The sequence below is a fragment of the Pongo pygmaeus genome, chromosome 9 (assembly GCF_028885625.2).
Source record: "Pongo pygmaeus isolate AG05252 chromosome 9, NHGRI_mPonPyg2-v2.0_pri, whole genome shotgun sequence".
NCBI lineage: Eukaryota > Metazoa > Chordata > Mammalia > Primates > Hominidae > Pongo > Pongo pygmaeus.
In genome coordinates this window covers 31,752,247-31,873,938 of record NC_072382.2, presented here as the reverse complement: position 1 = coordinate 31,873,938, position 121,692 = coordinate 31,752,247, and the positions used below count along the sequence as shown (strand labels likewise).

Here is a 121,692-nt window from a genome sequence, read left to right as displayed (position 1 = left end):
GGCTTGAGAGAAAAATCACGTAAGTTATAGACAACAGTGAAGCTACAGTTTCTTGGCATATCTAAACTTAGTGTGAGTAAATATGTGACTCCAATTCAGATGCTATAAAAGCATTCCATGAAGATTTATGGAGGTTCAAAGCAGGACTTTGTGTTGGATCTAGAAGACAAGAAGCAGAGGCAACCCCAAAAATCATCTAATCTCTGGTGTTTCTGTTTGTGCCTTATTGGAGGGTACCCATGTCCCTCCTCCCCTGGCCCATGACCCACCGAGCTCTGAGAGTTGGTATTAAAAAGATGGTATTGGCTTTGTCAAACACACCATATGGGAATGATAGCCCTTGGCACTATTTTAAAGGGCTATCACCAAGCCATCAGCCCTGATACATGTAGCTCCGAGAAACAGCATGCAGAAATAAGAGCATAGCACATTTGTTTTGTAGTTCAGAAGCCAACTCTTGTTTTATTAAAATGTGTACAAGAGATGGGGAAGGAAAAGGACCAGACTGTACTGTGGCCATGTACACAAAGACATGCACCACATCCCAGCTCTGCTGCCCTTGGCTGTCCCACAGGCAGCTCTCTAGAACTTGAGAGCCTCAAAAGGGGCCTCATGAAGCCCAGATCTTCCCTGGTCAAACTGATGGCATTCGTGTAACTGAAAGTTGGGGAAGACCACCAGGTCAGTGGAGTGGAGAGGTTTTGTATATGGTCTTCTTTGAAGAAACTTACTTCTTGCAAGTCCTGGCATCTTCCAATTGGCTGTCCTAGTAGTGGAGGCGGCATCAGCCTACCAGCAATGGAGGTCTACTCACCCTTCACTGAGTTTTGTCCCTGAAGTCAGAAGCCCTGGCACAGCCAAGTTCACAGGCCAAATCACACTTCAGGCCCACACTGCTTCACGCAATGACACATGTACAGATGGAGATACAGAAACACTTCTCAAGGAGTGCATGAGCATGGTTCATTTCATGTTTCTTTCAATCCAGTCTTTAAAAGGCAGCACCTTGGTGAAGGCGGTGGAGAGCCTGTGGCTACATGTTTTATCATAGCTCCAGCTGACCAGTCCCATCAGATGCCAGCGTGGCTCAGGAGATGCTCGTCCCGGGAAGGACACAGCCGCGATGCCTCCTGTCTCTGCAGTGCAGATATCAGAAGGGGCAGTGGGGTCCTGGCTGGCACAGAACATGTTATCAGTGACACTCACTGGGATGCCATGGTCCTCATGCTGCTCCTCACACAGCAGCGAGTCCACCACACTGACCACCCCGGAGCGCAGTGTGTCGTTCTTGAAGCCAGGGCTCCTCACATCTGCCAGGACATTCCAGCCAGCCACAGTGATGTGTGACTCCTGGAAGGAAGTGCTGAGATCCCGACTGGCAGCGAGGCAGATGGGCTGGACTCGGGTGCTGATACGGGCCTTGTCTAGGAGCTTCAGGATGGCGATGTCAGCATCAAGCAGGATGGGGTCATAGTTGGGATGCAGAATGATAGCAGAAATCTACAAATGCAAGGAACGGGCAGCAATGGTGAGGAGCCGGCTCCATAGTGGACAAGAACAGGCAATGCTTGGGGCTAAATTTTTGGGAGAAAATGTCTAAGAGGCAGCTACAATTATTTGGAGATACTTCACTCAAGAAATCATGGAAAACAACTACTCTACTTCCAGAATTGCAAACTGAAGTGCTTTCTAGGGCCTGGAAGGTGGGATTAAATAAGTGAAGTGGACAGTTGAGGCTGCATGCCCATCTAAGGTGAGCAGTGGCCACGTCACTGCAGTCAGCTACTCCATGCTGAAATGGGACCAGCTTTCTAGTTTTGCCAGAAAATGAATTCCAAATCTTTATCTGAAATATCTTGATGTTAAACAAACAATGCTTGCAAATAAATAAATGATTAAAAATATGTGTCAGCACCATCAAGGCACAAACCCTCACAGGCTAAGTTTTCAACCTCTGGTCCACTGTAAACATTTCATTTACATTCAAGCCAGTAAATAGAGCTATGCTCAGAATATTCCACAAGACTTTTCCACAAAGTCTTCCCTGATTTTCCCAGTCCTTGCTGGTCATGACTTTTGATGGGAGCCTGTAGGAGCACACATCTTGTAAAATGTTTATGTATATGTTCTATTACCTCAATCTCCTTTGAGTATATTGCCTTGGGGCTTCTCTTGTGTCACACTGATTATGATATATTGCTCTGTCTCTCCCACTCAACTGTGGACTTTTCAGAGAAAATGAAACGTGCTCTATTCTTTTCTGTGTCTACTTACAGTGAAAGGCACATTGTGGGGGCTCAACAATAGATGGACAGGCAAGTGGATAGATGGAGAGATGGATGGATGGATGGATGGATGGATAGATGGAGGGATGGATAGATGGATGGATGGATCGATGGCTGGATGGATGGATAGATGGAGGGATGGAGGGATGGATGGATGGATGGATGGAGGGATGGATGGATGAGGGGGTGGATAGATGGAAGGATGGATGAATAGACAGATGGATAGACAGATGGGTGGGGGAATAAAAGAGAAGGAGGAGGTCAAGGAAAGACAGACATATATTGTAAATTTGTTAGGAGTATATCTAGGGTAAAACATCTCTGTCTACCTAGGACAGTGCCCAAATGTAATAGGTGATTAACCTTTTTTTATTCAAAAAATATTTATTGATAATCTACTTTGAGCCAGGCACTGTGCCACACTGTGAGGGTACAATGACAAATCACAACATTCATGGAGCTAACGGTTTCAGGCAGAGCCAGCCATTAAACAAATAATTTCACTAATTTTTAATTTGTTACAATTTATGACATATGCTACCAGGTAACATATGCTACTAGGAGAAGTACATTTTACTCTTAGGTGATTAACTTTTGATGACCACAGTGATAGATGACTTTGCCTCTATCTTGTTTAAAAAATAATCAAGGTGGAATAAAGACTCCACAGTCTTTCTAGGTACCCCCGTCTAGTATCTCAATATGAAATATTGAAAGCTGCTATATGCGAGGCTCTGGGCGGGCTGCTGAGATGCTAAGGGGACAGGGCTTGGCATAATCGCTGCTCTTCCATGCTTGGAGTTTTTTGAGCCAGAGCCCCAGCTTCCAAGTACAAGCCCTCTCTTACCCGTAGGCTCTGGGTGGTCTTCTCATCCCGGTCATCATCCCGGTAGAATTTCCCCAAAACAACTTTCAGATCTGCTGTCTTGATCATGGTGACCTTCCCCAGGTCAGTAACACAGTGGGCAGCCACCACCACAGTGCGCTCATTCACCAGGGCACCGCTGCAGACTAGGAACCACGCTCCCTTGTGTAGGCTGCCATCATGCACTCCGCTGGTCCTCCTATAGATGGCCGCCTGCCACGGCCAGCGCAACCCTTGGGTCTTCGGAGCAGTGACGTTCTCAATTTTCCCGCAGACTATGGAGAAAGTACCAGCTTAGTAAGATAAACTCAGACTTTGCCATCCAAAGGAGAATGTGTCACTTAACCAGAGAGCACAAATCTGGAAAGGTGAACTCTATGGGCATGATGACCACTAAGATAAGTAACCCAGTTTTCTTCTCCCTTTAAATATTAATCAACCCACCCTGACATGGCTGGCTATAAAGTCTAGGGTTTGCAGTCAAATGAAACCTGAGTTCTGATCCCAGGCACTTACTATCAATAGAACTTTGGGCAAGTTGTCTAATCTTTTAGAGCCTCTGCCTTCTTGCCTGTAAAATGGATAGAACAATAATAATGGTCTCACAGAGCTCTTGAGGAGATTAAATGAGATGGTACATGCAAACAAACTCAAAATATCATGACTATCCTCATAGTCATGACCACAATGAACTAAACCATATTGTTCTCCTTTCACAAAGAGGATGGGGAAGGCAGCTTAGTAAATACAGGCCCCTAATCCGGACACTTTCACATATTATCTCAGTACTCATCATCATAACCTTATGATGTAATTAATACCTCATTACATTTTTTAAAAATATTTTCAGTACAGACGGGGTTTCACCATGTTGGCCAGGCTGGTCTCGAGCTCCTGACCTCAAATGACCCACCCACCTTGGCCGCCCAAAGTGCTGAGATTACAGGCGTGAGCCACCGGTGCCCGATCTAATACCTCATTGCTTAATAACAAGTACCCAGTTAGTATCACTGGGTGATGAGTGTAAAAATTGGGGCTTAAACAGGGTAGCCAAGATTATATAACTTGAGGCCCTCTGGCACTTTTAACCCCTTTCCCCACTTGGTGACTTAATGACCATTTTCTCCAAGTAAATATGATAGAATCACCCAAGAACATATGCCTCTAAGATTTAGTGAGTCAATTTCTCTTGGGTAGTAAGGTTAAGCCAAAGGAAAAAAAAAAAAAAGCTCTAACTATGGAATTTCAGATATCACCAAACTAGAGAAAGCACTGGAGATGCTTTCCCAAAAAGTAGGGTTAATGGTTTTCCTCAGGCAGCCATGAAAGATGGAGCATGCTCAAGCCCAAGAATGAGCCTTGACTCACTAGGGATGCAGGATGGTGCCTGCCCACTCCACTTCCCAGTCCTCAGACATGTCCTCCGGCTGCTGCCCAGGCGGCGGTAGAAGGGTGAGATGCACTCATACTGGAGCTGGGTATGCAGATGTTGGTATCCCATGGGCAGATCTCCAAAGGGAAGGGCTGGCTTCTTGGTAGGGGCACTCTGCAGTTTCTGCTTGCTGAAGGCCGCTGAGTATAGCTGGTGTAATGGTGTCTCCCTGGGTCAGGAAACATGGGCCCAGAGAAACAGCAGGGTGAGAGAAAGTCATTGTGGCCTCTTTAGCATTCATGCCATGTCCCATGTAGATATTTGGTTACAGAAACAGAAAAAATCTCTGTCTCTGTCTCTCTCTATCTCTCTCTCTCTGTCTGTCTGTCTTTTGAGGCAGGGTCTCCCTCTGTCCCTCACTCCAGGATGGAGTGTAATGATGCGATCTTGGCTCACTGCAACCTCCACTTCCTGGGTTCAAGCAATTCTTGTGCCTCAGCCTCCTGAATAGCTGAGATTACAGATATGCAACACCACACCCAGCTAATTTTTGTATTTGTAGTAGAGATGGGTTTTCATCATGTTGTCCAGGCAGATCTTGAACTCCTGGGCTCAAGCAATCCACCCGCCTTGGCCTCCCAAAGTGCTGGGATTACAGGTGTGAGCTACTCCGCCCAGCCAAAAATGGCTATCTCATTCCGTGTCTCTCTGTTTCTTTCTGTCTGTTTCTCTCTCTCTCTCGCTCTGACACACACACACACACATACACACACACACACTTTGCCTCTCCCACTGAGCAAATTCTCTTGTATACTTCAATCTTCATTTTATGTCTCCATGTCTATTACTGGCATGATTCCAGCTGCTTAAGATTTTAACCAAAGAGAATAATACCTGGCATAATAGCTGCTATCCAAAGGTACATTATACATGCACACACAAAGAAATTAATTGCAACATTAAACAGAAAAGGGAGTTAATTTGAATGAGAGAAATGTAGGCATTTTTTTCCTCCAAACATTATCATAATGGGGCAATATTAGGAATTGACTCAAACTAAACTGTGTTGATACAGTAGCTTGATTTAGCAATTAGCAGGTGTAATTAGTACACCTCAGAGAATAGAACTTTCTCTCAGGGCACATTGATCGGGAGAAATATGAAGCATTGTGTATAAATGGGAAAAGGGGATATTAAATGAGCCCTGAAGTTGGAGGACCCAGAGACCACTCAGGGATTCTTGGGGAAGATGTGCACAGAATCTGCAGGTTGTGTTCATTTTATGTTGGCACCTAATGACTGTCACCTGAAAAGCTGAAATTCCTTTAGGAATCTATGTTTTCATCCCTGTTTAATGAATGGACAAAGGAAGTGCAGAGAGGCAAGGGGAAGTACGCAGAGGCACGCAGTAAAGAAACTTGGTACCCAAGGCAGTGCTTACCAGTCACAATTTCCACCCTGGTGTCCCCCCAATACCAATATATCATCATAAGAAATCTATTTCATATACGGTGCTTGGCTCAGAGCAAATATTCCAATCCTCTTGATTTCATTCAACAAATCTTTAGCTCATGTTTATAATGAGGTCTATAGCTCAGGGAGCTCCTGAACTTGCAAATAAGCTCCTCCCTTGGCCATGGAAGGTCTACACTGTCGTTGGGGGCTTCTGGATGAGGAGTTGGCTGCTGGAGATAGGGATACCCTCCACTTCAGCTGCCTGTCTTCCCAACAGATACTTAAAACCAAGTTTCAGCCTTGCTTTTTCATTTACTTGAGAAACCCGGCACTTTGCCACCTAACCTCCCATTAATATTGCTTTAAAAATAGGAAGCCCAGTAGTCTTTTTGAATAGTGCAGGGGCCCGTCTACAGTATGTGTCTTTGGGAAGAACAGGTTGATCCCACTTAGTGGAGAGTCCGGCCCAGGGAAATCACACAGATCAGGAAAGAGGGCAGAATTTGAATTTCACTGCCACCGTTTCCAAGGAAATGTCTTGCCCCTGAAAGGAAAAAGACAAAAATGGAAGGAGACAGCCTGAGGAGGGGTGAAAGACTGATGGATATTCTGACTTATGAATATTCCAGGGAACTTAGCTATAGTCAATTTCAGTCACCGGAATTCGCTGTTACTATTTCTAACAATAGGCGAGAAATCACTGTCTGATGAATTATGTGTGCAAGGTACTTTGCTACAGTCTTTACATAAGACTCAAAGTATAGTGCATACGGGAGCAGACCAGGAAGCCAGATACTGAATTTACATCCTGGCTTTGCCACTCTAGCAATGTGACGTTGGACAAGTTACTTAACTTCTCTGAGCTTCAGTTTACCCCTCTGTAATATAAACGGTAATAAAATGGTGATAACAAAAATACCTACCTCAGAGGTTATAGTGAGGATTAAATGAACTAATGCATGAAAATACTCAGAAGAGCAACTGGCACAGAGCAAACATACAATAAATGTTAGCTATTAGTATTGCATATAATCCTTAAAACAATCCCCAGAGACAGATTGCTATGATTATCCCTACTTTTCAAAAGAAAAAACTAAGGCTCAGCAGGTTTAGGAACTTGCCCAAGAATACCCAGCACTAAAGACAGAGGCAGACTCAGGTCTTGAACCTTTGTTTGTCAATCCAATTCATTCATTCGATAAATACTTACTGAGTGCCTACTATGTGGCAGGTACTGTTTTAGGTACTAGAACTTTCAGCATGAACAAAACAGATAATGTTCCTGCATGTGTAACTTTCACATTTTGGGGAGGGTGAGGTTGACAGAAATTGAACAAATAAACCCTTAAAAAATATGTAAGACAACAGGTGGAGAGAGATGCTAAGATAAAAACAGAAACAGAGTACAGGCTAGAGAATTCTGGGTAAAGGGGTCCACTAGACAGTCAGGGTAAAGATAGGATTGCTATCTTTAAAAGGATATTTAGGGAAGATCTCTTTCTGTTAGGCAAAAACTGAGCAGAGAACTGAAGGAAGTGAGGCAATAAGCCTGAGATCTTGTGGAAGCAGGTTCCAGACAGAAGGAGCCACAGTGTAGTTTCCAAAGCAGAACTGTGCTTGGAGTGATGGAGGAAAATCAAGGAGGCCCATGTAGCTGAGTGGAGAGAGTGAGGAAGAGAATGTAGAAGAAATGAGTAGAAAGGGGCTACTCCCTCCCAACCAGGTGGACCCCACCTTTTTCTTCCCAGGAGGAAGGCTGAGCATACCAGAGGGCTCACATCCTTCTGCATGGCTGGTCATTTGTCTTTAGTTCCTGGGCTCCCCCAGCCTGCCTCATCTCACTGGTTACCTCCAAGCATGTCTTCCTAAATTACAGCTGACTGTGTTTAACAGAAATGTCATCTTCCTAGAAGCTGCCATAACAAGTACATAGTAATTTCAGGAAGACTCAAGGATTCAAGTCCATTTTCTCAAAGATCATCTGAAAGTCTTGCTTTCCACCGGTCATCTACTTTCCCACGATCCAGTGAAATTTGTACATCTTCCAACAGTTGCTACCTCTTGGCTAAAGGCAGCTGGCTAATAAGCCTCCATCTAACAAGCCCTATTATTTCATGACCAGTTAGCACTAAATGTCCCTAAGAAACCTCAAACTGACTATCTTTGGCCAAACACAAGTGGGAAAGGGGAATGGAAGGGGAAATACTCATTAGCCTTCAGGGCAGAGTGCAGGTGTTTCGACCTCACCTTGACTGAACCTGCATTGGAAGAACTCTCCTTCTCACCAGGTCTGAAATCTTTGGTTCTCGGCAGGCTAGAAATAAAAAAGACAATGCTGCACGATCCTTTTCCATATTCACTGTTCACATCATTCAGTTCAGATTCATACCTGACCCCCACTTCTGGACACCAGGTGCCCATTCCCCAGGCTCTCAGAGGCAAGACATGTCAGCCAAGCTTGAACATCTCACTTTACAAAAGAGCTTGCTGCATTTCATCTTGATTGACAGCACCCTCTGAAGAATCCAAGAAGAGCAGATGCCTCTGAAAGGCTGCCCCACCTGAGTGATTTGGGACAATGGCATCATAGATTAGGATCATCTGTTCATGTGAATGTAATTAGCAAACTTGATCAAAATGGAATAAAAGTCAAAGTGAAGGTTCTAAAACATAGCCCACATGGGGAATTAGAAGGTTCTCTTTTGACACCAGACAGCAGTGTCAACCATAGATAAGTCTTGGAAAACTGATTCCTCCGTGTTCTTTCTCTGCTGTTAAGGCCCCTAACAATCACTTGAGGGCAATTCAAAGCCCAGTTTAATTTTGTTGAAGTCTCTCTTTCTTCACGAATGAAAAGGAATCCTTCCCATCTCACTTTCCCAATCAGGCAGCCAACATTCATCTAATTAGCAACTTAGAGAACTTTGGTTGTATTAATTTGTAAGAGAAGACTGGACAAAAATCTCCAAGGACATATGTGACACCGTTCCCATACTTAATGAAATAAAAATCAGAATTTGTGCTGGTGGGGATGAAGGTCGCTTCTGGCTAAAGTCTAAAGTGATTTATTCCTTTCACAAACCATTCCTTTTCATTCCTTTTCCCATGATTCAGGTTGTTGACAAACACCCAGAAGGCAAAGTGGAGGATTAAGACAATTATCTGGATAATCTAGGACAAGGACATGTTTTCTTCCCAGTAAACAGCCAGATCATTGTGGCCTGCCCCCAAATAGAGAGGCTGTTAACCTGAAGCAACTAGTGAATCAATTCAGTGAGAAACTAAGCATCCCCACTGCCAATGAGGAAGGTTCAAACTTCTCTATACAATATTCCACTTTTCTGTCCAACCTACATATTTAAGTTTACCCTTTGATTCCCAGATTGCCTCACTTTGAGTTTACCATGATGACTTCACTTCTGCCTACACCTCTTTTCTTTTCTGCTGTCTTCCATCTGGAATACCATCCCAACTCCTCTTCACATCTACAAATCCTCTCCAACTTTCCAGATTGGCTCCAGTACTACTGGATTCATGCAATTGTCCCTATTTCAGGAAGGCTGATCTCTCCTTTTGCTGAACTTACACCACTCATCTCTTCCTATAACTATCCCTTGAATGCACAAGGGTTTACTCTCTGTCTTTGTTTTTAAACATCTTAACATCTTCAATCCTCCCCCTCCATAGGCTGGCAGGGATGATGTGTCTATTTTGTTCTTTTATTTCTCACATCAACTTAATATTGCATAGAAAGTAGATAAGTGGAGCTACGTAAATGCTTATACATTGCCTCAATTCTATACTTGGATTTGCATATATTAAACTCAGCCCTGTCATCTTTCCTAAACTGCTCTGATAACTACATTCCTCTTCTTGATCACCTCAAGGTGTTGTGATTAGGGAAAGCAGGTCCTCTTGAGGTCAAAAAAAAAGAAGCAAATGTTTTTAGGATAGTTTCCAACCTCAGAGTTATATATGGCTTCAGAAAGGACTTAAGAGAGAAAGGCATTTTTCCAGGGGCTTAAAAACATGCAAAGGAGCTACCAAAAAGTCTAGCAACTTCATCAATGTCTGTAGACTTCAGAAACAATTATAAGTTACCTTTTATGCAGATGGGCTGTTTCCCTGACCACTCTCCATTCTGCTGGCAAGTTCTTTTCTCATTGCCACTAAGAACATAGGAGTTGTTACAAAAGAAAGACACAACGGTGCCAATTTTAGCATGGCGTCCATTGATAAGCCCAGGGCCCCCTGTTATTTTCTGGTACCCATTGACTGGGCCCCCAGGGTCTGAGCAGTTTCTTTCTTCAAGGACTAAAAGAAAGTAAAAGAAAAGGAGAATTGTTAAAAGTCTGAGTTATTCCATTTTAGAATAGAATCTTTCATGTTTCATTGAACTAAAAATACAATGATATAGGATCTGGTGCTCAAAAGAATTACTAAAATAAATCTCATAATAGAAAATTCATGTATTAGACATGTATTTCCCTTGTTTTCATAATTTATTCTTAAATTGAAAAATCTCATTCTATATATAAATAAATTTGATGCCAAATCTGGCTCTTATATCATCTTGTCCGTTTCTTTCTCAAACTGTAGGGACTAGGCAGCACTGAGTAAAATAAATATCTCACCTAAATTTTATTATCGGTATACAAGGATTATTGTTTTTCAGTGTTGTTGTATTATCTCCTTCATTCTTTAAAGCTTGGGCAATTTAAAACTATTCCATTTCCTATTTGTATTGTACCCAGAAAGTAGAGCTGCTTAGAAATAAGAGTACATACATAAAGTGAATTTAGATTTTATATTTAATCTCTAGGAAAATAAGTGTATTCAAAGTTATAGTTAAAAATACTACAGAACAATATAATTGTAGAGATACAACAAATTTCCCTTGATCTCCAAATATAACTTTCCATCTAAGTATTTGATATTCATTACAGAGGTATTTCTATTCTTTGACTCCTGTTGAATGGCTATTAAAGTAGAAATGGCATCAGCAGCTATTCTGAGCACTAAACAGGATTTTTAGATATATTCTGGAAATATTCTATCAGATAGGTAACATATTTCTCTCAAATAGATTATGACACTGTACTGAATATGACTTGCCTAAGGAAGCCGAGCTCCAATAGAATTCAAACTTTGACTACTTGATTTGGGTACCAATCACTCTATCAGCCTATCAGCCTCCCTACTTTCTTTTCTATTTTCTTTCTTTCTTTTTTTTTTTTTTTTTCAACTTTGAGACATGGTCTCACTCTGTCACCCAGGCTGGAGTGCAGTGGCGCAATCTCGGCTCACTGCAAACTCCATCCCCTGGGCTCAAGTGATCCTCCCACCTTAGGCTACTGAGTAGCTGGGACCACAGGCGCACACCAGCTAATTTTTGTATTTTTAGTAGAGATGGGGTTTCACCATGTTGCCCAGGTTGGTCTTGAACTCCTAAGCTCAAGCTGTCTTCCCACCTTGGCCTCCCAAAGTGCTGGGATCACAGGTGTAAATCACCACAACTGACCTTAATTTCTTTTTTTTAATATAAATAATTTCAACTTTTATTTTAGATTCAGGGTGTACATGTGCAGAATTATTACTTGAGTATATTGCATTATGCTGAGCTTTGGGGTACAATTGATCCTGTCACACAGGCATTGATCATAATATCCAGTAGTTTTCAACCCTTGCCACCTTTTCTGTCTCCTCTTCTAGTAGACTCCCTGGTTTCCTTAAAATCATTTATTCTAACACACAGAAAGGCTCATCCCTATAAAACAGTCTCTGTGCAATGCAACTGTGCTTTTTTTTTCCTTCCTTCTTTTTATTTTTATTTTATTTTAAGTTCTGGATACAGGTGCAGGATGTTCAGGTTTCTTACATAGGTAAACGTGTGCCATGGTGGTTTGCTGCACCTATCAATCCATCACCTAGGTATTAAGCCCCACATGCATTAGCTATTTATCCTGATGCTCTCCCTCCCCTCACAACCCCCTGACAGGCCCCAGTGTGTGTTATTCCCCTCCCTGTGTCCCTGTGTTCTCATCATTCAGCTCCCACTTATGAGTGAGAACATCCAGTGTTTGGTTTTCTGTTCCTGCATTAATTTGCTGAGGATAATGGCTTCTAGCTTCATCCATGTCCCTGCAATGGATATGATTTTGTTCCTTTTTATGGCTGCATAGTATTCCATGGTGTATTATGTACCACATTTTCTTTATCAAGTCTATCATTGATGGTCATTTGGGTTGATTCCATGTCTTTGCTATTGTGAGCAGTGATGCAATGAACATACATGTGCATGTATCTTTATAATAGATTTATATTCTTTTGGGTATATACCCAGTAATGGGATTGCTGGGTCAAATGGTATTTCTGGTTCTAGATCTTTGAGGAATCACCAAATTAGTTCAATCACCTTGAAATAATTTACATTCCACCAGCAGTGTAAAAGTGTTCCTATTTCTCCACAGCCTTGGCAGCATCTGTTGTTTCTTGACTTTTAAATACTCGCCATTGCGACTGGCATGAGATAGTATCTCGTTGTGGTTATTTACATTTCTCTAATGGTCAGTGATGTTGAGCTTTCTTCAAATGTTTGTTGGCTGCTTAAATGTCTTTAAAATTTATAAGGAAGCAAAAAATACCCCATATAGCCAAGACAATCCTAAGCAAAAAGAACAAAGCTGGAGGCATCATGCTAACTGACTTCAAATTATACTATGAGGTTATAGTAACCAAAACAGCATGGTACTGGTACAAAAGCAGTACCTTTGAGAAGTGTCTGTTCATGTCCTTGGCCCCCTTTCTAATGGGATTGTTTTTTTTTTTTTTCTTGTAAAGTTATTTAATTTCCTTGTAGACTCTGGATATTAGACCTTTGTCAGTTGGATAGGTTCCAAAAATTTTCTCCCATTCTGTAGGTTGTGTGTTCACTCTGATGATAGTTTATTTTGCTGTGCAGAAGCTCTGTAGTTTAATTAGATCCAATTTGTCAATTTTTGTTTTTGTTTCAATTGCTTTTGACATTTTTGTCATGAAATCTTTGCCTGTGCCTATGTTGTATGGTATTGCCTAGATTTTCTTCTAGGGTTTTTATAGCTTTGGATTTTACATTTCAGTCATTTTTCCATCTTGAGTTAATTTTTGTATAAAGTGTAAAGAATGGGTCCAGGTTCAATTTTCTGCATATGCCTAGCCAGTTCTCCCAGTACCATGTATTAAACAGGGAATCCTTTCCTCATTGCTTGTTTTTGTCAGGTTTGTCGAAGATCAGATGGTTGTAGATGTGTGGTCTTATTTCTGAGGTCTCTGTTCTGTTCCATTGGTCTATGTGTCTGTTTTTATACCAGTATCACGCTGTTTTGGTTACTGTAGCCTTGTATAGTATGAAGTTGGTTAGTGTGATGCCTTCAGCTTCATTCTTTTTGCTTAGGATTGTCTTGACTATATAGGCTGTTTTTTGTTTCCTTGTGAATTTTAAAATAGTTTTTTCTAATTCTGTGAAGAATGTCGATGCTAGTTTGATGGGAATATCATTGAATCTATAAATTACTTTGGGCAGTATGGCCATTTTCACAATATTGATTTTTCCTATCCATGAGCATGGAATGTTTTTCCATTTGTTTGTGTCCTCTCTGATTTCCTTGAGCAGTGGTTTGTAGTTCTCCTTGAAAAGATCTTTCACTTCCCTTGTTAGCTGTATTCCTAGGTATTTTATTCTCTTTGTGGCAATTGTGAATGGGAGTTCCTTCATGATTTGACTCTCTGCCTGTCTGTTGTTGATGTATAGGAATGCTTATGATTTTCGTATATTGATTTTGTGTCCTGAGACTTTGCTGAAGTTGCTTATCAGCTTAAGAAGCTTTTGGTCTGAGATGGTGGGGTTTTCTAGATATAGGATCATGCCATTCACAAACAAAGAAAATTTGACTTCCTCTCTTCCTGTCTGAATACACTTTATTTCTTTCTCTTGCCTGATTGCCCTGGCCCGAACTTCCAGTACTATGTTGAATAGGAGTGATGAGAGAGGGCATCCTTGTCTTGTGCCAGTTTTCAATGGTAATGCTTCCAGCTTTTGTCCATTCAGTATGATATTGGCTGTGGGTTTGTCATAAATGGCTCTTATTTTGAGGTATGTTCCTTCAATACCTAGTTTATTGAGTTTTTAACATGAAGGGATGTTGAATTTTATCGAAGGCTTTTCTGTGTCTGTTTAGATAATCGAGCTTTTTTCATCTTTAGTTCTGTTTATGTGATGAATTATGTTTATTGATTTGCACATGTTGAACCAGCCTTGCATCCTGAGGATAAAGCCAACTTGATCGTGGTGGATAAGCTTTTTGATGTGCTGCTGGATTTGGTTTGCCAGTATTTTATTGAGGATTTTTGCATTGATGTTTATCAGGGATATTGGCCTGAAGTTTTGTTTTTTTGTTGCATCTCTGACAGGTTTTGTTATCAGGATGATGCTGGCCTCATAAAATAAGTTAGGGAGAAGTCCCTCCTTTTCCATTGTTTTAAATAGTTTCAGAAGAAATGGTACCAGATCCTCCCTGTACCTCTGGTAAAATTCAGCCATAAATCCATCTGGTCCTGGGTTTCTTTTGATTGGCAGGCTATTAATTACTACCTCAATTTCAGAACTAGTTATTGGTCTATTCAGGGATTCAAATTCTTCCTGGTTCAGTCCTGGGAGGGTGTATGTGTCCAGGAATTTATCCATTTATCCTAGATTTTCTAGTTTATTTGCATAGAGGTGTTTATAGCATTCTCTGATAATTGTTTGCATTTCTGTGGGGTTAGTGGTGATATCCCCTTTATTATTTTATATTGTGTCTATTTGATTCTTTAATTAGTCTCTCTTTTCTTCTTTATTAATCTAGCTAGCTATCTATTTTATAAATTTTTATTCAAAAAACCGGCTCCTGGATTCATTGATTTTTGGAAAGTTTTTTGTGTCTCTATCTCCTTCAGTTCTGCTCTGATCTTGCTTATTTCTTGTCTTCTGCTAGCTTTGGAGTTTGTTTGCTCTTAGTTCTCTAGTTATTTTAGTTGTGATGCTAGGATATCAATTGGAGATCTGTGTAGCTTTTTCATGTGGGCATTTAGTGCTATAAATTTTCCTCGTAACATTGTTTTAGCTGCATCCCAGTGATTCTGGTATGTTGTCTGTTTGTTCTCATTGGTTTCAAAGAACTTCTTGATTTCTGCCTTAATTTCATTATTTACCCAGGAGTCATTCAGGAGCAGGTTGTTCAATTTCCATATAATTGTGTGGTTGAGTGAGTTTCTTAATCTTGCATTCTAATTTAATTGTGCTGTGGTCTGGGAGACAGTTTGTTATTATTTCAGTCCTTTTGCATTTGCTGAGAAGTGTTTTACTTCCAATTATATGATCAATTTTAGAGTAAGTGCTATGTGGCACCAAGAAGAATGTTTATTCTTTTGTTTTTGGGTGGAGAGTTCTGCAGATATCTATCAGGTCCACTTGGTCCAGAGCTGAGTTCAAGTCCTGAATATCTTTGTTAATTTTCTGTCTTGACGAGCTAATATTGACAATGGGGTGTTAAAGTCTCCCACTGTTTTTGTATGGGAGTCTAAGTCTCTTTTTTGGTCTCTAAGAACTTGTTTTATGAATCTGAGTGCTCCTGTATTGGGCATATATATGTTTAGTATAGTAAGCTCTTCTTGCTTAATTGAACCCTTTATAATTATATAATGCCCTTCTTTATCTTTTTTGATATTGTTGGTTTAAAGTCTGTTTTGTCAGAAACTAGCATTGCAGCCCCTGCTTTTTTCTGCTTTCTATTTGCTTGGTAATTTTTCCTCCATCCCTTTTTTTTTTTTTTTTGAGATGGAGTCTCGCTGTGTCACCCAGGCTGGAGTGCAGTGGTGTGATCTCGGCTCACTGCCAGCTCCGCCTCCCAGATTCACACTATTCTCCTGCCTCAGCCTCCTGAGTAGCTGGGACTACAGCCACCCACTACCATGCTCGGCTAATATTTTTGGAGACAGGGTTTCACTGTGTTAGCCAGGATGGTCTCGATCTCCTGACCTCATGATCTGCCTGCCTCGGCCTCCCAAAGTCCTGGGATTACAGGCGTGAGCCACCGTGCCCGGCCTTCCTCCATCCGTTTATTTTGAGCCTTTGTGTGTCTTTGCATGTGAGATGGGTCTCTTGAACACAGCACACCAATGGGTCTTCACTCTTTATCCAGCTTGCTATTCTGTGTCTTTTAATTGGGGCATTTAGCCTATTTACATTTAAGGTTAAGATCGTTATGTGTAAATTTGATCCTGTCATCATGATGCTCGCTGGTTATTTTGCAGACTTGTTAATGTAGTTGTTTCATAGTGCCTTGGTCTGTGTACTTCAGTGTGTTTTTGTAGTGGCTGGTGACGTTTTTCCTTTCACTATTCAGTGCTTCCTTCAGGAGCTCTTGCAAGGCAGGCCTTGTGGTGACAAATTCCCTCAGCATTTGCTTGTCTGAGAGGGATTTTATTTCTCCTTTGCTTATGAAGCTTAGTTTGCCTGGATATGAAATTCTGGGTTAGAAATTCTTTTCTTTAAGAATGTTAAATATTGGCCCCTAATCTCTTCTGGCTTGTAGGTTTCTCCTGAGATATCCACTGTTAGTTTGATGGCATTCCCTTTGTAGGTGATCTTGCCTTTCTCTCTGGCTGCCCTTAACATTTTTTCCTTCATTTCAACCTTGGAAAATCTGAGGATTATGTGTCTTGGATTTGATATTCTTATGGAATATCTTGCTGGGGTTCTCTGGATTTCCTGAATTTGAATGTTAGCCTGTCTTTCTAGGTTGGGGAAGTTCTCCTAGATGACATCCTGAAGTATGTTTTCTAGCAGGGTTCCATTCTCCCTGTCTCTTTCAGGTACCCCAATCAGTTGCAGGTTTGGTCTTTTTACATAATCCCATAGTTCTCAGAGGTTTGGTTCATTCCTTTTCATTTTTTTTCTCTAATCTTGCCTGCCTGTCTTATTTCAGCAGGATAGTTTTCATGTTCTGAGATTCTCTCCTCCGTTTTGTCTGTTCAGCTATTGATACTTGTGGTTGCATTGTTAAGTTCTTGTGTTGTGTTTTTCAGCTCCATCAGGTCATTTATGTTCCTCTCTAAACTGATTATTCTGTTTCAGCAGGATAGTTTTCATGTTCTGAGATTCTCTCCTCCGTTTTGTCTATTCAGCTATTGATACTTGTGGTTGCATTGTGAAGTTCTTGTGTTGTGTTTTTCAGCTCCATCAGGTCATTTATGTTCCTCTCTAAACTGATTATTCTGGTTAACAGCTCCTGTAGTGTTTTATCATTATTCTTAGCTTCTTTGCATTGGGTTAGAACATACTCCTTTAGCTCAGCAAAGTTCATTATTACCCACCTTTTGAAGCCTACTTCTGTCAATTCATCCATCTCAGCCTCAGCCCAGTTCTGTGCCATTGCTGGAGAGGTGTTGCAATCATTTGGAAGAGAAGAGACACTCTGGCTTTTTTAATTTTCAGCACTTTTACGTTGATTTTTTCTCATCTTCATGGGTTTATCTACCTTCAATCTTTGAGGCTGCTGACCTTTGGATGAGATTTTTGTGGGGTCTTTTTTGTTGATGTTGTTGTTGCTTTCTGTTTTTCTTTTAACAGCCAGGCTGCTCTTCTGCAGGGCTGCTGCAGTTTGCTGGAGGTCCACTCCAGACTCTATTCACCTGGGTCCCTCCCACACCTGGAGATATCACCAGTGGAGGCTGCAGCAAAGCAAAGATGGCTGCCTGCTCCTTCCTCCAGGAGCTCCATCCCACAGGGGCACCAAACTGATGTCAGCTGGAACTCTCCTGTATGAGGTGTCTGGCCATCCCTGTTGGGAGGTTCCACCCAGTCAGGAGGCACTGGATCAGGGACCTGCTTAATGAAGCAATCTGGCTGCCCCTTGGCAGAGCAGGTGCACTGCACTGGGGGAAATCCCACTCGTCTGGACTACCGGCCACCTCAGAGCCAGCAAGCAGGAAAGACTAAGTGTGTTGAACAGGAGATCATGACCACCTCCCCACAGGGGCTCTGTCCCAGGAAGATTGGGGTTCTGTCCATAAATCCCTGGCTGGAGTTGCTGGAATTCCTGCAGGGAGGTGCCACCCAGTGAGGAGGGATGGATCCAGGTCCCACCTAAAGAAGCAGTCTGGCCACAATCTGCCACAGCCACTGTGCTGCACTGTGAGGAATTCTTCTCTGTCCAAACCGTCCAATCTTTCTGGACCAGTGGGGAAAAATGGCCAACTGAAACCGCAGTGATGGCTGCCTCCCCTCCCCCTGGGAACTTGGTCATCTTAGGCAGTCTCCAGCCTGCTGCCACTGGCCACAACCCAAGCAGCCTTCGAGAGACTGCACAGCTCTGTGCTTGAGACCAAAGGCCCTGGTGGCATGGGCTCACAAGGGGATCTCCTCATCCGTGGGTTGCACAGATCCATGGCAAAATTGTGGTTTCCCTGGCAGGGTAGCACATCACTCACCACCTCCTTTGGCTGGGGTAGGAGTTTGCCTTACTCCATGCAGCTCCCGGCTGGGCCATCACTCCACTCTGCTTTTCCTTGCTTTCCATGGGTCATGACAACCACCTAGTCAGTCTCAATGAGAGAACCTGGATACCTCAGCTGAAAGTGCAGGATTCATTTGCCGTTTTCATTTTTCTCAGTGGGAGCCACAGACTAGAGCTGCTTCTATTCAGCCATCTTGGCCCCCACAATTATGCATTTGATATGCTTTATTTCCTGTAACTGTCCCAGTTGCCTTCCAAGAAACTTACTTGGCTGCCTCCAGGCAGAAAAAGAAAAATCTCCATTCAGAAAACACCTCTAAAATATTTGAGAATTAAAAATAAATAATTTTCCTATGTGCAACTTGGCAAGGCTGCAACAATTAGCCAAATCACTGGTTTGTCTACTCTAAGACCATCCATAGACTATGTGTAAGTTAATCTCAATGACACTCTGTATGCCTTTGGACTATGTAATATCAGCATTTTTTCTGGCAAATGAATCCAAAGCCCCCATTTTATCAATAAGTATAAAAAAGGGACCCCACTGAGTAAGCTGTTTAAAAATACTGTGATGGTATAAAAAGGGTAATGGGTTTCTTGATGCTTCAAGTGGACTCAGAAAACTCCAGTGCTTATATTTTCAGAAATGCCGCCATGATGTGGGAGGAAAAGGCAGATAAAGCAGTCCATGTTGCTTCACTGATGGTGGTAGCTTCTAATAGCACAGATTCATTCATTCTGAAAATTGAGCTTAGTAAGCACCCATTGGGGCCCACAGACTGAAATCGTCTCAAAAACATAGTATGTTATGCTTGAAAGTTTTATAAAATGGAATTCATTGCAGATATAAAAATTGGGAGATTTCATTTAAAAATCTATATTATTCATTTCTAACGTAATTCAGATCTGAAACCCTGGGCCTGTATTCCCATATAGCAATAATCAACTGGAGTTGAAAAGTGTCTTTGCTTAGAAGGGAGCCCTATTCTTCACAGCCCCCAAGGGCTGCCTAGTTCTAGCAGGCATGTGAATCTGCAGCCAATTAGCGTATTAAAGGGCTACAATTTGTGTAATTTAAGTGGAGCTCTCCATCGATTTTGACCATTGCTAGCTAGAGCTCATGGCCAAGAAAGATTGAGTGATATTTAAGACCAGTCTTGGAATACAGAGAGAAAATGAACTGTACTCTAGCCACATCTGCCTCAGCAGAGGATAAGAAATCCTTTCTATTGTTGGCTTTGACAGGTAAGCCTGACAGTTGGGTTTTTCTGCCCTTGGAAGGAAGTGCTTTCATGGTCCACTAGGCTCCCACTCTGTTACTTTCCAAATGCAGGGTTCTAATGGCTCATAGCTCTACTATATTTAATGTGGGTTTAACTAGCAGAAACTTTAGAGAGTTTTTGAGCCCTTGAAAGTAACAGAGATTTAGAACAATTTAGATCTTCTGTTTCTTTCACTAAACAGACTTTAAAAGAAGATTTAAAGAGAAACTGAATCAGGACATATAAACACCTCTGCCCAAGGAATATAGCTATATTTCCATAATGCTTAGATGTGTATTCTTTTATAATCTGGCATTTCTGAAATCAAATCACATGTGATGTGTACTCTTCATGTACTATTTCCTTCCTCACAAACCCAGAAAAGCTATAATTAAATCAATGGTACAACTTTAACTTGATGAGATCTTAGAATGGAGAACTATGAGAACCATTATTTGGTTTTAAGTTATTGCTTACGGAATGTTATCAGGATAGAGCCAAGTGATGCTTCTGAGTTAGGATCCAATAGAAGGTACAATGTACTGGATGTGTGTGCCCCTCCAATATTCATATATTGAAATCCAAATCCCCAATATCATGGTATTAGGATGTGGAGCATTTGGGAGTAGATTAGTTCATGAGGGTGGAGCCCTCATGAACGAAATTAGTGCCTTTGTGAAAAAGAACCCAGAGAGCTCTCCCACCCTCCTTCTGCCACATGAGGATACAGCAAGAAGTCAGCATCTGAAGCAAGCCCTCACCAGACAACGAATCTTCTGACGCCTTGATCTTGGACTTCCCAGCCTCCAGAACTGTGAGAAATAAATGTTTGTTGTTTAAGTCACCCAGTCTATGGTATTCTGTTGTAGCAGCCCAGACTGACTAAGACAGAAGGCAAGACTGAAAATCAAGAGAAATACAGACAACAGGAACACATTTATAAAGAATACAGATAATGTTGTTATCTAACACTACTCAAAAATAACTATGCTGAATATGTTCGAGGAAATAAAACAAGATTGAGCAGAAGACTAGAAACTTAAAAAAAATAAACAAAGGAAACACATGGAACTGAAAAGTATAATGGCAGGAATTTAAAGCTCAGTGGATAAGTTTAATAGCAAATCAGATACCACTGAAGAGTATTAGTAAACTAAGAGATGGCTTAAAAAAACTCAGAATGAAGCAAAAAGAGACAAAAAGATTTAAAATGTATGGGAAAAAATAAGGGGCATAGGGGATAGAGTGAGAAGGCTAAAAAATAAATGTAATTGGCATCCAAGAAAGAGAAGGGAGAGAAAATGAAGTACAAATAATATGCAAAGAAATAATAGCTAAAATTTTTCCTATACTGATGAAAGACATCAACCTACAGATTCACAAAGTTCAAAGCCAGCTAAATATGAAGCAGCCAAGGGTTGGGGGGGAAACTAGAACATACTTTAAAATAATTACAGTTATTATCTCTGGCTTATAACATTAAAAATAAATTTTGCTTCTTTATAATTTTTTCCAAAGTTCTATAATCAGAAAACGTGACCCTAAAATTTTGTTATTATTTTTGTTGTTTCTGGGGTTAAGTACCTACCAAGCAAAATGGCTTGGGTCTTCCCTACCACGTTTCTAAATCTAGCATTATTCAGTCTTTCATGCCTATTTTTATGTGTTCCCATAGTCTCACCACCCCATAAAAATTTCTTTAATATCTTGCATAATCATAGAGTAATATAATTTTCTATGAAATTATTTAAATAAGTTTATTCACTAGACTCTAATGGAAAAAGAATGGCCTTCAGGATCAGATAGATGTGGGTTCACATAATCATTTGGTTCCCCAGTGTCCAGAGCAAGCGTATAGTAGGTGTTCAATAAATATTTGTTGGTAGGTGGAAGGGATAAAGGGTTAAATATATTCATTCTTCCACTTAATGAACTAGGGTTTGGAAAAATTACATAATGTCCCCAAATCTTGCTCTTCTCATCTGTAAAACAGGATAACACTTACCTGGTTGGGCTGGTTCTGAGAAGTAACTGAAATAGCACAGTTTCCTTTTCCCTTACTTGCCTTTGTTCACAAAGCACCCAACTGCCTTTAAATGCCAATTTCCCAAATATATCTTAAAGAAAACCCCACAGAGAAGTATAAAAGCCCATTGTTGGGCCTATTCAAACATAATGTAATATTCCACTCCATTTTCTGGGCTCCTGGTAATGTCTACCCACGACGGCCTTCCATACCTCATTCCAAGGTGTTGATCACAGTTCCGGGTGACAACCACGGTGTCTGTACATTCATATCTTTTAATCCTGCACAATAAAGCCTTCAAATTGCATCCTATATCAAACAACTACTGGGTATTATTCTCTCTTATCTCTCATTTATTTTCTGTACTTCCCAAAGCCACACTCTCTCCTATGATGCTTTTGAAGTGAATTCTAAGACTTGCCCTCCCAGTTTAGACATCTACCTGGTGGGTACATAGGCCATCTGCACCTCATCAGAGCTCCTCCCCAGGGTCAGATTTCAAAACGATCTTTTTTTTCCTATTCATTCTCTTTTTAGAAACCTTTGTGTCTCACCATTGAACTGATTTATGATTCTTTCCTATTTGAGTTTTTAATGAGCGTTTCATTTATCTTCAGTGGGATGGGTTTTTTTTGGTACAAAGCCAAATGAGAATTTAAAATATTTTCATTTCTGGCCTGAAGGAGCATCAAGGTCCTGCTTCACTAAGTGAAATATTCTGTGATTAATAATAAATAGCACATTGCCATGCTACTTTCAGGACTCATCCTGGAGACAGAAACACACTGGGTTTAGCATGCCCTTACATGCTATTGCATGAACAAAAAATAGGAATCAAAGGTGCATTTCTCTGGGATATTGTTTCAGATAGATATTTAAAGAAAGACCTTTCTTATTTTTGTTTTCTTTTTTCCTCCAGGCAACTGTATGAGGTGGTCCACTGTCATGTCAATTTACAGAAGCTTATGTGATGGCTTTGGAATGGCTCTACAGTGAACACTTAAGTCTCCCAGATTCTTTTGCCAGCTCAAGGCACCCATTCCTCAACTTCTACATGAGTGCTTTGCAGCTGAGAACCAGCACTTACAACCTTCAGAGGACTGCCCTTGGGCATGGCCACCACCCTGTACTTCATATGTGTACTTCATATGAGCTGAAAAATACCTAGGAGATTTTTGTCCCCCAAGGCCCACCCCAGGGTTGCCTGTAGGCAATGACTCATGGGTATGGAAGTTTACAAGCCCAAACAGTGTTCCTGGAGGTATAATTTATACTCCTCAGAGCCCATGAGATCAGGTTGAGTCTGGGAGTTCAGTTGAAAACGCTCTTGCTTGATTCCATCCCCATTCTATCTTGCTTCCCCAGCTCTGTTACTGGTTGATCCTGGGAGTGCTTCCTTTGATAAATCAGTTGGACCGAAGCACGTGACTCAGGGACTGCTTGGGGAAAAAACTAACCTGAGACAACTCTGCTGTTTTCTTAGCCCTGGGCATCAAAGTCCCTCATGCGTTCCCTCAGTCTCATTCCTGGAGGTGATGATATCACAAAGAGGTAGCTGTCTTAACCCTGGGCGTCAGGCCCTGTGTGCAGCACTCCTAGGCAGTGAAAAGATCTTGGGGAGTATGATTGGCCAAACAAGTAGAGGCCAGGTCCTCGTGAGAGGACTTCCAACCTCCACAAATATGCTCGCCTCGGGCTCCAGGCCAGCCCCACACCAGCCAAGATGTTTTACCTGAAAGAATTAGGTAGTCTAAGACATTGGGCTTCCCTAATAAAACAGCGTGTACCTAAAATCTGCTGTGAGATGATTCCCTCTGATGACTTGGTGCTGTCTGTGTAAAGCAAGTAACCTTTTTACAAGTCTGGGGCACAGACGAGGTCCCAAGAATGACAGTGACTGCCTTTTTCATGAGCCTGAATTACAGGTCTGAGAGACGGATTTTAGTGGATTCAAAGCAAGTAAAGTGACATCCTTTTCTCACCTGTCTGATTGTCATACTCGACATAAAAGTAGCTGAGATGACCAGGTCCATATATTCTATAGGAAGTGGACACGATGATGGTGATATCAGGGAATAACTATATCAGGACAATGTGGAGTTATTTTCAGGAAAAGTGATTCCTCAGTGCACACTCATACACCATTTTCTTTGCCCTCCAGTGAAATCAATAATATTAAATGTGTGAAAAGGAAGTCCACACTCTTCATTCCTAACCTGGGAGTGGAGGCCCCCTCCATATCCTCCGATAAACACAAAACTTAGGAGTAGATCCTAGCTGTGGTGAGACAACAGACTTCTTCTTTCATTTATTGCTATCCACCAGTGTATGCCTGTCTGTAATGAATGAATGAATCTAGAATTTTAATATGATACACCAGCCTTGCATGAATATGTGTCTTCTCCTTTTGCTTAACTCTCCAAGCCATAAGTTCAAAGTTGGAGATGAGAGCTACAAAAAGCCCCTAGAAGCCAAAGAGTTCAAACACTGCTTTGCCTTTCAGAAGTCCAGCATGTCACACAGAATGATGAAGTGCTATTAACTATTGATTTGATTCATTTTTTTGGATCTTCACACATTTAATGAGTGCCTCCTCTGTGCCCAGCTGAATAAGCCATTAGAAGATGTTTTTCTGTATGTTTAATATAGAAATTTTTTATTTAAACCCTGAAATAGTAGTGATGCCAGTTCAAGCTATTCTACTAAGGTGCTTTATACTTCTCAAGGCTCTCTCTAGCTTCACTTAAACACTTAACAACAACACAAAAAAAGATTTGGGGCTTTCCTTCCACTTTCTTATTCCCCAGGTCAGATTTTTACCCAGCACAATCTTTTTCAATCAAAAAAGAGAGTTAATAGTTCAACTAGTACTTGAAGGGATGTCACTGCAGGAGATTCAGCTTTACTTCTTTGGGCCAACTCAACTCATTCTGACCAGAAAAGGAGAAAGACAGAGAGAGAGCAAGAGTAGGGAGAATAAATTTTTTTCACTTGCACCAATTCTTACTAAGTGACTAGTACCTTTCTTAACTTTGCTTCTATAATTACATCAGAGGATAAGTTGTGAACCAATGAATACAGTAAAGGTAACCATGGGTCCTTAGATGAATTTGAATGAGGTGCGGGGTCTCAGCAAATACTAGCCAACCCCAGAAGTTGACTGTAGTCTGGATTGTAGCAAAGATTTCATCAGGTGCAATTAATTGCAGTGGGTTCATACCACTTAGCCTGCCATGCTGTCTGAAAAGAAATTTCTTAATCTACAGGTAGAATGCTGAGTTAAATGGAACCAAATTCTAATTTAAATGCTTCTGCTGAGAATAATCATTGGAGATTTGTTGGAATTGGAGCTCCCAGTTTTATCCTATTTGTGTTCTCCCTGTGGTACTAGATAGAACTGTTGATGCAGAGATCACCATTTAACCAAGGCACATTTGTGTAGTTAATGCAGTGTGGACAGTTGATCAGGGCACAATTACAAGAGATGAGACAATTAGAAGAGACCCAGAGACACTTCTTTATGATAGGAGCAGCCATTTTCAAACTTGCTGCATGGCAAAGTTTGAACAAACCCTTCAGAAGATACCAAATCCTCTGGGAAGTTTTGTTGGCTCTCTCCACAAATAACACTGCAGTCTCCACTCACTCCCATGACCCTACAAAAGGCTAAACTTGCTCTTACACACAGAGAAGAACTTGTGCATGTGCACATGTGTGTGTACAGAATATCAATTCTTAGATCTAACTTTTTTTTTAAATCAGCAATACAGATGATTCATATTTTGAGTATCCTTCAGATAATGCAACCCTAAAATATACGTTAGTAAGCAATGATCAAAGGCTCATCTAATAGTTTAGAGAAACAACCAGATGGTTATCTACCTGACTGTGGTACTTAATTTTATGTGTCAACTAGACTGGATCACGAAATGCCAGATATCTGGTTAAGCATTATATCTGGGCATGTCTGTGAGGGTGTTTCTGGAAGAGATTGGTGTTTGAATTGGTAGAACGAGTAAAAAGGATTGCTCTCTCCCAGTGTGGGCAGGCATCATCCAATCTGTTGAGGGCCAGAATAGAATAAAAAGGTGCAGGAAGGGATAATTTGGGTTATCTCTCTGCCTGAATGCTTGAGTGGGGAATCCATCTCTGCCCTCAGCACTCTTGGTTCTTAGGCCTTCAGATGCTTACTGAAGTCTACACTATTGGATTTCCAGCCTTCAAATTACACCACTGGCTTTCCTGGTCTCCAGCTTGTAGACAGCACATCATGGCACTTCTCAGCCTGCATAATTGTGTGAGCCAATACTTTGTGTGTATGTGTGTGTGTATACACATATTTATATAAATTCTATTAGTTCTGTTTCTTTAGAGAACCATGGCTAATACAAAGCTGTAGACCTCTATTAAGTTAGCTCCTCAAGGGAACACCTTCATGAGGTGTCTTAGGTTGGGTTCTCCTAGAAGCCACCTGTGCGACAAGGCTTTGAGTGCAAGTAGTTCATTTAGGTGACAATCTTAGGAAGAACCAACAGTGGAGTGAGGGAAATGAGATGGGGATTATTATAAATGAGAAAGGAGATAAGACTGCATTATCAAGGAGGTTACCACAGGGGATTACTGAGGCTGAATGATGTTTAGAAACTCTGGGAGACAGTGTGGAGCATGTCTCATCATTATCCTACTCACAGAGGAAGGGATATGAGTTATTACCTACCAATTGTCATTAATCATTTGTTGAAGGATGATGAGATGAACACTAACTCTTCATACCTCCCATTTGCCCACTTATAGGAGCCTGTGCACCCTGAGAGCCAGAGAAAGCCTCAGACAGGGTAGGAGGAGCATGAAAGTACAAGACAGTTGGGTTAGCATGCACAGAAACGGTATGCATGATCAAGTCCAGCTACCTTTTTCTTTTCAGGAAAGGGAGAATGATCTACTTTTTAGAAAGATATAATATTTGAAAAATTAACATTTCTATAATTTATAAAACTGAAGTGAACAACATTTCCTCAGCACCCATCCTTAGATAAGGGGAAGAAAGGAGTAGATGTTAGAATAAAATCAGCAATGGTTGCACCCCCAGATGAATGTGTGTTCACTTTCTTTTAATCTCCATCCCATCTAATGCTCTATTTTTTTATTGTTCTTGTTCAGCTTCCAAATTATTTTATTTTACTTTAATTATTTGTACCCTGCTTGCCTTCAGAAAGAGTTTGCAGTGATTTACAAAACTATACATACAAAACATGTATTTCTTTTTTTGCAAATGTTATGTTAATGAAATATTTATGATTGCCAGATACCACCTGAGCTAAAAACCAAGTCAGGCAGGTACTATTCTGTTTCTTTAATATGAGCTGCGTTTTGGAGCTATAAGATTATCTGAGAGTTCCAGCAAAGGAAACAGATCCAGAGTCAGCAAAATTGATGACTGCCATCTAACTGGTAGTAAGGGCCAGGAATGGAGAGATGTTTGTCTCAATTCTTAGCATACTCTTGGCATCCACCCATTGTCACTTGTCACCAAAATCAAGGAAACAAGTTGTGACAGAATTTTGGTTCTGTTTAGAAAAGGCATTAACTTTCTCATCAGGGCATTGTTCATCCTGGAAATCTACTTAACACGAGGCCAGCTCTTACAGACAGCATCACATGGCTTCTCTTCTCTCCCTCATTTTTTCCTGTTCAGCTTATATTTGAGTTTTGTGTCTCTGGACCAAACCAAATATTTTTTACTCCCAGGAAGGTCTTCACCAACCAGGAATAATGACACCAACTGGTGATGTAATCCCCACTGAAAACTCTTTTGATCCCTTTCCAGCCAATGGAATTCTTCCCCCCTGATGTTTTCCAGCCCTCTGGGGGTGTGAATGAGAAATTCTCATTCTCTCTCTATGTGAAATTATGCTTGGATTGCACACACTGTTATTTTTTCATCCGGCAGCAATTTAGAGGCTGAGGCTTACAATTAGCTATTTGATCTTAATCAGTATTGTCCTTGGGCATGGTACACTATGTCTTTCGGATACCACTTTTCCGGTGTTTGGATGGCCTATTTATTTAGACAGCTGAAACTGCCTGTGCCTAAGAGACAGGTCAACTTGGAAAATTTTTTGAAAAGTCCTAGTCATTTTATTTCTTCTTCAAAATCAACCTGACACATTCCCATTTGACAGTGTAGATGGGTAGCCTATGTATGTGTTAGAAACTTCATCATCCTCTACTGAATCTGCTTGGTAACATTAGTTTTCTTGGGGCTTCCCCAAATCTCAGAAGATTTTTGCTTCAGCTCCTTGGGGGTGGGTGATAACTCTAAACTACTGGGGGAAATGTTCCCCAGTGGTATTCATAGCCAACTTCTCAAACTATAAGAAATGGCCTGAGCTGGGCAATTCTGTTCTGTTTAGCCTTGGGGATGAAGAGACTGAACTTGCAGAAGATTCCTCGGCTGCTAGGCACATTTGAGTCGTAGGAGATCCCACCCAGTTCCTGGCATACTGGAAGCATGTAATAACTTTCATCATCACCATCACTATTACCACAAGCCTTGCTAGAAGAAGCTGTAGCTGGAAACTGCATGGCATGTAACATTCTTCTAAGGACTAGGAAAGGGCTAAGATTGGAATTGTTTCATAGCTTTGTCAAAAGGAGGGGAAAATATATACTGGATAGCCCTGCCTTATTTCTCCAGTGCCTGATACCTCATAGACACTCAAAAATGTCTAGCTGGATGAATCTGTAAAGTGCACGTAATCAAAGTATCTACTACATGGGAACATTGAGACAAATAAATGGGCCACATCACATAAAGCCCAGAGCCTGGCCTATATTAACGATAGAGAGAATAATGACTATTGCTTTAGTACATGGATACCAACAAGAATACCTTGCATTTTGCAAAGAGGAAGCTTTCATTTTCTGACACAGGAGGAGGGACATGTAGTTAATGCCCTGCAAGGGGAGGGACAAGTGGTAAATGTCCCACAAGGCAGATGCCTTTAAGGAAAATTGGGGTTCTATAACCATTGCCAACAGGCTGGTGTCTGTCTTGGGTCCCATAATGTCAGGGATGCTTGTTTCCAACAGAAGTTAATTGTGCTATGCTCTCACTGTTTGTATCCTCCTCTTTCTTTTTTTTTTTTAATATATTTTTTTTACTATACTTTAAGTTCTAGGGTACATGTGCACAACATGCAGGTTTGTTACATATGTATACATGTGCCATGTTGGTGTGCTGCAACCATTAACTCGTCATTTACACTAGGCATATCTCCTAATGCTATCCCTCCCTACTCCCCCGACCCCACAACAGGCCCTGGTGTGTGATGTTCCCCTTCCTGTGTCCAAGTGTTCTCATTGTTCAATTCCCACCTATGAGTGAGAACATGCAGTGTTTGGCTTTTCGTCCTTGCGATAGTTTGCTGAGAATGGTGGTTTCCAGCTTCATCCATGTCCCTACAAAGGACATGAACTCATCCTTTTTCATGGCTGCATAGTATTCTATGGTGTATATGTGCCACATTTTCTTAATCCAGTCTATCATTGTTGGACATTTGGGTTGGTTCCAAGTCTTTGCTATTGTGAATAGTGCTGCAATAAACATACGTGTGCATGCGTCTTTATAGCAGCATGTTTTATAATCCTTTGGGTATATATACCCAGTAATGGGATGGCTGGGTCAAATGGTATTTCTAGTTCTGGATCCCTGAGGAATCGCCACACTGTCTTCCACAATGGTTGAACTAGTTTACAGTCCCACCAACAGTGTAAAAGTGTTCCTATTTCTCCACATCCTCTCCAGCACCTGTTGATTCCTGACTTTTTAATGATCACCATTCTAACTGGTGTGAGATGGTATCTCATTGTGGTTTTGATTTGCATTTCTCTGATGGCCAGTAATGATGAGCGCCCTCCTCTTTCAACCCTTAGTAGGTAGACAGTCCATCCAAGTTCTAATGAATTACCTCTTAACCCAGAACCCAAATACAATCTGCCTGCCACGTTAAGTCCTGTCTCAGTGACCTCATCTGCCAAAGCAAAAGCCAAAAGGGCCTTGGCAAGAAGCAGACAGGTGCAAGCAAAGCGTTAGCAAAGCAATGGTGGGTCTGGCCCTTTCAACATTGATGGGTGCTCTGTTCCCAGCTCTTGGAGGTAGTCTTGCTGCATTGTTTACATGGCTTCACCTTGGTATTTGGCTCTAGCCTTGGTATTTGGCTAGAATGCTGTCCATGCTGAAATAATTCCTGAGTAGCAAAATGCACTCCTTATGTCACAACCACCAAGCCTCTTGCCCTGCATGAGATGTAGCAATGTTTTGGTCAAGGCCCATGGAGCCCAGGAGAGTTCATACTAAGATGTCACTTGGGCTAGGTAGACCCAAGCTCATCTAACAAGGATTGATCTAATTGAAAAGAAAACTTTTCCCCCAAATTAAAAAAAAAACCACACATACACACCCACACACACACACCTTGGTAACTATAAAAGGGCAGCTTCTACTATGTTCAGTGACAGCTTTTGTTTTTTGGATCTAAATCCAAATGGGATGGCATCCCTCTGAATACACCAAGGAGGACATTACAGATTCATTTCATATTAGGGAGGGTGAGTAGATGAGAGACCCAGGTAATGTGTAAGAAGAGAGTGGCCCGCTAGCTAATGGTCTTCCTGGGCTCCTCCAGTCTGCAAAGGCTCTGGGCTATCAAGTACATGTGGGTAATAGCCATGGATTCCTTGGGACTGTTCTCCATGGAATTAGCCCTATGCCCTTCATACCCTCTCAAGACAGATTGCTCCTTTGTTTTTCTCCCTGCCCCTTTAACAAAATACTAAAATGTTACTCTGAAGTCTTGATTGCTTCTTTTTTTTTCTTCTCCCTGTCCCTTTAACAAAATACCAAAATGTTACTCTGAAGTCTTGATTGCTCCTTTTTTTTTCTTCTCCCTGTCCCTTTAACAAAATACCAAAATGTTACTCCTTTTTTTTTTTCTTCTCCCTGTCCCTTTAACAAAATACCAAAATGTTACTCTGAAGTCTTGTCTCCAAAATGACCAGCAGGGGACTGACACAGCCCACACTAAATGAGTGACTAATAAAACCCCATGAGAAAAAGGGAGGCTGGCCAGATAACATGATGCTTTGAGCAACCTGTTCTGGAGTGTCCGAATCTAGTTTCTCCCCAACATTACTCTGTCATTTTTAACAGCTTCCTCCCAAGGCTGTCCAGGTTACAAAGCCTCAGCATTCAACATGCCTAATATGGGTGTCTTTTCCTGGGATCCAGTATTCCTTTACAACAATGACACTGGCACCACCTACTTGTCCATTTAAAAGCAGATCTTTCTTGCCTGTATGTTGGTGCAGTGGTGGCAATATTTAGTGTTTAGCAATGGCTTGGAGAGGTTTGCAAAGGAAACTCAGAAAGTCTTGGGAGAGTTTTCTTAAATCCTAGGACTTTGAGAAAGTTATGTCATAGTTGTCTAGACTGCAGAAACTAGTGTTGTTGCCCTAGTCCCTTACCCAGGGAATTCCTTACTTTCTGCCATACTTTTAAATGGCCGTAATGTGGAATCCGAAACAGTGGGATGGCTCCTATTACTCAACTCAGTGCCTTATGTGGATCATCTCATCCCCTCCCTACAAGCACCCTAAGAGGAATTTGGTATTATTTTTCTGGAGGTTATAAATGGGGAAACTGAGGCTCATAGGAGCTAAATGACTTGCTCAAGACCACCTGACTAGTTAATTGAAGACTCAGTGTCAAACCAAGGCTTTTCTGGCCACAGATTCTAAGGTAATTCTTCACCTTGGGGCGTACCATCTCACAATGGACAAAGATGCACCTGTCTTCTGTGTATTAAGGATAAGAGAGGTCTTAGGACTGTGAAAAATGTAGTAAATAATTCCATTTTTAAATGCCTCACCCTCAGAGATCTCAAAATAATTTGCAGTAAATCCACCTGGCCTGCAGTATATGCATCTGTCCATGATGGGAGAGATGATAGTTTACCCACTAGGGGTCTCAGTACATTCTCACTGGTTCGACTTCACGTTTTCATGAACACCCCAAAGTTCCTAATTGTTTATTCTGATGAGAAGCGCGGGTCTCGCCTTTGAAGCTAAAGCATAAAGTGTGCCTCTCAGCCTGAGCTCTTTTCTTCCCAGGCCTTGGGACAGGCCAGTGGGAACCTTCAGAGACTCCAAAACCCAAATGAATCCAGATTCACCATTTTTCTTTAATTGGTAGAGGCCGATTTGTTTTGCTCCAAGGCGCGTCAGAGCCCGCAGTGTGAGCATTGTGGTCCAAGAGTTAGGCCGTTTCATCGTCCTTCATTAGGATGCAGGGGGAAGTCCCAGCCCCGTCAACAGGGCCAGGGGAACAAAGGCAACATGGAAATTAGAGCAGGACGATGAATCCCTTGCTCTCCACTTTTTCAAAACAAGATTCTGACCATTTACTCGAGGACCCATTTAGTCATTGTGTTCCATACAAAGAAACAGGAAACTTCAGAGGGAAGAAGGGGCCCCAGTTTCCTACACGGTGGCCCAGGGAGGCTGAAGGTTGCTGACAGTGTTGGCAGGAGGCTAGCTTGGCCTCAAGGTGGAGGAGGGGGCTGTTCCCCTTGTTACGCTTCCGAGGAGGTCACCCAGGCATCGGGGGAAGTTTTTCCTCCTTCGGAAGCAATCTAGGGCAGATGAGGCCTGGGGTAGCAGCCCTTGAAGACTGTCCCATCGGGGGCTCTCACGCCTTCTTGACAGCTGGTACTAGGCCAAATCTAGCTGATTATTTTGCATTCTTTATCTCCTGTCCCATGAAAGTCTGGAGGAGAAATTTCTCCCCAGACCAATGGAATTCCTTTGAAAATAAATTCATTTCCAGCTTGACAAGGATGGATCCTAGTTTCTGAAATGCAGGTCCCAAGTCTTATTTTGAGGACAGGTGTTGATAATGAATGGCTCATCTTCTAAATTGCCAAAACCTTTTAGTGACCATAGTAGCTCTCAAAATCAAAATACGTGTACCCTTTGAATGAACAGTTCAGCATCTAAGAATTTATCTTACAAAAATATTTCTGTGTATGAACAAAGAAATATATGTAAGGATATTCATTGCAGTGCTCTTCATAATAGCAAAATGTTAAAAGCAATATCAAGTCCATCTTAAGGACTTGGATGAATATATAATTATATTAATACATTCAGCCATACAATGAATATTCAGCAATCATTTTTTCAAATCAGAATACCACATGGACTGATCTTGAAAAAATATCCATAACATGGGGACTGAAAATAAATTGAAAAATTGTATGAATACTTAATCCACTTGTGTTTAAAACAAGGTTTTTCAACCTTGGCACTACCGATCTTTGAGCCAGATAACTATTGTGGGGCCTGTCCTGTGCATTGTAGGATGTTTAGCAGCATCCCTGGCCTCTACCCACTAGATGCCAGCAGCACACCACCTCACTCCTACAATTATGACAACCAACACTGTTTCCAGACATTGCCAAATGTCCCCTGTGGGTAGAGATGGAGAGCAAAATCACCCCTGGTTGAGAACCACTGGTTTAAAATAATGACACATAGACCACTTAGGTTTGCATACCACAGAAAAAAAAGTCTAGAAGAATATCCACCAAGGTCTTACAATGCTTCCACTGGGAACCATGATTGGCCAGGAAAAAACAATGATCTCTTTTTATTCTATACACCTCTGTACTGTTTGATTTTTTTGACATATATTTCTGCAATTAAGTAGAAAATCTATTTCTATTCCACTCCACTCACAGACATACACATACATAAGGAAAATAAAGAGAATAGCTTCTATCAAGAGTCTGTACATTGGAATTCTATTTGGAAAAGAGAAACAGATGAGCTTTAGCTGGGATGGGAAGTCCTTTAAGAGGACTCACTAATGGGACATGATGGTAACTAGAGTTCATCAGTGAAGCATCTGGAGTCTCACCAAGACATAAAGCAAGTGTCGTGTCTGAGAGATTGTGAACTAAGTGGGAAATATGAAATTATGGCCTCTGGTTTTGAATTTGATGGGGACCAGTGTCTTGCATTCTCTACTTCAAATCACTCATTTGCAAAACTGAAAATCTACCTTTCCACAAAGACTTGAAGAGATCATTAAAGCAGCACCTATGAAATGGTTTGCCCTCATCGGATTTGGCACTACATCAATGAAAGATTTCTCATTAATGTTGATTTTGGTCATTAACATTGATTTTGATCATTAATATTGATTTTAAAGCCATTAAAAAAAAGAGCCTAGTCTAATTTGGGCACTTCAGAGTTTGGGGAACCCCAGATGCTTGGGTTTCTTCCTAATTTCAAAAGAATTCCCGCCAGGATGTTTTGAATTTGTTGGTATCCTCATGAGGAAAACAAGAAAATAAATCTTTTTGCTCTTTTTTGCTTTTCTAACTCATAGACTGCTCTGGAAAAATTGCTAAGGTTTACTCAGAAATGATAACATAAACTGCCATAGCCACTTTTTGTGACGTGTCCCCCAGTGAGTTAGTTGAAACTTGTGCTAAATTTCCTAGAAGGAAAAATGAACCTGGATCTTATAGAAAACAGACAAACAAAAAACATTTAGTCCCCCCATATTGATGCCAGTAAATGACATATCGTATATCCACCGGTAACACCTTCACCTCACTATAACTACATGGTACTAAGGGAATTATGGCTTTTGAACAATATTTTGAAAACCAGCAAGGTAGAATTTTCCTGCCCATCTATGCTGATGTTTTAAAGTAATTTGAGACAGTTTGTGAATTAAGTTTTGAATCAGTTCATAGTGACATATTTTACATTCTTTTTTCATTATGTTTCTTATTTTCTTGATGGAATAACAATGCTGAGAAATCTGTTTTGACTCACAAGCTACCCATGAATATTTTAATCATAAGTTTTGGACCAATTTATTTTTCTTTCCTAATTTGACTCAGCTTCCTAAAGACATTTTGGCTTTATCTGGTGATGTTTTACTTCTTTCCAATTCTACTTTTTTTTTTTTTTAATCAAAGCATTGTGTAATTCGTTCATCAAGAAATTAAGCCTTCCCTCTTTTTGTTTCCTCCTCTGAATCCAAAGAGTAAAGCTCAGTATTTGCCATTGTCAAGAATCTAGAATCGCTCTACATACAAATTCTTGAAGCCAAGAGAATGCAACATTTCTCTGATCTGCCTTGCACACAACATGGCAGGCTCAAATGAGGCCAGAACCACGAAGCAGAACATCATTTTCTATGTCTCTAGCAGTCACACTCAAGTCAGCTGTGCCAAACCACGGCAAGGATGCTTTTGGTAGAAATCAATGGCACACACAAGGACCCATTATTGAAACCATGGTTTCCATCTGCATTGTTTGCAAGAAAACATTAGTGAAAACTGGGCCAGTGCAGTGGCTTACGCCTGTAATCCCAGCACTTTGGGAGGCCGAGGCGGGTGGATCACGAGGTCAGGAGATCGAGACCATCCTGGCTAACACAGTGAAACCCCGTCTCTGCTAAAAATACAAAAAATTAGCCGGGTGTGGTGGCGGGCGCCTGTAGTCCCAGCTACTTGGGAGGCTGAGGCAGGAGAATGGCATGAACCCAGGAGGCAGAGCTTACAGTGAACCGAGATCGCGCCACTGCACTCTAGCCTGGGCGACAGAGCAAGACTCTGTCTCAAAAAAAAAAAAAAAGAAAAAGAAAACATTAGTGAAAATTAATTCAAAACATACACAAACTTTAGAGAATACTGCCAGACGAGGCTGACCACAGAGTACCTGTGCACGCTAGTTAGAAGTGACTGTAGTAGATACTGTTGGTGCTCTGCCCTCGGGTCTATTTTCTGTGTTTCTGTGGGCCCTTTTCCCCTCCCCATCCTATGGTATTTTACTTCCAATGGCTTGTACTTGTGATTCTCTTTCAGGGAACTGCTCAGGGGCTACTGGAACCACTTTGCCCACATGCATAGAAAGCCATGTGTGCCCACGGTTTATGTCCTCCAGTTCCCCAAGGCAGCCCATACCCAATGACTGATTGCTGTGGGGATATGAAAGCCCAGATCCCTTGCCTTAAAGCTAGAACATTACTCTAAGGAGTAATGTACATTCCAGATCTCATGACAGGTTAACACTGAGGTTGGTATTTTGCCTGAAATCACACCCCTACTTGGCCTCCTTCCCTTCCCAGGCCAGCTTCCCACTCCCCTATAAGCTTCTCCAGGGAGCCTGTCCTTAACACTTCACTTGTGTACACATTCTCAACTCATGATCTGCTTTGGGAAAACCTACTTAGGACACTATCTGTCCTCCTTTGCTCTCCCCCAAATTCTTGTCCTTATGCACATCTCATTCCATGCTGATGGCTTCCATCTGCGACACCTATTTTCAGTCTAGTAACCAAGGCCTTATATATGACATGTGTTAAAACATGACCATATAGTTTGTCATCCAATTCAAGACACTTTGCTCATGAAAGAGGATGCTATTAATAATTTTGCTTAGCAAAATGTATATCTACCACCCTCATTGCAGGGCTTCAAGTTATGCAATAAGTCACATTGGAGCCTGTGAATGGTGCCCGGAGTATAAATCTAAAATACAGATCTTAGAATGGACAGGGATCCAGACTGAGCCACAGGAAAGTTTGTTGACCTTTTTTCAGTGTTTTTGAGCTCTGAATATTACTAGAGGCCATTGTATCTTTCTAAGAGGTATTTGCAGCAAGTGAGGGTTGGAAATGCCAATGGACAAACCTAGGAAGTTGCAGACAACCTGACTCAGAAGCAGCTCTGCCCTTCTGAGAACCACTCAGAAGGAGTGTCCGCACTGTGCACCATCTTGGACAGACCATCCTAGACATCAAGAAAGAGTAGGCCCTGCAAGCTCTTAAAATCCTTCCATACCAGCCCCATCTGATGCCTTAATTCCCACTTAGGAAGCATACTCACGATTTTCACAGCGCTGCCCAGTATAGCCTGCCAAGCAGGCACACTTGTAAGATCCAGCCTTGTCAAGGACGCACGTGCCGTCATGGAAACAAGGGGATGAGGAGCATGCTGTAAGAGAAAAGGCATCCCTCAGCGCCACTGTGCATTGAGTCGATGTCTTCAGGCCCAGAGTCTTGACCAAAGTCTTTTAATTGCTTATTAAAGTCTTCTTGCAATGTTTTTTATTCCCTTTACTGAATTCATGTTATGATTATTTGAAAATGCCTAAAATAGATATTCATTAAATATCAAATATTGGTGATATTATTTGATGTTTCTGAGGGCCCCAGAAGTATGCTTAACATTCCTATAGTCTGAAGACCACAAGGCAATGCAAAGAAGAACATTAAACTGATGAAAGCACAGCCATGCTTGTATCTCTCCCACAGGGGTTTCAGTGGACAGAGACATCCTTGGGTAGCTGAAGACCATCTTTTTTCAAATAAAAGTTCACCATCCTGGGTACTGGGGCAATGCAACTGGAAGACAATCATTATGACACTGTTGAAGGTATATTCAATAATTTCCAAACTTACATTCTGTAATCATTAGTCCCTTGAGATGTTGATGTGTTTTACTAAGGGTTCCAAGCTCAAATATGTTAGGGAAATGTTGCTGACATTCAATGCTAATTAACCAGATTTCTTTACTGCAGAACTTCTCAGTTCAATGCCCCAATATGCATTGTGAGTTTCCTAATATACATTGTGAATTTCAAGCTTATTTGACCTCAAAGCCTGCATTTTACAAGGCATCCTGGGGACTATTTTTCTACAGAAAAGATTTTGAGAAACACTCATCTGTGTGTTATCCATCAATCCTACATTCATTTATCCCAATGTAGAGGTATATTCCTTGGCTCAGTTCAACAAATCTGTATTGAGTACTTGCTCAATACATGGCAAGGGAGAAATACAAGGAAGAACAGGATGTCCTATTTACCAGATTAAAGCTACTTGAAGAAAAATATAAAACGACTATGACTTGAAGCATAATATAGTTAGTGTATTATGAAGAAAGAAGAGGCAGTGCTACAAGACATTCAAAAAGGGCAAAGTCACAGCTTGTTGGAGCAAGAGAAAAGATTTAGGACAGGAGGAAGAATGTAGTAGGGACTGTGAAGGATGGATTTTGATGTGCAGGTTGCGGACAGGTGATTTTAACCACAGGAAATATCTTGAAGGCAAGTGAACAAACAGGGATGTTTGAAAAATGGGAAGTGGTATTATTTGACGGCATTGATAAAACACAGGCCAGTATTGCTAAAGTTCTCCAGGGGAGGTTGAGGAGGTCATTTCAGAAGAGAAAGACATTCTCCTGACCGTCCCTCAGTCCCAGATTCACAGACTGGCCAGCCACTGCTGCCCCTACCTGGCTTGCTGACTGTCCTAAGCCCCCACAGATGCATCTCATGTGGGACCTTGCTCAGCCTATACCTGCAGGGTGTCACCAAGGGAAGAGGATTCAGCCACAGGCTGATCACACCACAGCAGCAAAGCATCAGAACTCCCAGGCCCTGCACAGCTTCACAGGTGGCAGGCACAGAGACTGTAGAGAGCACCTGCTGAGAGTTCCTGTAGGCAGCATCCTAAAAGAGGGGTAGACCGGGGAGCAGGGTCCCCTGGCCTTGCTGAACAGACAGGACTGAAGAAACACTGATTATTCAGCCATGCACCTTCTTTCCTGAGACTTTCATGTCATACCCTATGAAAAAGGAAGTCTTAATGATCAGAATACCATTACAAGTTCTTTTTTAATTCAGTTATTTTTTAAATCAAACTTCAAGCCTGTGTTTATTTTGTAAAACCTGATGCAATCTGATCTCAGAACGATGAGAGTCAGGTGATTGCTTAGGATTAAGCATTTTGTTAGGTTTGGTCAAATCCTACTTCCTAATGTGATCACAGCAAGAGTTACAGTCAGGCTTAAAGTTACTCATCAAGTCAATGACATTTACCATTATAGTCTTTTAATACCTATTTTATAGGTGGCAAGTGGAGGGTACAGGTATGCCTAGGGTTGGGCAGCTGTTGAATTCTTACTATGTACCAGACTATGCCAAGCTCTCCATTTGTTCTGTCTCTCACAGCCTCCTTAATGGAGAAGGATCTACTATTACTCCCTTATCACTCATTAGGAAACAGAGGCCCAGCGGGGTAGAAGAACTTACCCAGGGTCACATAGCTTGATCTGTCAGGGATCTAAAGCCAATATTCTCAACCATGAGAGGTCACCTTGTGTGAGCTCTAGAGCCGAACAGCTTGGGTACAAATACCTAGTTCTGCCCTTATATCTGTGTGACCTTGGACAAGTCATTCAGCCTCTCCGTGCTTTAGCCACTGCATTTGTATAAGGGAGATCATTCCTAGTTCTGGTTCTGGGTGAGCTTTTCTGAAATATACCTTGCTATCTCTTTTTTCTCAGTGTGTAGGCTGTTTCTAAGAACACAGTCTGCTAGGTTTTAATAAGGATGAGAGGAAGAAAGGAAGGGACATGGAAAGAAGATATTTGCCTGGAGCAAGCCATAAAATGCCACATTTGTCTCCTTGGCCTTTACCTGTGATCTCCTCAAAAATGGCATGGAAGCCATCAAAATTCTTGGAGCCATCGGAATGGAAGAGGACGTGGAGTGAGGATCCCGTGCTCTGGATAGGAGCTGGCCGCTCGTTGCCACAGACACGCTTGATGATCTGGCCATCGCGGTTGTCTCCATCACGAACCTCAACATAGTCATACTGGCACATGTAGTCAAACTCCAGACTCAGCATGACAAATCTGTGGGTGGACAGGGTGACGGAGAGAAACAGATGGGCCCTGGACAGTCCTGAGACCACTGGGCACATTCAAGGCCAGATGAGGAACAGGCCTGAGGAACAGATGGTGTCACTGGCCTGATCTGATAGGAAAATGGTCCTCGGAGGTTGGCGAATTTCTCTTAGTGGAGGAGTATGTATTTGTGCACTGTTTGCAAGTATGTGCACATGCAAGTGCCTGCCCAGGTGGAGCAAGGTGCCATAATCCATGCAGAGAGTCTTTGCATGTGTCGGTCTCTTTTCCAGGGCACTTTTTCCTCCCAGTCTGTGTGGCTGGTTCCTTCCTATCCTCAGGCCTAAGCTTAAATATTCTCTCCTCAAAGAGGCTTCCCTGACCGCTCTTTCCAAAGAAGATCCCTTATTTTTCTCACACTGTAGACATAAATTTCAACCTCTTATATTTACCTCCTTGACTTTTTGTGTGTCTATGTGTGGCCTGTCTTCTCCACTGGCCTGCAAGTTACTTGAAGCAGAGAGGAACACCTGCCTCGTTCCACAGTTTTCACAGTGTCCAGCACAGTGCCCGGCCTATGGAGATGCTACAGATATTGCCAAATATATGACTGAATGGATACTTTATTGTAATTTTATAGTTGGAGAATGAAAAAAAGCTCATATTGTTTTGCAAGACTAAGTAAAGGGGAAAACAACAGCAACAACAAAAAACCTCTGCACACTCTTCCGTTTGATGGAAGAATCAGAAGGTAATTATCTTCTAGGCAACGATAATTCTCACCCAAAGAGTAGAGAAAGTAGCACCAAGTCAGAATTTCAGGGGTTAAGGAAACCTGACACATCCATGCTTATCAAAAAGGGGTCTTGGGTTTGAAAACACTGAGATACACCAGATTGGAAACACAGAAGATGACATTAAGGCCCCGATTCCAAGAGACAAGAAAAGCAGCAGCCACATCCCAGGGCAAGAGAGGCAAAAGCATTTTTCCAGGATTCCCAAGGGAATACCTGAGTATCAAGTTCACAAAATGTATGTCTGTATCTTCTCCTCCACACTCTGGAGAAAAAATAGAAATAGAAAGGCCCATAACTGCTGCCTAAAATGTTGGGAGTAGGGATATTTCTGCCACCTACAGTAAAAACCCAACATGCCAGCATTAGGGAACACTGGAATATAGTGACAATCAGTATATTGATTTTAAGTGTTCCAAAAGGTACTATTAACAAAGAAATCCAATAACAGTGTTTCATCAGTGTTTACTTCACAAAGGGTTGATCACAGAGCTTTTGGGGTGTAGGTCCTGTGAATCGCATTTTGTACAGCCTGCTCTAACATCTAAGAGGACAGCTGATTTCTTATCCAGATGCCACCATGCACTCACTGTGCGTGTTAAGGAATTAGCTCCTTCTCTTGGCCTTGATATCTTTGTCTGCAGAGTAAGGGAGAAGCTACCACCTGACAGAAACCAGTTTTTTCTGAAGCTGAAGAGACATTGCAACTATATTTGCGTTCATGCATTCATTTGTCCATTTGTTCACTTACTGAACACATATTTCTGGAGGCCAGCTCTGTCCCAGACACTGTACTAGGTGCTGTCAGCATAGCAGTGCCCCAACTACCAGCTAGGCACATGCCGGCCCTCATGGAGATTAATTCTGGGTTAGAAGATAGATAATAAGCAAGGAGACTAAAAAACAAGGTAATTTTAGAGTGCTGAGTGCCGTGAATCAAATTAACCAGGTAAGAGCATAAAAAGTGACTAAGGTGTTAAGTTTCTGACACAATGTGGTCAAAGAAGCCCCCTCTGAGGATGTGCTAGCTGGGCAGAGGTTTAAGTGATGCAGTAGAGCCAGCCATGTGAAGGTCATGGGGCAGAGTGGTCCAGGCAGGGGAATCTGTAAGCGCAAAGGCCCTGGAGCAATGATGAGGTTGACATGTTCGAGAAACTGAAAGAAAGCCAGGGATGCTGCAAGGTGGTGAATGAAGGGGAGAGTGATAGGATCCGAGGCCAGTGAGGGCAGCCTGCGATAGATCTTGTGTGGTAAGGAATCTAGATTTTATTCTAAGTCTATAGGAAGCCACTGAAAGGTTTCAACAAGGGGATAATGCTGGATTCAGATTTTAAAGGCTCCCTGCAGCCACTCTGCAGAGAGGAGATGGCAGCTGGCAGGAGTGGAAGCCAGGAAGCCAGTTAGGAGGGCATGACACAATCTCAGTGGGAGATGGGTGTAGCTTGAAGCAGAATGGTGACAGTGGTGACAGAGAGCTGTGGATGGACTATTTTTCAAGTAGGAAAATAGATTTTGTGGTGGTCTGGTGGTAGATGATGGAAAAGGGGCATCAGGGACACCTGCTGGGCTTTGGGGCTGAACATTGTGCCTATGCTTCCAAGTATTTCCATCATTATTACTATCCCTGGCCAGATGCTCCAGACTTAACTCAAGGAAAAGAAATCCACACATTTCCATGCCTCCCTAAGGCCCTTTCCTGGGCAGCTAATATGCTTCTCAATCCTCCACTGTTTTGCTATTTTAGAATATCCTTTTGCATCTTGGATTTTGGAGAAGCTCCTCAGAGGCCCAGAAGGGACCATTTGTCTTGGTCCCTGCGCTGCTGAAATATTAACATGCAGCATTTAACACCTACCTTTATCATCCCTGCAGACCCAGCCTTGAGCTCACTGGGCAGAACAGCATGGTTCATTGCTTGTTCCTTGAGCTAGGCTTCCTCTAGGAATTAATGAGACTCATTCCCAACCCCAGGTCTTCAGGGAGTGGAAACACAATCTGTCATGCACTAGTTTTGAAGAGGAAGATTGAGAAGGGGACATGTTTTGCTGGATTTTTCTAATTCAAGGTACCATGTTGCCCCTCCTGGAGGACAGAGAGACATTCAAGGAGCCAGGTAGCATGTGGCAAACTCTGTGTCCATTTAGCCACCCAGAAAATACTTAGTGAAAGCCTGTGCCCTAGAGGATCAGGGATTTTAAATCCGTTCATTGTCACCACAGGGTTAAAATGAGAAGAGCTAAGTGGACAATGACCATAGCCATTCTAGGGGTGAGTGAGGAAAGGGGGAGGTGTTTTTCATTAGAGAGAAGATACACTGGAGCCAGAAAGCAGTTCTTTCAGCATTTATTCATGCAACAAGTATTTACCATGCAACTATAGTGTGCCATGAACTGTTCCAGCACTATGATGCAGTCATGAACGGTTCTCACAAAACAGGACCCTCGTGTAGCATTTATCAATAGTTACAATAAAACAGGGTCTATACTTTGGACTGTGGCATAAATAACAGTTGCAAGGGCCCTAAAGCTCCATAAAAAGAAATGACTCATCTTCCACACTGGTGAGAGAATTAGTTTATTTGTTGTGGGATGTTTGCTTTTTTCTGAAAGCCCCAATTAAAGGAGTTGTGACAAGCATCAGCCCCAATCTAAAGTATAATTCTTTGAAAGTTAGGCCTGTGCCTTTTATTTCTTTACATCCCTCCCATGGGAACCAGCCCAGCTCTGAGTAAGTAGGAAACACTGTTTAAGATTTGTGGATGGGTAGGTTGCACTCAGTATTTTGCTTTGTTGGTGTTATCCTTGGGTCAAAATCATCTGAGCCCCACAGTTCTAAGGCGGTGATAACAAGCATTTAGTTGGCTGTAGTTTCAACCAGGCCTTATCACAGAGAATCAGAGTGGTAAAGAGAAAAGCTCCAATATATAAAGGCTCCAGAGGATCCCAGTGACCAAGAGCCTTCCATCCCATCGCTGTATCCTTATAACCTCAGACTCCTGAGTTCTGGCCCCAGCTCCTTACCTTAGTTGGATGACAAACCCAGGTTTAGCATGAATGGTCCATTCGCAGTGAGCATTTAGGGGATAGCTTTCCAACAAAATCTGACCCTTTGGGGCTCGCAGAACCTGGCCGCATCCTAAGAAAAGAAGAAAAGATTGGGACATAAAAATGGAGGTCAATAGGAAAGAGACTGGAGAAGGTCTCAACGAGACTTTGAGCACATGCCACACCCCTGAGAACAGGATGAATAAGGAAAAGGAAGAAGGAAATTAATATTTCTCAAGCAGCTGGCAACGTGCCAGGCAATTTACATAGATTGATTCATTTAATCCACCCAACAGCTTGGGAAGGGAAGTGGTGTCCTCACAATTTTCCAGCTGGGAAAACAGATAGATGATCAGAGAGTTAAATAAATAACTTGTCTAGCCACTAAGTGACAGAGCAAAGACTCAAACCTAACTGTGTTTGAATGTAAAGTTCAAGCCACCCTATCATCCTACCTCTCCAGGCCTGACAAATGCCAGCCTGCTGCCCCTACCTTAAAAGGCTCAGAAAGTAGACCCTCCCCACAGCTCTACTCACTTTCCTCCACCAGCCAGGCAGGAAATCAAGGCATTAATTTGTTCTATGAGTAGTCATGTAATAAATGCCTCTTTAATGCATGACAGTGGAAAGGAGAGATGATTTCCAACCAGTTGGACTGGATTGATGATTTTCTCATTTTTTTCTTGCTCCCAACCCCTTTTGTTCAAATAAACTCCTATCAAGAGCACCAGTAAAACTAAGTGTATCAAAAAGGGGCTCCTGGTTAAAGCAGAAGCAGGGGCCCAAAACCCTCCACCCCGATCCTTACCTAGTCTGCTGAGTTACCTCCAAGGAATCCCTAAGATTTGAAAACCACTATACTGAATAGTCTTGAAATTAGATCATGTTTTCTAGTGTTAAGATAAGCACAGGTATAGAAAATGCACTGTATTTTTGTACCCAAAAGTTTGGGGAAAATGTCTTGAAGTGATTCTATGGAAAAATTATTTGGATCATGAAATAAATGATATTCTCTACCTGGGGGTGGCACACTATGATCCTTGGGCCAGATACTGCCCACCGCCTCCTTTGTAAATAAGGTTTTATTGGAACACAGTGACACCCATTCATTTATGTATTGCCTATGGCTGTTTTTGGACTATCATGGCAGAGTTAAGTAATTATAGCAAGAGACAGTAGGCCCCATAAAAATGAAAATACTTACTATCCAGCTATTCACGTAAAAAGTTTACCTTCCCTATTTCTATACAGAAATCCAGATTGCCTTCTTAAACTTGGATGCATAGTTATATTCAATAACTCCCCAAGAATATAAAATTTCATAACTAAAAATAAAAATATTACTAGTGGATACTGCACCATGGCAAGATGACAGTAGTAATATTTCTAGTGTTAGGAAAAGAGCCCAAACTCCACTTTTGACAAAGCTATGAGGTCTGAGGCTTCTTACTTTTGTGAAAACTACTGCTAGGTCATACAATCTATCTCTTCACTAAGATCTTTATTGCTGCTGCCTTGTGCCAATGATGGGAAGCATCATCCACTAGTTTCCACTTGGGGCTCCTGTCTAGCCCCAGCCTCCATCATCTCTCTCTGTAATCTCATCTCCTCCTTGATCTCCTGGTAATACGGTTTGGCTGTGTCCCCACCCAAATCTCATCTTTGTAGTTCCCATAATCCCCACATGTCATAGGAGGGATCTGGTGGGATGTAATTTAATCATGGGAAAGGTTACTCTCATGCTGTTCTCGTGATAGTGAGTGTTCACGAGATCTGATGGTTTTATAAGCGGTTTTCCACCTTCGCTTGGCACTTCTCTCTCCTGCTGCCATGTGAAGGACATGTTTGCTTCCCCTTCTGCCATGATTGTAAGTTCCCTGAGACCTCCCCAGCCACATGGAACTGTAAGTCAATTAAAGCTCTTTCCTTTATAAATTACCCAGTCTCAGATATTTCTACATAACAGCGTGAAAACAAATACACCCGCCATTCACCCTTGTCCCCCAACATACTATTGTCCACCTAGTATCCAAAGCCACCTTTTAAATAAATGAATCAGATCACATTATCTTCTTGATTCAAGCCCTCCAAAGGTTCTCCACTGTGCAAACACCTTCCTATGTCATTTGCAGCTCTGCCTTGCTGGCTGCCTAAACCCACACTCCTCCCAATCTCACATACCACTCATCTGCTTGTCCACACTGCCCTAGACACAGCCTACTTTCTGTGCCCAACTCTGGCCCTTGTACTTGCTGTTTCCTAAACCTAGAAGGCTCATCTTCTTCTGCATCTCTTTCCTGTAAGAATTAAGCTTATATGATTGCACCACTGCACTCCAGCCTAGGTGACAGAGCAAGACTTCATCTAAAAAAATAGAATAATAAAAATAATAAGCTCGACTGCCACTTCTTCAAAGAAGCCTTCCTTGCTATCCAGCTAAAATAGGCCCTCCCAATTCTATGGTCAATATTATTACTCTGTTTTGTTTCCTTCATAATACACATGCCTATTTGAAATTATCTCACTTACTTGCTTACTCCCTTTGATAGAGCTGGGATCTTTTCTAGCTTGTACACCTAGAATGGCACCTGGCATTTAACAGGTGCTCACTGCATATTTGTTGAATAAAAGGATGTTGATATTATTATTTGCATTTTCTCATTTAATCTTCATTAAAAAACAGAGAACAACATTCATCTCCCCATTTTCTAGATGTGGAACACTAAAGATGGAGAAGTTAAGTGATTTCCCTAAACTCAGATGCCAGGAAGTTAGAAGACTGTAAATCGTTATCCTAATGGTAAAGCAGTGGTTAAGAATAGAGACTGCAGAATCTGACTGCCCTTGGTTTGAAACTCAGCTTTATTTTCCCTAGCTGTGCAGCCTTGGGCAAGTTACCTCCTTTGTCAGAACCTCAGTCAATTTGAATCAAATGTGAATAAAAGTGGCAGCTACTGTATACGGTTTTGTGAAGCTTAAATCGTGCATGGCAAACTCTTAGCAGGAAAATTAGTAAATGTTAGCTGTTTGTATAGAGTGGCAGAGCAGAGATATGACCTTGGATTTGTCTAGTATCAACGCTGAGTCTTTGCTGATATGTTAAACTGTCTTAGGGGCATTCTGACCCAGTCCTCTCCCATTCCATTTTGAAACGGCAGAATTTTTCCACCCCTAAGAGAGATACATGGAATTTTTGCCCGCTCCCTTTTTGAAATGCACGTTCCTTCTCTGCACACCTCACACTCCTCATCGCCCCCATCTACCCATCTGCTGCTGGGCTACGGAAGTGATATGCGGGGTGTGAGAGACAACAAAAGAAGCCTTCCTGCACAGCCCCCGTCCCTCAGGGACTGGCAGCTTCCCAGCCTGCAAGGTGTTAAATCCCAGCTCCCTCAGCAAACCTCCTGCTGGGGATCCCAAGTTAGAACCAGCAGCAAATCCTGCCAGCCTGCTCCCAGTTTCTTCTCTCCATATGGAAGCTGGAAGCAGCCAGCTGTGCCTCAGGCCCCTCCCCAAATCCAAGGGAAGGCGGTGCTCATCCCCATTTAGGCTTCCTTAGCACATCCATTTTGGCTTTGGCCAGCTCCAGGGTCTCTTGCAGTCTCTGGAGGGCTCAGTCCCCATCCTCACCCAGATGCCCCATCCCTGGCCATGTGAAATGCTGGACCATCTGTTCCTGTAGGCTCAGGGGCTGTCCTTCAGAAGCAGCCAGGATTCTAAACACATGCAACATCTCCATTCTTCTTAATGAGGTTCCTTTCACTCTGAAGGGGAGGGCAGAGTTGGCCCCAAGATGGGGAACAACTTCCAAACAACCAGAGACAAAGGGGCCACTTCTTGGAAATGTGTTTGGAAGAAGGAATATTAGGGAAACAGCAAGAGGAGGAGGGAGCTGCACTCCCTCCCCACATCAAGAAACGCCTTCAATTCCCTCTCCACTCTTGCCTCTACTTGGAGATCTGGCGAGGCTGGGTGCAGGGGCAGCCTGACTACACCTCTCTGTCCAGGGCAGAACAGTGAACACAGCTGAGTGTCCCTGCCAAGGAAGTATCGTTGGCCAACCTAGCAGGTGGTCCTGAGTCTGAAAGACCAGAGCAGGCAAAGAGCCTGGAAGATGTGCTCAGATTCCTTAACAATGTCTTACTGCAGGAGAAGAGGGGTATAGGTGTGTGCGTGTGTGTGTGTGTGGGGGTCTGTGTTTGTGTAGTGATATCTGTCAGTGAAGCTGGACTATGCCCTGAGCTCTCAAATCCTGGCCTCATTGCCAATCTTTCCCCATGGCTACATGCCCAAACAGGAGAGGCAGCTGGGTAGACCCTGCTTCTACAGAACTGAAAGGAAATCTTTATTAATTTCTAGACCAGTAAGACAGCTGGAAAAGGCTCTCAACAAAAATGAACACCCTTAGCCTCAGACAAAAGTCTTCTTATCTTCAGCATTTGGTGCAGGGGAGGGGATTGTGGGAGAGACATACACACTTCTAAGAAGTGGTTGGGTTTTGTTTTTCTTTACTGTTTCCTCTTAGAAAGAAAAGGAGGACTTAAAAAATTTCAGAGAGAGGCATTTGCATTTTCTTTCCTCCTTCAAAGATGACACAGTCTGTGATGCCAGCCGGGGTCCGAATCTTAGTTCAGCCACTTACTAGTTGTGTGACTCTAAAAAAGGCCACTATATTTCCTGAGCCAAGGTCTCTCATTTGGAAATGAGAATATTTGTACCTACAACAATGTGTTTTTCTCACTTGTCTTAGGGATTAAATGAGATATTGTATATAAAGCACTTAGCACAGCACCTGGTACGTAAAAATGCTCAATAAGTGGCAACAAATATTGTTATTTTTCTTGAGTCTTGTCTGGATCTGAGGCACTGACTGTTTTGGTCCAGGAATCACAGGGGACAGCTCAGGTTCTGACCCACTGCTCCAGGGCTCATGAGAGCTTCGTCTCATCACTGGCTAGAACCCTAAACCCATCAGGCTTAGCATCCCAGACAGTGATAGCAGAGCTAAGGCTTGGATGATGAAGACCCTAAGGGCCTCTCACATCAAGAGATGGTTTCGTGGAAAGGATAAAAGAAGGGGCCATGGGGCTGGCTTCTGAATTTGCATCTTGGCTCTGCCACTTACAAGTTGTATGACAGTAGAAAAGTTATTTATCCCTCTGTGCCTGAGTGTCTTCATCTGTCACATGGCTGTGACAAGGGTTGCAATGGGGATTAAATGAGTCAGTACAGGAAGGTACTCTGAATGATGCCTGGTTCATAGTAAGTACTAAGTGTTGGCTTTTATCAGGGGCTCAGGTGTTCATCAGGAACAATGACAAGTCCTCAGCTCAGCCTGTGAGTTGACCTATAACCCCAATCCACCTGACTCTATGATTGTTTATTGAATTGTCTGCCTCCGCCATGATGCAGTTCCATGGGGAAAGGAATATCATCTGTCCTGTTTATACCTCTGTGTCCATCAAGTCAGTGCTCAATTACCATAACTACTAACTGAATGAATGGTTAGACCAAAAAACCAATTCAAACTTATTTCTGTCCAAACAAACCATTTTTAAAGCCCCTCCCCACCACCCCGTGTCAAATGGCCTGTCCATTCAGTTGAAAAAATGGTTGTTCAGAAAGAATAGCATCTACCACTTTGCTGCAGAAAGTCTTTCTTCCCCCAAAGTTGCCAGGGTTATCACAAAACACTCACATGGAAATAGCCCTGGTAATACAACTCAATGGACAGGGTCTGGCTAGGGTAGCACAAAGAGTTAAGATTGCTAAATACTTTCAGTCTCTTTTCCCTGTGCTTCAGTTTGGTTGATTTCTATTGAACTGTCTTTAAGTTCCCTGATCTTTTCTTCTATTTTGACCAATAAGCCGTTAATCCCCTCCAATGAATTTTTGTTTTATTTCAGATAATGCATTTTTCAGTTCTAGGATTTCCAGTTGGTTTCTTTTTTATTGTATTTTTCAGTGCTAGGGTTTCCATTTTGTTCTTTTAAATACTTTTCAAATCTCTCCTGAATTTCTTTTTCTTTTTTTATTATTTTACTTTAAATTCCAGGATGCATTTGCAGAACATGCAGGTTTGTTACACAGGAATACATGTGCCATGGTGGTTTGCTGCACCTGTCTACACATCATCTAGGTTTTAAGACCTGCATGCATTAGATATTTGTCCTGATATTCTCCCTCCCCTCACTCCCCAGGCCCTGACAGGCTCTGGTGTGTGTTGTTTCCCTCCCTATGTCCATGTATTCTCACTGTTCAGCTCCCACTTATGAGTGAGAACATGTGGTGGTTGGTTTTCTGTTCCTGTGTTAGTTTGCTGAGGATGATGGCTTCCGGCTTCATCCAGGTCCCTGCAAAGGACATGATCTCATTCCTTTTTATGGCTACATAGTATTCCATGGTATATTATATACCACATTTTCTTTATCCAGTCTATCATTGATGGGCATTTGGGTTGGTTCCATGTCTTTGCTATTGTAAATAGTGCTGTAATAAATATACATGTGCATATGTCTCTATAGTAAAAAGATTCATATTCCTTTGGGTATATACCCAGTAATGGAACTGCTGGGTCAAATGGTATTTCTGCTTCTAGATCCTTGAGGAATCACCACACTGTCTTCCACAATGGTTGAACTAATTTACATTCCCACCAACAGTTTAAAAGCTATCCTATTTCTCCACAGCCTCACCAGCATCTATCATTTCTTGACTTTTTAATAATCACCATTCTGACTGGCATGAGACAGTATCTCATTGTGTTTTTAATTTGCATTTCTCTAATAATCAGTGATGTTAAGCTTTTTTTCATATGTTTGTTGGCTGCATAAATGTCTTCTTGTTTTGTTTGTTTGTTTGTTTTGAGACAGATTCTTGCTCTGTTGCCCAGGCTGGAGTGCAGTGGCATGACCTCGGCTCACTGCAACCTCCACCTCTCGGGTTCAAACAATTTTCCTGCCTCAGCCTCCCAAGTAGCTGGGAGTACAGATGCATGACACCACACCCAGCTAATTTCTGTATTTTTAGTAGAGACAGGGTTTCACCATGTTGGCCAGGCTGGTGACAAACTCCTGATCTCAAGTGATCCACCGCCTCGGCCTCCCAAAGTGCTGGTATTACAGGCATGAGCCACCTTGCCCAGCCATAAATATCTCCTTTGGGGAAGTGTCTGTTCATATCTTTTGCCCACTTTTTGATGGGGTTGTTTGTTTTTTTCTTGTAAATTTGTTTAAGTTCCTTGTAGATTCTGGATATTAGACTTTTGTCAGATGGGTAGATTACAAAAATTTTCTCCCATTCTGTAGGATGCTTGTTTGTTCTGATGATAGTTTCTTTTGCTGTGCAGAAACTTTTTAGTCTAATTAGGTCCCATTTGTCAATTTTAGCTTTTGATGCAATTGCTTTTGGCATTTTTGTCATTAAGTCTTTGCCCATGCCTATGTCCTGAATGGTGTTGCCTATGTTTTCTTCTAGGGTTTTTATAGTTTTGGGCTTTACATTTAAGTATTTAATCCACCTTGAGTTAATTTTTGTATAAGGTGTAAGGAAGGGGTCCAGTTTGAGTTTTCTGCATATGGCTAGCCAGTTTTCCCAGCACCATTTATTAAACAGGGATTCGTTTCCTCATTGCTTGTTTTTGTCAGGTTTGTTGATGATCAGATGGTTGTAGATGTGTGGTGTTTTTTCTGAGGTCTCTGTTCGGTTCCATTGGTCTATATGTCTGTTTTGGCACCAGTACCATGCTATTTTGATTACTGTAGCCTTGTAATATAGTTTGAAGTCAGGTAGTATGATGCCTCCAGCTTTGTTCTTTTTGCTTAGGATTGTTTTGGCTGTATGAGTTCTTTTTTGGTTCCATATGGCATTTAAAGTAATTTTTTTCTAATTCTGTGAAGAATGTCAATGGTAGTTTGATGGGAATAACATTGAATCTATAAATACTTTGGGCAGTATGGCCATTTTCACAATATTGATTCTTCCTATCCATGAGGATGGAATGTTTTTCCATGTGTTTGTGTCCTCTCTTATTTCCTTGAGCAGTGGTTTGTAGTTCTCCTTGAAGAAGTAGTTAACATCCCTTGTTATCTGTATTCTTAGGTGTTTTGTTCTCTTTGTAGCAATTGTGAATGGGAGTTCATTCGATTTGGCTCTCTGCTTGTCTATTGTTGATGTATAGGAATGTTTGTGATTTTTGCTCATTGATTTTGTGAATTTTTCATGTCTTCATCCATTATAGTCATCTTTTCCTGTCAACCTTTTAGTGCATTTATTTTCAAGTTGTGTAAAAGTTTCTTGTTTGAAAATTTCCATTTCATCATCCATGCTCTATTTCTTTTGACTGGTTGTTCTCTTGAATGTAGATCTTATTTTCTTGCTTGTTCACAAGAGGAGATCTATTGTTTCCTTTGATTGGAAACGCCCTCTCCTCTATTAGGCTGGTAGGAGAACTGATCAGGGATGAATCAGTTTGACCCAATCAAGGGTTAAGCTGATTTGGGGCAGGACTGAAGCTATAATCTCACCAGAAGAGCCTTGAAATTCAAACCCCATAAACCTGAGGAAATCTCTCTTTGATTTTCATCTCCTCCTTCCCCCAGCTTCCTGTACTCCCATGACTACAAGACTGGGAAGCTGTGAGCCCATGAGACTGTGAGACTTTGAGACCACAAGCTTATGAAGCTGCAAGGTGACAACATCCCAAGATCTCCTGCTTCATAGCCTCATTCCAGCCTCTGCTTGCACAGCCAAATTCCATTTAATAAAATACCTGGTGGAGAGGATTGTCTTTGCCTTAGGGTCTCTTCTAGATTTAAGTTCAACTGGTCAGCCCATAGATTCAAAAGTTTTCCTGGCTTCTCCTCCTCCTTCTCCGGTAGGCCCCTTCCTGCACTTGCCCTGCCCCCAACCTCAGCAGCTGCCTTCAAGTATGAAGCATCCCGAATCTCTTGCTCATCCTGGAAGAATTCACCCCTCTGGAGTTTAAATTCTTTTAGATTTCATATTCACAGACATATTATGGTTTTAATGAAAATTGTTATTTTCTTTGGTTTAATCTAGTGATTTCTTACTGTTTGAGCAGGAGGGAAGGTCTTTCACATCCTTCAATACCTTCACCAGAAGCTGAGCTATGATTGATGAGTTCTTTAACAACATAAAATCCTCTGCAAAGATTTAAACATTAATTCCCTGTGGTCAAAGAACTTCAGCACATAAAATATAAAATACTATTTGCCATACAATAGTTTGTCTGGTGAAGACTACCTCCTTGTGTCCAGTGTGTATTCTTTAACCTTAAAGGCTTCTCTTTTATTATCTTTCTTCTCTGGCCCTATATTGATTTCTTCCCTTGCCACCCAAAACAACAAACAAATAGAGCTCATTTCATGGCTCTGGATTATAAGAATTAGCATCCACCATTTATTGAGCACTTACTATATACCAGACTCCATCCACCATTTATTGAGCACTTACTATACACCAGATTCCATATTAAGGGATTTATAGACAGTTCTTCACTTAATCTTCACAAAAACTCTCAAGGCCACTATGAGGATTCCAATTTTGTAAATGAGGAAACTGAGATTCACAAAGATTGGGTAACTTTGCCCAAAGCCAGGAAAGGAACAGAGATTCAAATCCAAGCCCAGGCTGCTAACTGCCACCTAATACCATCCCCAGTTTGAATCAACCTGGGCATTGTTCTTTTTCTGGGAACATCAGGACACAAAAGGCTGGAGCGAGATGAGGCAGCTTTCAGTGACTCCACCCTAGGCAATTCCGCAGCTCCCCTGGAGGGCAGCCCCGAAAGTCAGTAACACACAGCTTTGTAAGCCTTCTCCCCACTCCCCTTAAGTTTGCTCTTAATCATTCCTGCTTATGGCTCAGGAATCAGCCTGCACAAATCCTCTTCCTCTCTGATAACTCGCCCTACAAACATTTTTGGGCATGGCTTACGGCCAGTTCCTCTGTTTCTCTGCCTCTGTCCAAAATATGACTAAGAAGATAAATGTATTAAGGACCTATAATCTCTCCCCATAAATCCTCTCATTTGGGTTGCTTTACTAACCTCCTTAGATGCCCAGTATCCTTCAGGGACTGAAAGGCTGGGATCACTGCCATGACAGCTAGAAGTGTGGCATTCTGGGTCACTCTTGGGCCCTCCTGCTGCTCATCTTTTTTGATGGCCAAGGAACTCAGCCTAGGGCCAAGCTAAACCAACACCAGTCCGGTGGTCAGCAGTGGAAGTCAGCAGAGTGGTTCCACTTCAGAACTCAACTTTTGAGTTTAAGAAACCCTAAGAGGAAGCCTTGGTTTCGACTTTGGATATCAGCACCCCTAATAGCCAGCACCCAAATTACAGTTCCTAAATACAATTTCCCACTATAAGAAACCAGGATGCAGGGAGAAATAGCTTGTTTCAAGACCTGGCATAGAAAATCAAGGTGAACTTAAAACATTTGTGGGTCAGGGGTAGAATGCAAGTAAGTGCTCAAGGAACAATGAGGTGCAGCCAGCTTAAAGGGCCAAATCTGAAACCATCTAAGCATCAAAAGAAAAATTATGATAACACTATGAAACAGAAAAAAATTAAAATTCATGAGTCTCATAGTGCAGAAAAAGAGAGAGAGAGCCAGATGTTGGAGAATGATTAAAGAGTGGCGAATCCTGGAAAGGAGCATATGGATGTATACTATTCTTTCAACTCTCTGTAGAATTGAAGTTTTTAGATTAGAAAGTAGAGAAAGGTAGAAAGAACAGTTCTTTTTTTTAATGGCAATAAAGTGCCAGTAGCTCCTAGTCTGGATATTCTGAGATTACTAAACGAATCTTTCCTGGGCAGAAAGATGTGAATGAGTTCTGTCCTGGGCTCAATAGCCTCAGGCCGTTTGCGCATCCTCCTGGATAATACAACCTGCCAATGGTTATGCATGAATCAATTCCATAATGAATTTTAAGGTTGTTATTAGTTAGGTTAGTAATACAAACATTGTCCAGGACAGTGAGCAAATAAAGGTGCTACTGCATCTGTTCAGTGCCAGATGCTCTCTAACCCACATATAAAACAGCTCTGATCCTTCTGGCACTTGCCCGCCACTCCTCCCTCCTTCTAAGGCTCTGTATGGTACTCAGGAAAAAAAATGCTCAGGCTCTTCAGAGACACTCAGAAGGAAGCGCCTTCAGGATAACGTTGTCTGAAAGGATCGCTTGGGCGCCATCTAGTGGGAAAATGCTTGCACTGCCATGGGGCTCCAGCGAGTGAAATGAATTACTTCTTCCTATGAATTCCCTACACATTTATTTAGTGCCAGTATGAGGTGAGGGTGATAAGAACCTAATAACATCATATTGATGTCTTCTTATGGTCAAGCACTTTTTTCACAGATGGATTGTAAACTCACTGCAGAATCATTGTGTTCCCTGGTGACCAGCCCAGTGCTCCATAAGAAATGCTCCATCAGTGCTCATGGCAGTGGTAACATACACTGTGTGGAATGAGGCTTTCAGAACAAGCGTAACGTAATTGAACAAGCAAAACTGAACCAACACAGATTGGATAGAATCTGACCATTAGTTTGTTTTTTTAATTTCATAGCATTGACCACACTCTATTTTTCTAACTTTAAAAAAAATCTCCTCTCTAAAGCACAAGCTCTAAGATGTCAGAGACCATGTCCGTCTGGCTTATCATTGTACATCCAGCACCTAGAAGCATCCATTCAAGAAATATCTTTTGACTGGATGGGTAGATTAATGAATGAAGGTGTGAGCTCTCTGTTCTGCCTGCCTAGGAGACACACTGGTTGCTCTGAGCCAGTTCTGCTGTCCTCGAGAAAGCCTGGACCCTCAAATGGACACGATCACCAGCCCAACCAATGAGGCTCCATAAACAGCATCTTACACCAAGGTGCAACCCAAGATTTGACCAGTAGGTGCTATTTAAAAAGACACATGCTCAGGATTTCTGAATATTAATATTTTCTGTTTCATAACATTTGGGTGACTGCTATCCTTGTTTTGTTACCATTTGCTGTATTGACTTCTTGCATGCAAATATTCTTCCCCTCCTGTCCCCTGCACCCTGAACAAACCCCCTTACTCACATGGAGTGACTGGAGTATTGTTTAGAAATATTTATCCACCCCTTTTCCTTTGGGATGGCATATATTTCCCTACTTCACTCATTGGGAACTTAGCCATGTGACTTCTTTTGGCCAGTGGAATATAGGTGAGTGTGATGTGCGCAGAGGCCTTATGTGCACCTGTGTGTTTGGCTTGGCCTCTTGTGCTTCTGTGACCCACCCTGAGAAGAGCATCCCCTGATGGCTGCTGTCCCTTCTGCCTAAGCCCTGCAGCCTGGAGCACAACCAACCCAGGCCAGCCCAGTAGAAATCAGTGGAATGCCTGCCAACTCACAGACCCATGAGAAAGAACAAACATTTGTTCTTTGAGATTGTTAGTTACCCAGAGAAAAAAACCAAAAAACTGAACACTTTATCAACACCATCCCTGAAAGCTTCAACTTAGAAACTCTACTCTCTGACCATAATAACCCTTCCACCTATGTGTTCCATTACTTTATTACCACCAAGCCTGATTTTCCACTTAAGACCTCCTGTCCCTATTCCCCCTCTACCAGGCTCTTTCTGATTTCATGTCCTTCCCAACTGGGATCCTTGGTCAGTCATGTCTCAGCTTATTCTTGGATCAACAAAACAACTGGTTTTACTCCCTTCTGGTGCTGCACTTCCAGAGAGCATCAGTCAACGTCCTAACTGACTGCATCACCTCCCTAGGAACTCTGGCTTCAACTGGGTCCTCCATCTTGCTTGGATATGCTTTAAGCTTAACACCAGCTGGTGCCTTTTCTTGTTCCTCAAGTGGCTGCCCCAAACCTTCGGTACTTTCAAGCCCCAACCTCACTTCTACTCATTCTCAGCAGATACTTCACTCCCTACTTCCCAGAGAAAACAGGGGAACTCACCAGCGGGAGGCAGACTAAGACTGTGGTTAAGAACAAGAGTAAGGGGTCTGGAATCGTCCTGGGCTTTACCCCAAAGTGTATGGCCTCAGGCAAGTTACTTCACAGCTCTGAGCCTCAGTTTCATTATCTATAAAGTGGGAGTATGTATTTTCATAGGGTGATTGTACAGATAAAACAAGACATGGCACATAAAGTGCTCAGCACAGTTCCTACTATATAATTACTAACAAACAAGATATGCTACCTATAAATAATTCTTTTCCTCCTGTCTCAGCCTAGGACAGAAAAGGAAACTTCCTCTCCTTTAACTCTCACTTTTGTTCTTGATCTCACAGGAAGTTCTTCTCCTTCAGGATAACATGGTCTTAACTTCTTCAGTTAGTCTTACTCTAATATCTTTAATCTCTCCTACTGACACTTTACTCACGTTAGCTTAAAACCTGTTTAACCCTTTCCCATCTTTTTTTTTTTTTTTTTTTTTTTTTTGAGAGAGAGACAGAGATGAGGTCTTGCTCTGTTGCTCAGGCTGGAATGCAGTGGTGCAATCATAGCTCACTGCAGCTTCAAAATCCTTGGCTACAGAAGTGATTCTCCCTCCTCAGTCTCTTGAGTAGCTAGAACTACAGGCATGCACCACCATGCCTGGCTGAATTTTTTTAATATTGTGTACAGACAGAATCTTGTTTTGTTGATCAGTCTGGCCTTGAACTCTTGTCCTCAAGTAACCTGACTGCCTCATCCTCCCAAAGTGCTGGGATTACAGGTATGAGCCACTGCACCTGGCCCTTCCCATCTTAATTGGTATTTTTCCATAGCTGTTTATTTACTCGTATAAACTAGCACCTTAATTCTCCCCTTCCTTGCTTGATTAAGCTTATTTAAAAGTTGTCTGTATTCTTTATGTCCATTTTTCACATTTCAAATCTTGCCTTTTTTTTTTTTTTTTTTTTTTTTTTTGGAAACTGTCTCACTCTGCCCAGGCTAGAGTGGCAGTGACATGGTTAATTTTTGTATTGTTTGTAGAGACAGGGTTTTGCCATGTTGCTGAGGCTGGTCTCGAACTTCTGGGCTCAAATCATCCACTGCCTTGGCCTCCCAAAGTGCTGGGCTTTCAGGCATGAGCCACTGCGCCCTGCCAAATCTTTATATGAAATTGCTATTGCTCAGGTCACCAATCTCATGCTAGCCATCAAATACAAAAACCTCTTTACTGCCTTCATCCTATGTGACCTTTCTGCCTTTGAAACACTGCCCCCCAGCTTCCAGAACCCTACTCCTTCCTGGTTCTCCTCCTATCTCTCTATCTTTTCCCATCTCCTGCCTGGTTTTCTCTTCCTTTCCTTTTACATCTGTTGCTATTTCCTCTGCCCATGGTGCTCTGTTCACCTCATGCTTCCATCTATAACAGCCATATGCATATCTCAAGTCTCCAAAATTCTCTTGAGCTACAGGCACTTATTTCCTACTGTCTGCAGGGTCTCTTATAGATATCCAAATTCCACCTTATCTCACGTGGAACTCACCTTCTTTCACCCACCAAACCTCTTCCCTTTTATTACTCACTTAACAGCATCAACTTCTAGACAGTTAATCAAACTAAGAATTTGAAAGGCAAACTCTTGAGATTCCTTACCCCAACCTTCAGTGAGTCTTGAGTCCTGTCACTTCTTCCTTTAAGCTCTTCTCACTCTAGTCTCCCTTCTTCATCCCCTGAAACACTGCAATCGCACTCCTAATGGCTACCTTTGGATATGGTCTTCCTCCACTCCAGCGGAGTTATGCTACAAGAGTTATCTGTCAAATGGTACTCCCTGGATTAAACCATCCATCATCTCAGAACCATGTCTAAGCTCTGAGCCCTGGCACACTATGCCCTTCACAATCAGGGCTTGCCACCCCAAGACCATCACCTTGCTCTAATCACACCTCATGTCACATGCTTCCTTGAACACATCTTGCATTTTCACACCCTGACCATACTATCCCTCTCCCTGAAATATCTTCCTATTCTGCCAACTAATGAGCAAAGGCATAGCTCAACCTTCACTTCCTGTCTGAAACTTTCCCCCCTCTCCCTGTCATTAACTGTTCTCTTAGCTAGTTCTCAGAGCACTTGGTCCATCCTCTACTTCACCTCTCTTCCTTGGTTCCCCACTGCACTTGGAATAGCGTCTAAATTCCTTACCTAGTTTACCTACCTACAAGGCTGTATTAATCTGTTCTCACACTGCTAAGAAAGACATACGTGAGACTGGGTAACTTGCAAAGGGACGAGGTTTAATGGACTCACAATTCCCCATGCTGGGAAGGCCTTGCAATCATGCAGAAGGCAAGGGAGAAGCAAAGGCACATCTTACATGGCAGCAGGCAAGAGAGCTTATGCAGGGGAACTCCTGTTTATAAAACCATCAGATCTCATGAGACTTATTCACTACCATGAGAACAGTATGGAGGAAACTACCCCTATGATTCAATTATCTCCACCTTGCCCCACCCTTGACACATGGGGATTATTACAATTCAAGGTGAGATTTGGGCGGGGACACAGCCAAACCATATCAAAGGCGTGATCACACTCCTGCCTACCACTCCAACCCCATCAAATCCCCTTTTCCCTCTCATGTGCTCAGAGAAAGAGCACTCTTCCATATGATCCAAAGCAGGGAAAAACCCAAAGTGATCTTCCATAATCCAAAGGTCAGTGTGAAATCTAAAGCTGTGCACTACAGCTCTAATTACGACTATCTCAAACTATTATTGAAAGTAGTTTTGTCAGGCATGGTGGCATGTGCCTGTAGTCCCTGTTACTTGAGAGGTTGAATCAGGAGGATTGCTTGAGCACAGGAATTTGAGGCCAGCCTGGGCAACATAGTAGGACCCCATCTCGGAAGAAAGGAAAATAAATGAAAGGAAGAAGAGTAGTTTTATTTCTGAATCACCTAACAATTCAGTAATTAAGGAGCATATAGGATAACAGTGATATATTTATTGCATTAATTGAGCTTTTACTATTGTCAGAGCACTAAGTGCTTCACACACATTATCTCATTTAATCCTCAAATCAACCTTATGAGGTAGGTAGCATTATTCTCCTTTTTTATAAAAGGACACTGATATTAGCAAGGTTAGATGACTTGTCCAAGGTCATACTGGCAGTGACAGACAGAAACATTATTTAAACCCAGGTCTGTTTCATTCTAGAGCTTGTATTCTGTTCATTATGCAATACAGTCTCCATAGAACATCTGCCAAAGAAGACCAGGGTTAAATATTGCAGCTAACCTACCTGGAACATAATCTGCCAGGTACTGAATTAAATTTACGAGAAACCACCTAAAATGGCATCGAAGTTTTAAATCAGCAACCAAGACCAACACTTAAAAAGTATCTGTACTATGGATAACTGAACTCCCCAGTTCACCTGGAAGTGCCAACAAGTCCCTTCTCCTCCTGGTATAGTTGAGTTTCTCAGCTGCAGACCATATACTCATCCTTAGCCACAGAGTCTTGAAACTGATGATATTTCAGTACAGATTTTATCAGTCAAAGATACCATCCACACTCCATCCTCCATCTCTGTAAACTGGAAATATCATTCATAGGAGTAAAATTAGACTGTAAGACCATTCTAACTTCTTCTGATTCAAGTTGGAAGCATATGGAATAAGTTAGTGAAATAAAAGCAATTTGTGCATTGCTTGAGATACAGACTATCAGAGGGACATTCATCAATCAGGGCACTGCGGAGGGGAGTCTTGGACTGAACGAGAGATTAGATTTCCACTCCATTTTCAAAGAACTGTTGAAACTCACAGAACTCTAATAAAAACTAAGTAATTCTTTCAGATCAAGCAGATCCCAGAAAGAATCTCTTTCCTCGGACAAAAGGCATGCTAGCAATTTGCTGTGGGTTCCAGGAATTTAATTCAGTATTCAAGAAATTTACCAACAGAAATTCATATGTACAGTGCACTACAGACAACATTTCTGAAGACTTATTCACTGTTTGCTGACCAAGGCTACCATGCAATTGCTTCTGGAATGCATAGAGCAGAAAGCCTTGGCCTCACTTAGAAAGAGGAGATTGAAGAGTAGACATAAACCTCCTGTGGCCAAGAATTCAAACAAATGTTCACAATCCACACCTTGCAGATGGAAATCCATCTTTGTTTTTATAGTTTTACCTAGAAAGCCCTCTGGCTGCAGGCTTTCCAAAACTCAGATTCCAAGGAGATAAATTTTGGTCCATTGTAAGCTGAGACTTTAAGATAGTGTGCACTAGAGATGGAGCTAGGTCAAGGTCTACTTACGCATGCAGTCTCCTCCGTACCAGCCTGCTCGGCACTCTGCACAGTAGAACCCCTTCACATAGAAGTCATCCAAGGTACCACCCCATGAGCCATTTCGGCAGCTCTTGCAGTTTTCAAAGATGGTACAACCTGAAACATTCCCAAGAAGAGGAGTGTTAGGCCAAAGCACTTGCGGGTTCTGATCAGCTGCATGGGAGTGCAACTGCACCTTCTCAGGGCCCTGTCTCAACTAAGATCATCCGGGCCTAGAAAGGTGTCAGAGCCAAGAGGAAGAACCTCCCATCTCAAGGAAACTGCTAGAGGCACCAGAATTCAGACTCGGGAGTTTAGAAGGGTGGTCTCAACGAGTATCCCAGGTAGTGGCTGGTGTTTTAAAGTAACATGAAACTGCCTGCAGGAAAAGGAAGAATCTATCAATATAGAGTCTTTTGTATAAATGTGTTACATGTTTATTGTGGAATTTTTAGAAAATTTAGACCAGCAAAAAGAATCAAATAAAAAATATCTAAAACCCCATCACCCAAGGTATTGCTAACAGTCTTTCTCTGCCTATATACACATACATGTTTTAAATTAGACTTATATTACTTATGGTACATTGTTTTTGTAACTTACTTTTGAATTTCATAATAAACAGTAAATATCTTCCTGTCATATACTTCCGTAATGAAAAGTAGGCCATTGGAAACAACTCTTCTATCTAACAATAGGCTCACCCTGGAATGTGTCGGGCTCCCACCCACCAGCAGGCCACACCAGAGGGGTTTGTGTGATTCTCCAACAAGGACCAGTTTAAAAACATGGCCTCTTGAGGGAGAGGGGAGTCGTGAGAAAAAGTACAAATGATTCAATCCCACTTAACCAAACAGAGAACTAAGTTCTGGCTCTGCCATTGTGCAGCTGTGTGTCCTTGGGCAAATTGTTTAAGCTTTCTGTAACTCAGTGTCCTCATTTGTCAAACTGGGTGATATGATTTGGATCTGTGTCCCCACCCAAAGCTCATGTTGAAATGTAATCCCCAATGTTGGAGGTGGGGGTTGGTGGGAGGTGATTGGATCATGGGAGTGTTTTTGTTTTTTTTTTTTTTCAGACGGAGTCTCACTCTGTCACCCAGGCTGGAGTGCAGTGGCGCAACCTCTGCCTCCCAGGTTCAAGTGATTCTCCTGCCTCAGCCTACTGAGTAGCTGGAACTACAGGTGTGTGCCACCACGCCCAGCTAATTTCTGTATTTTTAGTAAAGACAGGGTTTCATCATGTTGGCCAGGATGGTCTCGATCTCTTGACCTCATGATCCACCCACATCAGCCTCCCAAAGTGCTGGGATTACAGGCGTGAGCCACCACACCCGGCCCATGGGAGTGGATTTCTCATGAATGGTTTAGTACCATCCCCTTGGTACTGTCCTTGCGATAGTGAGTGAGTGCTCTTGAGATCTTGTTTAAAACTGTGTGGCACCTCCCCCTTCTCTTGTCCTCCTACTTTCATTCATGCTTTACCTTCCCCGATGAGTAAAAGCTGCCTGAGGCCTCCCCAGAAACAGACGCCACCATCCTATCTGTACAGCCTGCAGAACCGTAAGCCAATTAAACCTCTTTTCTTATAAATTATCCAGTCTCAGGTATTTCTTTATAGCAATGTGAAAATGGCCTAACCCTGGGATTAAACATCGTATCTCCTCTTCAGACTGTTTCAATTTTTAATTAAATTAACACAAGTAAAGTGCCTGCACATAGTAATTATCTATAATACAAAATACGAACTCTTATCCCTGCCACTGCGTATAACATGCTCAATTTTAACAGCCTATTATCTGTTTTCCTATAATAGACTTAAGTCAAGGACTGCGTCTTGTCTAACTGTATCCACAGCACCATACAGTGGCTTGCACAGGGTAAGTGTTCAATAAATATTATTCGAGTGAATGAATAAAGGAAGGAAGGAATGGCTAATCCAAGCTTCTGAATTTCTTGAGATAAACAGTGTTTCTTTGAGCTGATAGTATACTTCTTTGCTTTCAGCTGAAATTAGGTTTTCCTTGGGCTGTAGTATATATACATGATTACTATAGGAGAGAGACTCATAGCCCTCTCTTTCCACACCATCCTGATTTTGCTTCCCTTCTTCCAGTGTCCCCTTCTATCAGAGAAGATGAGTTGCTAATACAGTTGGCCCTCCGTATTCACAGGTCTGACATGCATGGATTCAACCAACCATGGCTAAAATATACAGTATTCACAGGATGCAGAGTCCTGGAGTTCCATAGGGCCAACTGAGGGACTTGAGCATTTGTGGATTTTGGTATCTGCAGGGGTTGTGGAAACAGTTCCTCATGGATATTGAGATATGACTGTATGATTTGTCAAATTCCAGTAGTCATGTGACCCATAACTGGGTCTCTGTAGGGTCACTGTGCCTTCCAAAGACTATCTTCACTCACATGCCAATTCCCCCTCTTTAACTCCCTATCTCATCACTGCTGAGGAGGCAAATGGACTGAGTCTGCCCCCTGCAGCTGTCTTAGTCTGTTCTCACACTGCTAATAAAGACATACCTGTGACTGGTTAATTTATAAAGGAAAGAGGTTTAATTGACTCACAGTTCCACATGGCTGGGGAGGCCTCACAATCATGGTGGAAGGCAAATGAGGAGCAAAATCATGTCTTAAATGGTGGCAAGCAAGAGAGTGTGTGCAGGGGAACTCCCATTTATAAAACCATCAGATCTCATGAAACTTATTCACTATCACAAGAATAGCATGTGAAAGACCTGCTCCCATGATTCAATTACCTCCCACCAGATCCCTTCCACAACCTGTGGGGAGTATTACAATTCAAGATGAGGTTGGGGGGGTGGGGGGCGGACACAGAGCCAAACCATATCAACAGCTCTGGAGAACTCTCTTTCTTAGCATAGTCACATCACAGTGCTTAGATGTAAGCCACAGACACTAGCCTGGTGATTAAGGTGAACAAGGCTATGCTAAAAAGACACTATATATAGAAATAATAAATACCTAGGGTGATGGATACCCTAAATACTCTGACTTGATCATTACACATTCCATGCAAGTAACAAGATATCACATGTACCCCATAAACGTGTACAAATATTGTGTATCAATTAAAAAGGAAAAAAAGACACTAGAGAGTTCACGAAGTTGCTAGAAGGGCCAGGGGACCAAATGCAAAGCTAAACAGCCTAGAACTACAGGAAGACACATGGGCCCAGTGAGGACCCTGGGGTGCTATCAGATGCTACTAGAAGTCACCATTGACATGCCTGCCATTGGTGACCCTGGACCCTGATCCTCCTGCTCCACTGTCACCAGCAGAGAGATCATTGTCTGTCATAATGATAGAAATGTAAACTGAAGCCATCTGAGATCCCACCTATGAGAATGGCAAACATCCAAAATGACACATTCTGTTGCAAGGCTTAGGGAAAACAGTACTCTCACACACTGTGGGAAAAAAATGCCAAATGCATGGAGAAAACATCACAAAGCAAGGCTGGGAAGTGACATATGCACCCCTCTTTGACCCAGCGATCCCTCTCCTAGGAATCTACCTCGAAGATATACTGCAAAAATACTAAGTGATGTATGCCTAAGGGTAGTCACTGTAGTACTGTTAACATCAAAAGGATGGAATACATTCATAAACTATGGTAATCCACACAATGCAGTTACACGCAACCATACAAACAAATGAAGAACATGGTTTCATACTGACGGAGAGTGACCTCCAGCATATATTGTTAAGAGATAAAAGCAAGGCTAGTCACCAGGGTTCATGCCTGTAATCCCAGCACTTAGGGAGGCTGAGGCAGGCAGATCGCTTGAGCACAGGAGTTCAAGACAAGTCTGGGCAACATGGGGAAACTCCATCTCTACAAAAAATACAAAAATTACTCAGGCATGGTGGCACGTGCCTGTAGTCCCAGCTACTCAGGAGGCTGAGGTGGGAGGATTATCTGAGCCTGGGAGGCAGAGGCTGCAGTGAGCCATGATTGAGCCACTGCACTCCAGCCTGGGCAACAGAGTGAGACCCTGTCTCAAAAAATAATAAGAGAAAAAAGCAAGATGGTTAGCAATGCTTATGATATGCTATCTTTTGTGTAAGAAGGGGAAAAATATGTATGTATATACACATTTGCTTGTGTTTTCAAATATAGAAAACACATAAAAACAACAAACCTATTTGTATATCAAATAGGTGACATCACACAACACAGAAAGAAACTATATCAATTGATTTTAAAATGTAGCATTTTGACTGCACATATCAAGTGGGAGATATCGGAAGGTCAATAATCACCACAAAGAAGTAATTGCTAGAAGGTCTCATTTCACCCAAAGACACATTCATATCACCAGGACCATTTCCGAAATGTCCAGCTCAGAAGCCAGATTATCAGACTTGACTCTGTTCTTCCCTTCCCTCTCCTATCCCACCCAACAGATTCCAACGTGTGGTCAATTCCACTCTCAGATCCCAAATCCCTCTACCTCTCGCCATCCATAGAGCTTCTACCTTTATTAAGGTCCCCATTATTTCTCTCCTGCCTCTGGTCATGCGTGTCCTCCAATCCTTTCCCCATACTACAGCTAAAGAGAAAAATCTGCTTTCCCTTCTTTACTAAAAGATTTCCAATGTTATCAAAATATCTTCAGTATATAGCCTAAACTTTGAAGCACAGTTTGCAAAGCACTTCAGGATCTGGCTCTTGTTCCTCCCTTCAGATTGCTCTCTCTTAATCTTTTCTCATTCATTAATTCCCTCTCCCTCTCCCTCTCCTTCTCCCTCCCTCTCTCCATCTATCCAGGTCTCTCATCACATACACATTTCTCCTGCTGGACTGTGCTACTTGCACCTCCCAAAACCCATGCTTCCTCTTGCCACAGGACCTTGGCACATGTTATCCTCTGTGGCCTGACTTCTCCTCCCCATCCCCCTCACCTTGTTTGGTCTGCTTCTCCCATCAGCATGCTCACCACCTTCTCTAGTAAGTCTTCACTGACTTTCCTCCCACCTGCCCCCATTCCCATCCACATTGCCATAGTACCCCATGCTTCTCTATCATAGCACTTACTACACTGTATGGTAGCTGCCTGTTCTCCATATCCCCCCAGGCTATAAGCTCTGGGAATGCCGGAAGTGTGTCTTTTGTTTTATCATTGTATTCCCAGTACCTGACATGGTACATAAAGCTGCTCAGTCAGCTTGTTAAATGAATGAGTGAATGAATTCAAAGTTTTACAAGTTTAACACTGAAAAGAGTACTGACTCCTTTTATTCCTGTGCCTTTAGTTAGAATGGGCTGAATTGTGTCACTTTTCATAATCATGGCACCACAGCCTCCTGATGGCTGCCTGCTAGAATTCAGGCATTCAGCCTGTTCCTGTTCATTACCTCCAACAACATGAAGGCAACCTGAAGTCTCCCATTCCACACTCACCTGGGTGGATCAGGCAGGAGTCACACTCATTCTCCTCATTCCTGCAGCAAGGGATGGTATAACCCACGACTTCTTTCTTTCCAGGGCAGACACACTCAATCTGATCATATTCACAGCACTCCCGACACATGATATTCCACTCTGCTCCAGGGCAGGCTTCATTAATGACTGTGTACTCTGAAATGGAAAACCAGCAGGTGAGGCTAGGTCCTGGCAGGGAGTGGTAAGACTCTTGTTTGTTTGTTTGTTTGTTTTTGAAATGGAGTCTTGCTCTGTCGCCCAGGCTGGAGTGCAGTGGTGCGATCTTGGCTCACTGCAAGCTCCGCCTCCCGGGTTCACACCATTCTCCTGCCTCAGCCTCCCGAGTAGCTGGGACTACAGGCGCCCACCACTATGCCGGGCTAATTTTTTGTATTTTTAGTAGACGGGGTTTCACCATGTTAGCCAGGATGGTCTCGATCTCCTGACCTCGTGATCCACCCGCCTCGGCCTCCCAAAGTGCTGGGATTCCAGGCATGAGCCACTGCACCCGGCCCAGGGAGTGGTAAGACTCTTAAGTACCCTACTGCTAAGAGGCAACCTTGACCTATAAATGCATTGCCCTGCCCAAATGAGAAAGAAGACCCATGTGAATTCTTCCCAGGCCAATGTCTCCAAAATAGGGAGACCTACCCCAAGGAATATTTGAAACCACCCATGGGAGTGTAGATGAACTTTGTTATAACTGCTATTCATTTTTATTTTTATCTTATAAAAAAGAAATCAAGTTTCATCAATATATAATCAGGTGGATAGACAATAGAACCTGTATATAATTTATAAACCAGCACACATCTCTTAGGTGTCTATGCTAATTTATATTTTTGTTAGAATACATCAGGCCACTGTTTACGACTACATAGGTTGTGCACTGCACAGATCCATAGGTAGCCATCAAACTGCATGACAACACACTGCAGCCCAGGCATGTGGGCCATCAGAAAATTTGGAGACTAGTCTCCACACCAGGTCATTCAAGTGCAAGGCCGATTGCCAAGTAGAGACTATGTCATTTCTTCCAAACTTGGCCCCTCAGTTTTTCAACGTGCCATTTTCATAGTACCTTCAAAGTGAAAATCAACAGAAAAGACAAAAAGTACCTTAATTAGTATGTTTGGGAGAATTTCACTGTTTTACAATGGTGAACTCATTAGCCCAACTTCATTCAGGCGCCAAGTGCAACTGAGTGTTCTTTCTCATAAGAAAAAAAAAAAATCCCTTTCTGGGCAGGGTTTTTTCCTTCTCATTTTCTTTTTTTATATATACCTTCAGTAAAGAGACAAACCATCTGGCAAAACCTATGAGAGGAATCAGTCAGAGGCTGCCCAGAAGAAGTCAGGCTAAGAAACAGACCTTCTAGTTTTGATTTCCTCTTCTTTTTCCCCACTCTCTATTTCTAAAAATTTTGCACAAAGATGACAATTACAGCTGAAACGAACTGGATATTTGAGGAAGTGAATCTGGACAAGATCCCCACAAAACCTTCCCAAGAAACTCCAGGCAGGGATCACCAGCATGCTTCGTAGGCCCGCATAAATGAACTCTAGCACCTGCAGTGGCTTCTAAACCCTTGAATTTCATAGTTTCCTCCCCAAATTAGGAAGTGTGACACAGAGTTGATCACTCACAATTTTCCAAGTAGAGCCATTTAAAGAAACTATCATCATCTATCTTAGCCTCAGGTCATAAGAACATGCTGATATCATAGGAGGCAGCCAGTTGCACAATGAGGGACAGTTATTTAAATGGAATAAATTTAGTTTTATGAAAATTTGACTTTTTAAATCATTTTTCCACAAATTAGTAGACCAGAAAAGATCCTTACATTGGTGTTTGGGAATGAATGGCTACATCATCATAGCATAATCACCACTGAGATTTCTTTCCACCACTACTGTCTGAGCCCCTTCAGGGTGACCACCACGACTTACTTAGCTGCGCTTCCCATGTCTCTGATATTTTACTGACAAAGTGAATGACTTCTAAAATCTGGATGAGAATTTAATGGTTAAAAGCGAGGAACAGCAGAAGGAAACATAGGAGTAAATCTCCATCCATGATCTTGGATTTGGCTATGGATTCTTAGATATGACACCAAAAGCAGGAGCAACAAAATAAAAATGAATTAGACTTTATCAAAATTAAAACTGTTTGTGCAGCAAAGGACATTATCAAATAAGTGAAAAGACCACCCACAAAATGGGAGAAAATATCAGAAAATATTTCTGATAAAGGCTTGATATCCAGGACATATTTCTAAAACTCGTACAACTCAACCATAAAAAAGACAACATAGTTTTTTAAATGAGCAAATGACTTGAATAGACATTTCTCCAAAGAAGCTACATAAACAGCCAACAAGCACACGAAAAGATGTTTAACATCACAAGTCATTTGGGAAATGCAAATCAAAATCACAATGAGCTACCACTTACTAGGGTGGCTATGATCCAAACGAAGGGAAAAATGGAAAACAAGTGTTGGCAAAGAAGTAGAGAAATTGGAAACCTTGTATATTGCTGATAGAAATGTGAAATGGCGCAGCCCCTATGGAAAACAGTTTGGCACTTCCTCTAAAAGCTAAACAGAATTGCCCAGCAATTACACTTCTAGGTATAGATCTAAAAAATTGAAAACAGAGACTCAGAGATACTTGTATGCCAATGTTCATTCACAATAGCCAAAAGGTGGAAACAACCCAATTTTCCATCAAGAGATGAATGGATAAACAAAATGAGGTATATGGGCTGAACACAGTGGCTCACACCTGTAATCCCAACACTTTAAGAGACTAAGGCAGGCAGATCACTTGAGGCCAGGAGTTCGAGACCAGCCTAGCCAACATGGTGAAACCTCATCTCGACTAAAAATACAAAAAATTAGGCGGGAGCAATGGTGCACACCTGTAATCCCAGCTACTTAGGAGGCTGAGGCACAAGAATCGCTTGAACCCAGGGGCAGAGGTTGCAGTGAGCCAAGATGGTGTCATTGGACACCAGCCTGGGCAACAGACCAAGACTCTTGTCTCAAAATAATAGTAATAATAATAAATAATATAAAAAATTAAAAATGAGATATATGCATACAGTGGAATATTATTCAGCCATGAAAAGAAATGAGGAGCTGCTATGTGCTACAATGTAGATGAACCTTGAAATCATGCCAAGCAAAAGAAGCCAAACACAAAAGGACAAATATTGTCTGATTCTATTTAAATGCAATATCTACAATAGGCAAATTCGTAGAGACAGAAGGTAGATTAAACGTTACCAGGAGCTGGGGGAAAGCTGAATGGAGAGTTGTTGCTTAATGGTTACAGAGTTTCTGTTTGGGGTGGTGAACTAGATAGAGGTAATGGTTGCACAATCACAGGAATCTAATTAATGCCACAGAATTATACACTTAAAATGGGTAAAATGGCACATTTTCTTAGCCTTCTCTATCCTTCCACTCCTCCTCTGATTATCTGCACTCTGCTTTAATTACCCCTTAGCTCTCCCTTCATTGTACATTTATATCTTCCTATAGGTAAAATGTTTTTGTGTGTCCATAAACCCTAAGACCATGTTGACCACTCTGAATTTTCAATAAATGGTGATTGATCAACTATAACATGTCACTCTACTGATATTTATTACTGTACTACGTTATAACATTCAACTTCTTTCTCATTGCAAGTAAAATATCTAAAAATTATAACTCAATACAGCTTTCTCTTTTATATATATAGCTTCTTTTTAACATAGAAAAAAATCATATTTTCAAAGGCTGAGAGAATGAAGGGAAGCCATCCAGTTAGAAAGAATAGCATACCCAAAGGCCACAGGATGGAAATAAACACATATGCACAGGACAAAAACCAAGCTTGCTGGAAAGAAGCAAAGATTATCAATCCTGCGCAAGTTCTTTTTTACATCACATGCTCCTACCTGTGCCAAGTTTTCCTAGTGGAATGTGTGTTATTAATAATATGCTGCAGTTTTTTAAATCCATGTGGTATAGCCCGTTATTCAAATTATTCAAATTTTGGTAGTTGTGATACCAGAAAAGGGCACGTTTTATGTTATCTATATATATTACCACAATTTTTTAATTGCGAAAAGTCGGGGAGGGAGAGTAAGAGAGAACAAATTGGTTAGAGGCTCAAACATGGGAGTCAACAGACCTGGGTTTGGAATCTCCCTCTGCTACTTGCCTTGGCAAAGCTACGTTACTCTCTCAGCCTCAGTTTAGTACCCAGTAAAATGAGTACATTTTCTCCAATTTAGGCCTGTTGAAAATACTAAACAAAATAATGCATATAAACAGCTTAGCACAGCACCCAGTAGGTACTAAACATTCAGAAACTAATAGCTTACAAAGAAAAAAAGAAAAACAATAGAGAATGCCCATATTTCTCAAGGATATTGTTTTTTTGTATGTCAGATCAATTTCTTGCTTAAAATGGTCACCTTGCTTCCCACTGCTTTTGCAGTAACCCTCAAATCCTCTGCCACGGCCCACAAGGCCTTTGAGGCCTATGCTCACCCGACTCCGTCCACCTTTTTCTGGCCACTGTTTCCCACCTTCTCTCCGTTTCTCAAAACCACCAAGCTCTGGCCCACCTTGGGACTCCACATTTGCTTCTCCCAAGGCCTCCGTCTCAGGCCTTCCCATAAATGACGCCTGTTCAGAGAGGTCCTCCCTGGCCTTTCCCTCTGAAATGCACACCCCTTCCATCCCATCCGTGGTTATTTCTGTCTCACTATCCTATGTGTTTCCTTTCCTGGTCCTTACCACAGTTTAGAATCCTTTTCTGTTCTCATTTACCTGCTGACTGTCTGCCTCCCTTACATGCCTGTAAGCTAACAGGAGCCACATCAAACTTGTTCACCACTGCCAGGGCAGGGCTGGCTGGCACACAGAGGTGCTGAATAAATATCTGTTGAATGAATTCGGCCTGAACTTAAGAGCTACCCTTCCTTCACTAGCCAAATATTTCCATCCAGTGGGTTCAGCTTGGAGCCATGAGCCAGGAGAGCCAGCTTTGCCTCTAACTTCTTGATACCAGAGCTGGGTGCCTTTCCTCCCACAGCAAGGTATCTAGACATGGGGGTCCAGGTGGCCTGCCTTGGGTCCATATTTCTGGACTCCAGCCCCCACCCTGTACATATGTATGTTTGTTCCACTCTCTGAACAGCGAATATGCCCATGGGGTGTGGCTCATGCCTCACCCCCTCCCTCTATTCACCCTGCGGCAAGCACCACATCCTTCTAGGTTTTCTAAGAATTTTGTAAATACTAATAACTCAAGGGAGGACACCAACAGAATAAATAATTTGCAACTTTTATAAGATTCTGTACATCAACACGGAAGGCCATTTGAGGTTTGTTCCACTCCGTTTCCCCCTAAGCAGCAGATTCGTTCACCTCCTGCCTGTCACATACCAGGAGCCTCCATTTTACCCAGGAATTAATTCCCTAAAATAGCTTCATTGGCATTTCTCTTTACTCCAATGAGCAAGCCCACCTCAGCCCTCTTTACTCCATTACTATTTACTTTATAGATCAGATCCATTTCTCTTTACTCCAATGAGCAAGCCCACCTCTGCCCTCTTTACTTCATTATTATTTACTTTATAGGTAAGATCCATCTCAGTCTAGGGGAATGACCCTAGGGAATCCTGGCAGACGGGATTTTACCGATGTGACTAATTTAAGAATTTTGAGATGAGAGGCATATGCTGTAATATCCAGGTGGAACCAATGTAATCACAAGGAACCCCGTAAGAGGGAGGCAGAATGTTCAGAGTCAGAAAGGAGGTGTGCCAACAGAAATGGAGGTTGGAGTGATGTACTTTGAAGATGGACTGTAGGACCACAACCCAAGGAGGCAGGCAGCCTCTAGAAGTCTGAAAAGGCAAATAAACAGATTCTCCTGTGGAGCATCCAGAAGGAATGCAGCCCTGCCAACCCTTTGATTTTAGTCTTGTAAGATTCATTTTAGACTTATGACCTTCACGACTGGAAGGTAATATATGTGTGCTGTTTTAAGGCCCTAAAGTTGTGGTAATTTGTTACAGTATCAGTAGGAGACTAACATACTGGGACTTCTTGAAAGAAAGGTTAGCCCACAACAAGTCTTTGAATCACTCTGTTCCTCATTTTCCCCACTGAGCACAGTGCTAAGAGCAAGGGTGAATTGATAAACTCATTCTTTTGTTTTACAAGTATTTATTGGGTGTTGACTACGTCCTAGGCAAGAGATGGGGCGCTGGAATACAATAGAAAAAAAATAGACATCATCACTAGCCCGATGGTGCTCACAGTTCAATAGAGAAGACATTGGTCAAACGACCCCACAAATACGTAATCATAAACCACAACAGGGAAAACTTAGAATCTATAAGAATGAATGAGGGGTCATGAAGGGGCATTAGCACCAAATCTACCGACCTCGTAGGGTTAGGGAGGTTTAAATAAAATTACAGAAAGAAATCCATCTACAGCTATGCATCGCTTAATGACAGGGATACGTTCTGTGAAATGTGTCATTAAGCAATTTCATCGTTGTGTGAACATCAGACTGTATTTACACAAATCTAAGTGGCATAGCCTACTACACACCTACACACAGGCTACAAACCTGTATAGCCTGTTACCGTACTGAATACTATAGGCAATTGTAATACAACAGTAAGTACTGGTGTATCTAAACATATCTAAACAGAAAAAATATGATATAAAAGATTTAAAAAATGGAACAGCTATATAAGGCACTTACCATGAACAGAGCTTGCAGGACTGGAAATTCCTCTGGGTGAGTCAGTGAGTGAGTGGTGAGTGAATATGAAGGCCTAGGACATCACTGTACACTACTGTAGACTTTATAAACACCATACACTTAGCCTACACTCAATTTATCAAAAATATTAGCTTCAGTCATAAATTAACCTTAGATTTCTGTAACTTTTTAATTTTATAACCTTTTTTTTTCTTTTTTTTTTGAGACAGAGTCTCGCTCTGTCACCCAGGCTGGAGTGCAGTGGCACAATCTCGGCTCACTGTAACCTCCGTTTCCCAAACTCAAGCGATCCTCCCACCTCAGCCTCCCAAGTAGCTGGAACTGCGGGCATGTGCCACCAGGCCCAGCTAATTTTTGTATTATTTTTGTAGAGACAGGGTTTCATCACATGGCCCAGGCTGGTTTTGAACTCCCGGGCTCAAGTAATTCACCTGCTTTGGCCTCCCAAAATGTTGAGATTACGGGTGTGAGCCACTGCACCCAGCCAATAAACTTTTTAGTGTTCACTTTTTGTGTCTTTTACAACAGCTCAAAACACAAATACATGTACAGTTGTACAAAAATATTTTGTTTTTATTCTGTATGCTTTTTTCCTGTTTTTAATTTTTTTTTTTTTTTTTTTTTTTTTTTTTTTTTTTTTACTTTTTAAGCTTATTTCTTGAAAACTAAGACACAAACATACATATTAGCCTAGGCCTACACAGGGTCAGGATCACTGGTCCCACATATGAGTAAGAACACACAATATTTGTGGTTCTGTGCTTGCTTATTTCACCTAACATGATAACCTCCAGTTCTATCCATGTAGCTGCAAATAACAGGATTTCATTCTTTTGTATAAATAAATAATATTCCCTTATATATAGGTACCACATTTTCTTTCACCAATCATCCACCGATGGGTACTTAGGCTGATTCCATATCTTGTCTATAACAAATAGTGCTGCAATAAACATAAGAGTGGAGATGTCTGTTTGATATATTTCCTTTTGGATATATTCCCAGTAGCGGAATTGCTGGATCACATGGTAGTTCTATTTTTAGTTTGCTGAGAAACCTCCATACAGTTTTCCATAATGGCTGCACTAATATACATTCCCACCAACACTGTACCAGGGTCCCTCTTTATGTCTTCACCAGCACGTTACTGCCTGTCTTTTTGATAAAAGCCATTTTAACTGGGTTGAGATGATATCTCGTGGTGGTTTTCATTTGCATTTCTCTGCATTTTTTTCATATACCTGCTGGCCATTTGTATGTCTACTTTTGAGAAATGTCTACTCAGATCTTTTGCCCATTTTTAAATTTAATTAATTAATTAATTTATTTTTAAGTTCTGGGGTACATGAGCAAGATGTGCCGGTTTGTTACATAGGTAAACATGTGCCATGATGGTTTGCTGTACCTATCAACCCATCACCCAGGTATTAAGCCTGGCATGCATTAGCTCTTTTTCCTAATGCTCTCCCCCAACCCACCTTCCTCTGACAGGCCCCAGTGTGGGTTATTCCCCTCCCTGTGTCCATGTGTTCTCATTTTTCAGCTCCCACTTATAAGTGAGAACATGCAGTGTTTGGTTTGCTGTCCCTGTGTTAGTTTGCTGAGGATAATGGCTTCCGGCTTCATCCGTGTCCCTGCAAGGGACATGATCTCCTTCCTTGTTATGGCTGCATAGTATTCCATGGTGTATATGTACCACATTTTCTTTGTCCAGTCTCTCATTGATGGTTTTGCCCATTTTTAAATCAGATTTTTTTTGATACTGAGTTGTTTTAGCACATTGTATCTTCTGCTTATTAATCCCTTGTCAGATGGATAGCTTGCAAATATTTTCTCTCATTCTGTGGTTGTCTTTGCTGTGCAGAAGCCTTTTAGCTTCATGTATTAATAATCCCAGTTGTCAATTTTTGCTTTCATTGCTGTGCTTTTGACGTTTTACCCGAAAAATCTTTGCCCAGATCAATGTCCTGGAGCATTTCCACAATGTTTTCTTTTAGTAGCTTCATAGTTTCATGTTGGATTTAGTTTTTAATTCATTTTGATTTGATTTTGTATATAAGAAATAAGGGTCAAGTTTCATACTTCTGCATATAGATATCCTGTTTTCCTGGCACTATTTATTGAAGAGACTGTTCTTTCCCCCATTGTATGTTCTTGGTACCTTTGTCAAAAATGAGGTGGCTATAAGAAATGTGGGTTTGTATCTGGGTTCTCTATTCTGTTTCACTGGTCTATGTGTCTACTATTACGTAAGCACCATGCTGGTTTGGTTACTACAGCTTTGTAGTGTACTTTGAAGTCATAGTGTGATGTCTCCAGCTTTTTTTTTTTTTCTTGCTCAGGATTGCTTTGACTATTCAGAATCGTTTGTGATTCCATATCAATTCTAGGATTGTTTTTTCTATTTCTGTGAAGAATGTAATTGGTATTTTGATTTAGAGTTGCACTGAATCTATAAATTGCTTTGAGTAGTATTGTCATTTTAATGGTATTAATTCTCCCAATCCATAAGCATGCAATATCTTTCCACTTTTTGTGACCTCTTTAATTTCTTTCATCAGTGTTTCATAGTTTTCCTTGTATAGCTCTTTCACTGCTCTGGTTAAATTGACTCCTAGGTATTTTATATTCTTTGTAGCTATTGTAAGTGGGTTACTTTCTTGATTTGTTTTTCAGATTATGTTGGTGTATATAAATGCTACTGATTCTTATAGGTTGATTTGTATTTTATGACTTTACTGAATTCATTTATCAGTTCTAACAGTTTTTTGGTAGAGTCTTCAGGTTTTTTTTAAATATAAGATTATTTGGTCTGCAAGCAAGGCTAATTTGACTTCTTCCTTTCCAAATTGGATGTCCTTGATTTCTTTCTCTTGTCTAATTGCTCTGGCCAAGACTCCCAGTATTATAATGAATAATAAAAGTGGTGAAAGTGGGCATCCTTGCCTTGTTCCCAATCTTAGAGGGAAACCTTTCCTTTTTTTTCCCCATTAAATATGATATTGGCTGTTGGTTTGTCACATATGGCCTTTATTATTTTGGACTATGTTCTTTCTATGCCTAGTATTTTCAGGGTTTTTATCATGAGGGGATGTTGAATTTTATCAAATGCTTTTTCAGCATCTATTGAAATGATCACATGGTTTTTGTTCTTGGTTTTTTTGAAGCATGTATCATGTCTGTTTATTTGCATATTATTTGAATCATCCTTGCATCCTTGGGATGAATCCCACTTGATCATGGTGAATGATCCTTCTAATGTGTTGTTGAATTCAGTTTGCTAGCATTCTGTTGAAGATATTTGCATCTGTGCTCATCAGTGATATTAGCCTCTAGTTATCTTTTTTGCTGTTGTTCTATCCTCATCTGATTTTGATAATAGGGCAATGCTAGCCTCATAGAATGAGTTTGGAAATATTCCCTCTTCAATTTTTTTGGTAGAGTTTAAGGATAATTGGTATTAATTTTTCTTTAAATGTTTGGTAGAATTCAGCAGTGAAGCCATCAGGTCCTGGTCTTTTCTTTGATGGGAGATTTTTTATTACAGCTTCAACCTCGTTACTCATTATTGGTTTGTTGGGGTTTTCTATTTCTTCCTGGTTCAATCTTGGTAGGTTGCAAGTGTCCAGGAATTTATCCATTTCTTCTAGGTTTTCCAATTTGTTGAATTATAGTTGTTCATAATAGTCTGTAATAATTCTCTGTGTTTCTGTGGTCTTGGTTACGTCTTTTTTCATTTCTAATTTTATTTAATTGGGATTCCTCTTTTTTTAATTTTAGCTAAAGGTTTGTTGATTTTATCTTTTCAAAACACCAAATTTTTGTTTCATTGCTCTTCTTAATTTTTTTAGTCTCAATTTAATTTATTTCTGCTCTGATCTTTATATTTCTTTCCTTCTACTTACTTTGGGATTTTTTTTGTTGTTCTAGTTCCCTGAGGTGCATTGTTAGGTTATTTGAAGTCCTACCACTTTTTTGGTGTGGGTGTTTATTGCTCCAAACTTCCCTCTTAATATTACTTTTGCTGTACCCCATAGATTTTGGCATGTTGTATTTCCATTTTCATTTGTTTGAAGAAATTTTTAAATTTCTTTCTTAATTTCTTTATTGACCCATTGGTCATTCATAGGCACATTGTTTAATTTCCATGTATTTGCATATTTTCCAAGGTTCCTCTTGTTATTTATTTCTAGTTTTATTCCACTACGGTCAGAAAAGATAACTGATATAATTTCAACTGTTTTGAATTTGTTGAGAGTTGCTTTATGGTCTATTCTGGAGACTGTTCCATATTCTGATGAAAATAATGTGTATTCTGTAGCAACTGGGTGAAATCTACTGGGTAAATGTCAGTTGGGTCCATTTAGTCTACTGTGTAGTTTAACTTCAATGTTTCTTTATTTTTTGACTGAATGATCTGTCCATTACAGGGAGTGTCCCCTACTGTTATTGTATTGCAGTCTATCTCTCCCTTTCGATCTATTAATGTTTTCTTTATATTCTTGGGTGCTCTATTGTTGGGTGCATAGATATTTATAATTGTTATATCCTCTTGCTGAATTGACTTCTTCATATTATATAGTGACGTTCTTTGTCTCTTTTCACACCATTTAACATGTATGCTATTTTATCAGATAGAAGTACAACTACTCTTGCTCTTTTTTGGTTTCTACTTGCATAGAATTTCTTTTTCCATCCCTTCACATTCAGTCTGTATCTGTATAAGTGAGGTGGGTTTCTTGTAGGCAGCATATAATTGAGTCCTGTTTCTTATCCATTCAGTCATTCTATGTCTTTTAATTTTGGAGAATTCAGCTCATGTAAATTTAGAGTTGTTATTGGTAAGTAAGTACTTACTATTGCCATTTTGTGGCTTGTTCTGTCTTTGGCATGTAACTCATCTCTTCCTTTGTTCCTTTTTTACTGTCTTCCTTTGTGGTTATGGGTTATTCTCGGGTAGTATGTTTGAATTCATTGCTTTATCTATTACAGATTTTTTTTTCATTGAGTTACCATGAGGTTTACAAAAATATCTTATAGATATAACAAATTATTTTAAACAGATGACAACTTACCTTAGATCACTAAAAAAACAGGAACAAAGAAAGAAAACAGCTTTTAAAAAATTCTACAATTCCATCCCTCCCACATTTTAACTTTTTGTTGTCTCAATTTACATATTTTTACAGTGCCTATTTCATAACAAATTGCTGTACTATTATTGCTTTTGACAGATTTGTCTTTTAGGCTTCATACTAGAGTTATGAGTGAATGACCCACCACAATTTTAGTATTAGAGTATTCTGGGGTTATCTGTGTATTTAATTTTACCAGTGGGTTTTATACCTTCAAAAAAATTTTTTTTGCATGTTAGTGTTTTTTTTTCTTTCAGATTAACTAACTCCTCTTAGCATTTCTTGTAAGATGGGTCTGGTGGTGGTAATTCTCTCAGCTTTTGTTTATCTGAGAAAGACTTTATCTCTTTTTCATATTCAAAGGGTAGTTTTGCTGGATGCCATATTCTTGGGTGGCAGGGTTTGTTTTTTTTTCAGCACTTTGAACATGTTGTCCTCCTCCCCCATGACCTGAGTGGTTTCCATTCAGAAGTCTGTTGTCAGACAAATTGGAGCTCCTTTTATATGTTATTTGCTTCTTTTCTCTTACTGCTTTTAGGGTCCTCTCTTTGTCCTTGACTTTTAAGAGTTTGATTAGCATGTGCCTTAGGGTAGTCTTATTTGGGTCAAACCTGTTTGGTGTTCTCTGACCTTCCTGCATGTGGATATTTATATCTTTCTTAAGTGTGGAAAGTTTTTTTGTTCTTTTTTTCAAATAAGCTTTCTATGCTTTGCTCTTGTTCAACTCTCTCTCGGATACCAATAATTCTTAGATTTATTCTTTTGAGGTAATTTTCTATATTGTACAAATCATCTTTGTTCCTTTTCTTTCTTTTTTCTCCTCTATTTTCAAATAGCCTGACTTTTTTTTTTTTTTTTTTTGACAGATTTTTGCTCTTGTTGCCCAGGCTGGAGTGCAATGGCGCAATCTCGGCTCACTGCAACCTCCACCTCCCAGGTTCAAGCGATTCTCCTGCCTCAGCCTTCTGAAGTAGCTGGGATTATTGGCCTGCACCACCAAGCCTGGCTAATTTTGTATTTTTAGTAGAGATGGGGTTTCTCCATGTGGGTCAGGCTGGTCTCGAACTCCCGACCTCAGGTGATCTGCCTACCTTGGCCTCCCAAAGCACTGGGATTACAGGCGTGAGCCACCATGCCCAGCCTCAAATAGCCTGACTTTGAATTCACTGATTCTTTCTTCTGTATGATCCATTCTGCTGTTGAAAGCCTCAAATAAATTTTTCAGTTCAGCAGATGTATTTCTCAGTTCCAAGATTTCTGTTTGGTTTCTTTATTATTATTTAATCTCTTTGTGAAATTTTTCTGATAAATTTCTGAATTAATATTCTGTGCTATCTTAGAAATCACTGAGATTCTCTAAAACTGCTATTTTAAATTCTTGGTCAGAGCTCACATATTGCCATTTCATTAGGGTCAGTCACTCTCCCTTGTTTTGTCCATTTGGGGAAGTCATGGTTCCCTGTTTGCTGTTGTTTTTTGTGCACATCTTTGTTTTTGCATTGAAGGATTATTTATTTTAGTCTTCTCTGTATGGCTTGTTTTATTTTTTATTGGGTATATTTGCTTAGAGATTCTTTGTAATTTACCTATTGAAATCTTTTTTTTTTTTTTCCTGCTGAGTTGCTACTTCTTTTTGGCCAGTAGATGGTGTCTTAAGCCCAGATTTCCCTTGGCTCTAGTAAACAAACAGAACACTGCCTGTTCCAAATTGGGGAATTCCCAAAAGGAATATCCCAATAGTTTTGAAAGGCTGGCTAGGAGTTCATGCCTGGGGAACTTGTGGATGTACCTCCTGCAGCATAGTGCCACCGAATCACCACTCTGATTGGGGTTTCTTTTGGCTGCGTTAAAGAGCAGAGTTTCCAGGGCCGTGGATGGTAGTCCTTTCTTTCTCTGGCTTGTTTCTGGCTGTTGCCAGGGATATTTTTCCCTTCAGCTACTTACAATGGTTTCTGTGCACTTTGAGGCAGGAAAGGATCTCTTGTCAAAGAACCCAAGATGGTGGGGAAGCTGGTTATCCACCTCAATATCAGTTTTTCCAGTGTAGAAACCATGAGTCAGAAGAAAATTTTCAACATGCTTTGTGTTGGGAAGACTGTGGAGAGGGACATTATGGATATGGAAGTTCAATTCTCTTACCATCTGCTCAGAGTTTTTTCTCTTCTCTGTGGCCCTTGAAACTCAGTCATCCCCATATTTGAGTTCTGGGACTTTGCTGCTGAAAATCTCAGTGCTATATATTTATTTTTGGTTTTGTGTCAGGAGAGTGAAGCTAGCTTGCTTCTATGCCACCATTTTGGAAGCAGGAACCTCCATTATAATCATTTTTTTTTTTCTTTTTTTTTTTACTTTTACTTCAGGTTCAGGGGTACATGCACAGGTTTTTTTATGTAGGTAAACTATGTATCATGTGGGTTTGGTGTACAGATTATTTCATCACCCAGGTAATAAGCATAGTACCTAAGAGATTTTTTTTTATGCTCATTCTCCTCCTGCCCTCCACCTGCAAGTGGGCCCCAGTGTCCATTGTTCCTTTGTTTGTATCCATGTGTACTCAGTGTTTAACTCCCACTTATAAGTGAGAACATGGAGTGTTTGGTTTTCCGTTCTTGTGTTAGTTGGCTTAGGATAATGGCCTCCAGCTCCATCCATGTTGCTGTGAAGGACATATCATTTTTTATGGCTGTGTAGTATTCCACAGTGTATATGTACCACATTTTCTTTATTGAGTCTACCGTTGATGGGCATTTAGGTTGACTCCATGTCTTTGCTATTATGAATAGTGCCCTCTATTAAAAAATTATGAGAACACCATCATATATGCAGTCTGTCATTGACCAAAATGTCATTATATAGCACATGACTACATTTGCAAAAATAAAACCAGTTCCCAGCAATATGGAGGTGATGGTTTGGGTGATTTTGTAACTGTGCTCCTTCCCCTCTGGTTTGATAAATCCACTATCCCTCTTTCTCTCCCAGCTTGAGCAGAGACAGAAAAGTACCCCCAAAAAATGAATGTGTAAGAAATAGATACATGAAATATATTTTGAGAAATATTTCAAGTTAACCAGCTAAAGACATTTTAAAATGCAATAAATAGACAAGAGCAACATCTTGTTGCTTGCATTTATTTTTTTCCATTTATCAGAATTACATTTGTGAAAGGGCCACATTGGCCATTTGGCTTCAGCTGTACAAATTTCAGGGAACTTCAATGTGGTGCTAAGGGCCAGTTCCAGAAACTAGGATTTAGAGCAATATCAACAGCAGTAGAAATTATTGAATGTTTTCTTACATGTATGCTAAAGCAATTTAACATTATTTTAGCTAAAATGTTTTTAAATTCTTAATGCAATTTAATCTTAAAAATGATCTAGTTAAGTTGCTAATAAATTTTATTTTAAATTAAAATTATTTAATCCAACTCCTTCACTTTATCAGTGAAGAAAAGGGTGAAGTAGGGAAGAGTTGGTCTTATTTATTGAAACAAAGAGAAATCCAAAGAATCTTTTTTAGAGAATTAATTCTGGGAGAAAAGAGGGGTTCACAGAATTCCAGAGGTAGGGAGAGGGGCAGTGAACAAGCCTCCTACTTAGGGGGAAAAAGCTGGGCCAACTTGCAGTTTTGCCAGCTACTGGAATTGAGCAAACTTTACTTTGCTTTTCACATTTAAAGGCAAAGCCTTATGAAAGCTGCAAATAAATTTTATCTTGTCGGTGCTTCCCAATGAATAAGCACAAAGAAAACACAAAGAACTCATAGACTCCACACTGGGATAAACCAAGGCACTGAGAAAACAAGCATATGCCCATGATCACACAGCAAAATCAAGCTTAGAGAGTTCTAGGTGCTACACACATTCATTCATCACTAGCTCTTCCATTGGATAAAATATTTTTTTCTTTATCAAACACTTAAGACTTCATTTTTAGAGCAATTTTAGATTCACAGCAAAATTGAGAAGAAGGTATAGAAATTCCCCACATACCCTCTCTCCCACAATTGCACAGCCTCCCCATTATCAACATCCCCACTAGAGCTGTGCATTTCTTACAACTGATGAACCTACATGGACTCATCATTATCACTGGAGCCCACAGTTTACATTAGGGTTCACTCTTGTCTTATACATTCTGTGGGTTTGGAAAAATGTATAATGACATGTACCCACCATTAGAGTATCCTACAGAGTGGTTTTACTGCCCTAAGAATTCTCTGTGCTCTGCCTATTCATCCCTGCACAACCCTTCCCGTCCCCACCCCTGGAAACAGTACACTTTTTATTCCCCCAAAAAAAAGAGTTCCTTGTGAAAATGTTTGGAAAATGAAGGAAACTCTAAATAAGGAAATTAAAGGTATTCAGAAAAAAGTCAACATTTTGATGTCTATCCTTCAAGTCATGTTTTCAATGGGCATATATATCCACATGTAGGTATTAACAAATGTATAAACATAGAGTCTTATTATCTCTCAAAATTGGTAACATGTTTTATTTTAGAAATTGTTTCTTTTCTTGTATCACGAACGTTTTCTCTTGGCATTGAATAGTCTTTATACGAAATTTTAAATTGCTGCATAATTATTCTATGTGTTCAAGTGCTCCCCGATCCCCTCTTTAAAATCAGGATAAAAAAAATATTAAGAGAGTTGCAAAGTATTTTGGCATCATAAGTCCAAACACTTCTCTCAACTTCCATGGTTATGGGCAGCAGTCCTGGCATCTCCTATCTCAAGTGGGAAGTCCAGTTATATTAGTCCAGCCCTGTTCCTTTCAGAATTCACTTTGGCAAATGTAAGACATTTAACCTCTTGGTCCTGTTTCATCAATGAGAATAGCAAGTCAATGAAAACAATGCTGACCAATTGGCACAGGTTCAGCTTTCATATATTTGGTGAACAAATGAATGAATGAGTGAGTGAAAGAAAGCTGTCATCATCATCATCATCTTGCACAGCCCCTCACCAGGCTGACAAAATGTGCTTTACAACTATCCAATACTGGTCCTTTTCTACTGCTGACAAATGCAGAAGCATGTAATCCCTCAAACAGCAGGAGCTTAGCTATGCAGAAGGACAGGAGCAGCAAATGTGCCCCTCAGGCACAGTCTGCAAGTACAATGTTTTCAACATTATATTTTAAGAAAATATGTTGCCATGATGGCTGTTAAGGTCAACCTGAAAAGACTCTGAGGATTCTGCATAAACACAAGGGTCAGGCTGTTACAGACCGAATAGAAACATCAGATGTCAGACTAAAGGCCCTGGCCAAGACCACCCCAGAAGGTGGCAAAGAAAGACACTTTTGTCATGTGCCTGCTCCTCTTCCTTGATGTTAAAACCTACCTTTGAGTCCACCAAAAACCCCACAGCTCTCCCTTCTAACCACATTTAATTAAAATTTCTACTGAGGTTTTATTTTTACTGTCTGAATTCTATAAACCTTCTGAGACCAGAGGGAGAAAAAAGGACATAGGAATCAAAGAGAGATACAACTAGGCAGCTTGGGCTCCTCACCCATCCCTACTCACTGCCCCCTCGTCTTGTGCTGTCTCAATCTCTGGTATTGATGTCTAAGCAGCACACAACATTCCTAACCGCTGGAGGATCTGACCACTGGCTCCATGGGGCTGATGACAGCAACAAGGCCAGGCAGGAATGATGAGACTGTGAGTCAGAGGCGACAGATTGCTTGCTGGGGCCCTTGGTGATTCTATCCCTCCCCCTGAGCTTTTGAGAGCCAACCTGTCACCAAGTGACCCTCAGTCTAGCGTGGCTGGATCTCAACCTAGGTGACCTCAGTCTTCTCCTTCCTTCTCACAGCTGCTCCTGTTAACAGCATACTGATAGCTGGAGAGTCAAGGCCATCATCACCCCCACTTTGGGTGCCAAGAGTGATAAAACTTTCAATGCATTTGCTAGAAATCTGATTTTTCATCATGTACCCTGAGGAGAGGTAGAGGATCGAAAATGAATGTGTTGCTTTCTTTCCTTTCTCATCCTTTATTAAGCACACTGTCTTACACTGTGGCTTTTCATTCATCCTCCTCTACTCCCAGCACCCACTAAGGATATATATGAGCGCTTGACACATACCAGCTCATTATATTCTCATAACCACCCTTTGAAGTAGGTTATTTTCTTCATTTAGCAGATAAGGAAACAGGGTAAATAAATTGCCCCAGGTAACACAGCTTTCAGGTGAAAAGAAAGATCAGAACTCAGCTTTTTGGGGCCAAAGCCTTGCTCTTTGCAACACAATAATTGGTTCTTGAGAGTTCACACCTCTGACTTTACAGTTGAAGAAGAAAGCAGCATTGGTGAGTAGAAACATCCAGAAATGAGGCTGCCCAAATTTGAATCCCAGCTCCACCAGTTCCTAGGTGGCCTTGGGCGAGTCACTAAACTTCTTAGTTTTCTCGTCTGTGAAATGTGAGTAATAATAGTACTTCTTCATGGTTGTGATGAGCATACAAAACCTAATAAAAGGAAAATGGTTAGGGTGGGCATGGTGGTTCATGCACGTAACTCTAGCATTTTGGGAGGCTGAAGCTGGAGGATCTCTTGAGCCCAGGAGTTTGACACCAGCCTGGACAGCATAGTGAGACCCTATCTTTAAAAAATATAAAAATGAGCTGGGCATAGTGCCATGTGCCTGTAGTCCCAACTACTCAGGAGGCTGAAATGAAAGAACCACATGAGCCTGGGAGGTCGAGGCTGCAGTGAGTTGTGATCACACCACTGCACTCCAGCCTGGGTGACACAGTGAGACCCTGTCTAAAAAATAAATAAAAAAATAAAAAAAGGAAAGTGGCAAGCAGGATGCTCAGTAAGCACTTAGTGTTATCATGTTTAAGATCAACAATCATGCTCTGAGTCATATCAGTAGTCTATTCAAAACAGAGCTGTGCTTCCAATAGTCACACCAAAGGAAAGTTTAGGGGAGATATTGTTATACTCTGAAATCACTGAAAATGGTTGATGAATAATCTGTTTCAGATACTAATAGCAAACACCTTCACAGCACTTTCTATATACCAGACACAGTTCTAGGTTGTTCATCTATATCATCTCATTTAATCCTTACAACAACCCTATAGCATAGGGACAATTAACACCTCTATTTATAGATGAGAAAACTGAGGTCCAGAGGGGTTAAATACTCACAAGTAGTAAGTAGCAGAGACAGGATTCAAATCCAAGTAGGCTGTTTCCAGAGTCAGAGAGCATTAACCATCATGCTGGTCTGGCTCTCAGGTATGTCATTCATCATTCTGAATGGCAACAACAGCAATAAACTTACATGGAGAGCTTGCTCTGAGCCAGAAACCATGCCGAGTGCTTTCCGTGTGTTTCTCTGTGTTCTTTCATTTAGTCCTCACAATTGCATCACTATCTTGTATTTTATGTAAGAAGAAACCAAGGCACAGAAAGATTAAGTACCTTAATCAAGGTTACACAGTAAGTGGCAGAGCTGGGACTCAGTCTGTGTGCATCAGAAGCCCATGTTCTCATTTACAACACACTCCCCAGACCACCTGTATTGAAACTACCTGGGATGCTTGCTTAAAAGTCTTATTCCTGGACCACAGTCCAGACATCTTCCCTCAGAATCTCTGGAGGTGGGAACTAAGTCTCTGCCTTTCAAATAAGCATATTCCTTTGAAAATCACAGTCCTGTGATGCTGCTTTTACTATTTCCAGGAGAATGTGTTACCAAAAAGGCACCTTCCCTCCAGTCTCTGTAAAGCTGTACTTTGCATTGGTTCTCCCTTCCCACTTGTCTAAAGATGAAAGATAATAATCCTGACTTCCTAGTGGCCTTGAAAGGGATTCTGATCTTCTGGGCTATACTCTGGACCCACATCCATGGAATCCGCCCCTCCTTTATGCTGCTGGACAACCATGGACAAGAAACCTTGCCACAGCATTTCCCCAAAGCCTCAAGAGGATGGAGGCACAGGGATGAGATTATTGATGTCACTGCAGTTGAAAAAAACACAACGAGCATGAAGGGTTTTTGAAGAAAAAAATGCATATTTGTCAGACATTACCATTATTCTCTGCAGAATAGAAAAAGACACAGATGGCAAGGGAACGAAGGAGGCGAGATGTAATGTCTCCTCCAGGGGCCCACACATACATGGCCTTTTCAAGCAGTCTGTTCAGATTTATATCATGGCATTGTGGGCTCCACCCACTTGCTTCTACATTTCCTAGTCCCTTTTCTCTAATCCCTCTTCCATTTATCTTGCCCCCTGCTGCTTTACTTTAAAAACAGAAATTCTACATCCATACTCAAAGGGAACAAAACCCAAACTCTAGGAGGTTGGAGGAGCCCCCACTTGCCATTATCCTCAACAACTGTGGTGCTGGAAATCCTTGAAAGACAGCTGCTTCTGTGTTATTTCAAATGTTGGAATATGAGCTGAATAGGTCTTATTTTTATTAGCATTGGTTACTGAAGAAAATAATTGAATAATGCATCTAAAAATATTTGGCGGCCAGGTGTGATGGCTCATGCCTGTAATCCTAGAGCTTTGGGAGGCTGAGGTGGGGAATGGCTTGAGGTCAGGAGTTTGAGACCAGCCTGGGCAACATAGCAAACCCACCCCCGCACCAAGCCCCCTGGTCTCTACAAAAAATTAAAAAATTAGCTGGGCATGGTGGTACACAAGTGTGGTCCCAGCTACTCAGGAAGCTGAGGTGGAAGGATCACTTGAGCCCAGGAGGTCAAGCCTGCAGTGAACCATGATTGTGCCACTGCACTTCAGCCTAGGTGACAGACCAAGATCCAGTCTCAAAAAGAAATAAATAAAACTTGGCAATACAATTCAGCAAATATTATATCAATCAAAGCACTAGAATGACTACATTAAAAACAATGAAATATAAGCTATACCCTAAAAATTCAATCTCGTTATCCCAAGACCCAAGAATTCTACAAACTATCCCACCTGTTCCCAGCCTTGCACACTTTAAAATCTTCTTTCTGAGTCAGAGTGCATTAGGACTACATCGGGGGTCTTGATCTGCCACTGTCTACCTCTTTGCCAAAAGCTTCCAGAATTACTGTTACTGTCCTCCTATCCAGATTCCCCTATGTGAAGCAGAAGCCAGATTTTCTGTCTACCAAAGGCAGCTGGCCAACAACAGATGTCAAGTGTAGAAATATGTTGAGCCAGGGTGATGCATTTGTAATGGTATGTCCAATGGGTCCCAAAGCCCTGAGCTGACAGCAACTTCAGGCAGGCTAGTCCTTATTATAGTTACCTCCCCCAGCTCTGCAAGCTAGAACAAGATCAAGGGAAACTTCTTTTTGCCTGAGGATTCCTGGCTGGCTCTAAGCTTGAATCACAACAGGTGGATGGTCATGAGCAATGTCTCATCTGCAGACTTTTAAGGGGGCCTCAGTGTTTGGGGTGGAACATCATTAGCCCAGAACCACCTGTTCTATAAGATATTATCCCTCACGTGCCTACAAGAACCTGCCACCAGCCCTATTTCAAACACAGAGAAATGAAGCCATGACATGTGAAAGGCATTTCTCCTAAGGCTGGAAGGTAGATGCATGTTAAAACCAAGGAGAGACAGCAAGTGTCAACAGACAGATGTATGCCAAGTCTTTTGGGATTCTTTTGTTTTTTTTTTCTCTGACAGAGTCACAGACGAATAGAATGGGACTTTGGCCTGAAAAAGGGAGCCTCAAGAGGATCATTTAAGTTTCATCAAACTATAGATGAAAACACCCAGTATCATTCCTTCTCAATTCCTTGTGAAACTTGTGTTAGTGAGAATAGTATGAGAAGGAAAGGGAGGAGTATATGACAACTTTAATTTCTCAAGTATTCCCATTTTGCTGGGCACTGTGGTAAGTATGTTAAATGGATTATCTCATTTAATATCTGCAGTCAACCTATACTATAGACACAATTATCCTCAGTCTGCAGATTGGAAGGTGATAGGGCCACATCAGCGAGGGGAAGTAATTTGCTAAATAAAACCAGCCATAAATGACAGAGCCAGGATTCAAACCCTGATCAGTGTTTCAAACCACAATACTTTATACCCCATGCATGTGCACATACATACATATACACACACAAATATGCACCTCATATGCCTACTTTTATTATTCTGTGTGCATGCACATGTAAACTTACATCCATTCTAAGAAATCTGTATCAAAGATGAATTCGGTATATATTCAGTGGGGGCTGAGAAGATCATAGTTTCCCAAAATCCACTTAGGCAAGATGTCCTTTAAAGGAACAGCTGATTTCATTCCTCATCCATTGTCACTGCAGTCATCCTGTCTGAAACAAGTCCGGGCAGAGAGAGAAGGCACACAGCGCTAGGGCCAAGGAAAAACCGTGTTGCGTGACAACAAGAACAATATTTAGCAAAGGCAGGAATAAAGTAGGCCCCACAAACAACAAACAAGGGGTCAATGAACAGCTCAAACACGTATGCTGTCTCCATGGGATACAGCCCCAGTGTAAACAGACAGACCACTTTCAGGTTGTGCAAATCAGGGTCACAGTGACTGGGCTCTACCAGAACTGACAAACACAAGAGTAATTTTGACCACACATTGGACCACAATTCTTACTTTACATTGTAGTCAAATGTTTGGTAGTCAATGATGATCTAATAAAATATCAATCAGGTAGAAACAGTGACAATGCAGGGGGCAGCTCAAACAAATAATCGCAAGGGATTAGAGAAGCCTCTGTGAGAGGGGGGAAGGGGAAAAAAGAGGTGTGAGAGGGAAGTGATTAGACCCTAAACTCAATGTCGCAGGGATTAGAAGGATGCTCAAATATTCTCTGTAGACTGATGATAATTGTATCTGACATGATACATCTAGCTGAGAAGTCAAGTCACAGCTCTTCTCCCTCTCCCAGACTGCCACATCATCAGGCGTGCTAACAAATGAGATTCACACCTCAGTTTGCCAAATGATCCAAGACCACTCACATTACTACAAGCACCTGGAATACAGGAAATGAGTTTTCTCCATAGCCCAAATTGATTAGTGCTGGCAAGAACTTTTCTCATAGGAACATGGATGTGCCATCATCTCATGGCCCTTTCAACATCTCAGCAAATGTTAAGTGATGAGGACATCAGACTTCCTACTCATACCTCAGCAAAAGTCTGAAGAGAAGCCCATGATTCTTAGACTTTCAAAGTCCCTTCTTACCCTTTCCTCTGTAATGGTGAGATATTCTTCCATATTTTATGCCTTATGGGCAAGAGGTCAGAGTTTTCCAAACTGTATTCCATGAAGCACTAATTCCACTGGATGGTATAGGTAAAAAGACAAAAAGAGGCTCTGTGGTCAAACAACTTTGTGAAATGTTTCATTATAAAAAATGAATTATAGCTTTCTTTACTGCAGGACTCTGCAGAGTCTATAATCTCCAAATCCCCCAGACTTATTTCATCATAACATCCTGGATTCTGTTTACTTTTGCTGAATATCTCCCAGGATTAGCATTTCCTGAAACCCACTTTGGGAAATGCCAAGCTGAACCATAAGTTCTCTCAGTAGATTGCAAGTGCCTTCAGAAAAAGGACTTTGTCCTATTCATCTTCATATTCCCAACACCTATAACCATGCCTGGCACCTGATAGGGGCTTGATAAGGATTACTGAATAAATACATGAATATGGACATGGGAGCATGTGTGATTCCGAGTGTAAAGGCTATTTGTGACAAAGACCGATGTTAGAATCTTCTCTTGCTGTGACTTTTCAGAGTCTCTATTGTACAGAAAGAGCAATCCATTGGGTCCATTAGTGAATATTTTTGTTGACTGCAATTTGTATCTCATTTCCACGAGGGCTTGAGATACTTACCCATTCTGTTCTACCAGTGCATTGGCCAGAGGACCAGGCTTGCCCAAAAGGGAGGCTGAACACCATTGAGAAGCAGGCAGTTAACCCCCTGGGAGGCAAAAAGCCAGACCAAAAAGTGTTGTAACGAAGATTCCTTACCACCAGCCATGTCCTCACTTCTGCTTGTATCCAAGTAAGCAAAGGTAGGTTGAAAATTATAGGAGTAGATGATACCAGGCAGAAGCTAAGCCCAGGCAACTTGTCTTAGGACATTTCAGGTGTTCTCCATCATTCTCATTAACTTCTAAGGAGGGATCCCATGGTGGATGCAAAAGTCTAAAGGGAAGCCCATGTTTCTTAGACTTTCAAATTCCCTTCTTACCCTTTCCTCTTTAATGGTGAGATATTCTTCCATGTCTTATGCCTTACGGGTGAGAGATCAGAGTTTTCCAAGCTGTATTGCATGGAGCACTAATTCCACTGGATGGTATAAAGGAAAAGACAAAAAGAGGCTCTGTGGTCAAACAACTTGAGGTGATCAGTTAATTCTCTGATCACCTCAAGCTGTTTGACCACAGAGCCTCTTTTTGTCTTTTTTCCCTTATACCATCCAGTGGAATTATAAAGTAAGTAGAAGTGCAACTGGATTTGAAAAACATTGATGCTTTAGTTTCTTGGAGTCATCAAATAATTCATTTGATTTCAAGCAAAATAACCCAACATCCCCTCTCCATCCAGTGGTTTTTCATTAAGCTAGCTGGAATTTTTTTAACCCACCATAAATTCAGTGCATGAGGACAATTGTTGTGTCAGTGCGTGAGGACAATTGTGTCTCCCCCGAGCTCAAGTTAGCTAAATGTGTTCCTCACTCTGTTCTGGCAGCAACAGCCTGGTTTTCCAATTATCAAGTCAACTGACTAGACTTCTACTTACAGGGATGCTTGCTGCCAAACCACTAACTCAACCCTCTGAGACAGCCAGAACCTCAGAGAAGGCGATGATAAAGACGCCCAGACTGCAGAAATAAAGGCATTTATCCAACACCAGAGACAGAAGAGTGACAGAAATAGTAGTCTTCATGGCTGCTCAGCCAAGGGGGCCACTTCCTTAAATAGCTGACATAAGATCCAGGACATTGGTGTCTGATAGACAGTAGATCCTCATTCAAGGTTGAGATGAATTGGTCAAAACCCATCTTAGGATTAGAGGAAAGGGATTGAGTCTCCATCCCCTGCAATACTGATCAATTATGTTTTGCCAAAAAAGAAAGGGGAAAAATGCTCCTCTTTATTCATTCCAGGTCTGCTCCTCCCATCCCATGGCTTAAGAGTTTACACAGAACACATCCATAAAGGAGCAGACGTGCACAATGTCAGGGCCACACTGGAAATAAATGGTCTCATTCGCAATTCTGTTCCTCTGCAAACAGACATGTGATTTGGATGATAAAAATTTACCATGGGACAAAGAAATTCTCACCTCTCATGTCTACTGGGAGCAAGGTACATGACACCATGGACAGCTGTCCCAGAAACTGGTTGGACTTTCGGTCTGCCTGGCACCCCTGTTTCCTCTAGGGAACGGCTCCTCTTGGGTTCCATGTGGTGCTACTGGGGCTGATGCCTCTGTCTTTTTCCTGCATCCACTCCACCTCCACAGAGGTGAGAACGTGACTTGACGCAGGCCAATCTGGGCACTTGGGAATTTCCAGGGATAATCAGACACCCTTACTAACACTATGATTTTTTATCATTTGGCCAAAATACAGCCAGTAGATCTGCCACCGTTGGACCTACTGCTTACTGTGGTGGTATTGTGTCACATTTCGGGGCATGCCTTATGGAGTCAGACTGGATTCAAAAACACGTATATCCAGCTATATGACCCGGGCAGTTACTGAAACCCTTTGCCTAAGCTCCTTTGTGTATGAAGTGGGGCAAACAACAATAGTACTTACCTCCTAGGTTTGTGGCGAGGATTAAGTAAATATATATAAAGCATATACGGGAGTGCCTAGTGTTTACTACAAACTCAATAAATTATTTGGATAGCCAAACTTGGGATTCATTTCCTTAGATATGCTAGGATGGAAGCCTCTTCAAAGGTGTTTCCACCATTGATGATTCTATCATCAAGGGTAAAAATGCCTTTATGTGCAACCCCTACTTACTCCACTCTCAACCCACGTGGGCTCTGAGTCTGTCTCACAGACAACTGCAACCAAGAAAAAGGGGTATAGTTGAGTAGGGGGTAGCAGTCACACTGATTCAGAGATTAGTATCTCCAGCCAACTCCAATTCTCTGCCTTCCTTGAGCAGTTCTGTTTACAGGTATGAGATCTGGTGTGTCCTGAATTTTTTACTTCTTTCTCTTCATTTTAATCTAAAGCTCTCACCCAGGTGTTGAGATGACTGACAAACAGAATTCCTTAAACATAGACCAGGCTTGGAATCTAATAGAGTTTCTGCCACTGATCTGGTGGCTTTCAGTTTTCCAGCTGGCCTCTGGGTTCTTTGCCCTGGAATTCAGGAACTGGAAAATGTAAACATTGCATTTCCCTCCCCTTTAAAATAAGAGGGGAGGGAGGCTGGGCTCTTGTGACTTTCAAATATCCACAAAGTGAGAATGACAACTCCTCCTCCATGAGGGGGGAATAGGGCAAAACCTTCCCCTCATTTATCATGGAAATGCCACTTTTCCCAATTTGCTTACACCCCAAATCAACTGCAGCTTCTAGAGCTGGTCTCAGGGGAGGCAGGTAGAGAAGTTTTCTTTTGCATCAGGATTGGCCACCCCAGTGGGGCAGATGGAAATAATTTTCAGACTTAAGACCTGTCATTAGGTCCCAGGCACCATTATCTTGGCCATTTCTGTCTAGCCAGTATAACCCAGATGTGGATAAGATTAAGTCAAATCCATTGTGCATGCCAGTGGCATTCTAAAGCCCTCCCCAAGACTTATGCATATTCCTGAGGGACTTACACACTCTAGGTCAACTCTGCTTCTGGGCTCCCATGTCTAAGGTGCTTTGTTTACAGGTTATTGACCCAGATATAACACCCAGCCCTGTCTTCAGTTTCCACCGAAAGCTTATGCTCAAGGGCATTCATGAAAGTAAAACATTTTACCAAAGAGTTGGAGGTCACAGAGAGAGGTAAGATTCTGTTCCATGAAATATACAGAGTAAAATATGTTAGACACTGATAAAAGTCTGATGTACCAGATGCTCTGAAAAATCCTGTTGGCCAATTAGTCCTCAGCAGCTTAACTCCCTTGTTTCCCTCCATTCACCATCCAGCCTTCCACCTTCTCCCTCTCATTCCCCCTTCCTGTCCCATCCCTCTCAGAAATGGAGGTCGAAACTTCAAATGCTAGTAAGGATTAGCAGGTATCAAACATATGGGTTGAGAGGTGGAGTGTCAGACCCTAGAGAGGATCCAGCCTACCTCAAGACATTTAGGTTCAAAACACTCTGAAGCACTCGCGTCCTACTAAGTAAATTCTGCAGGCCTTTTGGCTCCAAAGGCTGCCAGTTTGTGGTCTATCAGCACAGTCTCCCTCTTTGCCACAACCAGCCAAGAAGCAGCAACAATGCCGCTAAAACAGGAGCTAGCAAGCGCTTTCTTTCCCCTGCTTCACGTGCATCCTAAAACCTTAACAAAGTTAGATGTCCATCAGCATAATCAGTCCATATTCTGGATGTGTGAATATATGTCCTCCAGGTAACGGAGGAACTTGGGTTCAGAAACTAGACAGCCTGAGCTCACCCTGGGCTCCACTAATCTGCCAGTGTAATCGTTTATTTATTTATTGTGGAAAAATATATACAACAAAAAATTACCTTTCAAATAGTTTTTTGTTTGGTTGGTTTTTTTTTTTTTTTTTTTTTTGGATACAGAGTCTCACTCTCTAGCCCAGGCTGGAGCGCAGTGGCATGATCTCGGCTCCCTGCAAGCTCCACCTCCCAGGTTCTCACCATTCTCCTGCCTCAGCCTCCCGAGTAGCTGGGACTACAGGCGCCCGCCACCATGCCCAGCTAATTTTTTGTATTTTTAGTAGAGACAGCCTTCACCGTGTTAGCCAGGATGGTCTCGATCTCCTGACCTCGTGATCTACCCGCCCTGGCTTCCCAAAGTGCTAGGATTATAGGCGTGAGCCACCACGCCCGCCTCAAATCGTTTTTAAGTGCATGGTTCAGTGGCATAAGTACATTCATACTATTGTGCAACCATCACCACCATCTATCTCCAGAACTTTTTGCTATTCCACATTGAAACTCTGTACCCATCAAATAATAACTCCCATTCCATCTTCTCCTGGGCCCTGGCAATTACCATCCTACTTTCTGTCTACATGAATTTGACTATTCTAAGTACCTCATGTAAGTGGCATCACAGAACATTTGTCTTTTTGTGTCTGGCTTCTTTCACTTAGCATAAGGTCTTAAGGTTCATCTGTGTTATAGCATGTATCAGAATATTCTTTATTTTTAAGGCTGAATAATATTCCATCGTAGATGTATACTGCATCTTGTTTATTAATGGACATTTGGGTTGTTTCCACCTTTTGGCTATTGGGAATAATGCTGTTATGAACATTGATGTAAACATATCTAATCAAGTCCCTGCTTTCAGTTCTTTTGTGTATACACCCAGAAATTGAATTGCTAAATCAAATGGTAATTCTATGTTCAATTTTTGAGGGAACCATACCTGTATATCCTTAAACCTCTGTGTTCCATAGAACTTCTCTGAACCTCATCGGTAAAACAGGGATAATAATAGCAATGCCATTTCAGGGTGGTCTGAGAATTAATGCACATAAAGCCTTTGGCTCAAAGACTGGACACATTAATAAATGTTCACTAAGTGTTTGCTTGATGTTTAATCTCTTCGTCCTCTGAATTGAGGGACTCATACTAAAATAATTTCTAAAGTCACTCTCAGCTCCTAAACTCCATGATCCCATCATTAAATTATTTTCCTGTTGGGGATGCCAGGAGCTCTCAGAGTATATATTAGGGGAACACCCTCTTCATGATCCCCGCAAAAATCCACCCCTGCCAAGAAGGCCCAATTTTCCTAGCTTTCTCCTAGGAATTTGCCAACACATCCCAGTGTAATCTAACATCTAATTTTTCTTGCCACCCCTTCTCCCTTGCTTTCTTTCCACGTTTCCTTTCTCAGCTGGTTTTTCCTACCCACTGAATATCTGCACTTCAAATTATCTTCCCTGGTTGCATTTATGTTCATTCCCCACAAGTTAATGTCTGTTGGAAGCAACACTTGTGAAGTTCTCCAGATTAAGTTTTCATTCCCAAGAGTCCCATATTTTAAATGAGGTTTTCCTCTTCGGCAGAATCACACTGGCAGAGCTACTGCAATTTGGTGAAGTCAGTGGAGTTGGGTTTCTCCCCTCATTCTGTTTATGTTGGGTTATCACTTGGCCTCATGTTTGGATTCTCATCCTCCCAACATGTGTCACATGCCAGTGAGCAACAACACTCTCTGGTACCATCCTAGTGGATGTTTACAATTCAGCAAATACTCTTTTTAGAAAAGTTAATTAGAGGAAATACGCTTCCAAGCTTTTCTTGACTGGGGCCAGATTCAGCATCCCAGCAGGGAGTGGACTCTCTTCACTCCTTGAGGAAATATTTTCCTTCTCCACGCTATTCCTCCGTCTTCCCTCGAAATGTGAGTAAAACATTCAACAACTAAAATATCCTTGCTAAACACATGAAGCTGTGCACTGGTTCAGGCAGCAGTTTAGCTACCAACAAACTGTGCATCCTCCCTGAAGCTTTTTCACAGCCAAAGGTAAAAGACGTTCTCGGGTCAGAAATAAATGGATTTTTCAGATTCTGGGCTAGGAAAAAGAGGCAGCTCAGGTTTTGTTTTTTTTGTTTTTTTTTTTTTTAACTTTTATGGCTTTGAAGCATCTCACCTGCCATGTAATAAAACAGGAAGCAGGGGAACACTGATGTAACACTGAGGAATCGAATCCACTGAGCCCTGGCACTCTGAGAAGAACCAGGTCCTCTGGAGCTGGTCCACTGACACCATGCCCAAAGGCGAAGATGAAGTAGGGAGGTGCCTTAATGCAAAGTCACCCACTTACCCCTAGGCAAGTGTTTAGGTTTATGGATTATCAGCCCTTATGAAGGGCTCCTTCTTCCTTTATTATTGTCTTTAGGCTGCTCCAGACACCATGGAGGCAAAATTCAAATGAAACACTCACCATCTTTATTGTAAATCATTAAGGAAGATCCCACCTGGGCAGGCAGGCTCTAGGTAGATGGAAAGTATTGACCAAAATGAAGGGCAGGGGGGTTTGTGTATCTCAGCTTTTCGTTGATCATGAAGGGATGTGCCTGTGGCTGAGTTTCCCTTCTACACAGGTTATTGCATTTAGCATCATCCCCACCCGACCTGGCCTGTTTCATTCTCAGGCACTTGCCAGCTACTTGCAGCGGCAGAGCACCCAGCTCTCAGATAGAGTTCAGGTGACAGGTAACCAGCACAGAAGGGAAGAAGCGAAGGCTCACACATAACCTGCCCCTATTCCGAGCTGCCCCATTTGGTCATATCTGTACATCTCAGCCTGCCCTCACCTCATGAGGTCTCACTTTACCCCCTGGGCCATAGAAGGACAGATGTTCCTATGACATTCCCACTTCCCTGCCTGCCAGCAAGCGGGCTGTTATAAGACAAGCCTGCCATGTCCTCGCTTCTGCCCTTAGCTGGATCTCCATGTCATGTCCCAGCCTCATTTGTCCCCAGAAGCCCATTTGACCTGGGGATTGTGGCTTAGAAAATGACATAAGAAAACCAAAGAAGCCAGAGCTCTTTCAAAACAAACCCTGTGCATCCCAGAAACAATCTGCACTTTTAACCTTGGCTTTTTCTTCTTTCTCACTCTCATCAGAAAGGAAGTGTGTCTATATATGCTGAGTGAGTCAATCTCCTGTGCTTGGATCTACTCCGAAGGGGTATGGCTGTAGGATTTCGTGAAGCAAGATTCACCAGAAGAACACCAAGCAAGCCCTCCCTGCTCTTTATTCCTTTCTTTCTTTCTTTCCTGCTCACCTCTGAGGGAGCACTTTCCAAGAGAAACTTCACTTTTGCAAGTCAGAGCGGGTAACTCAGAATTGATTCCCTAAGGCAATTTGGTACTTTTAAAATGATAAAAAGAGCAAATAAAATAGGAGCTGGTCCGCTTTCCTGAGACAGTACAGCCCCACGATTTGGGATGACAAAATCACGTCACAGTCTCAGGGAGGGCCACAGGAGCTCCAGCACCACCAGCCAAGTCCCCAAGATTATCACTGGAAAAGCCCCCCCCCAAAACCCCTCACCCCAAACACACACACCCCACCTCCTGAGATTCCCAGTCCTGCTCCCAGGCAGACCCCAGGGGGAAAATGCTCCCTCCTAGGGTGTCCTCCTAGGGTGTCCCGGACGCTACTCACAGTACCTCTTGGCAAGGACGAGATGAGAAGGAGCTGAAGAAAAGTGAGCCCCAACTGCGTCCAGCAACCCAGCTCCATCCTTGCCGCGGCTGGTGCCCGAGCGTCTGCTGGGGAGGGAGAGGAGGGACCCAGGGAGGCCAGGGGCAGGCGGCTTTTACAGGGACCTCCCCGAGCCCCAGCTGAGCGGGAGCTCGGGTTTCAGCTCGCCAGGCTCTCCCATCCTCATCTGAGGGGAACCACCTTCAGCCAGAGCGACGTCAGCCCAAACCTCTCCTCTCTGCTGCCTTAACCCTTGAGGGGCCCCGGGAGGTGTGGCCATGCCTGGAGACCCGGGGGACGGCGGCTGCAAAGGAAGCTGCGGGGCAGGGAGGCCAGCCCAGGTACGGGTGGGGTCCCAGTGTTGGGTGCTGGAAGGAGGGGCCGTAGAACCCTGGGTGGGAGCAGAGGTACCCAGGGCTGCGGGGCGCTCAGGTGAGGCCGGGAGATCTTCCTACGGGAGGCTGAGACGGAAGCTGGCTTTGCCCTCTCTGACTGCAAAGCCTGGCCTGAGGAGAAGGAGGAGTTGGTGATGGGAGGAGAAAGGGAGCCTTCCCCCACTCCGCACCCAACACTCCTCGTTTATCTCCTTTCCTCTCCGTTTGCTCCAGGTGATCACAGTTTGGAAAGCTTATCTTTTGCAACTATAGGCTACTGGAAAAAGTTTTCCTCTTCCTATGATCCCCATCATGGTGAATTCAGCAACATAAACAGCTCCTGTACACACGCCAGGCAGGGATGGAGAAGAACAGACAAGAACCCTCACTGCCTCCACCGAGAGGGCTCAGTTTAGTTAGGTACAAGATAGGAAGTGACATCTCGAAGTGAGGAAGAAGGATGTTTTATAGGATAATAGGTGACTTTTTTTTAATAAACTTCTCCGTGCCAGGTGTCACATACCTTACATGTATTAACTCATTTATTCCTCACAATAAACCTAGCCTCTGTATTTTACAATTAGAGAAACGGAACCATTGAGGATTCAATAACTCACCCAAGGCCACACAGTTAGTGAGGGGCAGAGCCAGAGTTTGAACCCAGGCAGCTTAGGCCCACAGACTATAGTCTTAGCCACTATGCTATAGAGTTTCTAAGGATGCTACATATGCAGAATTATATTTCACCATTTGATATGGGCTTTGCTGTGTCCCCACCCAAATCTTATCCTGAATTGTAGTTCCCATAAACCCCACGTGTCAAGGGAAGGACCAGGTGGAGATAACTGAATCATGGGGACAGTTACCCCCATTAAAGTTTTAATTTTGTTCTCTAGATGTTGGCGGGCCCTGGTGGTTTAGGAGTAGGGTGTGCTGAGCTCAAAGCAAAGTCTCGGGAAGAGAAGTCACCCTGGACTATTCATGAAGGCCTGGAGTAAAGATTAAGAAATGGAAGTGGAAGGGAAAAGATAAGGTGGGAAACCTGAGAAAGGTAGAATCTGTAAAGCTCAGGACAGATCAGGAGGTCAGGAGCCCTGACACAGGTGCTCTACTAGAAAGAATTTCTGAACTCCAGCCCTGCTTCTGGGGGCCTATTGCAGTGAAGTGACTGGAAGCAAGAACTCAGCAGGCCTGTGTTCTAATTGTTGATTCACCACTTTCTGGCTGTGTGACCTTAAGCAAGTTAAGTAACTCTCTGAATCTCAGTCTTCTCATCTGTAAAATGGAAATAATAATCAAACCTACTTTGTAGATCACTGGAAGAATTTAATAAGATTATGCATGTAAGGCCCATAGCACAGAGCCTACCACATACTAAGTGCACAATAAATATTAATCATTGTCTCTATTATCTGTCCTGAGGCTGCCCCCAAGAACATCCCATGGTATGAGTCTTGTTCCTACACTCAACTTCCGTATCGAGGTGAAATCAGTTTAAAATAAGCACCAACAGTAGCCTTAAACAGGAGCAGAATACCAGAGGGCAGCATATACCTAAGAGGTAGAGGGCAGAGGTTAGAAGAAGGGAGGTTCACCTTGTTGCTGGCCAACCAGTCCTGGTCCTTTGGTAATGGGAGTGGGAAGAAGATGACTTAGTTTTCAAATAACTGTAGGCATAAGAGCCTCTCAGGAGTCTGTTTCAACTCCAGCTGACAGCACCACTTACTTTTTCTTTTCATCTTCCCTCTCCCCACCTCCCACCCCCCACCACACACACCTCCCTGAGTCAATACCAAGCACCCTCATCCCTACATGAATTGCATCCCCCTGACAGGATGGGGCTCTAGGTGATGAGCCTGAAGGGTAGCAGTATATACCACCCCCAGATATGCCCCTTTGGCATAAGGATTATTTTGAGCTGAAAGCAGTTAAGAAGAAGTAGACACAAGAATAGGTCTCTCTTCTCCCCCCATTTTCCTAAAAGCAGAACTTGAATTTATAAAAGTGTAGTGTCTCCACCTCCCCTCTCTACCAGGACAGACAGAAGTTAATCGCTGGAGACAACTCTAGACCCTTATCAGCCCAGAGGAATCTACATACCAAAACTTACTAACTAGTCTTATCTCCTATTAGTACCCCCATTTATTTATCTTCCCATAATTTGCTACCCCTAGAAGCTCAAAGCCCTTTTTGTTTGTCTTGCCACTTCTCTGCAAATTTATTGTTCTTTTTAAAAATGCAATGTAAACCCAAATTCTAACCATCCCTTTGAGTTACTCCTCACTAGGTACTTCAACGTGTAAGCACCATGCACAAGTTAATGAACTTTTGTTTGTTTTTCTCTTGTTAATCTGTTTTTTCTTTTTTTTTTTTTTTTTGTCATTCTAATTTACAGGGCCCCAGCCAAGGAATCTAAGATGGGTAGCAAAGAAAGATTATTTTTCCTTCCCAACAAACCTGTTTGGCTACTTGCTAAGGAAGTCCCTGGTACCAGGTCTTTACTTCTCTAGGTTCAGGGGTCTGGAAGCAGAGGCCCTTAATCTGTTTCTGGAATCCCCTTCAAGAGTTGATTTGTTGTCACTAATTTGGGTTTGTAAATTTCCTAGAGCTGAGGACCTGGAAAGAAACTCTTAAAGAGATGCTTTGCAAAGGTGGAGGATGTATTTTTCTGGAGAAGTCAAAGCAGTAATCAGATATTACCTTGTTGAACTGCACAATATTCCCAGGGCTGGAAGAGAAAGAGGAGAACTGTTATTATGATACAGAAAAGTCAGTAGTTTACCGAGGACATTCAGCCCTACACAAATTTCTATTTTCCTACACAAGTTTACCTTTCTCTGTCCCCATTATGGTCAACTGCATTTTTCATATTGATAGAGTTTAGTATTGTTCTAAATCAAGAGTTCTTAATCTGGAAGCTCCTGGTTGAGATGGGGTTTTTTGAGGGACTTTGAATCTTCCAAAATCATACGCAAATTTTTGCATGCAGGTTTTTGAATAAGAGGGAGCCATAGCCTTCTCATTTGCAAACTCCCAACTTTTTTAGAATCACTAATCTTCATAAGTTAAAATTGAAAAATGGACCAAATATTTCTCAGATTTGGGGAAAGTGATTTTGTTAATATATGCAATCATTGAGCCTAGGCTATAAACTGCACGGTGGACATTTGGAGGGCCCTCTCACCTCCTCCTCACCTTTAAAAAAATATTTCTGACTTAAGAGCACTTGCTCTGGACCATACTGACTAATGTTGAATGCAGATGGACCACTCGCTACCTGTGTACACCTGGGCATGTTATTTCACCTATGATGGCCTTGGTTTCCTCATCTGTTAAGTCTTAAGAATAGTACCTGTCACCATAGGACTAGAGTAAAGAGCTCAAAACAGTGCCTAAAATATGCTAAGATATCAGTAAATGTTAACTGTTTCTATGATGCTTATCTCCCCCTCTGCCCTCACCTCCTACCACTGCTTGCTTCAGGGGAGAATAAATCACAAGAAAGGCTGTGTATGAAAAGGACAAAGTGGCATGCTGGGGGGTAGGGCATGATACCTGGGATTAAGAATTATCTACTAATAATCAGCATCAGGAATAAAAAATTGGCTGTAAGAGATAGAGTCAGGCCACCCATTTAATTACAAGTCACAATACCCACTAATTTTCACATGAAAGGATGAGGCACTCTAACAATACCTGTACCTTTTTCAGTGCCACCAGGGAGGCTGGTTGCATGTGAATCCACAGGGAGAAACAGCAGAGGAGACTGTCTTTGTGAATTCTTACAGTTCCCTCTATCTCCCAGCTATCACTTCTGCAGATCAGCAGCTAAGCAACAACCACACATTGGGAAAGCCAGAGGAAAAAGGGCAGAGGTGGAACTGGTCTGCAAACCTATAAGAGGCATCCCAGACTTCTGGTAATTAAGTTTGGTTTCCATCAGCTGTGCAAAACACCAAGTTCAAGTCAGCCAAGGCCCGAGATGGAGAAGGGCAGGATTGTGGAAAAGACAAAGGGCCCTTCCACTGGAGCCTGCTATAACTGGCCCCTTCATGGAAGTCTCCAGACCTAATGAATCCCGGCTGTTCACCTACACAATGAGCAATCATTTTCTGCCTCAGGTCTGGCTCAGCTCCACTCCCTTCCACTGGGAGCCAGCAAGGGGGTAGGTACAACTGTGGTTCTTTCTCAGGCCACATTCTTCTGGCTGTATGTCATTGTTCACACAAATTGCTGAAAGCCGGCAAGCTTTTCTCCTTCATAGTTAATATGCCCCTGAATCACTTGGGGAAACCTGTTCTTGACTTCCATATGTATATTTGTAAACTTCAATTTTTAAAAAAGTTGTCTGCTATGCAACTGAACTGGAAAGCTTTACAAAGAACACTGGCAAAAACGTTGACCACAGTCCAAGTGGCTAACTCAAAAACAGTTGAGTCATTTGGTTAGGGAAGAAAACAAAAAATAGAATAACTCCAAGAGAAGGTAATGGAGTACAGTGACACACAAAAAAGTCACTGTGGTGAAAATATCCCCATATGGATCAAGGCTCTACTATGTATGAACCTGGGCAAGTCCATCAGTCCCTCTGAGCTTCAGTGTCCTCATCTGTAAAAAGGGGGTAATAGCTACCTCTGAATTTTGGTGAGAAGACTACAATGATGCTGTTGTACATAATAGGAACTCAATCAATGTGTACTGTTTTTTAATATTATAACTACTGTAACTATCTATCTATCTATCTATGAGGACCTCATCTTGGAATTTTTAAAAATAGGATAGAGAGAAGTGGCTTGAACTGAGAGTCACTGAGGAGGTTAGAAGGATGAGATCTGTGATTGATGATACATGGAGGATAATAGTGAGAGAGCAGCCAAAGATGACTCCCAGTTTAATGACAATATGGTGGTGGCTGGTGCATGGTGGTGTGCTGGAGGAGCCCCTTTGTTCTCTCTCTCTCTCTCAGATTACTCTGTCTGGGAGAATCTGGGAACAACCCTGTGGAGAGTCTTACATGGAGAGGAAGTGAAGCCTCTTGACAGTAGTCACGTGAATGAGCTTGAGAACATATCCCCCCAGTCCTTCAAATGACTGCAGCCCCAGCCAGCAACTTGGCTGCAACCTCATGAGAGACTCCTAGCCAGAACCACCCAGCTAAGCTGCTCCCAGATTCCTGACACTCAGAAACTGGGCAAGATCATGCATTTTATTGTTTTAAGCAACTAAATGTGTTAGTTCATTCAGGCTGCTGAACAAAATACCATAAACTGGGTGGCTTATAAACAACAGAAATGTATCTCTCTCAGTCCTCGAGGCTGGGAGTTCCAAGGTCAAAGTCCCAGGAGATTTGTTGTCTGGTGAGGTCTCACTTTCTGGTTCATAGATGACGTGGTTCACAGCTGAGTCCTCACATGGTGGAAAGGAAGAGCCCTGATCTCTTCAGTCACCACTATGCTCTGAATGTTTGTGTACCCTAAAAATGTATTGAAACCTAATCCCAAATGTGGTGGTATTAAGAGGTGAGAACTTGAGGGTGTGACTAGGTCATGAGGGCAGAGCCTTCATGAAGGAGATTAGTATTCTTATAAAAGAGGCCTGAGGGAGATTGTTTGCTCTTTCTGTAATGTTAGGGCACAGCAAGAAGGCACCATCTATGAAGCAGAGAGTGAGCCCTCACCAGACACTAAGTCTGCTGACACCATGGGCTTGGACTTCCCAGCCTGCAAAACTGTGAGCAATAAATTTCTATTGTCTATAAATTCTCCAGTCTATTGTATTTTTCTTATAGCAGCCTGATTGTACTAGGACAGCCCCTTACGCATCTACCAATCCAATTCATGAGGGCTCCACCCTCATGACTTAACCACCACCCAAAGGCTCCACCTCCAAACATTGTAACAATGGGGATTAGTGTTAAATATATAAATTGGGGGAAATCATAAACAATCAGACCATAGCACACAGAAATAAAATACAAATACAAAAGGTTTCTGGATTGGGCAACATGGGTTAAAGGAGAAACTAAAACTCTATATATCAGTAAACACGCAGCCAAGTGAAAACTGCCAGCCCAGCCACATTTAATATAGATATTGTTGAGCCTAAGGACTCAACAATGAGAAATGTTTAAATAGAGTTAGATTATCGCAGTTAGGAGGCTTCCCTGTACATAACAACAAACCAAATTCATGTGGCTTAAATAACAAGGAATTTTATTATCTCATATAACAATAAGCCCACAGGTAGAATGGCTCCAGAGTTGTTTAATCCTGTGGCTCAACAACAATGTAAAATACCCAGGACAAAATTACCAAAAGATATCTACAGCATGCAAGCATTTATGTAAAATCTCAGAACATATGAAAAATAGCATGCATTATTTATAAATATAAGCACATATCATTAAACTACTAAAACATATAAAGAAATGACATGTCTTTCTTTAAGATAGCAGTTACCACTGAGAAGGAAGGGCAGAGCAAAATACGGGGTATGAAATTTTTAGCGAAAATTTAAAAGAAGCACAGGCAAAATTTGAAATAATTGAAGCAAAATGTTAACATCTGTTTCATCTTTGAGATGAGTACATAAGTATCTGTTATTACCTAAGCTTTTTTTATATGCTTGGATTGTTTATAATTATATATAAATTTTATAGCGCTATAAAGATGACATAAGCGGGGAACACGTAGGAAACCATTTTCAGACGGATAAAGAAAACAAGCATTTATCGATTTATTTCAGAAACCATTTTGAGTGTCTGCTATATGCCAGGCACTATTCTAGGTAGTGGAGATAACATGGTGAGCAAGATGAATGATTCTTATTTTTATGGAGTTCATGTACTGCCAGACAAAAATATGCAATAAAGAAAGAAAACCAGATGATGATAGTGTTAGAAATGAAACAGGAGAATATGCTAGAAAGTGACTATTTTGTGGAATCAGGGCAGGCCTCTATGAGAAGGTGACATTTAAACTGAAAACTGAGGTTAACAAAAAAAAGAAAGCCATCCATGGGAGCCTCTGAGGAAAGGACATTCTAGGCAGAGGGAACAGCTAATGCAAAACGCCTGAGCTGGGAATGGGCTTAGTGTTCTTGCAGAGCACAAAGAAGGCCAGAGTAGCTGGCACCGAAGTACATCATCAACTCTTTAAACAAGAGAGAATATGAAAAGGGCCTGGAGAAAATGGGAGGATCAAGTGAGGCTTCATATCAATGTAACTTTATTATTTGAGTGTTAAAGAATCCTTTGAGAATTCAATAAAAAGGTATGGATTCTAGAAAAATATACATGCATTCCGGTATTTGCTTACGGTTTCAGGATATGTGGGGACCCTCTCAAGCCTATCCAAAATGACCTAACTCCCACATTTGAGCCAAGGCCACATTCTTCCCAGGCAGCCCCCAGTCAATGAGGGTACAGGGGAAAAGGCTCTGAAACTGCCATCCTCTCACTAAGACAGTGAATCAAAGACAATATCACATTCAAAGGGTATAGTTGGAGATTGTTGTCACCCCTAAAGATCTTAATGATGCAGCAATGATAATCTCTTTCATATATCCCTATCTCAACTTAACTCACCAGTCTAGTCCCTGCCAAATGTAGAATAATTGTAGATTACCACATGTTCAACCAAGTAGTAGATCCAATTATGGCTGCCTTATCATGCATGGTCTCATTGCTAGAGAAGATCTATGTCAACTCAGGTGCATGATATGCAGCCAATGAGTTCTTTTCTATTACAATCAGAGAAGAGAATCAGAAACAATTTTGTTCATGTGCAATGGACAATAATATGCATGCATGGTACTGTCCCAAGTGTATGTTAACTCTCTTGCAGTCATCACAATATAGTCAGAAACAATCTGGAGCATCTGGACATCTTGCAGGATAACACATTGATCCATTACATCAATAACAGAGCAGGGAGGGTAAAAAGTGGCTAGCACACTGGAGGCCTTGGTGAAACAACTCACTTCAGATGGTAGGAGATAAACTCTACGTAGATGCATGAACATGGCGCATTGGTAAAATTGTTAGGGATCCAGTGATTAGGGGAATGCTGAGAGATCCTGTTCAAAGTAAAGGATAAATTGCTGCATCTTGCATCCTCTGTTACAAAGAATGAAGTACAATGTCTGACACTGGTTGCCTCCAGAACCCTTCTTTGGGTTGGGTTCTGGAGACAATACATTTCACACCTCTCAATGCCACTTCAACCCAGGAGACCTAGAAGATAGCTGACTGCGTGGGGCCTGGAGCAAGAAAGGGATCTATGGTCAGTTCCGGCTGTAATGCAAGTAGCTTGGCCACATGGAACGTATGACCTGGCAGAAGATTTTGTGTTGGAGATGTCAATGGGGGGAAAATGTGCATTATGGATCTTATGCAAGCCCCAGTGGGAGAATCAACTTAAGCCCCTGATGTTCTGGACCAAGGTCATGCCATCTGCAGCAGAGAATTCTATGCTTTTTGAAGAGCAAATACTGGAATGTTCCTAGACCCCAGTGGACATAGAACACTTAACTCTGGGGTATCAAGTGACCACAAGTATGAAACTCTCCATCATGAGCGGAGTTCTATCTGACCCTCCAAGTCCTAAAGTTATATAAGCCCATGGCAATCCATCTTAAGATGGAAATGGTCCATCCAGAATCAAGCCCAAGCAGGATCAGAGGGAACAATCAAGTTTATGAGTGGAAACTCCAGACCCACATGCCATCCTCCGTGGCTGTCCAGCGCCCCTCTCTCAGCTTGCACTGTGGCCATATGGTTAGGGGAATTCCCAGTACAACTACCTGAAGGAGGGAACCCCAAGCTTGGTTTACAGGTGGGACATCTTGGTAGTTGAGTGCAAGCTGAAGGTGGGTGGTAAGTACATTGCAGCCACTTTCAAGAGTAGCTTTGAAAGACTGTGCTGAGAAAAGATCTTTCCAATGGGTGGAGCTTTGAGTAGTGTACCTTGTCATCTGTTTTGTGTAGAAGGAGAAATGGTCTGAGGTGAGAATATGTTTGTAGACTCATGGGCTGGGGTGAATGGCTTTGCTGGCTGATCAGAAGCCTGAAGTGAAATGGACTGAATAGTTGGAGGCAAGAAAGTCTATAGTACAGGCACTTGGATGGGCATATGGGAGTGGGTACAGTGACAGTGGTCAACAAGAAAGCCTCCACCACGGAAGAGGCATTGGGCAACCCAGTAGACAAAATGGCTCATCCAGTTGACATTAGTCAGTGTTTGTCATCAGCCACCCAGGCCTGGCATGATGGGCACATAAACAGAGTGGCCATAGTGGCACAGATGGAGGTGTTGCACAGGCCACAACAGCCTAGGCTGTAGCTTACCAAGGCCAATCTAACTACTGCAACCCCTGCATATTCAACCTCCCAATGCTGCTCCCCTGAGAAGGCACTATTTTGACCCACCAGGAATGGGACAGGGACTGGAGATTTTGCATTCCTAACAAGGTCCCAAACAATGCCCAAAAAAGGCTAGTCTGTGTACTAGTTTGAGGAGTGAAGACTTAAAGAAGCAGAAGTTACCTCCTCTGATGTCATAGGCTGGAAAATTGACAGAGGAGAAAAAGCTCTTTCAATAGGCTGTAAAGGAGAGTCATGAAGATTTTTAGCAGGGAACACTTTTTCCTTTAAGCAGAAGCAGCAGCCCTTGAAACCTGGCATCTATGGACTAGGGAGAATTTTCCAGGCATGCTCCCTGGGAATTGAATGGTTACTCTTTGCTAAGCGGCTTAGAGGTGAGCAGCATGAACTGTGTTGCATCTAAAGGGATTTAGGATTTGTAACAAAGTCTTCTCTTTCCCCTCTGCCCTGCTGGCTTGACCATGGGCCTTAAACTTTGCATCTTGAGTTTCCATGAGCTGCAACAGCATCGTTATCTGAGGAAGTATGCTACTCTCTGAAGGGAGGCCCCCATAAATCCAAGCCCACACATGCTTCCCTTGAGCTCTGCAAACCTGCTTTACCCTTTCTCCTTCACAGTGGGCCTCCCAGGGCCTCAGCACAACCATAAGTCAGACTGGACCAGGGCTGTGTTGACACCGGGCTCCTCATGAATGTCCCTCTGGTGACCTGGGCCAATTTACCTGTGATTTGGCTCTGGACTCTTTTTTTCTTATCATATTTCATTGGAAAATCTGATCTCATTTCAGGTTTGTGCTTCCAGTTCTGTTTTTGGTCAGGTGATCAGTGGAATGCAGCCAGGGAAATGTAAACAGTTAATGAAATCGAACAGGGCCCACACTTTCAGTGATATTTCATGTCTCCAACAAGTCTGCCTTTCCTATTTCCTCCACTGGGCTCTTCCTCCTGGGTATGGCCTGGGTCTGTTCTCCATCACCATGCTGAGCACTTCAGGGAAACACAGGTGTCTGCAGTCATCAGAAATTCAAATCCACCTGCTGGACCACATGCACGCAGGAGGGCAACTGAAGGCCAATCTGTATGCGGTGGGTGGGGGGTGGGGGTTGCTGTCTAGCCGTGAGCCCAGAGGACCCATAAATCATGCTGGTTTCCAGAGGCAAGGTGCTCTAATGGGAGTTAGGTGAGAGGCCCACCTGTGGCCAGCTGGCTGGATGCTATTAAACAGTGGCCCCAGAAGTCCTTGAAAGCGGGCGTATTTGGTTCCTTCCACTCTGGAAGCAATTTACTGTTCATGTCTGCCCTTTCTCTTATTGTGTCTCTCTGTATGGCTCTCTTTCTGCACACATTTGTTTCTCATTTTCTTTCATATATTTGTCTCTCTCCCCCTCTATTCTCCTCCTTTTCCCTCTCTCATTCTCCCTTTCCCCTTTCTTTTCCTTGGTTTCCCCTCTCCTCTCTTCTTTCCCCCTCCTGACTTGCAGGGAAGAAAGACTCAAAAACATAACTGAGTCACGCCTAACCATCGTTACCCAGGGAAGGGAGATTTTTTGAGCCCATGGCTGATGCAGGGACTGCTGTCTTGAGGAGGCACAGGAAATGAGCTGGGAGCCTCAAGATAAAATTGAAAAGTAGCCCATTTTGTCATTGTCCTCCACTTCCACTCCTTCCCCATTTTAGCATGTGCTCACCCTTTTTGGCATCCCCAGGCCTCCCCTCCAGGCTGCACCCAGGCTTGCCATCACACACAGTTGCTGCTGTCTCTGCTAGTGCTACAGGCTCCAGCTCCCTTCTCCAGCCCCTCTCCCATGCTCGATGACAGAGCCCAGTTCCTCAGGAATTGTCCCCGTTGACTAGAGACAGTTCCTCTAATAAAAGCATCTGTGCTAAGTACCTAGCTCTAGCCCAAAGGAATGACCTCAATGGAGGACGTTGCTGAGTCCAGGGTCTGCCATCAAGGGAGACATCTTGGGCAAGCTGGTTTTTTGTTTGTTTGTTTTTGTTTTTGTTTTGAGATGGAGTCTGGCCCTGTTGGCCACGCTGGAGTGCAGTGGCATGATCTCAGCTCACTGCAACCTCCACCTCCCAGGCTGAATTGATTCTTCTGCCTCAGCCTCCTGAGTAGCTGGGACTACAAGCGCATGCCACCACACCTAGCTAATTTTTGTATTTTTAGTAGAGACAGGGTTTCACCATGTTGCCCAGGCTGGTCTCGAATTCCTGACCTCAAGTGCTCCACCCGCCTCAGCTTCACAAACTGCTGGGATTACAGGCATGAGCCACCACACCCAGCCCAGGCTGGCTTTTGTCTGTCCCTGCAGTCACACCACATAGAGTCACCCAGCCTGGTGACAACTTGCTGGCATCAGCATCAGTGCACACTTCCAAGTCTCAGTGGCCTCAAGAAAATATCAGTGATATATGTAAGTTCCCTCAAACTCCCTGAGGTACCAAGAGAAGCAAGGCTAGAACTCAGATCTCCATCTTAGCTATCAACTCTGGGAAAATCAACCTTCCTCTCTGGGCCTCAGCTTCCTCCTCTGTAAAGTGAAGGGTTAAGCTCTGTGATCTCTAAAGTTCACTAAGCTTCTAACATCAGTGGGTTTATTCTACATAAAGCTGAGTTTCTTAGGTCTCTCTGACCTGTGGGTAGCAACTGGTCACCTATCACAGCCATTCCCACACTTCACTGCTCTTTCTCCCATAGGATCCTAGGGAACATCAACGCCCCCGTGAGATCTCAGTCTTCTGTGCCCCAGCATCCCTTGGAAGTGTCTCTCGGGTGCTCACAAACCAACAAGTCACCATTAGGCACAATGCATCCAGTTGCAGCCATTGGATTTTTCTCTTCTCCCACCTCACTCACCTATGTTGCCTGCATCTGAAGGCCCCCGGGAGTTGGCAATGCTTGCCTCCCAGCGGCCGTGGATGCCGGTCCATCACAAGAATGCCAATGTCCATGGCAAGGGTGATACCTACCACTGCTCCGACAGCTGCTGTAAGTGCCAGCAGGCTGCTCTGGTCCATTCAGAAGTGAGGAGATTGTCCCTCTCCCCTCAGCATCACATGGGGTCACCCAGACCTTCAAAAGGGCCTCCTTGTGCCCTCAAGAGTCACAGAGATTCTTGTGTAAACAGTTTCTCATTCTTTCCTTTAGGAGCCTCCTTTCCACCAGACTCAAATGCATGGCTGACTTCAAGGGCTCCTCCCCATCCCCTGGTTCCTCCCTGTTGAGGGTGGGAGAGCCGTCCTGCAAATCACCTCCTGATCCCCGCCAACCCCCTGTCACTGCTTCTGCAGACATTAATTCCATTTTAGGCTAAAGTTGAGACATCCGCACTGTCCCAAGCAATTCTCAGTATGCCAAACCACAAGGCCAGGTAAAAATAAAGAATTATCTTCTCCAATTCTTCCTCCCAATGTATTCTAGAAGCAGACCTGGGTTTCCAAAAATGCCTGTGACAAAGAGTATTGCTGGTGATTTTTAAAACTCTGTGCTGGCTGACAAAGAATAATCAAATTGATGAGGGAATAAAATAATATACAGTAAAAAAAAAAAATGCTTTCTAGTGGCCAATGTAGGGGGCCTGGGGGCAAAAATATAGGCTCAATGCTCAGTCTGGAAAATCCACCACTCTATTTTTAGAACCAACAAAAAGAGCCTTGTATAAGGACAAGGCACAATAACAGCTATTTTTCTCCCCCTAGGAATGAGGATTAAAAAGTGGTTATTAAGAGTCTGGATCCAGGATTCTGAGTGAAGAAACCTGGAATCTAAGCATGACTCTATGATCCGTGCTCCCTGCCTGTAACCCAGAGAGCGCAAGTCAGACCACATACTCCTGTAAGGGAGACATCCATTCAATAATTGATGACTCAATTTCAACCAAGACAATGCATATGACCAGAAGCCCAGACCTAGGCTAAGGGAGCAGGGAAGGCTTCCTGGAGGAAGTGTTGCCAGAGCTGAGCGTTAAAGGATGAAGAAGAATTGATGGGATGTTAATAGATGGAGTGATACATTAGTGTTCCAGGCAGAGGGGGAAGCAACACTTGCAAAGGCAGGCTGGGAAGGAACGTGGTGTGTATGGCAAGTGAAAAAAGGCCAGTGTAAACCGAAATCCAGAGATCAAAAGGAGTATTTTATGAGCGGAGGCTGATAAGATAAGCAGTTCTCTGTTAAGGACTTTGTCTTTAACTTAACGGGTGGTCGCCAGCCTGCAAGATGGTGTCTCATAATTTTGGCCTCCTGGTTGTCATGAACCTTGCATGATCCCCTCCCACAGTGTACCAGGGTTGGTATGTGTGACCCATCACAGATGGGAGTAGTGACCACACATCCCTCCTGAGATTAGGTTATGAAAGACACTGCTGCCTCCATCTGCACTCCCTCCTGGATCACGTGCCCTGCGGGAAGTCATGTCCTGAACAGCCCTGAGGACAGGCTCCCAGGCAAGGAACAAAAGCTTCCTGACAACAACCATCTGAGTAAGCTGCTGGAGAGAAAAAACTGTTTTCCCTCTATCCATCTTAGATTCATTGGTTGGCTGGGCTCTGCAAATTAGACTGATAAAAGTCAGATAAACAAGAGAAAAACAAGCAGAATTGCATTAACATGTGCATGACACATACACATGGGAACACCCAGTGAGTAACGCAAAGGGGTGGCTAGAACTTGGGCTTATATTGCATCTTAACAAAAGAACCATACAGTTTTAGAGAAGTGATAAGACAAAGGAAAAGGACTTTGAGCTTCTAGGGGTGGCAAATTATGGAAAGGCAAATACATGTGCGGGCTAATGGAAGAGAAGGACTCATTGGTAAGGTTTTTAATGAAGATTTCTCTGGTGCCCTCTCTGGGCTTATAAGTGTCTAGTGTTGTCTCTAGTGACTAACTTCTGTCCTTCCTGGTAGGGAGAAGAGAGAGGGCACATTCACAAACTTACATCGTGTTTCTGACAAGTAGAGGGAGGGCAGATAACTCTTCTTGTATCTCTCTGCTTTTTCTCCTTCGCCTTCAGCTCAAAATAATTCTTAAGCCAAAATGGCATATTTTGGGGTGGTATTTTCTGCTATCCTTCAGAGTCATCTTGGAAATGATGAAATCCAGCCCCGGTCAAGTCTTCAGAAACCACAGCCCCAGCTGACACCTTGGCCTCAACCTGATGAGAGAACCATAAACCTAAGCTGCCCCCAGATCCCTGACCCTCAGAAACCATGTGAGATAATACATGTTAGTTGTTTTAAGATGCCATATCTTAGGGTAATTTGTTATGCAGCAATAGATAACTAATATGTAAGCATAGCAACAGAATTAAACTTGCTAACTGTGACTTTGAACAAGTCACTTCACCTCTCTGGGCATCAGTTTCTCTCTTCACCTATAAACAGAGAGGAATGGGCTTGGGTAATAGAATGTTAGCCCAGGAAAGATTTTAGATATAATCTAAGAAGGCCACAAGTCTCTGAAGGCAGAAGAGTGGGCATAGATGGGGACCCAGAATCACCCAAGCTGCGAGGCAGCTGGGAGTGTAATAATAACAAAAGCCTAATATTTATTGGTCACATACCCTGTGCTAGGCACAGTGCATGCATTGTCTCATGTAATTCTCCCATCTAGGCTGAGTTAGGCACTGGATTGCCCCAATTTTACAGAAAGGAATGTGAGGCCCAGAAACACTAAGTCAATGACAATCCCATCCTTCCATGCTTCTGAAAGTTGCAAATAAGTTGTTTGGGACTACAAGTAACTGCTACAAAATGCAAAGCAGAAATCACTTGCTCTTTTGCCATCCCCTTGGTTCCTCCCCAACACCACCCTCATCAGCATCCTCTAGAAAATCAGCCCGACCAGACAATTATTAAAGTGGCCCCATTCTACCTCCTGGGTACAATTTCCAAATTTTCAACCCCACTTGACCTGGGAGTTTGGAGGTGGGGGCCATAAATGGCGGTGGGATGTGGTGTTGATGGTAGAAGCCAAGCAGCAGCCACACAAGTGCCTTCCAATCATTCATTTCCTGACAAAACACTACAAAGATGGCCATTGAAGATTTCTCCAGACTCATTGGAATTTGGGGTCTTTGTTCCCATGTCTGGAAACACATCAACCTGCCAATTCTGGTAACAGAGTCTACGATGATGCTCTTGGCTTTCATCGTTTTTGGCAAAAGCACTGCTAAGTGCTGCTTTATATTTTAGTTTTTGTCTCACTTTTCAGAGAAGATAAATCAACTGTAAAAGTGTGTTATGAAAACCAACTTGGCAAGCAAGGTCTCCTGGAGAGGAGCAGGGGTAGCTTTACTTTCCATTATCTCAGTGTAAAACAAATAGATTTATCCTTCTTAGATGTTCTTGTAAGGTCATCAGGAGCACACGTGATTTAAATCATGGCCCTTGGCCGACTCCAGTCCAGAGCATGATCTAATCAGGACTGGAATTCTCAAAGAAGAAAGGAAGAGAAAAAAATTGGCCTCGTTATGAGGATTTCAAAGTTATCTCAGTACAAGGAAGTTTTTCCTCTCTGCCGAAACCTCCTGAGAATCCTCCAAAGGAAGCCTAATTCTCGACATGTCTTTAAGGTTCTCTGTTCTGTTAGCAGTGAGTGAGGTTAAATCTGGGCAGACCAGGCCCTTGTCTTCATTCTTCTCCCAACAGGCTCAGACCTTTCTCAGCTTGATGGCTTTGCTTGGAATGTTAGGATTGAGCAATAATCACAAAGTATTTAACCTATCTGAACCCATGTTTCCTCATCTGCATGGCTGCCATCAGAACCCATACTGAGACTTAATTATTTTTGTGAAAATTAAACAAGGCAATTGATATAAAGTGATGAGCACATTGCCAGGCACATCCCAAAGAGTCATTTAACAGAGAAGCTATGGTGTGATCAAAGGTATAAGGACCACAGCTGGAGATGCTGCATTTGTATCCTGGCTCCATGACTTACCAGCTACAGGCAAATTACTTGATCTCTCTAAGCCACAGTTTTCTTGTCTGCAAAAGGGGGTGATAGTGGTATATATCTGCTACCTCACAGGATTGTTAGATGGATGATATGAGATGATGCTTAGACTATGCCCAGAACATAATAGATAGTAAGTATGTGGTAGTTATTATTACTGTGATTTCAAAAAGGATGACAACAACAACCACAGCTACTATGACTAATGTGACCTCTCAAGTATTATTTAGGGCTCTTTGATTACTAAGCAAAGCAAATCATCTCTGTGTAACTTAAAAGAAAAGAAAATATATTAGATGACTCTGAGACAACTAAAAGAATCAAAAGCTAAACTGAATGGCCAAGGTTTGGAAAGAACCAGGAAGCAGAAGAGCCCCAGATATGTCAGCCACAGGAACTAATGATGGACTCTTTAGGGTGCCACTGTCAGGACCAGTCAGCTCCACCAGGGTGCCATCTTTGAGCCACTGGCCAAAGGAAGGTGTACTCTCTGACATCCCAACCAAGACCAGATCCAATGGGGAGGGATAATTATATAAAGGAAAGCCTAGTTGTTACTGAAAGCAGAGGCCAAAATACTGGGGAATCAGAAACAACTGATGCCAGCCATAATTATGAACGCGCCTACCACTATTCCTACTGATATTAATATTTATTATAATATAATAGTTGCAGTAGTGCTCCTAGACCAAACCAAGGGTCAGGCTGCTTATTCTCACAGCCCAATAACAAAAATGCAGATGAACTGAGAGAAGGGAGTTTATGTCTATAACTGGGTACAGGGAGAAGGCCTGGAAAATATCACCAGACCAACTGAAAATTACAAAGTTTTCCAGAGCTTATATACCTTCTAAGCTATATGTCTACATGTAAGTGTGCATTCATCTAAAGATGTAAGTGATTAAATTCTTCTAATCTATAAGATCTGAATCCTGAACAGCTTCCTCTGGAGCCTTAGTAAATTTACTTAATCCAAACACGTCCAGGTGCTGGGGTAATTACCCTTATCTTGTCTCCTGCTAAATCATGGAGGTTTGGGGAGTTCCTTTAGACCCCTAATAAGCTTCTTTGTGGAGGCCTGGGGAGTTTCTTCAGACCCCCGGTAAGACATGTTTAATCCTAAATGGCTCCTGTTAAGAGTTCTTTCGTTATCTTGCCATGCTTCAAAGCCCAGGAAAGGCCTAGGCAAAACTCCTGGTGGGCTTTTGTTACATTCCAGCCTTTGTATAGGGGCACTAGGTCTTTTGGCTTTTAATATTTAACTTAACCACTCAGTGCTGAAACAGTTGTTATGGAGGCCTGCCTGTTCAGCCTTTAGGGAGACCTGGCTTGCCACAGTAGTTGCTGCTAATATTACCACAGTATTCCCCACTTATCCTTGGGGAATATGTTCCAAGACCTCCAGTGGATGCCTGAAACTGCAAGTATTGAAGCCTATATATATATATACGTGTGTGTATATATATATACACACACACACACACACACATATATACACAGATATATATGTACACACACACTATATATACTGTTTTTTCCTATACATTCAAATCTATGATAAAGCTTAATTTATAAATTAGGCGCAGTAAGAAATTAATAACAATAATAGTAAAGTAGAATAATTATAATAATACAATGTAATAAAAGTTATGTGAGTGTGGTATCTCTATCTCTCTCTCTTTCTGTCACTCTGTCAAAATATCTTATTGTACTATACCAGGTAACTGAAACTGCAGAAAGAGAAGCCCTGGTGATATGGTTTGGCCATGTCCCCACCCAAATCTCATCTTGAATTGTAGCTCCCATAATTCCCACGTGTTCTGGGAGGGTCCTGGTGGGAGATAATTGAATCATGGAGGTGGTTTCCCCCATAATGTTCTCATGGTAGCAAGTAAGTCTCATGAGATCTGATGATTTTATAAGGGATTTCCCCTTATGCGTGGTTTTTCATTCTCTCGCCTCCTCCATGTAAGACGTGCCTTTTGCCTTCTACCATGATTGTGAGGCCTCCCCAGCCACGTGGAACCATGAGTTCATTAAACCTTTTTTTCTTTATAAATTACCCAGTCCCGGGTATGTCTTTATCCACAGCGTGAGTGTGATAACAGATTAATACACATGGATAAGGGGGAGCTACTGTATTAATTCAAGAAACGGCAAAAACAACAATGTCAATGAATATCCAACCCTGAACTTCCTGAACACTGTCATTCCTAGATAATCAGACTAGCCATCAGGCTGGCACAATTTTTTTTTTTTTTTTGAGACAGAGTCTCACTCTGTCACCCAGGCTGGAGTACAGCGGCACAACCTCGGCTCACTGCAACCTCCGCCTCCCGGGTTCAAGCAATTCTTCTGCCTCAACCTCCCGAGTAGCTGGGACTACAGGCACGTGCCACCATGTCCAGCTAATTTTTTGTATTTTTAGTAGAGACGGGGTTTCACCATGTTGGCCAGGCTGTTCTCGAACTCCTGACCTTGTGATCCGCCAGTCTCGGCCTCCCAAAGTGCTGGAATTAACAAGCGTGAGACATCGCGCCCAGCCCAGGCTGGAAACATTTTTATTTCTCTTTTGGAAAACTCACAGTTTTCCAAAATGCTTTTATCTTTTGGGAAAAGTATAATTTTCCTGTGATAAAATGAAGTCCATCGTTTCTTGTCTGCTTCCTAAATGTCTGACGCCATGCTAAACACTTGATATATTTTATCTCACTCACTGTATTGTGAGGTTGGCTCAGGAGAAAGAATTAACCATTGTTAAATAAAATGTAATGGAAACAATAAAAGTTAATGTTGAAGTCACAATAATTTTTGTAATTGCTAATAATTAATACCAAGCTATGATCATTTTTAATTTTGCAATAAAGCTTCTTTATATAGTGAGTCGGTCATTCAATTCACCAGGACACACAATTAAATCCATGCAGCTACTTGCCCTGGATCACCCTGTGCAGAGTCAGTTGCCTGCATGAGGAGCAGTTCAATCAAAAATCAATGCCTGCAATTTGGAAAATCTGTCCTTGTGATATATTAGTGGTGAAACAGGAGAAACAGATGCTCATTAGCCATCTAATGTTTGCTGAATTATTAAGTGATTCAATGCAAAGGACTTCTAGGTACTGTTACAACATTTAAAAATTCTTTAGGATTATTGTACGGCCTCTTTTTAAGACAGCATCAACTTTCAGAAATTGAATTGCTGTTAGATTCTTTAGCTTAATCCTTTCAAGGCTTGTATTTGAAACCATTGTTTGTTTTCTGTCTTAATGGAGAGCAGATCTTTATGGGAAGGCAACGTAATATCCTCTGAGCTGGAAATCCATTGCTGTGAAAGTCTGGGCTTCTCTCAACAGCCATCACTTGGCCCTCTGAGCCTCCCTCTGGAACTCAATTTCAGCTGCCCCAGAGCACCACAGCCTATCTCTTTAGTATCAAATATTTTGAGAGAGATGCATTGTTCTTTTCATTATGAAGGATATGTGTTGAGCTATTAATATTAATATTAATATTTTTCCTAGCATGGTAATGCATTTGCACTGACCTTTCTATCCTCCGTTGACATTTCTGCTGTGTCCAGCAAGACACACTTGTGCTATCAGGAGTAAGGGGCAGAGTTCTTTGCAGAGCAAATCATGACTAGAAGGACTCATTCATCGCCCCACCATGCTAGACATCCTAGCCCTCCTGGTCACACCCAAAGGAAGCTACAGCAGAAACGGGAGGTGACTCTGAGAGTACTCATAGGAAAAGACCACACAGGTCACCAGGAGAAATGTAACCATCTAGGGATCAATGGAACATGCTTCAGCAGGGGAGCTATGGAAAGTCTTATTTCATAATGGCATTGAAAGTACTTATATTAAAGACAAAATTTCCAGAGCAGAGGAATTCTCTCCATCCTCCCTGGGGCTGCTCACTCGGTACTGAAGTGCTTCTCTTGGCCCCAAATCCTGTCTATAAACCTTAGGGCACAGAAAGAGGAAATGAGAGTGGAGTCCCTGGAGACAAACTTATTCTATTTAATCATTTTGTAAGAGTTTTAATCCTGCGCCTTTTCCCATCATTTAGTGCATGTCCTCCCACAGACAAATGACAGAAATCTGATCATTTAATTCACACTGCAGTAGCTGGGGGTAAAAACAGAACTAGAAGGACAGAACAATGCCTAACGTGAAGGCAAAATAATAAGAAAAATAACCAATCAGTGCTCATAGTTGGGCATTATGTACCAAGCAATGCAAATGCATAACTTGATTGGCCTATTAACCATCTTAAGAGGCAGTAACTAACCATCTTAAGAAGTAGTAAGTAACTTCTGCATTTTACAGAAGGAGAAATAGATGAAGCTCAAAGAAGCTATGAAGCTCAAACCCAGCAAAAAAAAAAAAAAAAAAAAAAAAACTGCCAGAGCTGAAACTCCTGCCTGGGTGCCCCCACCTAGTGTCAGTGTATCTCTGAATCATGTTAATAGAGTTGTAATTCTCCATCCTGGCTACACATTAGAACCACCCTGGGCTGCTTTTTAAACTACAGAGGCCTGGATTCTTCCCATGACAATTAAGTCAGAATTTTGGGGAGTGGGAAGATGACATTTTTTTTAAAAGAGCCCGAAGTTGATTTTATGTGCAGCCAGGATTGAGAACCACTCAGACAGGGCACCCTACTGATGGAGGAGATCAGAATTAGTTCCTCTTTCTTTCCTTAGGTCTACAATAAGACCACCCAACAACCAGACCTTCTTCACTCTTCCTCTGCCCCATCTCAGGCCTGAGTAAAGCTGCTGCCTCTGCCCTGCTGAGCTAAGGAAAATATCAGGCCAGAACCAGAAAGAAGACCCAGCTCCCAGCCAGGAAACCAACAAATTTATCTCCACATCTGTCATGGGAAGTCAAAGGAAGATCAAAAAGGGGGCAGAAGGAAAACGAAAGGGCACCAGACGAAATATGCGGTGGTCAGTCCAGAGGCCACTGGAGCGCTGGAAGCGAAGATTAACCAGTTGGGGGAAAGGACTGATTCTGGAAAGGGCAAGGGAGGGGGAAGCTCTGGAGCCGAGCAGTGGTCTCGGGGCCAGGAGAGCTGGGTTCTCACCTACCACAGTGGTCTGAGAGATTTCAGACGTAGATGATCTCAACCCAGCTACTCTAGGGTGAAAGGCGAGAGGTGTCTTTCCCAATGGGCACAGCTAGATTGATTTTTGGGGTTTTGTTGTTGTTGTTGTTGTTGTTTTTCTTTGGAATTGCAGTCCAGGCTTGACTGTCCATGCTAATGGAATGAGGCCTTGTTGTACAGTAATGGGATTTTTCAGGTTTTTAAAAATTTTAATTTAATTTTATTTCAAGTACCAGGACACGTATACAGGCTGTGCAGGTTTGTTACACAGATAAACATGTGCCATGGTGGTTTGCTGCACCTATCAACCCGTCATCTAAGCATTAAGCACCACACCATTAGCTACTTATCCTGATGCTCTCCCTCCCCCTGCTCCCCTCGACAGGCGCCAGTGTGTGTTGTTCCCCTCCCTGTGTGCATGTGTTCTCATTCTTCAGCTCCCACTTATAAGTGGGAACATATGGTGTTTGGTTTTCTGTTTCTGAATAAGTTTGCTGAGGATGATGGCTTCCAGCTCCTGAGGATGATGGCTTCCAGCTCCATCCATGTTCCTGCAAAGAACATGACCTCGTTCCTTTTTATGACTGCATAGTATTCCATGGTGAATATGTACCACATTTTCTTTATCCAGTCTATCACTCATGGGCATTTGAGTTGATTCCATGTTTTTGCTATTGTGAATAGTGCTGCAGTGAACATACGCATGCATGTGTCTTTACAATAGGATGATTTATATTCCTTTGGTTATATACCCAGTAATGGGATTGCTGAGTCAAATGGCATTTCTGGTTCTAGGTCTTTGAGGAATCACCACACTATCTTCCACAATGGTTGAACTAATTTATATTCCCATCAACAGTGTAAAAGTGTTCCTATATCTCCACAGCGTCACCAGCATTTGTTTTTTCTTGACTTTTTGATAATTGCCATTCTGACTGGCATGAGATGGTATCTTATTGCAGTTTTTATTTGCATTTCTCTAATCTCTAATGATCAGTGATGTTGAGCTTTTATTCATGTTTGTTGACCACTCAGATGTCTTTTTTTGAGACTTGTCTGTTTATATCCTTTGCCCACTTTTTAATGGGATTGTTTGTTTGCTTGTTTTTCTTGTAAATTTATTTAAGTTCCTTGTAGATTCTGGATATTAGACCTTTGTCAGATGGATGGATTGCAAAAATATTCTCCCATTCTGTAGGTTGTCTCTTCGTGCTGATGATAGTTTCTTTTGCTGTGCAGAATCTCTTTACTTTAATTAGCTCCCATTTGTCACTTTTTGCTTTTGTTGCAATTGCTTTTGACGTTTTCGAGCTAGACTGGGTTTTAAGTTTCCTTAAATAATCTCACATCTGGACTACGACAACAGCCTTCTAACTGGCCTCCTTGCCTGCTGTCTCTGTCCCCACCCCATTCCCTTCTCCACTGAGCTACAGTGATCTTTCCTTCTCGACTGCAGGGCAGCTTAATCCTCTGTTCAAAAGCCTTCCAGGCCTCCTATTGTTCCCAGTATAAAGCCCAAATGCATTAATGAGGCTTAAAAATTCTGCAGGGTCTTTTATCTTCTTGCCTTTCTGTTCCTCAAACAAGCCGTTTTTGACTGCTCTGGGCCTCTGCACAGACTGTCCCTTCCTCCTGAAACCCTCTTCCCACTCCACTTTTTACTCATCCCTCAGGGATCAAGTTAGACATCACTTCCTTCGGGAAGTCTTCTCTGATTCCCCTAGAGTGTGTGAGCGCCTATTTTAGCTATTATACTGGATTACAAATGCTTGTTTCTTAGTCAGCTTCCCTTAAGATATAAACTCCCTCATGTAGGAAACACTGCTATAATATATTTCCAGCACCCAGTTGTTTGAGGTTAAAATGTCTCCAGCATTGGAAGGAAGAAATATCTATAAAGAGTAGATCAAGAATAGCGCATCCAAATATACATCTCTTTCACCGGGGGAAAAAAAATCCCAATGCTTTAGAACCACATTCTAAAATCAGAGGTCCTGATTTGACTTTGTAACTTACCAAGGAGATCATAAACTCAATCTCCAAAGGGCTAGAAAAGCCATGAAAGACTAAGAGAGGAGATGGGGAAACAGAGTCAGCTTCCCTTGAGATGGAAATTTCCTCATGTAGGAAATATTGCTGGGATATTAATCTCAGAGGTCTGCTTGTAAGTGCCATGCTTTCTCCAGAGCCCAGAATCTTAACCACAGCACCCAACTGTCTGTCCCACCCCACTCAGCCACTGGCAGGATCTCCAGGCTCTCAGCTGAGCATGTGCTACTTTGTAAGTGCAGGTATACTTTCTAGTCCCCAGTGAGAAAATCACGGCATATGCACTGAAACCTGAAACCCTGGCTATTCCAAGAGCCTCATCATATCTTTCAAGCGCTCACGTTCC

General features: G+C 42.1%; 1 protein-coding gene across 2 annotated transcripts; it reads right to left on the bottom strand.

The window, feature by feature from the left end:
* Nucleotides 1–430: 430 nt before the first annotated feature.
* On the bottom strand, nt 431–97,985 carry PAMR1 (peptidase domain containing associated with muscle regeneration 1). Of its 2 annotated transcripts, XM_054440811.2 has the most exons (12): nt 97,438–97,985; nt 66,160–66,336; nt 60,703–60,831; nt 43,384–43,498; nt 39,361–39,578; nt 36,765–36,872; nt 20,534–20,584; nt 10,079–10,291; nt 8,225–8,291; nt 4,519–4,751; nt 3,133–3,425; nt 431–1,500 (listed from the first exon to the last, which is right to left on the bottom strand). In XM_054440811.2, exons 1-12 carry the CDS (start codon nt 97,508–97,510, stop codon nt 964–966), a joined length of 2,214 nt encoding a protein of 737 aa, XP_054296786.1. In that variant the 5' UTR covers nt 97,511–97,985; the 3' UTR covers nt 431–963. The 2 variants fall into 2 exon arrangements, with proteins under 2 accessions (XP_054296786.1, XP_054296787.1); XM_054440812.2 differs by lacking the exon at nt 20,534–20,584.
* Between the last annotated feature and the right edge of the window lie 23,707 nt (nt 97,986–121,692).

Bases quoted from the DNA above. Each gene is read 5' to 3' on its own strand.
- PAMR1 (XM_054440811.2), bottom strand. From the start codon at position 97,510: ATGGAGCTGGGTTGCTGGACGCAGTTGGGGCTCACTTTTCTTCAGCTC. The intron at 36,873-39,360 runs GTAAAGGCCAAG...TTTCTCTTACAG, and splicing joins CATTTTTGAGGAGATCACAG to CATGCTCCTCATCCCCTTGT. The intron at 1,501-3,132 runs GTAAGAGAGGGC...TTGCATTTGTAG, and splicing joins AGACCACCCAGAGCCTACGG to ATTTCTGCTATCATTCTGCA.